Source organism: Xyrauchen texanus, chromosome 3, assembly GCF_025860055.1.
Source record: "Xyrauchen texanus isolate HMW12.3.18 chromosome 3, RBS_HiC_50CHRs, whole genome shotgun sequence".
Taxonomy (NCBI): Eukaryota; Metazoa; Chordata; class Actinopteri; order Cypriniformes; family Catostomidae; genus Xyrauchen; species Xyrauchen texanus.
This window is the reverse complement of record NC_068278.1, coordinates 47,564,940-47,680,651: the sequence shown is the minus strand read 5'-3', so window position 1 is coordinate 47,680,651 and position 115,712 is coordinate 47,564,940. Positions and strand designations below refer to the sequence as shown.

The 115,712-nt window shown below is 38.1% G+C and overlaps 5 protein-coding genes across 8 annotated transcripts; 4 read left to right on the top strand and 1 right to left on the bottom strand.

Moving 5' to 3' along the window:
* Positions 1-11,864: 11,864 nt before the first annotated feature.
* On the top strand, positions 11,865-14,678 carry si:ch211-108c6.2 (uncharacterized protein LOC559375 homolog). The gene is made up of 2 exons (XM_052099928.1): positions 11,865-12,393; positions 12,472-14,678. Exons 1-2 carry the CDS (start codon positions 11,865-11,867, stop codon positions 14,676-14,678), a joined length of 2,736 nt encoding a protein of 911 aa, XP_051955888.1.
* A 679-nt stretch (positions 14,679-15,357) lies between these two features.
* On the top strand, positions 15,358-89,214 carry LOC127625213 (coronin-1C-A-like). Its single transcript, XM_052100359.1, is given in 12 exon segments — positions 15,358-15,482; positions 53,245-53,444; positions 72,687-72,809; positions 74,169-74,298; positions 75,947-76,128; positions 76,231-76,350; positions 76,535-76,639; positions 77,794-77,939; positions 78,397-78,454; positions 80,105-80,224; positions 80,226-80,348; positions 86,323-89,214. Coding segments are annotated over 11 exon segments (1,425 nt in total). The 5' UTR covers positions 15,358-15,482; positions 53,245-53,246; the 3' UTR covers positions 86,443-89,214.
* Positions 89,215-89,401: 187 nt separating this feature from the next.
* LOC127630799 (P-selectin glycoprotein ligand 1-like) lies at positions 89,402-92,536 on the top strand. 4 transcript variants are annotated; one of them, XM_052108618.1, is made up of 3 exons: positions 89,402-89,539; positions 90,024-90,405; positions 90,508-92,536. In XM_052108618.1, the coding sequence occupies exons 2-3, from the start codon at positions 90,030-90,032 to the stop codon at positions 90,984-90,986; spliced, it is 855 nt and encodes a 284-aa protein (XP_051964578.1). In that variant the 5' UTR covers positions 89,402-89,539; positions 90,024-90,029; the 3' UTR covers positions 90,987-92,536. The 4 variants fall into 4 exon arrangements, with proteins under 4 accessions (XP_051964578.1, XP_051964552.1, XP_051964569.1 ...); XM_052108592.1 differs by having other exon boundaries at positions 90,024-92,536; XM_052108609.1 differs by having other exon boundaries at positions 89,488-89,539; positions 90,061-92,536.
* A 312-nt stretch (positions 92,537-92,848) lies between these two features.
* tmem119a (transmembrane protein 119a) lies at positions 92,849-99,387 on the top strand. The gene is made up of 2 exons (XM_052108579.1): positions 92,849-92,988; positions 96,921-99,387. Exon 2 carries the CDS (start codon positions 96,936-96,938, stop codon positions 97,611-97,613), a length of 678 nt encoding a protein of 225 aa, XP_051964539.1. The 5' UTR covers positions 92,849-92,988; positions 96,921-96,935; the 3' UTR covers positions 97,614-99,387.
* Positions 99,388-106,625: 7,238 nt separating this feature from the next.
* On the bottom strand, positions 106,626-111,382 carry LOC127626322 (iron-sulfur cluster assembly scaffold protein IscU-like). The gene is made up of 5 exons (XM_052102045.1): positions 111,227-111,382; positions 110,455-110,568; positions 110,254-110,364; positions 110,057-110,135; positions 106,626-109,918 (listed from the first exon to the last, which is right to left on the bottom strand). Exons 1-5 carry the CDS (start codon positions 111,326-111,328, stop codon positions 109,827-109,829), a joined length of 498 nt encoding a protein of 165 aa, XP_051958005.1. The 5' UTR covers positions 111,329-111,382; the 3' UTR covers positions 106,626-109,826.
* Positions 111,383-115,712: the final 4,330 nt, after the last annotated feature.

Here is a 115,712-nt window from a genome sequence, read left to right as displayed (position 1 = left end):
GCCTGACATGGTCTTCTGCTTTTGTAGCCCATCTGCCTCAAGGTTCAAAGTGTTGTGCATTCTGAGATGCTATTCTGCTCACTACAATTGTACAGAGTGGTTATCTGAGATACCGTAGCCTTTCTGTCAGCTCTAACCAGTCTAGCCATTCTCTGTTGACCTCCCTCATCAACAAGACTTTTCCATCCACAGAACTGCTGTTTTTGTTTGTTTTTTGGACCATTCTGAGGGAGCTCTAGAGTCCAATGTGTGCGTAAGAACCCAGGAGATCAGCAGTTACAGAAATACTCAAACCAGCCTGTGTGGCACCAACAATCATGCCACGGTCAAAATCAATAAGATCACATTTTTCCCCATTCTGATAGTTGATGTGAACATTAAGTGAAGCTCCTAACCCATATCTGCATGATTTATGCATTGAACTGCTGCCACAAGATTGGTTGATTAGATAATCGCATGAATAAGTAGGTGTACAGGTGTTCCTAATAAAGTGCTAGATATTATATTCACTATATTTACAATATATTTCATTGTCCTAAAAAGCAGTTCCAGGTTCTAAGAGGACAATAATTCAAAAGAAGTACATTTCTGACACTTTAAGAGACTCTCTTTGTCCCTTGTATCTATGTTACCGTGACTATCAGCGTCTTACTATACACTAGAGGTCCAAAGTTTTAGTGGTCTTTACTGTTGATTCTATTTCAAAAGAATCTACCTACTTTATATCATTACACCCTTGGTAGAATGTGTGTTGCTTTTGATCAAAGCAGTTTAGCACAGAAAAATTTGTCTTAAGTCCCAGAACAATTTCATCTGTAAATACAGAGTACAGAGGGACTGATGATTGCAATTGATAATAAGTACTATGTTGACACTCAATACAGTTTTGACATTTAATGTTTTTGTACTGGGGAAAAAGGCCTTTAGTTTAACTCTTATATGCATTGCACTTCCATAAATTATATTTGTATGATTATTTCATATCTATATAAGTTTACTATCACAGGATATCACATGAGACATTAGTACTATACTAATACAAATTCTTCTGAATCACAAAAATGTTCTGTGTAACAATGGTAAATTATAGTATCACATATGCGTGTACACATACATTTTCTATATGCTATTTGTTACTCAAGGTGGTGCGGTTATTTCAGTGATTGACTTCATTTATATTTGACATCGCTATTTGATGAAAAAAACAATGTGGAAGTAAACTAAAGCAAGTACAACACATGAACAGAATGATATGACTATTGTCATTTGGGTGTATTACTGAAATCACATAGATAGTTAGACATGTTGGGGCTCTAAAGACCCAAATATGTAAAAGTGTTTGGTGAAATTCCCATGCATTTAAGGTTAAGAAACAATATAGAAGCATTAGGATTGTGTAAGATCTCTTTCGAATACAGTAATAATATTATGTTTTATTAATTCTGAGCTTCTGATTTCGATTGTTGTTGTGCTGCTACATAAGGAGCGGACTAACTTACTGCATTAGGCAAATCTGTGTGTGACATCACAAGAGAGTAATAAAAGCCCATTTGCCAGCAGAAGTCAGCCAAAACATCCATCCATCCAACAAATAGTGGTCTTGTACTGGAATTACGGTGCAGTCGCAGGAGAATCGGTGAGTATACACTTTCTTCGCTTCAAATGGATCGTTACCGCAGAAGTTGTTTCACTGCTGAGCCGTTCATTAAGCTTGGCATACAGTTGTTCCAATTTAGAGAAATGTATTGAAAACATATGCTTTCAGAGACAGCTTTTGGTGAGTGATGTTTCAAAAAGTTGTGTGTTAATGCTTTTTGATTCTGCGTGTATGGGAGAGGCAGAGAGCCACAAGGAATCAATTGACTCGCTTTAAGTGTGTCTGGGTGATGGATGCAGCACAATGGGGCAGTTGTGGAGGGTTAGGATGGGATGGCCTTGCACATGGAAGACTGCCGGTGTTTGCAAGAGCTGTGCAGGGAAGTGAATGTGAATCATGGACAATTAAAAGTTTGATAAATTACTATCACCTTAGACAATGTCTGTCTGACATGCACAACAGGGATCTAACAAAGACAAAACTATCGGAAGTCATGGTTGAATGGTTACAGTGAAATGTGCCCTTAACAATTAAAGGGCAAATAAATAAAACTGAATTGTAAGCTTGTCTATTTTCAGCTGTCCCAGAACACAATTGAAAAACGTCACTCATGTAACTCTGCAGAACTCTGACAAGGAAGCCACTAGTTCTGCATGCAAGTTCCCGTAAATGTGTTCAAGTGTGCTAAAGGACAGTGGAACAGGTCACACACTCTCATCCATTGTGTTTTTCTGCACTTACTTAAAGGATAGACTTATATACATATCAAGACTTATTAGAAACTTTATCTACATTTAAGATTTATATGCGTTATTCTCAGGAAACAGTGCCATTTCAGTGCCATGTGTGTCCGGTGTCCCCATGACTTCATTCTAAAATAATATATGTAACTTAGCATGATAAAACATTTATTTTATATGCTTTTATAAGAATGAATAATTTATATAATTTTACATAATCATGACAGAGTTGAATAGACTGAAATGTTTTTTTTAATAAATTTTTTTAAGCTTTTAAGCTTTCAGTTATAAATTCCAGACTTACTGTGATGGAAGGGAAAGTAAAGAGTGATAAATGAATAAGCTGCTTTTGTTGTATTTTGGATTGTGCAATTGTATTGCATAGGGAATACTAATGTTTTTGTATTCTGTTTAGATTTGTCTGTCAACATTATATTGATGTAAGACAATACATATTTTTATTTTATTTGATTAAAATATGAGATGTTTTCAAAAAGGGTAGGCATTATTAGCAAGAGCTTCAGCCTACACCTGTTTCAAACTGAAGGAAATATGCTGTTGTTTGTCAGCTCAACTGTGTTGAAACTAAGTTGTCTGTCTGAAATAAATAAACCAAACTTCAAAGTGCTTTAGACGAGTTAGTAATGAAAAAATAACTACTGACAAGCCTGTAACAACCAACTGTATAGGATTGGGGGTTGTAGAATTGGACATTAAAACCCATATTTATTGATCACAAATATGAATATGGGGGATGGGGGTCTCTAAATGTTTGTTTGTATGACCCTGGTAATTTTAGACCTGAGGTGGGAAAATATAATTTCTTAGTATCATATTCAAGTTCAGCTGTAACCTCTTCAAAATAAATTATTTTTTAAAAATGCAAAATTTTTCCAGCAGAAATGGCTGTAAAACCCCTTTTACAAATGTATAAAAGATTTTAGACAAAAATAGCACCAACAATATTTGGCCACAATCAGGAGCATAGATTCCTGTGTTAATGGGTGAAATGTAACCCCCCAATAATTACAAGCAATTAACCCCACAATTATTTACCATAATCAATAGAAACATGGGTAAATGATTCACGCTGCAATGCCCCTCTGCAAAAGTTCACAATCTACTAAAAAATTATGATCATTTCAAGGTTTAAATTAGATTTTTTTGAATACCAGATATTCAATGAGGTCCCAGACTTTTTGATTCCACAGTATACTATCAGCCACAACTACCACTTAACATGAAATCACATATAAGAGTATTTGTATGTTTTCTTTAAATGAGAGTCTGTGGGTAGAATGACACCAAACAGAGTGTGTGTGTGTGTGTGTGTGTGTGTGTGTGTGTGTGTGTGTGTGTGTGTGTGTGTGTGTGTGTGTGTGTGTTTTGACAGAGAGTGGAAAACAGTAAATGAATGAAATTAGAACACTTAGAGAATAAAGCTGAGTTAGACACATTTCTCTCGAATAGTGTGAATCTATATCTTCTGTGAGAGAGTCTGCTTTACTGGAAAAATCTCCTGCAAAATCTTGTGACTCTAATTCCTGGTGTTCTTGCTGACGGTACAGTTCATGTAACGAGACAAGCATGAACAATCAATGGCTGCTCAGATATGCTGCAGTCACAAGACACAGGAAAGAAAAACTGTTCCCACCACAGTCAAGGTTAAACTAAAACACGTTTGTTCTCAGATATTCATCTTGCCCTTATTACAGTAATAGTTCACCCCAAAATGAAAATTCTCTCATAATTTACTCACCTCCTGGCACGTGCACAGGTAAGGCTCATCCTGTGCAGAGCAATGCCCTTTTTGCCCTTACACTCCAACGTGCCCTTTTTGGTGGTGGTGTTTTTTTTTGGACCCAGTGGCTGCAAGTCCTTGTTCTAAATGTAACTGAATTGGCCAGTCCATCTGTGCAATGCGCAGACTTGTCTTTCTACCACCGTTGCTAGCTTGCCAGTTCTTTTTCCAAGTCTGCAAGCTTGTATGAATTTTGCGCCCGATATCCAAAACCAGGCCTATGCACACGAGTTTCAGCATCACTCATCCCAAGATTCGGTCAACATCATCCCTTAACCCGAGAGTTGGATGACATTTCATGGACAGGGAACCAGCCACAGGTAGCTTCTATTTGCTAACAAGCCATGCCAACATAATATGTGGCGACATACAAGAATAGAGGCCATTCATTTTTGTCAATAAGCCAAAAATCAAAGAAAACATGTTTTGGGTCGAAATTTAAATTGTAACACTTTTTGTATAGTTTATACCCTGTACTTCATTGTAAAGTATAACAAAGGTAAGATGTACAATTTTGTTACTCTATGAACAGAAATGGATCGGATTGCTGGAGATACAAGCTTTATAGTTTAGTAGTCTCATTCATAAAATTAGGGGTTATTTCTGTCGATGTTGCCGGAAGCTTATAGCTGTACAAAAATACATGAAAGAAATGATCAAAATATATTAACATAATTGCAGTTGGGTACAGTAATTTCAGCACTTCAGATAAACTGTAACGTTGTTTCTGACTTTGTTGGAAGCTAGATGCTCTGAATCAACTTATTTTGGGAAATTGATAATGAAAGGACATCAGATATGATGTACTACTCACTCTGGTATAGCAATTGTAATTTTCACAATATTTTATACATTTTCTCATTGCTGGCTTATTTTAGGGATAGTGTAGTTCAGTGTGTAAGTGATCTTTAAGAGACCTTCAATATCCCTGTTCCTCCACTGGATCAAAGTTTTAGCCAGGTAGGATAAATGCTATGGAGTTGGGTTGGATAGGCTATAGTAATGGTAGGCTATAGTTTCTTTGAATCTCCTATTTTGACTGGAATTGTGTAAAACACAATTATTTAAATTATGTTTCAAAATAGTTTGCCTACTTGAATACTTGACTCATTGACAATCAAGGTAGACAATAGGCATAAATACATGGAGAAGTGCCATTGGAAAAATGCCAGCACAGATGCCCATATGATGAGTATGGTGAGATGGAACATATACTCCAAAAAAGCTCTACAAGCTGCTTTTGATACATCAAATATGAAGGGGAAAGCAACACGAGAGAGAAAGACAAAGGAACAAGGAAATCCTGACATCTTTGATTGACATCATCTTGTTTCTGGCACAACAGGGGCAAGCTTTTAGAGGAGATGATGAGTCAAACTCAAGTGCCAGCCAAGGCAACTTACTTGAACTTGTTAAAACATTGGCCCTGTATGATGGCGTAATGAAGCTGCATTTGGATACCATCCAGGGAAAAAAGGCTCATTGAAAAGACCACAAGTGTCCCTTCTCTCAAACAGGAGACAGAATTCATGATATGGTCCTTGGGTACCTTCATTAGGAGGGAAATACAGAAGGAAATCCTTCTGGATGAGACCACAGATGTCTTTCACAAAGAGCAAATTTCCTTTGTAATTTGCTATATAAGTATCACGGAAATTAAGGAGGCCTGCCGAGAAAGATCCCTGATGGCCCTCAAAAATGTACTGAAAGCTTTAAAGCTGCTGACAGACATCAGTGAGCCGGACCCACCTGACACAGCTGCTGGGCATGCAAAGATGTACCTGAAGGCTTTCAACTTTGAATTCCTGGTTTGCTTAGAAATTACCACCCAGTGTTCCAGGTAAGTGGAGTGGCCTCTGATGCTCGGCAGCAAAAAGATCTGGATCTCTCCACTGCCCACACAGTAACTGACGGAGTGCTGGACCCAGTGAAGAATCTGAGGTCTGATGAGGAATTTAAAACCATATTCCAGAAAGCCATTGAAAAGGCAGATGATGCAGATATCGACATTCCCCCAGCACCTCCTGGCCAGGAAAGGTAAAGGAAAGTGCCAGCACGATACCTGCATAGTGCCACAGCTGCTCAAGACAGCCATACTTTCCAAACTGTTGAGGAGTTCTACTGGGCCAAAGTGTTCTTCACTTTCCACAGAGGAACTCATAAGATTTCAAGAAGATGGGAGAATACCCACAGGGAAAATTCTGTAGTCATTCGCAGCCTGACAGTTCATTACAACTAGGTGGGCATGCCAAACACAGAGGCTGCCAAAGCCATACACACACTGTGTGACTTTTATGGTGTTAAGGAAGAGCAGCTACTGACGACAGAGCAGAATGTGTACCATACCTGCTTCAAGTCAAGTAGCGTGAACACTATGCTTTCCACTCTAAAAGAAACCAGTGGCCAGCATGTTTTCCCTACACTAGTAGAAATGCTTAGGGTATATGCAACCCTGCCTGAATCAGCTGCAACTGTGGAGAGATCTTTTTTAAAGATGAGGTCATCACAGTGAGTTCATACACATCTTCAAGCATATGGCTCACAGAAGATTGCTGTTGTAATTAGGTTTAAAGAAGAGTTGAAATCGTTTTTTTAATTTAATTTTTTTATTTTCATTTATTTATTCCTAAAACATCCCAACTTGGTGGGCACACAGAGGCTGCCCAGTACCCAGGCCAGAAATAACTGTTATTTTTATGTTGTTGAGAAGAAGAAACTGAAAACAGGGGTTACAACACTAAGATGTAAGACTGTTTGCTCTAAGCTTTATCTAATAAAATAACAATTTTAATCTGTTTTTCATGTCCTAGATTAAAAATTCTGTAAGTAAAATGAAAAATATAAGTACAATATGTTCTGTTATATACTCTTTATCATTCTATATTATTATTATTATTATTATTACAGTTATTAATAGTGAAAGCTTTTGAGACTATTGTTTTGTGTCATTTAATTTGCAATTAAGATGTGACAATTTCTTCCTTTTATGTAGTCTTACAAAATAATCGTAATAAAAGGGGGGGGGGGGGCTTCTTCAGTTTCAGCACATGCCCCTCAAAAGGTTTGTGCATGGCCCTGACTTACCCTCATGACATCTAAGATGTGTATGACTTGCTTTCTTCTGCTGAACATAAACACAGATCAGGCCTTTAAAGCTCCAAAATGGAGAAAAAGTCAGCATAAACATAATCCAGACTTCAGTGGTTTAATCAATGATTTCTGAAGCAATCCAGTTGGTTTTGGGGGAGAACAGACCAATAATGAGTTGCACATGCTTCAAGCACTAGGAAATGTAATCAAGCTTGAAATCATGATCGTGACACGGCAATGACAAGAAGTACAGTGAAAAATAAGTTATATTTTGATCAGTTCCAGAAATATTCGCTCATGTGCGATCGCTCAACTCCAATGCTCAAGTTCAAAAGTCATTGCTCCGCTCCTCGCTCACGAGCACTAATGAGCGAGAGCGATGCTGGAGCGGAGCGTCATGAAATGAGAAAATAATTTGAAATGGCATAATTTCTTTGTCAACATTCTTGTTTATTTTTTTGCATCAGGTACAAACAATCCCTCTTCCTATTGGCATAAGACCGAATATTTAATGGAACAAATAACAGCTGCTGCACAATGCCTTGATGTAGGCTACTTAAAAAATAGCCTTGTTCTCTCTGCCCTATTTGGACCTATTTATTTTATATGGGGACATGGGGTAATGCAACAGCTTAATTACCAGAGCTTCTCATTTATTTGAATTCCGTGCTAATCGATCATGTCAGTCATTTTTCCATTTACCCATGCCGGTAAAGATAATAGCGTCATTTACCTATCAAACGCTCTGTAAAAATAACCCCTGTTATTCTTATGTAATGTGAATTTACGTGTTGGTAAAAAGCCAGTGAATCTGCTCTGTTCAGCCTGTGAACCCTTTAACTCATTGTTTCTAAAGTTCACCAAGTGTCTGAAGTGGATCTTTGTCATACTAAGAAGACACCAGAAAATGTAACACTTCAAAAATGTATCTAATGCTGGCTGTTGTATATGGACTGATGCATGAGAAACAAAACAACCATGTTTTCTTTTGATTAGGAAAATTAGAAAAGGGCACAAGCGCTAATTTTGTGATTTGAGCTGAGTGAATGAGACAAATTGTGTTGAGCCCCGCATTTCGCAACGTATTTTCCGGAGGGACAAATAAAATGATATAATGTGAAAAGATTGTCTATATTTTTAATTCAAGAGTGTACTGTAGAATTACTGGCTTGCTAATGTCACCAGTTCTGTTGTATTTTGCCAGATATTTAAGTACATTTCTTCTAATAATCCCAGATACATTTGAACATGTTTATACTTCATAATTAATCATCACAGCTAAATAGCATACATTTTCTGATGGGTCAGTTATGCGTCACCTAATACATCTGCCAACACCAGATATTTGTCAGTGTAGAAGCACACACATATTAATGTGGCCACATGCGAAATGCAGTGCATTCGGTTTGATTGGAAAGTGAGCGCCTTGTGAGTGGCCGGAGCAGGGCTGAGCGCAGTCTTGTGAAACGCGTTCCACGCTCCAGTGAAATTCTGATCGCTCTGCTCCTGCAATGCTCCGCTCACATGCTCTGGTCCGTTCTCACCCAAAACCAAATGTATCGCTTCAGAAAACATTGACTAAACCACTGGAGTCTTTTGGTTTACTTTTATGCTGACTTTATCTCCTTTTTAGAGCTTCAAATATCTCGTCATCATTCACCTACAGAGCTGAGATATTCTTCTAAAAATCTTTGTTTTCTATTCAGCAGAAGAAAGAAAGTCATACACATCTGGGATAGCATCAGGGTGATTAAATGATGAGAGAATTAAAATTTTTGGGTGAACTATCCCTTTAAAGGTGAAGTGCGTATTTCCTGCAGCACAAAACAGACCTGCAAAAAAAATAGATTTTTCAAATAGGTTTGCCGAACACCACCCAGATAGCCTTGCACCAAACTCACACCAATGGTTGAGCCAGTGTTGCCATTTCAGGCTGGTTAGGTTGCGCAAACAAACAGAGAGCGACTGTGTTTACACTTTTTTGGGATTGTTGTTAACTTAAATTTAAATTCTGAGTCGCGTGGCACCATGCAAGGTTCGGACATGTAAACGGCGAGCTCTGCGCACTTTTCTAGTTTTAAAACTTGCTGTGTCATAATTCGGTGAGATTCGATACACTCGGTTTCATAACTGTTCTATGAAGACAATGTCAAAGAATTAAAAATCCTTGGGCTCTGGAGATATTGAAAGACACTTATGTGCTCAAGCTGAAGCCCCTGAACAACAGGCCGAAAGTCCGGGACTCAATTTGGATGGTACTGTGGAAGAGATCCAGCATCAACTGTCGAACATGATGGCAATGCTGATGAAGCTCGGTGCTGACTTGGAGGATCTTGCTGTAATACGTCGATTGATCACTGCCATGGATACAAATTCACTGAGTTGGTTACAAGAGTGGGGGACGTTGAGAAATGTATAGATTATCTGGAGTCATCGGAGAGGGAATTATCTGCTAGTCCGCTAGCGACCAAGGCGGACTTGGAGTGCATTTGGGAAAAGAATTGTATACAACATCTGAATTGTTTGTATTCCTGAGAATGAATAAGGCCGAGATATGGTGAAATTCCTAGACAAGCTCTTCCCGAGTCTGCTTACATAACAGGCCATAAGATGGAATCGAGCGAGCTCACAGAGTTCCGGCTCGCAGATCCGCTGAGGGAGACAATCAATTCTGGCCAAATTTCTGAGATCATCTGATAAAGATCTCATGTTACGCAAGGAGAGGAGTAAAGAAAGGCTTTCTTGGAAGAACCACAGATTTTCTTGTTCCTTTGGGTTCCTTCTGTGGATAAATCTACACATTCTTTGTGCTTATGCCTCCAATTGGATGGAATTTGTTTTGTGGAATATTTTTTGCAAATCATTAGAGGGATTAGGTCATGTGTTACACTCATGTAACTGCCGGCTCACTAAACATTCGTTTGACTGCCTGAGGAAACTGAACATTTCAACTTTTCAGCTGGGCACCTTCCAATGGCCCAAACAGTGCATTAAGTATTTGGGCATTTCATTCCCAGCTAATTTGTCTGATTAAATTAGAGTTAATTTTGACCCCTTAATAAAAAGGTTTTCGAGCAATGTGGGCAGGTGGGCTTCATTACATTTATCTATGATTGGTAAGGTTAATGTTATTAAAATGAACTGTATTACAAAATGTAATTACCTGCTACAGTCTCTCCCTGTAGATATCCCCTCTCTTATTTCAAGCAATTTGATAACATAGCAAAGTCCTTCATTTGGAATGGTAAGCATCCCAGATTACATTTCCATAAGTTACATAGGCCGGGCTAGGCCTACCCAAGATTTTGTCCCAATTCGAATGCATTCGGTCTCAGACATTTGGACACTTCCGCCTGAGAAAGACCCTCCCTGGTTTTGTATTGAGCAGGATGTTCTTGCCCCTATTTCACCATTGCAAAGCCTTTCTATCAACCTAACCAGAGAAGTTAAGCTACACCCCGTTATGGCGCATTTTCACTCGGTATGGACAAAAGGGTCCAGAGTGTTTAATTCGGACATTTATTTAAATGTTGCCTTGAGCATAAGGCTGAACCCCAAATTATGAATTAATAAGTCCCCTTTTTGTTGGTCAGAGTGGATTGTGAGAGGGATTACTACACTACACTGTGGCCTATATGAGAGTGGAGTGTTGAGATTCTTTGAAAATTTGGTTCAACATTTTGAGATTCCCATATCTCTGTTCTATAAGTATTTACAGCTGCGCCACCTGCTCTGTACTGTTTTTGGGAGTAGCTTACAAAGGAATTTAGATTTGTTTGTAGGGAAATGGGGCAAAATAAAAAATGGGGAGGGACAGTGGAGAGAGAGGTGTAGTGGTTTATGGGTGTGATTATTATATATGAATTATTAATTATATATTGTTTTGTTTTATTGTTTGTTTGTTTGTGTGTGTGTCTATAATCATGTGACCACTGGGGTGTTGTTGGGGGTCGGGTGGGGTTGTAGTATTGAAGTATTGATTCTGTTTGTATGCGTTTAGCTATTTTTGTTTAATAGATGAATCAATAATTAAAAATAAAATCTGTCATATCATTTACTCACCGTAATGTTGTTTAAAACTCAAATGACTTTCTTTCATGGATCACAAGATGTGATGATTGGTAAAATCACAGCCTCACCATTCACTGTTATTCTATGTAAAAATGTGCAATGAAACAGAATGGAGACAGTGACTGAATCTCCTTTTGTGTTCCTTAGAAGAAAATCCAACAGGTTTGGAATAACATGATGAAGCTAGAAGATGACAGAATTTTAATTTTTGGTTAAACTATTCCTTCAAGATGAGATAGGTGAATGTATTTTAACATAGAATTACACAGATCACCATTAACGTACACACCATTATTAACAAGTAACAGAAAAAAAGGCAAAAAAAGAAAAAGGAAAGCAAAAATAAATGACATCACAATTCATCCCACTCATCCCAAATGACAAGTGGACACAGAAAAGTAAAAGAGATGTCCATGAAATCTAAACAGTATACAGGGGAGTGAAAGTCTAAGAGAATTTCAGATAAACACTGGCACAACCTGCATGCCAGAGCAATGGCATCATCACCACCTTGTGCTCCGCCACTATACACTGCAAATAACATCTCTTTTGTCCACAGAATGTAATGGGACAAAACCAAGGCAAGGAGGGGGAGCTGGGGCAGGACAACGGCTCTGCAGAACCAGAGGAAAAGGGACCAAGCCCAGAGCCTGGGGGGCCAACAGAGGAAGGAAATCCAAGCATTGAGACTTGTAGTGTCGAAGCAGATGAAGAGAAAGCAGCCAATGGAAGGTTGGATGAAAGCCCAGGAAGGGAGTCAACATCACCTACATTGGATCAGGGTTTGGATTCTCATGATAAGGTGTGTGCTCCCACGGATAGGGGGCTGGTGGAGGGAGGCAATGGAGAGAAAAAGGGAGAAAGAGAGAGTAGTGAGGAAGGCAGGGCTGAACCACTGGCTCCACAAAAGCTGAATGGAATCAGACGGTCTGATTGCTGCACGCAAGGCATATGGGAGGCCACAAATAGTGAACCTGCTCACAAGAGAGAGGATATGGAAAAAGCAGAAGCGGGTGAAACAACAGACTTTGAGAGTAAACTAGAAGACCATCTAGAACACAATCGAGTCAGACAGCATCAGGAAAACTCTGGGTGTAACCTTCCTGGTACAGACAAGGTTGAATACGCTCACGAAGGAGAAAACAGGGGTAATCGGGACATACACACATCAGATGTAAAAGACAAAATGGAATCTGTCTATGGAGATGAAAACATGTTAAGATCCCAAGAAGAGGACAGGGGGCTAGAGGCAGATGTTCCAAATGTTCCAAACATAAATACCAGCAGGATTCTAAAAGCTGCCTCTGATAATGGTCTAACAAAAACAGGGCCTGTTGTGGTGACCACTGAGATGCTGAAGAGGAAGGATATTCCAACACCAATGGATCCTGAAGATACCTCACATGCTACAGACAGACTAGCCAACTCAAAAGTCCACTTCCAAGTTTTTGTTTCCCCAACTACTGGTGATAATGTTAAGTTGAAGACCAGCGCAATAAAATCACAAGACAAGAGGCTGATGATTGAACCCAGCATGTCAAGCCCTCTGATGAACTTGCCAACTGAGACATCAAAGAACATTACTGAAGTAATTCAGAAAGTCAAAGACATAAAACAGGAGAACTCACCAGAGAATCCAGATAAGGATGCAACAGAAACCCAAAACACTGAACATTCCTTCTCCCTGAAGAACGTTGAAACCCAGGGGCATACAATGACTGATGTATGCAGAGTGAGAGAAAAAGCACTTCAGCCAACAGATGATGTCATAAAGACCAGATTTACTAGTTCATTGTGGGCAGGTGCAGAATTAATAAACAAAGCCGTGAGTCTGGAACGAGAACAGACCCCAGAGGACCTTAGGCCCTTAGAAGTGGCATCCAAGTCACCTCAGGGCCACATCGAGAGCCATCAGCAAATATTTGCATGCAAATTCAAACAGGATGAGCATCAGAAAGAAATGCAATTTGATGTGTCAGACTTGGAGAGCGTTTTGACAAAGGAGTCTTCACTGGAGAGATCACCTGCTGGAGGTCAAAAAAATAAAGATGGCATGAGAGAGACTGAAGAAATAGATAATCTGGAGTCTGCTTCAAAGGGTCTGCATTGTTCCCAAGCAATGAAAACTGAGATTAAAGACCTTTCACTGCATGGAACAGAAACGGAAGAGGGTTATTGTGTGACATCTAATATTGCCAGTGCAATTATACTGGATGAAAACAAAACCCTGCAACAAAAATATGAAGATGAGAAACAGATTACATCCTCTGAAGACATTATGGATTCTCACCCCCCTACTAAATCTAACATTCAAGCTACTCAAAAAAATGAAATGGAGGATTCCCCTCTTTTAGAGAAAGCCAAAGTACACACAGAAAAGTATCTAGAATGTTTTTTGGATGTAATTAATTCACAGCCAGAAATACAAACCTTTCCAGAGACAGTGAAAGATGCTACACATAAATTGTATCCAGAATTTAGCTTTTCTCTTAGTACAGTGATTGATGTAGATGGTGCAACTGATCAGCAGAGATTAAACACCAACAAGGTCTCAGTCAACATGACGTCATCAGAGAGATTAAATCCCAGCCAGACTAATCAGAATGTCATCAAGTCAAACACAGATAAGCAGAAGGAAACTTTTTCAACCAGTTCCATCTCTGAGCACATAGCTGGTCCTGAGACAGCTTCAGGTCTCAAAGAGGACAGGCCAAGAGTCACGCCACCTTTTTCAAGTGTGGACAAGAAGACTAAAGTTGATCTGTCTGGTTCCCTTCTACTTTTACCAAATGAGTCAACTCATTCCATAGTAATCCTGACAGACGTATCTGATCAAGTCCAGGATATATGTGATGCAGGAGTTGCATTGCCACAAAGCAAAACAAACACATCTGCTTCACAAGATGTGCATCATTCTGCCTCCATGTGCAACCAAATAAGTATGCAAGCTAACGAGAAACACAATAAAGAGCTGAACAAGCTGTCAACACAAGCACAGATACATGTGCTCACCTCTAACACTGAGGAGAAAAATTCAATCCAGCTTAACCTTCAACACGCAACAGAGGGCGGCTCTAACATCTTGACTACAGATAGTCCTGCAAAAAGCATGGAAACACAACAAAGTTCACAGAAACGACATGTTTCCGATATGATAAAGGAAACTATTGAATTGCAGAAAAGAATGAAGGAGTGGACCAAGCCAATGGAGGCCCAGGTTGACCTGACCTTAGATCCAACACAGTCTGTCAAAGTATCGCAGATGAAAGCAGCGTTTGATCCACCAAAGCAATCACCTGACAAAGCACTAGAGAGAAAAACGTCAGTGAGAAAAGGTAAGAGCAGTTCTGAGAAGAATGTTGTTTCTGCAATACATTAAAGTACAAAAGGTCAAATGGTTTGTTTTAATGCATTCACAAACTTCTGAATCGACTGGGAGTGATTAAGGATGTATTTTAGAGATCACCAGTAACAATATTAATATGAATTAAATGTTTACTTTAAACATTTTGGCAAAACAATAAGCATTAAAGTAATTTAATGGATTGTCTACTTCAGCATAATGATGCCATCTTGTGGCAATATCTTTATTAGGATCGCAATATCCTAAGCCTAAAAATTGTTTATATCTAAGTGTAAATACATAAAAAATTAATCAATTTATATTTTAGTGCACCTCACATAAATTTACATACTTTTCATTTTGTTTGATACTCACTATTTTATATTTGTGATATCAATCTGTGATCAAAATAAATTATATTTTACACAGTTCACTGTATTTATGACGTCCGGTTATACAGGTAACTGCAGCTACGTCGTCCACGTCGTGAGCCGACCCCACAGTCTGCTTTTGTCGGCGCTAGTTCTTTGACGTCGGTTTGGTGTGTCACGACCTTTTATCTCATACCTGTTTACGCTCAAATGGGCGGGGCTAAAGTTGACTTGTTCTGTGATTAGTGATTTTTGACGCCACTCACTCCTCATTTGTCCAATCGCGCTTTCCGTGAGGCGGAGAAAGATAAAATAAGGCGTGGCTTCCGGCTTGTCTCAGACAAGTTGAGTGAGACAGAGGCGCAAGGTACATTCCCGCGATCTGGGACCGCCGCTGGAAAATTAGAGCTGTCTATATTACAAAATTACTGTCGTGCAGGGATATATTTTTCCTACAAAAGCTGAGAAGGTAAGCATGGGATCAAACGCAATCTCGCATGGAGCGTTTGAAACTGAAGGCGAGGATGCAGTAAATGCAACTTTGCTGTGTTTGAAAATCTGCCCAAGCGAAGGGATCATGGCAGCGTGGATCAGGCCAGATGAGCTGAGCTGATCTGCACTGCTCAAAATCGGGGATTGCTTGAACAAATTAAGCCTCTGGATCGAATAATTGCTTTTCATGCTTACTGGATGTGATATTAACTGCATTGTTGTGGATGAGTGGATTAACTTCCTCTTTGAGGGAAACAAAAGTTGCTGTTATCTGTTTGCGTTAGAATTTTATATTTAAAATTAATCGTATAGAATATTTGAATACTTTAATTTTAGAAATTTGACATTTAAATTTGTAGACTGCAAGAGTGGTTGAAATTTAAATATTTTAATTAAAATATTGACATTTAAAAAAAAAATTCAGATGTAAAATCTTTTCACCACATTAGCGGGAGAAAGACTGGGCGAGCACTAAACGAATAAAGATAATGTTTAACCATTGACAGTATTTTGCCACCCAAGCAATGATAATCACTAGCCAATTCATGGCAAATGCTTGGATGGCCTACGTGAGTTGTTTGAGCTGTCAGTTCATACATACACTGCTGGTCTGATTTATCCTGGATTCACTGCACAGAGCAAAAATTGTATATTACATCACTATCTGATTGAAGAAACAGGCGTTGGAACCATTATCTAATGTAGAAATGCAGAATCTAATCAGTCAATAAACATTCACCAATGCTTTAAAAACGGAGTGATACTTTACTTTCTATCAGTGTGTAACACATGCTTTAGCTGCTCGAACTTCCTGTAGGTGTGGATTAGACTGCCATATCATTGAAAGTTAATACAGTGTGGTTTCTGATTAGGGGTTTTCTTAAGGATATTTGTAGCCTTCCCTTTTCTCTAAATGCACTCAGAATTTTTATACAGCCCATTTTTTTTTTTCTTTCTGTAGTATAGTGTAATGTCAGTTTGAAGACCAGGATAGCCTCACCCATCAGCTCTGTGGCCTAAGGTGTAGCCTAGTGTTTGAAGATCTGGCAGGGTAACTAATAGGTTGTAGGTTTAAAACCCAAGACGTTTCAAGATATTAAACCCAAAAATGAAAATTCTGTCACCATTTACTTACCCTCATATTCCTGTATGTCTTTCTTTCTTCAGTGGAAAGCAAAAGGATATGTTAGGCATAATGACAGCCTCCGTCATAATTGACTGTCATTTGAATGCAAAAAAGATGCAATGAATGTGAATGGTGACTGAGACTATAATCAGAAAATGTAAATTTTGTGACCCGTTTGTTTTGAGTTCTTGCTTGAGACTCTATCATGTGAACCCTGTGAGTAGTAGTTTATGATCTTTAGTTTTAGTTTCTTTCATTAAAGGGATATTTCACCTAAAAATTATCTCATAATTTACTCACTCTCATGCCATCCCATATGTGTTAGACTTTTTTCTTCTGCAGAACACAAATTAAGATTTTTTGAAAAACATCGCAGCTCTGTAGGTTCTCAAATGCAAGTGAATGGGTACCAACTGTTTGAAGCTCCAAAAAGCACATAAAAGTAATCCAGAAGACTTATAATTGACAAAGGCCCATGGATCCTTATATTTGTAGAACGAATAGATCTGAACTATTCCTTTAACCTTCAGTCATTTTCAAAATGGAGAACAAATGTTTGGGCTGCTGTTGTTGAACACCAGGTTAGTGTTTTAGTGAATAGTATTTAGCATGCAGGTTTTTTGTTTACCCACATGGCAACCACACTGTAATATTTGTTTGACTCACTAGCAGAAAGCAGGAAAGAATAAAAACAATGAAACCTCAGAAGCTGTGACATACATGAGGGTATTAAAAAAAGATTTGTTTAAAAATAAAAAAAAATTACAGATATGAATTTCTATCACTTTGCTATATATAGAGAGATATATAGAGAGAGAGAGAGAGAGAGATATCTGGGTGATTTTGATTATGCATTTTAAAATTCCTTTTCACAGATTTTATTTATCTGATATTTTTCATTTTAAAGACATGAAGGACAAAAGAATTCATTGTGCAGGAATCAAAGTCATTTATCGTTCAATTATAGCTAGTTTTGTTGTTTCAAGAGGTCAGTCTTTGTTCATGTTGTTTAGTTGTTGATGTTGCATGATATTGCTGGAGGCCACGCTGAAGTCTTGATGTTTGGGCTGGATGTCAAAAAGCATTAACGTGTGTTTGTGTGTACTTGTGGATGTCATTGTGTCATCTCCTCTGTGCCTATTTCCTTTTCTCCCCCGGGAAATGGGTCAGGATGCTGGGTAAAATTAGTCAGGAGATGCAGGACGTGGCTGCAAGTCTGGAGAGGATGCAGCTTTGTGTGAGTGTGTGTGTGTGTGTGTGTGTGAGTGTGTGTGTGTGTGTGTGTGTGAGAGTGTGTGTGTGTGTGTGTGAGAGTGTGTGTGTGTGTGTGAGAGTGTGTGTGTGAGAAAGAGAATCAGTGGACATAGGCAGAGAAACTCTGCTGAGTTTAAGGAAGTCTGATTTCCTCTAAACAGCTGACAGTTTTAGTTTGCATTTCAGTGACCAGATAACTTGGACAGGCAGCACACATCCTTTAGGCTGCATTCTTCAGAGTATTGAGCTTTGTGATGGATAACTCACCAAAAGCAGGTATGACGTAGTAAATGGAGCCCTCCATAAAGAACTGCATTTTTTGTTATAGAGCATTTCCTCTGCTAGCTTTGCTCGCTCTAGGCCTGTGTCTTGTTTCTTTTAAACCAAGGTGGTAAGCGCTTGTAAGTTCCAGACTTTTCAGCATTAATTTAACTTACCATGATAAAGAGGAAAAACTTGCCTTATTTGACATAGCCCGTAAACTCTCTTCTTTCTTGCCTGTTGTGAGCCCTTATGAGTCCCATTTTACAGTGATTAGCAGTTTTGAGTTGATGTCTCAATCTTTTGTCTGATTTTGTACATTGTTTACCTGAATGGCTTTTAGCTGTATAGTCAAACATCACTTTTTCAAGCGGGGAAAGCACTTTCAAAGGTGAACATGTCAACAAGGCTTTGTATGTTGATTACAAGACTATGGATCAACTTCAATGGCTAAACAAACCATCCAGATTTTGAGTGCAGTTTTGAAAACTAAACGTTCAGGATGCTGTATTTGTTGTTTATACATTTTAGTTGATGTTGATCATCAGAGTTGCATTTTTCATTTACAGTTTACATATAAATTTAAGCAAAGAGCTTATAGAGGTTGAAAACAATGTGCGCGTACTTCGATTATGACGAATCTAACGATGACGATTAGTAACGAATATGATGCATCGTGAAATCTGAAATTTGGTCACGTTTAGATTCAAGCCGATTCCATTATTTTAGAACTAGGCATAGTCATAATTCTTTTTAAATATATGCAAAGTTTTTACTGCGTTCTTAATTTAGACCACACATGCGCCACTGTTGAACAGTAGAGTCATGGATGCATTTAGGACCAAAGAGTTTTGGCTTATGTGTGGCTGCATTTATAAACCAAAATATAATATTAATGTTACATGCATTATAGATCTGATATGAGTAAAGGATAGCATAATGCAACATAATGAATTGTATTTAACAGAAAGCTGATATAATTTAACGTTACAATTAATCTTGATGTGCTGATGTAAAAAATAGTAATGAAGTAAATTCGGAACACAGTTCTTAGCATGTTTTGTATATGTAGCCGACATAAAAAATACGGCATGCAGTTGACCCACCCAAAATAGATCTGGGCTCCAGATTCCAGACTAAAAAAATTACTTCGGAGCCATTGGCACCTAAACTGAAATATTAAGGAGCCAAATTGCTGTTTTTAGTAGCCAAATCACAGATTTTCTTTTGATTTAAATTGCTGTTGAGAAACACAATAGAAAGCCAAATAAAAGTCAATTGATAACCCATTCATCGAAGGTTAAGTAAACAGTATATATAGATGAGAAGATAAAATTGCATTACCTTTTGTCTCTTAAATGTTCACACCCCTTTCATAATTTATACAATTATAAGAGATAAAATATTTTATTATTTAGTACTTTTCTTCAGAATCTACATTACAGATATTTACATAAAGTATAGTATGTATATATATATTAGTGTGTTGTCTTACAGAGTATCAACGAATGTTTGCACCTTGTGTAATAGTTGTGAAGAAGTCCCTCATTTGTTCTAATTGTCAAAAGCTTGATATGAGATATATGTATATCATTTTTAATTTTTTTTATATTACCTTAGTCTTTCTTTACTGTTACAAAATGGCCCCAGACACAGAGATTAAAAGAGTGCAAATTGAAGGAAATCCCAAATGCAGTTTATTGTGCTACTCCAATCCCAATCAATAATTACCAGCTGAAAAAAGTGGTACACAATACGGGACTTTTAATTATAAAGAAGCCCGAAATACACATGGGACAATTATTTTGAAATGTCTGCACTTCCAGTTGTGAGCTCGCTGAAGGCTGATTCGATGAGGAAGTGAATCTGATTCAAATCTAAGCTTCTGAGTTCAGACCAAGTGTGCTGCACAAGCCCTCAAAAGTGAAGCCAAAACATCTGTCGCCCCCGGTGACTGGTCCTAGTATAGGTCATAAACCCCGCCTCCAGGAGACCAACTAAACAATTAAATTACACTTCACTGATCTTTTTTCCAAAGATAGTTTCTGTCATTTACTGTAGTTTCTATCACGTTGATGTAATTTCAAGTGTTTATTTTCAAAATAAGTTTGTTTTTAGTTAGTTATTTGATGCTATAAAAACGGTGCTGTGACATCATGATTGACAGCTGTGATTGACAGGTTCTCTGAGCGAAGTAGTCACTGAAGCACCAACAGACTTTTTTTCGGGATCTTTGGAGGATTGAGGAGATTGGAGCTTTAAATTTAATATCTAAATTTCTATAATTATTTCACACCGTCATAAGTCAAAAGTACAGGGGCGTGTGCTTGCGATTGATTCAGCGAGAGTGAGGGCGGGGCCTTGATTTCGCTGCTTTACTTCCTGCTCACTACTGCGCAGGTCTGGTACTAAAATCGCAACTGCGCAGACTCAAGTCCCAAGATGTCAGCACCATATCACTGGCGGCTACAGTTCTCACCAATGGAAAAGAGCGAAGGGGCGTCGTCCATCTTTTTTTAAAGTCTATGGTTCAGACCCTCAGTTCTTTTCGGGTGATTGATGAAAAAGATCCAGTTCAAAATAGTAATTTGTTCATGACTCTCTTGCGCTGGGTTTGTTGCGTAAGGGCAGCGAGCTCGTCAGAAACAGAACAGGGGAAAAGTGGCCCGAGACACATTTGTTATGCGCATTATAAAAATATATTCAATAACTCACAAGATGATATCTGACAAAACCGCATATGAACACAGAAACAGACTGTCACAATAAATAATTTTTGGTTGCATTTGCGACCATTTTAATTGCACTTTGGAGCCCTGCCAGTGCCTACTGTGAAGTTTAACCTCCACGTGAATTTGTTATACATTCGCAAAACCAAAAGCTTTGATCTGGAAGTAATGATGAAAATAATGATGTTGCTACCTGATTTAATGGCTGTGATTATTTAACAGCTCCATAATTTGTTACTTCAATAACTGAGCATCTACGTCCATAAAATCAAAGATCTTTCTGGTGTCAGACATAATTACTTTAACAAAATAGTTAATCCTTTGCTTTTTAATAGTCTGGTAGCACTGGCAAATGTTCTCATGCACACCACCAGGATCTTGAAACCTTATCTCATTGTTACGAGGGGCAGCAGAATTTTAGTTTAAATTCCATCACAATGGCCCTCTTTGGCCCTGGAGCTGGAAGATGATAATTATGTGCAGTCCAACGACAAAAGGCAGAATTCAGAGTATGACCTGTGACTCATCAAGCAGTTAGAATGCACTTATACAGTTACAGGGTAGGGAGTCGTATTTTTTTTTTTAAGTATATCTTAATGAAAATGCTGTATGTTACTTATCAGTTAAGATAGTGTCACATTATGTTGTTTGTTTTATATGGTTTTTAGGGTTTTGTAAAGGCACTTTAACCAATTGATGAGGCTCTGTACACATTTGCATGTCTGATGCATTGGCTTCAATTTTAATATCCAAACCACTGATTGACTAATACCAATACGGGAAATCTAAGATATTTAAAATAAGAGTGGAAAAATGTACGAGATTTATGTTCCATACATGGCCACCCGTGGCATGCCATGACTAAATGAAACCAATGAAAATGTCAAAAGACCAGAAACTTGCTGTCACTGGCTATGCACTGTGGGATGGACCACACCCATTCTGACTAGGAAGGAAGCAGTATTATCTCTCAACAAAAGGTGATTTGTAGCAATTCAATAAAACTGAAATTGCTTTGTAGCTGTGATGACCAAATTTGATGGTGATGGTGTTTTGTGAAACAAGCACATCAGACTCCACTAAAGAGAGGTGTATGTGATAAGATCATTACTTACAACATTTTACAAAGAGGAAATAAACTTGTTTTAGTTGTGACCTAATGATTGAGAATATACATTTAATAAAAAGGTTAGAGAATGAAAAGACTTTCTGGTCAGTAACCCAGAGCCTTAATCGCTGAGCCACCACTGGCCCATATACTGCGTGCCTGGGAATTTGTGGAGCCGATGTTGTGCTGATGCCAGCTGCTCTTACGAGCTCCTTGGCTCACACTTGCGCACTCTGTTTGTAACCGATTACTGCAAGCAGAGCACTAACTCACTTCATATAGACTACATATTTAATTAATTAAATGGCAGCCGTTTGCAGTTTAATAATCACTTTGAGACACGTATCAAGCAGCTTTCCCGGAGGTGAAATCATCAGTTTTAGCTCCATGGTTAAACGCACAATAACGGAAAAGGCTTCAAAATAAAAGCTCAATTTAAATGGAAAAAAGTACCACAGATATATATTTCTACTGCAGGGCTCCAGACTGCAACTAAAATGGTTGCAAATGCGACCAAAAATAATTGATTGCAACAGTACTTTAAAATCTAGTCACCACTGGCGACAGTCTGGTTGTGCGAGTTCATATTCGGTTTCATCAGATATCATCTTGTGAGTTATTGAATATATTTTTAGAACACGCACAACCAGTGTGTTGCCTCTTTTCACCCATTATGTTTCTGACGAGCTCGCTGCACCACACGCAGCAACAAACCCAGTGCAAGAGAGTCGTGAACAAATTACTCTTTTGAATGAATCACACGAAAAGAACTGAGGGTTTCAACTCAGTTTGAATCAGATTCACTTTCTCAGTGAATCAGCCATCAGTGAGCTCACACCTGGGGTGCAGACATTTCAAAATAAGAGTCCCATGTGTATGTCAGGCTTCTTCATAATTAATAGTTCCATATTAAGCAAAACAGTTGAGATGGATTTCATGAAAAAAATTTTTTTACAAAAGGAACCAAAAAGGAAGTATCGGTACTCGTTTAAAAAAAAAAAAACATCATTAGTTAGTAGTATATCTATGAGGTGGCTCTTTTTAGTGAATCAAAAAGACTTCTGAATCAGTTGGAGCTGATTGAATTAACTGACTCACTCGAAATAAACCAAGAACTGTCACAGTTTTATGTGTACAGGTGAAAATCGAAAAATTTGAATATCGTGCAAAAGTTCATTAATTTCAGTAATTCAACTTAAAAGGTGAAACTAATATATTATATAGACTCATTACAAGCAAAGTAAGATATTTCAAGCCTTTATTTGATATAATTTTGATGATTATGGCTTACAGCTTATGAAAACCCCAAATTCAGAATCTCAGAAAATTAGAATATTACATGATATCAATAAAAAAAGGATTTTAAATACAGAAATGTCGGCCCTCTGAAAAGTATAATCATGCATATGTACTCAGTACTTGGTTTGGGCCCCTTTTGCATTAATTACTGCCTCAATGCGGCGTGGCATGGATGCTATCAGCCTGTGGCACTGCTGAGGTGTTATGGAAGACCAAGATGCTTCAATAGCGGCCTTCAGCTCTTCTGCATTGTTTGGTCTCATGTCTCTCATCTTTCTCTTGGCAATGCCCCATAGATTCTCTATGGGGTTCAGGTCAAGCGAGTTTGCTGGCCAATCAAGCACAGTAATACCATGGTCATTGAACCAGGTTTTGGTACTTTTGGCAGTGTGGGCAGGTGCCAAGTCCTGCTGGAAAATGAAGTCAGCATCTCTATAAAGCTTGTCTGCTGAAGGAAGCATGAAGTGCTCTAAAATGTCCCGGTAGATGGCTGCGTTGACTCTGGACTTAATAAAGCACAGTGGACCAACACCAGCCGATGACATGGCTCCCCAAACCAACACAGACTGTGGAAACTTCACACTGGACTTCAAGCATCTTGGATTGTGTGCCTCTCCGTTCTTCCTCCAGACTCTGGGACCTTGGTTTCCAAATGAGATGCAAAATTTGCTCTCATCAGAAAAGAGGACTTTGGACCACTGAGCAACAGACCAGTTCTTTTTTTCTTTAACCCAGGTAAGACGTTTGACATTTGAAGCCCATGTCCAGGACCCGTCTGTGTGTGGTGGCTCTTGATGCAGTAACTCCAGCCTCAGTCCACTCCTTGTGAAGCTCCCCACACATTTGAATGGCCTTTTCCTGACAATCCTCTCCAGGCTACGGTCATCCCTGCTGCTTGTGCACCTTTTTCTTCCACACTTTTCCCTTCCACTTAACTTTCTATTAATGTGCTTTGATACAGCACTTTGAGAACATCCAACTTCTTTTGCAATTACCTTTTGAGGCTTTCCCTCCTTGTGGAGGGTGTCAATGATGGTTTTGTGCACAACTGTCAGGTCAGCAGTCTTCCCCATGATTGTGAATTCAACTGAACCAGACTGAGAGACCATTTAAAGGCTCAGGAACCCTTTCAGGTGTTTAGCTGATTAGAGTGTGACACTTTGAGCCTACAATACTGAACCTTTTCACAATATTCAAATTTTCTGAGATTCTGAATTTGGGGTTTTCATAAGCTGTAAGCCACAATCAACAAAATTATATCAAATAAAGGCTTGAAATATCTTACTTTGCTTGTAATGAGTCTATATAATATATTAGTTTCACCTTTTAAGTTGAATTACTGAAATTAATGAACTTTTGCACGATATTCTAATTTTTCGAGTTTCACCTGTACTTCTGAGACTCATGAGAGTTACTTTTCGTTCAAATTACATGTCGTTTTTTTTTTTTTTTTTGTCATTTAACAATTTTTATTGATTCCAAAATTTAAAATTAACACGGACAACTCATGAAAACATGGAATCAATACAACATGTAATTTTAAACACAAATGTAGTTTTGTTGTAATAAGTGCATAATCTGAAAAATAATTCTAAATGGACTATCTGGCAATTAAATATTTCATTAAAAATTAAACAATACAATCCTTTAAAGCAGTATACTTTTAAACATGCTTACAGTATTGTTTATTTGTCTCTGATGTCTGTAAAATCTACTTGTATAAAAAAAAAATGTAAACCTTTGCTGGTAAGAAATCTGACTAGCTGTTAATTTGTTTTCATCTACAAGCCACCTTGGCTGGTGGGCTAAAATGTTAATTTCAGACCCTATATACAGTGAGTACGGAAAGTATTCAGACCCCCTTAAATTTTTCACTCTTTTTTTTTATATTGCAGCCATTTGCTAAAATCATTTAAGTTCATTTTTTTTCCTCATTATTGTACACACAGCACCCCATATTGACAGAAAAACACAGGACCATGTGATATTTCAGTTTTTCTTTTTTAATAAATGTGCAAAAATGTCAACAATTCTAAGTATTCAGACCCTTTGCTGTGACACTCATATATTTAACTCAGGTGCTGTCCATTTCTTCTGATCATCCTTGAGATGGTTCTACACCTTCAATTGAGTCCAGCTGTGTTTGATTATACTGATTGCACTTGATTAGGAAAGCCACACACCTGTCTATATAAGACCTTACAGCTCACAGTGCATGTCAGAGCAAATGAGAATCATGAAGTCAAAGGAACTGCCTGAAGAGCTCAGAGACAGAATTGTAGCAAGGCACAGATCTGGCCAAGGTTACAAAAAAATGTCTGCTGCCCTTAAGGTTCATAAGAGCACAGTGGCCTCCATAATCCTTAAATAGAAGACGTTTGGGACGACCAGAACCCTTCCTAGAGCTGGCCGTCCGGCCAAACTGAGCTATCGGGGGAGAAGAGCCTTGGTGAGAGAGGTAAAGAAGAACCCAAAGATCACTGTGGCTGAGCTCCAGAGCTCCAGAGATGCAGTCGGGAGATGGGAGAAATTTGTAGTAAGTCAACCATCACTTCAGCCATCCACCAGTCGGGGCTTTATGGCAGATTGGCCCGACGGAAGCCTCTCCTCAGTGCAAGACACATGAAAGCCCGCATGGAGTTTGCTAAAAAACACCTGAAGGACTCCAAGATGGTGATAAATAAGATTCTCTGGTCTGATGAGACCAAGATAGAACTTTTTGGCCTTAATTCTAAGCGGTATGTGTGGAGAAAACCAGGCACTGCTCATCACCTGTCCACTACAGTCTCAACAGTGAAGCATGGTGGTGGCAGCATCATGCTGTGGGGGTGTTTTTCAGCTGCAGGGACAGGACGACTGGTTGCAATCGAGGGAAAGATGAATGCGGCCAAGTACAGGGATATCCTGGACGAAAACCTTCTCCAGAGTGCTCTGGACCTCAGACTGGGCCGAAGGTCCTTCCAACAAGACAATGATTTTAAGCACACCGCTAAAATAACGAAGGAGTGGCTTCACAACAACTCCGTGACTGTTCTTGAATGGCCCAGCCAGAGCCCTGACTTAAACCCAATTGAGCATCTCTGGAGAGACCTGAAAATGGCTGTCCACCAACGTTTACCATCCAACCTGACAGAACTGGAGAGGATCTGCAAGGAGGAATGGCAGAGGATACCCAAATCCAGATGTGAAAAACTTGTTGCATCTTTCCCAAAAAGACTCATGGCTGTATTAGATCAAAAGGGTGCTTCTACTAAATACTGAACAAAGGGTCTGAATACTTAGGACCATGTGATATTTCAGTTTTTCTTTTTTAATAAATGTGCAAAAATGTCAACAATTCTGTGTTTTTCTGTCAATATGGGGTGCTGTGTGTACAATGAGGAAAAAAAATGAACTTAAATGATTTTAGCAAATGGCTGCAATATAACAAAGAGTTAAAAATTTAAGGGGGTCTGAATACTTTCCGTACCCACTGTGTGTATATATATATATATATATATATATATATATATATCTTATTTATTGGCAAGTTATTTTATCATTACCTTTTTGAGGCATAGATATATTAACATCATCCGACATGTACATTTTAAATAATGAGTTTGCAGGTTAGTATATGAAACTGGTGTAACCGTGTTAACTGAACTATTAGAAATGGCAACGTTTATTATGCAATTACCCTGTAGGTAGCATTAAATAGGTATTTCATCAAGCTGTCAAACCACCAAAAAATACATTGTGTAGGCTCTATGAAAGATACTTGTACACAATATAATATCCAGTAATGAATAGAATAAATTATGTCCTTTTGATAATGATTTGTGTCAAATTTAATTGAAAACTATAAGAGTTGAGCTCCTTGGTGCGGCAGAAATTTTAGCAGCATCCAGAGCAACAAGCGTACTTGCCTTCATAGAAAATTGTGTTTTGGAATTTTACAACGGGCCATGTCGTCTGCAAAGGGCGACTGGTGCGCACCCACTTTAATTAACCCTGCCGCACACACTTTACCAGAGTTGGGTTGAGAAAAATGTTTGAAAGATTAAGAAAATTGTGCAACGAGCAGCCCTATTTATATCTGAAAAATACAATCCAGTATATTGATAATCATTGGGAACATCCTCCTCTTATCTATACGTGAAAACCGCATCAATCCCAGGCCTGTTGAGCTGAGAGTAAAACATTTTTATTGATAGCTGACTCAAATTTGCCAAAATGTTTAATAAACAAACACTTAAAGAGTGAGGTATTTGCAGAATTTCAAGAATGATGTGCATTTAGCATTCTTAAGTTATGAATGTGTAGCTTCCTTGTTGGCCTGCAGATATATATCAGTGTATTCAAAGGTCTTTTTTCAGTTAAAGAGAGTATTGATTTGGATAAGAAACATAGCATCACCCTCTGGTATTAAGACATCATTACTGATTAGAGTGGTACACCTCCACACTTAGTTTTAAAATTGGCAAGCATACCTATGATTTGGCCTTCATAGTGGGGAGTCTGGGGACAAACATGACATGGCACTGATGAATGTCCATAGCAGCAATTCTCATCCATACCGGTGTATACACTTAAAGGGCCCCTGTAATGCCAAATGGGCAATGGTTTTTCAGTGGCAGTGGCTGGCAGGAGTAGAGTGTGTTGTGAATATTTGGTAAATTAGATTTTTAATCCGAGCAATGTAAGATGTTAAAACGTGTCTGTCTAGTTAAAAATGGCACTGACTGACTACATGTAAGAACACTCAACCTATCTTATACTCACTTTCTTACACATGCTTTGGATACTATCACTTGCTTTCTATCTGCTGGCATTGTGTCAGAGCCCAGCAATGTACAGGATTCAGATCTCCACTGGAGTCAGAAGGGCCCACCTGTGTGGCAGGGCCCTGGGCACAATCACATCACACTTTAAACTCTTTTCACTTCAGACAGGAGTTACACTTTCATACCAATATAGAACTAAGTCATACTTTCCTTTGAAAGAGGAAGAACGCGTGTGTTCTCAGATCAGACATAACCAGCCCTCACTCATTATGTTCCCCATGAACCATGTGCAGTGATGCCACAGTGCTCGGTTACAAGGCTTCCTTTGTGCACTGCTGAATTCAGGAAGTGAAGGAATCGCCTCAGATGGTTGTGGAGGCAGTATCACTCTCTGATTTATTACACAGAACTGAATGTGAAGTGAGAAGTGACCTAAAAAAAAAAAGGTCCTTTTTCAGGTCTCTCAAATAATCATTTCTTTTTTTATTAGGGAAACCGCTTCATCCTTTAGTTGTAGAAGCATAACGGTGATTGATTTCAAGCACCTCAGCTTTTTTAGGCAATAAGGATATCCGTTCACAAGGAAACAGTGGCTGTTTTCAGAGTTTGTAGTGTTGCTTGCGGCTCTATTTAGTTAAACGACTGTGTAGGACTTTAAGTAACTCCTTTGTTTCAACCCTGATAAGCAAGTATCAAACAAAACTCCTGAATATCTTGGTATGTCACAAACCTTGTACTTTTGGCAAATTCAGTAACTTGATCTTCCTCTGAATTAGTGTTGTCAGAAGTACTGGTACTTCGGTACCAAGTCCATATTAAAATAAAAAATATGTAACAATACCAGTGTTTCTGCAGTACCGATAGTACCGAGCACCGACTCAATCTGGTACCAGTGCGCAGTATGACTGACACATGACAACTTTATAATACTCTTTTTGATCATGTGCTGTTACTCCTAACACTGAAACGGACAATTTATCAAATAAAAATTGTGACTATGTCCTAGCGTGATTAATTAAACCGCTAAAGGCTGCAGTCTTTGTGTGGAAGAGCTGCGTACTTTTAATTAATGTATAAATCTGACCACTCACACTGGAAGCTCCACAGTCATTGAGAATCATTCACGACACGTTGTATCCGATGACAGCAGCGCACTTATCCATTGTGAACCAAAAAATTCATGTCATAATAAAAGTTCATTTCAAAATAGCATTTCAAGCTAGAGCCCTGAAATTGAAGAACTTGTGACAGAAATATATTACAATTGTATAGTTAAAGGTAATATTCACTGTAATTATAAAAATAATAGTCAAAATTAAGCAATATATCACAAGCAAGACTGCTGTTGAATAAAAGTTTGGCAAAAAAATGCAATGACACTTTGAAAAGTTATATTTTCACTTGTTAAAAGTTTTCAGAATGAATTGATTAGACACCATTTTGATGATGAAATTAAATTAAACTTGGAGTTCTATTCCACTGTTATTCCGATACCAAAAAAGAGTTCCATAAAATCCTTAAATGATCTGAGACCTGTTGCACTGTGATAAGGGCAATGGAGAGGATTATTAAAAACTATATCACTAAAGTAACTGTTTCACAGTTGGATCCACTTCAGTTTGCCTATCGCACAGGTAGAGGGGTTGATGATGCAAAGGTGTTTATCACAGACATTGTTCATAAGCATCTTGAGTCTCCTAATACCACAGCCAGATTTTTGTTTGCTGATTTTTCTTCGGCTTTTAATACCCTACAGCCACATATTCTTGCTGAGAAACTTATTAGTCATTTTCATCTGGAGGACAAAATGATTTTCTGGGTAATTGATTTTTTTAACCAATAGGTCTCAGAGAGTGCTGGTCAATATCTTTTCTGACCTCCTATATACTTCAACTGGCTCTCCCCAGGGATGTGTCCTTTCACCTCTGCTCTTCATTATGTATACCGACGAATGTAGATCTACTCAACCTAATTGTCATCTGATTAAGTTTGCCGATGATACCGTTTTACTGTCTCTGCTTTCAGGCCCTTCACAGCATCATGGCCCAGCCCTTCAGGAATTTGTTGAGTGGTGTGACATTTCCTGTTTGGAGCTTAACTTGAATAAGACTAAAGAGATGGTAGTAACCTTTTCTAATAAGCAGAGGCAGGTGGCTATGGCAGCATCTACTGTTATTCACGGGAAGCCTATAGAGATTGTTAAGGAGTACAAGTACCTTGGGACAATTTTTGACAATCTGTTCAAATTTACTTCCAATACAGAGGAGATACTGAAGAAATGCCAGCAGCGGCAGTATCTTTTAAGGATGCTCAATTCCTTTGGAGTTAGTAAGAACTTGCTCACTATGTTCTACTACTCCTACATTGAAAGTGTCATTACATTTTCCATCGTCTGCTGGTTTCATTCTATAAGCCTCCAAAATAGAAATAGTCTGGAGCGCACAGTTAAAGTCTGCTCAAAAATTATTGGACTCCCTATTAGGGCTCTTTCTATTATAAGTGAACAGCAAACGCTGAGGTTGGCTGGAAGGATCTTGCGAGACACATCACATGTAATGTTCTCTGTTTTTGAGTGGCTTCCTTCACGGCGACGGCTTCGTTGTCCATGTTGTAGGACACAAAGGAGGAAGGCAACCTTTGTTCCCAAATCGGTGCAGCTTTTAAATTCTCAACCGTCTCTAGCCCTCTTGTTTATTATGTCTTGATTTAATTATTTTTTTATATATATTAGGTATTCATTAATATGTATTTCATGTACACTGTGTTATTTATTTAATGTAGGATGTTATAATGTATAATGTTTACGTTACTCTATGTGGCCTTATTAATTGCCCCTTGGGGACAAATAAAGTGTTTTGAAAATTGAAATTGAAATAAAATAATAAGGAAAACATAATTTGGTAAAGAATAAAACCGATTTAAGTAGGGCGCTACTTAAAAACACTTGCAATGCATCCTTGATTGAGAAACACTTAAAGGAAACATGCATTTCTTTTAATCTATTCTTTACATTGAAATGGAACTTTTTAAATAGGCTAAATGGGTGTGTTCAATAGTGCATTTTCATATTAGCATATTTATGCTGTGGTTCCGTAATTGGTATCAAGAACCGTGAAATTGAACTGGTATCGGTACCAACTACTGAAAGTTTTGTACCGTGACAACACTACTCTGAAGTAGGGATGGGCATTCATCACTAATTTGGTATTTGAATATTTAAGCTCATAAAACACTAATATTCTAATATTTAAATGAAGGTAATGAGAAAGAGACATTGTAAAATATTTTTTTTTTGTCATAAAGGTTGCGTCACCATTAAAAAACAATTGTCTAAGTATATTCAAAACAAGCTTATATCATGTCCTGTGTTTTAAAAAAAATTAAAAATATTCTATTTAAACAAGCAATGCGTGAAAACAAAAAAAGAATAGAATGAAAGCATTTAAGCTCACACAAAGTGAAGAAAATGAAACCGCTAATGAAATAGACTGATGCAGTTAACATACAGGACAAGTATAAACACTCGGCATGTAATAGTTATCATGTTTATATTGTATCTTATGTCATGTTTTCGTTGAGAAAAACAAGCATATCACGTGCTCCGTAAACTATACAAATTTATACACACCAGTTTAAATGATGAAATGTCCCTTACCTCAGCTTGCTCGGAACGTCTTTCTCAGATGCCATGTTTGTTTTTTACAAAAGCGTCATGGGGATTACGTTGCTACGGGGATGCTGATTTCTGACGAGCTGCACATATACAAGATTAAAGTGTACACCGCTTATCCAGTACATTTAAACCGGAACCCAGCTTTCTCAAATTAAGCCACATTCTCACAATAACCCCCTTTTCTGGTGTCCATCTGAATGTACTGAGTGACAGAACCGTTTGCTCAACAAATGTGATCAACTTGTGTCCACACTCAACAGCGCCACCCAGTGTGTTCTGTTATAACTGCCAGTTTTAGTTTGTGTGTTCAGGATTTAACATGCATCTCACTGTATATATGGCCAGCAAAGCAAAACTTTGTGAACTTCAAATAGATTTTTTACTATTCAAATAATTTTTGCAGAACGAATATTTGAATATTCGACTACTAAGTGCTTATTTTAACAGTCTGGTGAGCTACCTTATAAACAGACTGTATGTTGTGGTGGACTGATGAAAACCCAGTGCACCCTGACTCCTGGAAACTCTGCTAAGACAGCCTAGTGCACACATGTGAAAAAATATGACATGCCCAGAGCCATGTGATTTTTCTGGGTCAGGCTGCTTGGCTGCCGGAATGTCTGTATGGCAGACAACATTTTCTGATTGACAGCTTTTACCCCTTACTCACCTAAAGAGCTTTTGCCTCGATGTAGGTCTGGCTAGTGGCCAAACACTTCCTTGAATATGTGGAGAGCAAAAGCAAACACTGGGAACTGACCTTGCAAACATGTATCTAGCTTGAAGCAGGTTAAGGTCAAAAATCTTAGGATGACCCTTGTTATCCTGACACTGTGTAACTGATAATCTAAGACCAACAAACTTTATTTTGTATCAGTTTGTTTTTGATGACAACATTTTTTTTTTTTTTTTACCATCTGTAACCACTTTTGTTCATGTTGGCAGTCTACTAACATGGCTGGTCTGACCATGTAAATTTCATGCTGTTTTTTTGTGTGCTATTATTTGTTCAATTTTAATAGGTAAAGAATGTGAGAGCAAGCCTCTCTGCCTCATTGTTCTCATTGCAACATTCCTTGGAAAACTGTCCAGCTGCTTTCTGGACAATGTCTGGAATTTCCTGCATTGTTGCCTAGGGTAGCGTTCCTAACCAAAATCTAACCAAGAACACAAGGATGGTTTTAGTTTGGAAAATGGCCACATCGTTTTGGGGCAAAGTAGATGCACTCAGGAACATTGAATTTTATCCGGTACATTTATTACACATCATTTGCATTTTGTTTTCATGTTTCATTAAATGAAAAAGGGTTTCTCTGGGTAGAATTTTTGCATTCCCATACTCAAGTTCAAGGACAACGTTACACACTAGGGATCAAAAACTTTGCTGCTTGCATGGCATTACACTGCCCCTGCTTAGAATGTACGTGGACACATTGATCAGTCATAGTCTGTTTTTACCAATTCAGTTTAAATTTTGCCCCAAATAATCCATTTTCTGTTATAATTCTTTCTGAATTTACTGTTTTAAAGTTCAATTAAATATTATCATCAAAAGGCTGCCTAGTTAATTCATAAAACGGAAGCTAAATAAAACTAATACTACAACATACCATTGCATTATTTTCATCAATTGAAGTGCTTCTACAGATCCTCACAGCACAATCCAAAACACAAGTTGTTATGATGATGATGATGATTATGATGATTGTTATTATCGTCATGAACAGAGCATCACAGTTTTAATGCGTTTGATGAAAACGTTTATTCAATATAACAGCACTGCTTGTGAGATATTGCTTAAATATAATGTCTTTATTGTTTTATTTATTATTACTACTATTATTATTATTACTGTTTTTAATATTTTATTTTACATTGAATATAAAATGTAATCATACATTAGTAGCCTAATATGTTTCTATCACCTTATCTTTAATTTCACGCATCTAGTTAAATTGAACTTTTATTTTGGTTGAAAACTGAGTGAAATATTTTCAATTTGTATGTTTTGATGACGGCATCACACAAGGGTTGTCACGATACCATAATCATATCTGATGATACTATACCAGCTAAAGTATCACTATACCACACGATACTGTTTTCCTCAACACAGTTTGTCATAGTGGTTCACTAGCCATTCCACTTGTTGCTCCAAGTGGTGAAAATAACTAATGGATGAACTAGCAGAAGGGACAAATGGACTAACTTGTTAACTAATACATTCTTAGAATTTTCTTTATAAATTGCCATATCAAAGCTTAATTTTATTTAGATTATTTGAATGTTGGTAACATAAAAATAAAGATGTAATGTTGAAAAGACTGTTTTGAGCAGCTGTTTCATTATTACAACCACTTCATCCCCTCATTACAACCACTTCAGCCCCTCATTACAACCACTTCAGCCTAGAGGTCGAACGATATATCGTTTTTGCCAATTAATCGGCACAGTTAACAGATTTCTGAAACTATCGGTTATTGGCAAAAATCTACACCGATAGTTTTCCCCTGTTGCAGTAGGTGGAGGAGTGGCTGGGAAGGATCCGCTGTCATTATACTGTATGAGAGCGGCCTCTAGAGGCCAAATAAAAACTCGCTTCACTGATGCCTTGTGGTGTTTTTGAGTGAGACTTCACTCTGCATGGAGCAGAACACTTCAGATGCAGATTTAAAACATCAACAATGAAACAGTATGTATACAGTACACTAGAGTACATGTTGTCATATCATTATAAAGTATTTAATTTGTTGGCTAGATGCTTTAGTAGAGAACAGCAGTATGTTTGCTGAAGAGACTGAGGTGATGCTAACATTAAAGCTAACCTTAAGCGGTTAGAACAATGTGACAAAAAATACACGCAAGTCGTACACAAATGTTTAAATGTCACAATTATTGCCATCTTTTACCATCTATTTACATTAGTTTGCAGCTGGTTTATGAATCCGTTAGCCAGCTAAGTTGCATATTTAAAGCTAGTGACGTGAGAAAGCAAATTAATATCAGCTACATGTGTGTGGTGCGTTCTAAATGAACGTGACAGGTCAACAACATGGAGACTGATATAAAAGACAGTGGTAATATTCCTAGTACAATTGTGCACAGTGTGATTGTAGCTCAGCTTCGTGCAGGTATACACCGGCTTAAGACCATAACTGGCCTCACCGTGCAGATCCTTATGAATGGTTTCCTTTTTTTTTTTCATTTTACCCATAAAGTGTTAGTTACGTGTCAGTTATGGGTGCTTCATTTCAAATCATGGAGAGGCTAGATATAGGAGAATCTGCCACTCCATTTGCCACGATGATTCAGATAGATTGCTAAGTATTTCTTCGTTCCGTTACGTGTTTCAAGTGTACTGCATCTATAGCCAACATTCGCCAATGATAATTTTGACAAACGTTGAATTGTAAAAATGAATAATTTCATATTACTGCACTGCTCAGCTTGAACTGCTAGAGGGCATGTCTCTATATGCAGGATTGTGTCTTTTGTTATCCGACACACTAAAGATCCGTGAAGCTCTCGTGATTGTGTATGTATCCACTTTTAAAATATCTAATCGGACGGTTATTTCCTTTTAATGTCTTTCATAACCTGCAAAGTTTAAACTCTTGTTTTAGCTCGGGGGTTAATTGACAGATGAGGGGTGGCACAGGATGGATTAGCATTTACACCTGTGATGTGGTCACGTGTTTTTGAACACATTTGTATGTGCTTTTTCTGATCCGATCACAAACTGTTTTAAACCCTGTTTAGACCTGTATTTAACGCTGACCACCTGTGATCGGATCACCAAAAATGCATTTTAAAACCAGGTGGAAACGGGGTCGTATTCCCTTTGGAACATGCAGCACATGCAGCCTGTATATTTATTTTATCTTATGTGATAAAAACGCCTGCATTCATAACCGTTATATATTATAAATCATAGAAAATAACAGTAAAATGTGAGTTATGAGCTGAAGAGGAACAAACAGTGCATGCACAGTCAATACATTTAACGTGTGTTCTTATAATCTTCTTTGAAGTTTTGAACATGAAGTGCTCCCATGCTGAAAAACTGGTCATGTTTTTCTGCTCCAACTTGTCTCCACCAATATTTTGGGGAGTTTTAATATGCATTTTTCACTACTGTAAAGTGACAACACTGACAGGGCTTCTCTGTGCATGCCACACATATCCAACTAATCTATATGGACATTCATGGTCTATTATTTTTATTATCGATTTTATTGATTGGTTGTTGCAGCACTACAATTATTCTCTAGCACTGTAAGAATTGCCTTTTTAGGGAACATTTTCATTTCAGTCAGTGGCGTTTCTGAATAAGAATCCTCAAAATATGCACTGACTACAAAGTTGATCTTTTCAGCCAGTGATTATGATGAGATTATGTTTTGAAATGATGGCGTGGATTTGATTTGTGTAAATGGCCACTTTATGGAGTTATGTAACTGCCTTAATGGCTGTTAGATCATCTAGGCTGCATTCTTATGAGTCATGAAAGTGTCAAGACAGCCTTTGTCTTCTCTGATGATGCAGCATGTCGTGTTTTGTGCTTGTCAGAACGTGGGTCGTTGAGCGATGAGGCCAGCCTTAGCCTTCCCTTTGATGTGAAACCAATCATGTCTTTAAGACTTAAGGTTTTGTAGTTAATATACTTATAATCAAACCATAACCCTCACAAATGATTCACTGGAAGGTTATTTTTGCACACACTTTCAGCGGTGTCATTACATTGTTTTAGACAGGGTTTTCAACCAGGGGACCATGTAGAAGACTGGAATATTCTTAAAAAAATATGTCTATCTCAATCTGTTCGAATGAAACTGTTGAGCACTATTGTATAATGTAATGAGTTAGTTACAGCAATGTTCTTAATGTTATGAAAGGGTGGCTATGAAAATCTAGCTTTTTATAATAGGGGTCCTTGGGTCTGTAAAGGGAGAAACCCCTGATTTTTTTAGATTTATAATTGACCTGTCTATTTAAATAGAACTAGAGTCATAGTCAACATTTTCTCAAAACTCCTTTTTTGGCTGCAAATATGCTTTCGGTGATTCCGTTACAGACTTCAGAGAGCTCTACTCTGCCTCTGCATCGACCCGGTACATTTTGTACTTAAAAGGCCAAATGTACTTCTCTACTGGGTTCCACCTTTTTTCATTCTTTCCTACTGTGGTATTTTGCTGGTGTTGCTAGGCAATTCTTGAGTGTTTGTAAATACAGACTGAATTTCACCATGTGTTACTTGGCAGTAAGTCTCTGCTCTCGAAATCAAAGTACAGCGAGGCTCCACCTTCAGAAAGCCAACACCGCTGGACGGTTTGATTATGTTAACCTGCTGATTCAAATCTAAAGGCTAAAGATCCACGCCTCCATTGCTACATCTTTCATTCTCTCATGCTCCACCTGGCCTGCATCAGGACTGCCAAACATGCTGCAGTTGTGACCCCATGCTAACCTCTTTCACAGTAGATGCAAATGTGAAGTAGAGTATCCATGTGTGCCTGCCTGGAAGAGTTGTCGTCTGACATTCTGGTGTGTCAATGTGGCGTATAGACTAAATACCAGCTGCAGGATGTTTGTGAGTATAACGCGAGAACCTAGGTCAACATGTTGTGTCCAGATTCACAGCCACACGCCACGTCAGAAAAAGTGCAGTTCTGTTCAATTATGGAACAAATTAAGTCTCCACATGCTCTTATGACAAGCCTGAAGTGCAAGACAGACAAAAGTAGTAAAGCCTTATACCCCCAGCAACACAAAGCGACAGAATGTCATTCATTTTCAACGAGAGCAGAGAAACTTCCTGCAACATGAGTGACTGAGACCATTGGCGAAAAGATAGAAGTGTGGTGAGCGACATGTAAAAATTGAGAAAAGTTTAACTTTATGCAAATGACGGGAGACATTCAGGAGCAACAAGTGATGCGAGGGAAGGCAGAGGATTTGTAAATTGTACTTTACCGTAAAATACAGAAAGCTTTTAGAAATGTAACATGTATGTTGGCCATCTTTCAGGCTTTATGGGATGTAATTATTATATATTTTTTATTATTAACAATTTTGTATTTATTCTAATCATAAAACATACAAACACAACATAAAATACAGAATCAATTATTCACATTAACCCCCTCCCCCTGAACATTACCCCTGACCTGACAACAACATGCACTACTGTAGTCACTAACAAAAAGAACAATAATAATAAAAATTAAATATATAAAAATAATAATTAAAAAAACATAAATAATATACATACCCAACTAAACTACAAATCCCTCTCCACAGCCCCTGCCCAAGAACCCTCCAAAAAAGCTAAATAACTCTCCCACTTCCTGACAAAAACCTCCCATTTCCCCAGCCTTCTAAAAATCACCTTTTCAAATATCGCCTCCCCGCACCACTCCCTAAACGATGGTGCCCCAGTCGACTTCCATCCCCTGAGGATGACTTTCCTGCCAATCATGACTCGGGCTTGGACCCAACTTTTTAAAAATATATCCCCAATGTTGACAACCACCCCATCACCCCGGATACAGAGTCTGGGGCAAAATGAAAATTGAGTGCCCAATACCTCACGCATAAAGCTCTTAACCTTCAACCAAAATTCTTGGATTTTAACACATCCCCAAAAATCATGTTGTGTCCCCATCTTCTGATTGACACCACCAGCAGGTGGGTGTGTCTTTAAGACCCAACCTATAAAATCTAGTGGGGGTCCAATAGAATCGAATTCAAAATCTTAAATTGCATCAGACGGACCCTTGCATCTCTAGATGTAGACTTGATGGCTTTTAGAATCCTAGCCCACACTCCCTCCTCCATTACCAAGTTTAAATCTTTCTCCCATAATCTCTTGATAGAAGACGAAGTCCGTCTCCCAAACTCTGAATTAACAGAATCAAAAAATAAATACTAGTGGAAAAATGACCCAAAAAAAGTACACACAAAAAGTTTATTAAAAATACATAGACAATAAATAAGTATATATGGCTTTATCTGGTACATATAGATGCCATTTGTAGAACATCTTATGCTACGCAAGCACTGCCCAAGCTCAAATTGTGAATTTAAAGGATGCTTTATCTACCATAATATTGGAAGCCGTCTTTGTCACTTCCTGCTCTTAGACCTTATTCACAGCAGCACCATCTTTGATTTTTGACTAGAATGACAACGAGACCGTGAGGGACAGACGTGCTGTCACTTCAGTGTGTTGTACTGCAGTTTAAAGAGTTTTTGGATCGTTCTGCAGACATTGAGAGAATTTTTTTGAAGAATATTCAGTGGACATAAAACTTTAGACATCATGAGTTGTGGGAAATCAGATGTAGGAGTGTAAAGGTATTAATGGAAAGGAGGCGGCGAGAACCAGCTTGACAATATAAATAATATTTTAATATGAAACTCAACCAAAATGACAAACGCACAAAGGTGTCGGACAGCTGCCCGTAAATCTCTCTCTCTGTCCCACTGCAGTCTCCAGTCGGCCTTTATCCCTCTGTGAGGCTTGATTAGCCTGATTAGGGGCCGGGTGTGTAGCATCAAAATCTGGCCCCGCCCTCCGCTCTGTCACAAGGAGCTTTTTACAGCTTTATACTGTTCGTGCCATTGAAGAGATGCAAGTTTGTCCCTCACGGCCTTGTTGTCATTCCCATTAAAAATCAAAGATGGTGCTAGTGTGAATAAAGTCTATAGAATTACATTAAGCTATGCAAGGGTACACCAGTGATTTTGAGCATGTTTAAACAATGCCCTATAGACTGTTCTTCTGAAGGGACAAAGAAGAAACAAGTATACAAAAGAACACTCAATAAATGAGCTATAAAAGGTTGTAAGTATAGATTTTTGAAGTGTTCTTTATACACTTTGGAAGGCACATAAAATTATAAATGATCCGGACCATCCACGTTTTCAGTATTTCATCCTCCTTCCTTCTGGCTGCCGATATAGACTACCCATGTGCAGAAAGGCCAGTTATGGTAGGAGTTTTGTTTCTATGGCTATACGAGCTTTAAACGCATAGGTAATCAACCTTTATTATGCCATCGTATGCTCTGGCATTTGTTGTATGATCTCGTGTTTTTTATTTTTTATTTATTGATTTTTTTTTATTTTTTATTGATTTGACGGTTAATATGTATGGTGTTGTTGTGTTTATGTTTTTCTACGCTCTGACGGTGGAAACAAATTTCCTCTGAGGACAATAAAATGATCTATCTATATCTAACACTGAAAGAGATAAGTATTCTCAACACGCACAGTCTTTGCTGTGATTTGTTTTTTAATGATGGCCTCAGTGTTCTATTCAAACATTAACTTAATATACTAACCTTCTGTTATGTTTTGATAATCACTGTAGTAACTACAAAAGGCTAAATGATGACTCCTTCCAGGAGCAATAAATAATATGCATGTCAAGAAAGTGCACAATGTTACTCACCCAAACACAAAACACCATCAGAGTAACACGTGACACTAATATAATGCAATAAAAATTAACCAAACTACATAAAATATAACGCAGAACACCCGTATGTACATAAATTATATAAAAAATAACAAAGCATTACTGTTCCCATAAAATATAATTAAATGTGATTAATCACGAAGGGACTTTTGGGTATGCACTATTGTTGTCCTTCATCATAAATTTAACTATAGCTAGCATTCAAAAGTAAATGTATTTTCTTGTTAAACATAATATACATTTTTACCATTTAAATATATGATAAAATCGTACTTTTACATCTAAATGTAAAAAAAATGTTTTTTTTTTTTTCAGTATTTTCCTGTAAAATTACAGTTATTGTCTTGTTAATTGTTTTCCCCCGTATATGTTAAGGGAACTACCAGTTAACCAATTAGTGATTTTTACTGTAGCCTTTTTGCATTCTTTTACCATTTAAATTAGACATTTTTACAGTGTGGTTTTAAGTTTACAGTCTTCTACAGATTAATGTATGCTTAATAACCTGACAAAGTATAAGGTCTTCAAAGTGTTCTTATATCGGTTAATGGCCATAAGGGAAAAACAAAAAAACATTGGCACATGTGGATTTTTGCCCATTACCTTAATTTCCCTCTGCAATTAAACTGCTTATTCACTTTGATGCCAAAGCATAAACAGACATGTGCAAAGTTGTTGAAAAATCAACTGCCATCTAAATGCGGTTTTCTTGCTTTATGGGGTTTTAAGAACAAGCTGATTTTGTTGTATCAGCATATTTTTTTGTGCACGTAAGCACATTTTATTGAAACTAATCCCTATTTATTATTCGGACTTGCATATATTGCATTTTTATTTTTATTTATTTTTTATGTATCGCCGTTTCTCCCAATTTGGAATGCCCAATTCCCACTACTTGGTAGGTCCTGGTGGTTGTGTGTTTACTCACCTCAATCTGGGAGGTGGAGGACAAGTCTCAGTCATTCTGAGATATTTTCTGAGTTACCATAGACTTTTTCAAATCAGTCTGGCCATTCTCTGTTGACCTCTCTCATCAACAAGGCATTTCTGTCCACAGAACTGCTGCTCAATAGATGTTTTTTGTTTTTGGCACCATTCTAATGTCTTAGAATGGTGCCATAATCCCAAGAGATCATCAGTTACAATAAGTTGCAGGAAATTTGGCCCATTCCTCCAGACAGAACTGGTGTAACCGAGTCAGGTTTTTAGGCCCCCTTGCTCGCACACACTTTTTCAATTCTGCCCAAAGATTGAGGTCAGGGCTTTGTGATGGCCACACCAATACCTTGACTTTGTTATCCCTAAGCCATTTTGCCACAATTTTGGAGGTATGTTTGGGGGTCATTGTCCATTTGAAAGACCCATTTGACTTCAATCTAGGTGTATGTAAACTTCTGAATTCATCTGTATATGATGTCACAATATCTGTGAGCTCATCCAGGTCAGTGGCTGCAGCTTCATAAACACTCCAATCAGTGAAGTCAAAACAGGTTTGTAGTTCCAGCTTCTTCATTGGTCCATCTCTTTACAGTCGTAACTACAAGTTTAGCTGATTTTTGTTTTTGAGGTGTGGTGAGTGGTGAATTTCACAATGATGAGGTATTGCATAGCTTATGCTCAGAATTTATACCCCTCTATTTGGAATTTGTATGAGGTTTGTTGATATCGCTGAGCTAATGTAGTGATTCATTAAAACTGACAAGAGTATGCAAGCAATGCTTCTGTTTTCTCCAACATGCATAAGTACAGCCAAAAGTGAATGTTTGACAGAATCTTTGCACTGGCTTTAAAATGAAAAACTACTCAGTTGGCGTGAGCAAGAGTGAGCCAGGTGAGGTGCATGACAGTCCATTTAAAATGTTTGCAGTTCTGTGGTTAAATAGGCCTGTATTTGGCAGCAATATGCCTTTTATACAGGTCCTTCTCAAAAAATTAGCATATTGTGATAAAGTTCATTATTTTCCATAATGTAATGATAAAAATTAAACTTTCATATATTTTAGATTCATTGCACACCAACTGAAATATTTCAGGTCTTTTATTGTTTTAATACTGATGATTTTGGCATACAGCTCATGAAAACCCAAAATTCCTATCTCAAAAAATTAGCATATCATGAAAAGGGTCTCTAAACGAGCTATTAACCTAATCATCTGAATCAACTAATTAACTCTAAACACCTGCAAAAGATTCCTGAGGCTTTTAAAAACTCCCAGCCTGTTTCAATACTCAAAACCGCAATCATGGGTAAGACTGCCGACCTGACTGCTGTCCAGAAGGCCATCATTGACACCCTCAAGCAAGAGGGTAAGACACAGAAAGAAATTTCTGAACAAATAGGCTGTTCCCAGAGTGCTGTATCAAGGCACCTCAGTGGGAAGTCTGTGGGAAGGAAAAAGTGTGGCAAAAAACGCTGCACAACGAGAAGAGGTGACCGGACCCTGAGGAAGATTGTGGAGAAGGACCGATTCCAGACCTTGGGGGACCTGCCGAAGCAGTGGACTGAGTCTGGAGTAGAAACATCCAGAGCCACCGTGCACAGGCGTGTGCAGGAAATGGGCTACAGGTGCCGCATTCCCCAGGTCAAGCCACTTTTGAACCAGAAACAGCGGCAGAAGCGCCTGACCTGGACTACAGAGAAGCAGCACTGGACTGTTGCTCAGTGGTCCAAAGTACTTTTTTCGGATGAAAGCAAATTTTGCATGTCATTCGAAATCAAGGTGCCAGAGTCTGGAGGAAGACTGGGGAGAAGGAATGATGGTCTGGGGTGCCATGTCAGCTGCTGGTGTTGGTCCACTGTGTTTTATCAAGGGCAGGGTCAATGCAGCTAGCTATCAGGAGATTTTGGAGCACTTCATGCTTCCATCTGCTGAAAAGCTTTATGGAGATGAAGATTTCATTTTTCAGCACGACCTGGCACCTGCTCACAGTGCCAAAACCACTGGTAAATGGTTTACTGACCATGGTATTACTGTGCTCAATTGGCCTGCCAACTCTCCTGACCTGAACCCCATAGAGAATCTGTGGGATATTGTGAAGAGAAAGTTGAGAGACGCAAGACCCAACACTCTGGATGAGCTTAAGGCCGCTATCGAAGCATCCTGGGCCTCCATAACACCTCAGCAGTGCCACAGGCTGATTGCCTCCATGCCACGCCGCATTGAAGCAGTCATTTCTGCAAAAGGATTCCCGACCAAGTATTGAGTGCATAACTGAACATAATTATTTGAAGGTTGACTTTTTTTTTGTATTAAAAACACTTCTTATATTGGTCGGATGAAATATGCTAATTTTTTGAGATAGGAATTTTGGGTTTTCATGAGCTGTATGCCAAAATCATCAGTATTAAAACAATAAAAGACCTGAAATATTTCAGTTGGTGTGCAATGAATCTAAAATATATGAAAGTTTAATTTTTATCATTACATTATGGAAAATAATGAACTTTATCACAATATGCTAATTTTTTGAGAAGGACCTGTATATGTCTTTATCTGTTTGTTTGCAATATCCTATCCCCCTGTCAAAATCAGTTGTCTAAATGATAACCCTCATTCTACAAAAGGTTTTTCAGGATTCACATGCAACATTAATACATTGTGTGCATTTGGAGTCCTGTAGCTACCATACCCTTAACATATATCTGACCCTAACCTTGGTTGCACCTGTGAATCTCAAGAGTATTGTAGCATGATGATTACCATCCTGACACAACTGTTAAAATCTTATCCGCCTTGGACCCCAAATAGATATCATTGGCTGAAATACATTTTTAATTATTCCATTCAGTGTTTGATTAGAAATCCTACAATATTGCCTCTTGATATGTGTCTTCTTAACCATCAGAATGCAATTAATTATTGAAAATTAATCAATGATTAATTTTTAATTAGGCTGTATGGCATCTAGCATGATATAGCCAAATAAAATGAGACATTTTCTGTGTTTCATGTGTTTATAGGTTCTTTTTTTGTTGGCAAACTGAACTATCAACCTGCTTAGTGCGCCCTATGCAAGTTAGAATTTACATCTGGTTTTCAAACTGGATTTGCGTTTTTTTCTTTATTTTGGCACTTGCATCTTTATTTCATTATTTGCTTGTCTCAACCAAACTGTAATCATGAAGAGAAGCAGTATAACGGTTTTATTGTAATAATTGTGTGTAGGGTGTTTTTGTGTACATCGCTATTTGCACAAAGAACAGTTAGTTGAACCCAAAGTTGCTGGAGAAGTTATGTGGCGAAGTGCTGTGAATGCTGTTCAAACAAACCTTTCAGTTCCTCTTGAGTTTGTTCCGAAGACATTTCTGTTCTTTCTCAGATTGATACATTACCTTCAGGCAGTTAACCCATCACCTCAGCAGCTTATGGGAAATGAGGCCATGAAAGGGGTGAGAATGAGGAAATCGCAGCAGTTCAGTTTGTTGCAGTGTGTGATATTTAGAGCCCACAAGCTGAAGGAAGCTGCAACAGTAGTGCCCTGTGCAGGAATCTTTTGTGGTTCCGAAGGAAGTTTGGGAGGTTGCATCCTGACTAGGGCTGAACGATTTGGTTCCCTTTGACCAAAATTAGTCATGGACAAACATGCTTTACTGCGAATAGAAATACTGTTCAATAAAGGGTGTTAACACCCGAGTCCTCTTCAAAAGAACCAGACTAAATAAATAAAAAATACTTTTGAAATGTTGAACAGGTCGATATGACCTTGTGCGATTTATTAAACTGTAAAGGCTGCGATTTTAAATCAATATTCTGCACCCTTCAAAGTTTATTTGCGCTGCTCTGTCCAGTCTATATTAAGTTAGAGCATTGTTGGTGTTTTCAGAGCGGTTCTGCACTCCACAACTCCCTCTCATGCTTAGAGTAACAGAAGTGATCTGAGTTCTGTTCCGTTTGCTTAACGTGCAATAGCGCTTTAGTTACACTAAACTGGCGCATCCAGCATGAAGCGTTTATTATTATCTGCGGTAACAGCTTCTCGGTCTTAGCAAGGCACAGATATCATAATAACGCGGAATACAAGATTGGGTATAATTAAAACATCTTTATTTAAGTGATTGCTGAGCAAACACCATTAACAGTAACACCTGTAGAGTCCAGAAACTTCTCTTCCTCCATTTTCCTGTCATTTGTTTACATCACGTCCCTGTTATTGCCCTTATGGCACTCCTCGCGGAAACGAGTAAAAGCAGAACTAATATTACAAACATCCAACAAAATGAAAAGGAAGGAATATACATATAATAAATCTATATTAAATATTTAGTTACTATACTATAATGCATTACTAAATTCAATTAAGTTAAATGGTGACAAACTAACCAAAGTTTTCACTTTCAAAAATTATATGAAAAATTATAATTTCGTTATTTTACTAACCCAACTAATGACTCGTCGGCGCTTTATCAGTAGGTTGCACGACACGTGAAGCATTTTTTTTTTTTAGCTTTCACTTAAGAAGAGTTGTGCACTTTTTATTTTAATATATCTCTTTACATAAATACTATTTTCCACTTAAAAACTATAATTTCGTTATTTTACTCACTGATGAGCAAAAGGTGGAGGCAGAAATGACCATGTACCTGCAGGAAATGGCCATTGATGGGGAAGAGGACCTGCTGACTTGGTGGAAAACGAACGACAAAAGGTTTCCGTTCATGGCAAGATTAGCACGGAAATATCTGTGCATATGTGCTACCAGTACTCCATCAGAGCGGGTCTTCAGCACAGCGGGTAGTGTAGTTACTCCAATCCGCAGCTTATTAAAACCAGATAAAGTGAATATGTTGGTATTTCTGGCCAGAAACATCGAAATTTAAACATGGTCTATGGTGAAAGATATTAGACTTCTTTACGCATTTTTCGCCATCCGTTGCAGAGCTATTCCATTTTGCATATTATTTTTTAAACGTTCATTTGTGTAGTTCACCACTTTACAATATTTCAATAACATAATTTATTTTGTAGCCTGTGCTGAAGTTAATTGTGCTGCTAATTATAAGTGAAATGTTAATGCCGAGTTTCGGTCTGAGTGTTGTACCCGTTTTCATGTTCTTTATTTGTTGTTCTTCTATGTTTTAATAAATGTGTGTTATTCATATTCACCTTGTTTCTTTCATTTGATTTGACATTATGGATTTATGGCCAAGGAAATTTTTCTTTAAAATTATTAACCAGACAAAAGTTATTTGACGTTCGCTGGTCTGGGTTTATCTTAAACTGCCGCTTCAGTGTATACAAGAGCTATGTGACAATGAGCAAGATTTTCTGAGACACTACAACTACTAATAATTAATTAATAAAGGCTATTTTCTTGTAGCCTACAACATAAAATATTTTAATCTAAATGTACAGTGTAAGACATGTAAAAAAAGACAAGAAGCTAACAATGTCAAGATCAATATTTGTGTAGCCTGCCTGACACGGTATTTTCACAGACTAACACGTCACGTCTCTGGCATATACCACAGTATTTAAAATAGCATATATGCATTAGTTATATTCTCAATTTAATTTACAGATCAATCCCTGCAAAGTTTTTAGGTTAACTATAGAAGAGACTAGGATTAGTGAGTCACACTAGCAAGACTCGCAAAAGGGGGCGTGGCATCACGATGGTGGCTCTACATCGTGATGTTGGTCAGCCATCACGATGGACGATGATATCGTCCATCGGCACAACCCTAGGCAACAACTATGGTTTTACCAACAGGAAAATGTAGTTAAATGTGACATTGAGCAGAAAGCTTACATATAACCCGTTTTGACAGAGCTGATGATAAAGTTAAATGATCAGCATCGATCGATGAGATAAAAAGAAAATTGGAGATAGGTATCGGATGTTAAAATCGTGATTGGAGCATCCCTTATATATTAAGTTGACTGTTTCAAAAACTGATGATGATGATTAGTGGGTGAGACCCTATCACAAAATGGACAAAAAAAGGTACATGGTGGATGGTAACATTTGAATATGAAGAAGAATTTGTTTCACTGTTTATGTATTTATTTGTTTGGTTGAACTGAAAAAAGGTCTCAGTTTGGTTCTTTTTAAGAGGGCTCAAGTTTGAAAACCCCAGCAGCCTTTTAAAAGTAGAACATGTGGATTACCATCATAATCGCAGTTCAAATCGCAATCACAATATTTGTCAAAATAATCGCAATATGACTTTTCAAAATTGTGCAGCCCTACATCTTACCCTGCTGCATATGGGGCTGCATAGCCGCAGACAGGTTAGAGTGCCCAAGATGTCCCCTGTCCACTGTCGAAAGCACCAACAATGGACTTGCGAGAATCGGAAATTAACTTTGGAGCAGCGGAAGAAGGTTGCCTGGTCCGATGAGTCCTGTTTTCCTTTACATCACATGGACCACTGTGCACCATTTACCTGGAGAAGCGATGGCACCAGGATGCACTTTAGGTAGATGACAATCCGGTGGAGGGAGTGTGATTCTCTGGGCAATGTTCTGCTGGAAAACCCTGGGTCCTGCCATTCATGTGGATGTCAGTTTGACACATGCCACCTACCTAAACACCCCTTCATGGTAATGGTATTACCTGATGGCAGTTGCCTCTTTCAGCAATATAATGCACCCTTACACACTGCACGCATTGTTTGGGAATGGTTTGAGGAACAATGAAGAGTTCAAGGTGTTGCCCCGGCCTCAAAATTCACCAGATCACAATCCGATTGAGCATCAATGGGATGTGCTGGACCAACAAATCTGATCCATGGCAGCTCCACCTCGTAACTTATAAGACTTAAAAGATCTGCTGCTATTGTCTTGATGCCAGATACCACAGGACACCTTCAGGGGTCGTGTAGAGTACATGGCTTGGTAGGTCGGCACTGTTTTAGTTGCATGCGGAGGACCAACAGCATATAAGGCAGTTGGTCACACGTTTTGGCTCGTCTGTGCATGTCTTAACATGACTCTTGTGTGATAAAATCACTTGCTTACCTAAGTGGTTTCATTACCCTTTAATGCTGATAAATTAGGTATGTTCCAGTCGACCGATATTTTCCTGCGAAGTGGACTTAATACGGTATTCTTAATGTTCAATTGGAGGGGCACTCCAAATGGCATAGGGAATAAGCGTAGACATTCGATACTACTACTACTACTACTACACACAGTTCGGCTAAAATAAACGCTAAAATAATATATATATATATATATATATATGGAATAAGGTCATATGTTTTACATTTGTTTTTACACAAGGATATCATTTCATCTTTCTTGAAACCTGTAATCACATTTCAGGGTATTCCAGATGAAAAAATATTGTGAAGTGACTAAGGAGCAGTAGGGACCCTGTGAATCAGAACGCAGCTATGCTCTCATCCAATTTTCTGTCCAAGGATCTGGTGTTTGAGGTTACTTTAAATTTGTACTGTAACTTTTAGCAGCCAAGCACATTTTGAATCACACAAATGTGCAGTTAGTGAATCTAGGGCACTGTAACTTGAACATGTTCAGCTAATTAGCCTCACACATGCTAAGAGTATGTGTACTACACTACAGAGATCAGAATGTGAAGATTGTTTATTTATTTAATTAATTAACGCTGTTTTTGCCATTTGAAAATCGCTGTATTTCTTATCGCAATTTTGATTTTATTTCGAATTTTAATATTATTAATATTTGACAAAAAACACTTATCCATAGTTGTTTCTTTAAAAAAAGGGATACAAAGGCAAAAAAAATTTAGCGATATGAAATGCATTATGAAGACAATCCACATAAGATCAGAGTGTGTTTTTTAAGGGGATGCAAGGCATTGATGCAGCAATATAATTTACATGTTAAGAGAACCCATATGAGAAAAGTTTTTAAGACATTTGTTGCAAATTAAATACACATGATTTCATCCTCTGGTTAATGCAGCATTTAATGTCGGTGGTCAAATCAGCTTCCTGTGCTTTAGCACTACCAGTTGTGCTGGTTTTGGTAACTGCAACTGCTCCCGACATATTTTTTCCACATATTTTATTTGCTTTGTCGGCACGCTAATGTTCACTTCAGGTGTGAATGACTGATTCGGTCCATTGATCCCTCTTCAGTCCCTATGTTTCTAACTAATTAAGTTTAAAGTGGTCTTATCATGAGAAATAAAATGTTCATTGATCTTTTAAAATAAGATGCATTGTGACAACATGCTGTAACTTTCAGAATTCCAAACATCCCAGTCCAAACAGACCATTTATTGAAGCTAAGCTGCAAATTCATCTAGTTCTTAGGGTGGTAAATGCTAATGAAAAAATAATTATGACTGCTTGATGCAAGAAAATTTGAATGGACCCCAGGGACAAAAATTAAATGATATTAGGAATGACTGGTGAGAGACATTTAGGCTACAATAACAGAATAAACAGTTTGTCAAATAACACTGTGTTCTTGTTCTGTTTTAGTTAGTTAGCTTGTCACCCTCAGGCCCTGTTCAGACTTTGTATTAACATCTGTCTAGGGTGATCCAATCGTAAGTGGACAGCTGTGACTGATTGCCATTTGCACCTGCCATTACTATGCATCTCCGATGCATATTCAGTGACTTCTTGTGTTCCGTTCAAGAGATCCACCCCATCGATGTCATTTTACTGTGCAGAACAACTATGTCACTGTTGTTGTTGAGCAAACAGGAAGACTGATACGAAACGTGAGCAAGTGTACTTGCTGTTTTTTATTTTTAGTATGAACATTGTCCATGTTCATTGTTAAAGAACACCTGCTTATTCCCAGCCTCACTTAAAGTCCACCAGAAGTGGCTTATTTACACGTGTTATCGGAGATGCTTTGGGACGCATTTGCCGTTCTCACTGCCACTGGAATGTGGCCAATGATCCCTGACCACCTCCCGATGTGGTTTAAGAGATGAAATCACACATTATTTTGCATCCCATACTCTCCTGTATTGGAATTGCACTGTAACTGATTTCATTGGAAAAATTACACTGAGACAAAATTTTCTCGTAATTCAGGTTTGTTTTAGAACCGAAACAAGACAAGCCGAAACGGAGAGCCTAGAAAACAAAGTGATGTGTTGACTCTTATATGGCATTTTCTTTGTGAAATAGAGTGAGTAATGTGACTATAGTGAGGATTTATTCTGTTTTTCTGGTGCAAGTAGGGCTGGGCGATTAATCGAATGTTATTTTCAATTACGATTTTTGACTTCCAACAATTATGAAAAGAAGATAACCGAGATAAAAAGATTATTGTGCCACGTTCTATTTCGCAGTTTTGCTGCAGCTATATTAAAACATGATAGCTCGCGCCGTAGTGAATCATAATATATGCGTCACAAAAATTGGCAATACATGGCTCTGTTAAGAATACAAAGTTTGTTGAGTTAAAGATGGATCGAAGTCAACATAAAGGCGATAGTGTCGTCTTAGCCCATTATACACTGGAACAAAATAAGTCTGCGATTTAGTCTTTTTTGGCTTGTTTTCCAAAATAATATTTAAAACAACACATATTTACTTAAGGAGCGATAATGCAGAAGAAATGTTTTTTTCTGAGAATGCTGAATACAATATTTAATCAGGGCTCGAAGTTAACGTTTGTCCAGGAGAAGTGGATTTTTGAAGGGGCGAGTGAAAGAGAATTTTACTTGCCTGACCGGACAAGCAGACTCATTAAAACGTCAATAACAAAAAAATAACCGGCCATATTTGTGAGAGCCTAGGCCTGTGTCACTTATTAGAAAGTTCATATTCTTATTCTGCTGTTGAAAAAAATCCAGAGCTTGTAATTTTATAATTTTGCTAGCGATCTATTTAACGGCTGCGCACAGTTTTATTGACAGGTGGCATATGTGTGTGCTGATCATGCGAGTGTGTTCCGAAAATGCTCATTCTAATGACTGGGTATTTTTAATATTTTTAAAAACACATACAGTAAATACCAGAAGTAGTTTTATGTTGCATTTCATTCTGAATGTTTACTTCAATACTTAGCCTACTGCTGTTAAAAACGTTTTAAGCTGTTAAAAAAAGCACAGAATTTTCTTAATTTGTATTTTACGGTCTATTATTTTTAATCCATTTCTATTCATTGCTGTTTTTTGTTATTTTATTACTGAGTAATAATTAAGTTAATTATTACTTCCATAATTAACACATTAGTTAGTGTTATTATTTGTTGTCGTTTTGAATCTGGTATTGAGAATCGTCAAATTTTATTACCGACTACTGAAATTATGGTATTGTGATAATGTATATCCTTTATTGTACATGGTAGATCTTGCTACAATAACATGAAGAAAAAGTAGTGAAGATCTCATTCCATATAACTATGAGCATCCCTGCTGCTAATGATGGTGATGGAGGCTTTCCTTTATTTGACTACCATATGTAACATCAAATAATTATCATATGGCAATTGCCTCCTCCCCTACCCAGTGCAGTTTACATTTCAAGTTAAACAAAATCCACTGCTAAAAAGACAAAACATTTTAAAAGTTCAGTAAATGCATGATGTTTCCAAAGTCAATGATTAATCGTGATCTCAATATTGACCAAAATAACCGTAATTATGATTTTTTTGCAATATTTGAAAAATATACTTGTCCCACTTTGAACTCTGCTGGGCTCTTTGAGATGTGTTTCATCATTGTTCTGTGTGCCAAAGGCTTTAAAATCATGCAACATTTGACATGAAGTGGTGCTGTTATGTTATGGTAATTATTGACTTCCAAAGCAAACGCTGCAGCACTTTGCAAAGTTTTAGGATTATATTTGAGCTTGCTGGCACTAGATTAAGGCACTCTTTACATGTTGAAAGGGTGCTTTTTATACTGTAAAATGTGTTATAAATAAAATTAGGTTACAGATTAGAGCACAGTGATGGGTTTGGAAATGGAAATTTGCATTGAATGCAATATGCAGAGGTTGCACTTTAAATAGCCAATAGCCATCGCTATGATGGGCCAGACTGAACCGTAAACAGTAGGTTGACGTTTCTTTAGCTAAAATCGGTCTATGCTTACTGAAATACAAAACACTTCCCCAGTGGCCAAAGTGGCAAGTGTTGTTTGGGCGTATGGGAATGTGTGTTTTCAATTTTTCGAGTGTAATGTCCACAGAGGACCGCCAAAAGTTGTGAATAGATTTGTTTTTCAGCTGTACAGGGTGTAACACAGTGAAGAGGAAGGCATATGTTATAAACCATATCCCCCAAACCCAAAATCTAAACCCAACCATCAGTGGAGTAAAAATGTAACGTTGGAGGGAAAATGCAACCTCCGAAACACGCACATCACTTATGTGAATGCATTTACTTCCTAGTTTCAATGCAGGAACCGAACCCTGGCCTCTCGCGCTGCTGACACAATGTGCTTTCGGTCTTGCCACAAGGGGGAAGTAAACACGCTGGAGATGCCGCTTGTCAATGAGTCAGCATATTGTGGCTGATCCTAGGGTACAGGAACTCTTGGAATCAACATACCAACTTCCTGTGTGATCATCTTGGGACGTGTTTTTTTATGTGTAATTGTAATAATTTTACCAAAATTTCAGGTTTAAGTATATATTGACCTGAACTTGAAAAAACAGGTTATGTTTTCTCAAGTGCTTTAAATCATTATTTTCTCCCCTTCAATTTTAATCACTATTAGCATTCTTTATGGAAATGTTTTTAACACACAATGGAGTAGATATCTTCTACCGGAATTGTAGCATTTGTTTAATTATCTGTGTCGTTAAATTACTGAAAATTTTCAGTTAATGTAAACTAGCAATATGGTCATGTGAATCCTGTTGGAAAAGTGTTGAATCGGATACAGTTTGCGATGGCTGCACCAGCCATTTTTTTTAAAGTGGTATTTGCAGAACAGTTTCTTATGATATTCCTGTCATTAACCATGTAACCTTTAGTATGAATGTATGGCATCTCGACTAGTTCAGTTGGTGTGTGCATTGCTAACTCATTAGAGTGACCTAAAACCTGAGCATGTTCATATCTGTTTAGACAGAAACCTCAAGTGTTTATCACGTGTTTGCTTCAGTCACATTCTTATTCTCATTCTTCTCTCTAGATATGTTCAGACGGGTCGTGCGACAGAGTAAGTTCCGGCATGTGTTCGGCCAGGCATTGAAGAATGACCAATGCTACGATGACATCAGGGTGTCTCGGGTCACATGGGACAGTGCCTTCTGTGCAGTCAACCCCAAATTCGTTGCCATAATTGTGGAAGCCAGTGGAGGTGGCGCGTTCATGGTTTTGCCTCTTCATAAGGTGAGAGATCTAAAACACTACACTGTTTTTGCACCAAACATAGTTTTGACTACAGTTAATGGTTTCACCCAGAGTGAAGTCTCTTTGGTCTGAATTTCTGCTCCACACACTGTAGCTGTAGTGTATTTTAAAGAGCATTCTGGTTTGCTTTCACAATGCAGCTTTCAATGAGGACAGAAATATTACTTGACACTCAACTTTCGCTATGTTTACTGTTTGCTGAAGAGAGTACTTGTAAATGCTGGCGATATGAAAGTATTCAGTTAAGTTCTTTTAAATGTAAATACTTCATGGCCAAATCTTTACACTACATAAAAGGTGAAATTGATTTTTGGCCTATTTCTGAGAAATGGTGTGGGTGTAGATTTTCTGTCAGCCAAGTCTTGATTTTACCCTCCATTTATGCTTGACACAATCGCAGTTTTGGTCTTTGTCCATCTTTGAAATATACACAACCACACTTGCACATAATTACAAGCTCATGCTGTACAAATGGTGGTTTTACAGTAATTAAGGTGTGATTCATCAGGTGTCTGCCTTAATCTATTTGTGTCAGAGCTGTTGAGAGTGGAAACCGCTCCAAAGGATGCCTTTGAGATATTGGTGAGCATGTTCTTCCCACATTGTGCTGAATTTGACCAGCTATTTATTGTAGCTAAAATTGAGCTACTGGGACAACACCTTAGATATTTTGAATCACTAGCCACTATGGCTTGATATTGCCAACTACCTTAAATGATGATAAACATTGCAATACATTTGTCTAGGGGCGTAAATTCTGTGTATATATAAATAATAAAGACAAGCAAGTATAATCCCCCCCAAGTACAAGCACGGTGATGACAGGATGAAGAGATGCGCTGCCACTCAGACCCTTTTGCAATGCTGGGCAAAGAGGAACTGTGGGGAAAAACATAAAACCTGTACTCAAAAGGAGGTAGGATATTACTGTAATCTAGCTAATGACACTCCAGCTATTCTATAACTAGCTAGCTACTTCATTGCAATTTAGTCCCAGAACTATCAAAGTAAAAAGTTGCGAAAACACAACCTGACATTGTCACTTTTATTAATGAAATAGATGACTCTAAAATCAATGAGATTGTAGCTTGCTTTGCGTCGCGTTGCACTGTGTCGCGCCTTCGTTTGACAGACATCCCGATTCCATTTTAGATACTCATTGTACTGCTGTTGATGTCTGAACATTCTGAGTTGACGTGAAGCTTAAAATGTGAACCATCTCAAGTTGACAGGGGCTAGACCACAGGGTAGACCAGTCAGAAGTTGGAGAGGAGGTATGGTTGATCAAGTAAAGATGCCATTCAAGAAATGAAACACTGAGGCAAACAAACACTACTAAAAAGAACAGTGATCAAGTCATTTTTATTTGTAGTGCCTTTAACAATACACATTTCAAAAGCAACTTTACAGAAAATTATGCCTTAATGTCTTAATGTCTTTAAGCCCCCATGTACATATGCCGATATAATTTAGCTATATAGTATGTGTAATAAAAGTCATATGTTCAATGGAGATGTTAAAAGTGTTCATAGAAATGATTAGTTGTTTGTTCTGTGAGGGATAGTTCTATCACAGCGAGGGACAGGGTGAGGACAGCAGCCAGGCAGGCATTTCTGATGAGCAGGTAAGAATTACAATTTTGTGATCGGGAAGAATGTATGAAATGAAACACAAAATACAAATACTTAAGTATGCTATGAAAAAGAATTTCTATTCATCTAATTTTAACTGTTATTATGCAATGTGTAATTTGTTTCAATTAAACAAAATCTTTTGATCATTAATATGGGTTGATTGCTGACAATAATGCAGTTCTATTAATATTACAGCATAAGGATAAATTATACTTCCATTATTTTCCAATGTTTAGAGAATGATAATTATTTAAATAGTACTAACTCAAATAGTTAAGCATGAGAGAAGGCGACTATCATAATTCTTGCATGAAGCATTTCACTTTTGTCCAGTTCGGCAACTCTGACCACACTGAGAAATGCTGGTTTCAGAGTTTGAGCTTATTTTGACGGCATGCTTTTTCCTTAATTGGTCTTGGAAATGAAATGAAAGAATTGTGTGATAGCACGAGAGAAAAAATAGCAATATATAAATATGTGATGGTATTGGCACAGCCCTGCTTGCCACACACACACCGCTGTATGCACTCAGTAAATAGTACATCAAAGCCATTTTGCTTTTCTTTCTTTTTTGTCTTCACACTCATTCACTAACCACTTTGTTGTCCAGAATCAGACGTTACATTGTTTACTGGTCAGCCAGATAAGGGCTATAAAAGGCAAATTAGCTCTGTGATGCAAGTGCAGAAGTGCTGTTTTTTTTTTTTGGGGAACCTCTGGCTGGGTAGACCGCTGTGCTTCTTGACTGACTTGTGCCTTATTATAAATGCCTTTCAGCTATATTTTACAGGCCTTGGTGTTGGTAGTAGGAATGCAACATCCTTTACATCAATCCATTTGACTTTGCTGCCGAGCTCAATGGTATTTGTTACCCAATGATGTAAGGTGATCTTAGTTCTTAATGGTTTTCTGACAAAAGTCAAAATGGCCGAGTTCATACCGCAGACGTCTGTTAATCGATATGTGTGATGATCTCAGGTCCGCAGGGATTTTGATACCTTGGAGCTTAATGCACTTCCTCAACATTCTGTCACTGACTAAAGCCCTCTGCTTGTGTTACAAATGCACAGATTTGTTTCATCTGGTTAAAGAGTTTGTCACTAGTCTGTTTTTAGTGTATGTGGATTTAGGGAGTCTGCACGTTTGTGCATGTTAAAGTGTGGGGTTCATTCTTAGATTCTCTGCTAGTTAAAAAGTTCTAGCCTTGTATTTCCCACATCTCTGCTCTTTTTGGGCTGTTTTGCCCTTCTATGGTACAAATTTACATTAACTACATGTCCATCCAAGCGTTTATTGCGGAAAAAGTTTTAGCGCCTCAAAGCTGACGGATATTCAAATTACCATTAAAATGTCGACATTATATTTTTCCGTTTAGCTCTAGCGCAGAAAGTCTGTCTAATTCAAATGTTGTGAAAAACTTTTTGTCGAGAAAATTGCCATTAATGTAAAAATATAGCGTTACATGAATTTATGTCAATCTGTGTTAATGACAATGGTATTCATCCTTGAAAGCAAATTTATTATACATGATTATGGATTGATCTTAATGGCATTGCACAGAGCCAATGCTGCAAACATGACACTTCCAGGAGTGCCAACACAAATATCTCGTATCATGCACATCGACAAGTGCAAGCATAAAAATATAAAAATAAATTTGATCTTTTTTTTTAATAATTTTATCTGGCAAAATTCTGTGTATTAAATTAAATAAGTTAGCCTATCAAATGAATAAAGCATTAAATAAAATAATTTTCAATTAAAAAAATAAGGGCCTTTTCTTTACACAAGCTTAAATTAGCCGTACCCTTTTCTGTAGAGGAGAGAAGTCGGCTGAATGACATTCTACACTTCAAGAATATAAACCATCAGAACTATTAGTTCACTTTCAGAAAATGAGCTTTTGAACATTTTAAATCTAACCATCTTTATCTCGGTTCGCATTTGCTGAGCTTCTTCCGAAAATGCAAATTGCATTATGATGCTAAAATTAATTTTGGATGACAATCAAGTTCAGTGGGTCATTAAAAGTTGCTGAACAAATATGCAGGACATAATGCAGTTGTGATGGTGATGCTTTAGATTAGATGATTGTTCAAAATAACATGCTGAATATCAGGAATGTATCATCTCTGGAAACCGTATCAGTTATTTTTTTAATAGTTGTGCATACAGCATATGCACATCGATGGATGGTACTTGTACTAAGACCGAAAGTTTCCCCACTACTTGGTGCAGGTTGCCAGCTTGAACCGGGCCATGACTATTCGCTTTCGTGTCGGAACCTGTGGCAACCTGCGATAGGTGCAACATCAGGACCAATATTACAGTCCTATCAGAAGGGCAACTGCTCTCTTTTGAGTGCAATTGTTTGTGAAATTAAGCTGGCTAATTTCAATTGTCTCAATACTCTCCCCATTTTACCAAAACTTTGGAGGAAACAAAATTTGGGACATCTGGGAGGCGAAAGGTACTCTAATAGTGATAAACACACATTTCTTTATGGAAACGGCTTAAGGGCAGATTTCTTTTGCGATAAACCAAAACTTATGCAATGAAGTGTTTTTTTAGGCCTGACTTCACGCACACCATTTGTATCGATAAAAGGCCATTTGAATGGAAACCGGCAGGAGACGGCAAATTTCACAATCTTTTATGCATTTTCACTTTGTCGATAACAAAAATCAGAAAAGTATAACTGAATAAAACTAATTACACCTTAACCATTCAACTTCCATTTGTGTGTAAAAGGGTCCAAAATAAACTTTTTGATACACCTCAAAATGGTGGGTAAATGGAGAGAACTTTTTTTTTTTTTTTATGACCATGAGTCTGTCTTTTTTTCTTTCCTTTTTTTTAAATAACCATGTAAACTGTACACTCACTGAGCACTTTATTAGGAACACTATGGTCCTAATAAAGTGCCCGACATGGTCTTCTGTTGTTGTAGCCCATCCACCTCAAGGTTTGAGGTGTTAATTGTGTTGATCACTAAAAGTGATCACTACAATTGTACGGAGTGGTTATCTGAGTTAACATATACTTTCTGTCGAACCAGTCTGGCCATTGTCCGTTGACCTATCTCATCAACAAGTCGTTTTAGTCCACAGAACTGCCACTCACTGGATGATTTTGTTTTTGCCACCATTCGGAGTAAACTCTAGAAACCCCAGGAGATCATCAGTCATAAACACTCAAACCAGCACGTCTGGCACCAACAATCATGCCACGGTCGAAATCACTGAGATCACATTTTTCCCCCATTCCGATGTTTGATATGAACATTAACTGAAGCTCCTAGATTATATCTACATGATGGTATGCATTGCATTGCTGCCACATGATTGACTGATTAGATAATTGCATGAATAAGTTTGTGTACAGGTGTACATAATAAAGTGTTCTGTGAGTGTATTTTTTTTTTGTCCATGTGGCAAAGGAAGAAATTATGTCGCTGGTTTCCCTGGTTTTCTGAGTTTTGCTTCGGTGGCATAAATTTGCCACAAATGTTCATCATCATTTGTAACATACATCATTTTTTATATTTTCTCAAAACTACTATTGCACAGTAATCTATAGAGAGTGTTGGAATCAGAAGAGGTAAAGTATATCTGATAGTGTAATTTGGCCCATCTCCGATTACTGTGGTAATACTGGCGAGATTAGCACGACAACCTAAATCAGTGGTGCTGACAAGCGGAACAGCGGCCTGTAATTAGAGAGCACTCAGACACGACTTTAAAATCCAAACCTCTTCGGGCTCTCGGTTAGTATCCCGAGGCCTGTCATCAACGTCACACTCTTGTAAATGATGTCACACTCAAACGCTCTGTTGCCTAGCCAGAAAAGCTCAGGCTACTGAGGCCAGATAAAATGCAGCAGGTCTTATATTTGTCTTATCTCATGCGTTATGGTGTTTACTTTATTAGTTTTATTTTCAGCTCCAGCAGGCTGCTCTTTTAAAGCTATTATTTAAAGCTTGGGTTTCAGGTCGACTTTAAAAGTGATGGATTATGCTGGTATAAATCCTCTGTCACTCAACTCTGATATTCAGATGCACAAAACAAGTGCATCTGGGAAAAATTAAGCTTTGAAAATAATTCATGTTTGTACTTCGATTGTCACAGTTGTGATTTCTCAGAGCAGATTGCTGGATCCATCCATGTCCATTGCTCTGACGTAGGTCTTGAATGAGCTGGGATAAAAAATATTTTGCTGCCGAACTTCAACTACAGCAAGACACCAAGATTCATAAAAAAAAAGAAAAAAATTCTTAATGTCGGCTTGTGTATTCTACAGCCAGGGTCTAAGTTTAAAGCTACGATATTTAAAAAACAATTACAAAAAAACCCGAAATTTTATTAATGAGAAGATTGCAACAAAAATCCACCTTCCAAACCACGTATTTACCCAAATACACTTTGATAAACATAATAATTGATATAATAGAGCTGAATGGAGCGGGAAGTTGCATATATGCGTCATTTGCCCGTACATGTTGATGTCATATCCGTACACAAAGAAAATAAGATCCAGCTACTGTTGCGCATGAGTAGGAATCGCGTGAAGCTTTAAGTTTGTTGTCATAACGAATGAGAAAAATTGACCATGGATCATTCAAAACGGCAAACCTCCAGGGAATCACCGGTTATAAAAACAAAGCACAATGTTTGTAATTAGTCAAAACAACAGCATAAGATATGGCACTTATCTGCTCAGATGACATGTTTTTGAATGTCCGTTCTTTCCTTTCTTTTGTTATTTATTTGCCCATTCGCTCTGAGATGTCCTGTATCCCTTTGTACTCCAGTGCCTCGAACCAGATACATCCGCTCAGAGGAGCAGGGCCGAAGCACGACTTGCATCATAACCATACCAGTGTTCTTCCGCAAGATACATGCAGTTTTATTTCTTAACCGCTTGAGGGCCAAAAGTTGCATTGTGTAGCTTTTAAATAAATTATTTATTTATTTAAATATGTGGATTATTGTTAATATATGGCCAATGGTTTGTTAATGTTATTTACAAACCTATGAAATCAAGCATTTATATATTAAGAAAAACATTGAAACCCCTGGCCTACATTTTTATGCAGTTTTGTTTCAATTTTGTCTGGAATGTCAGCAAAGTATTTATCAGACAAGTTCAGACTGTCACACTTGCAGTATGTGGTGTTGTTTTTGTTAGGTGGGGTTGCTTGTCATAGCTTGCTTTTTGTAAGATTTGTTTACATTTTGCATCCAAAAGGAACCATCCATATGGCCGTTCATTTTGTTTTTGCCTTCATATACCCTTTTATATTCGCAATCTTATTTTGCTTATTTATGTGTGCATGTGCAAACTCGCATGCCTGATGTCCTTTTGTTATGTCTAATGCTTTGCACCCCTCCCTAAGTATCCACTCGCACACTCTGATTCTATATTCCACTGCATCTGTCTATGGTCCGTCTTCCCAGGCTGCCCCATTCCCAGCAGCCCCCTACAATCAGACAGCTGGCTCTGGGGGAGCTATTGTCCCTCAGCGTATGCCAGGCCTTGCAGCACCCTTTGTTTCCCAGCTCAGCTCTCTATGGGAACTCCTCGATCCCACTAGATTTCCTAAACCCCTCAGACCCATGCGTCTGTCTATTGTTTCTCAATAAGGAGCATGTTATCATTTTGGGACTGTTTAAAGATCTTGAAGTGACCAGTGGCCAGTGTTGTATCAAGGCTTAAAGGAATAGTTCACCCAAAATGTTATTTTCTTTCTTCTGTAAAGCAAAAAAAGGTTGGGCAGAAAGTTCAAGCTTCTGTTTCAGTATCACAAAGTGGATGGTGATGCATACTGCAAAGCTCCAAAAAGAACTAAAGTGGATCATAAGTACACAATCCATCCAAAGATGCCATTTGTTGGGATGGTTCATGCTGATATAAACATTCTGACTTCATGTTGTTCCGAACTCATATTACTTTTTCATTTGTGGAACTTAAAAGGATTTTATTAGACCGTATGTTAGTCTCATTTACTTTTCACTTTCATTGCATCTTTTTCAATTCAATGAAAGTGAATGGGGACTGAGGCTGTCATTCTGCCTAACATCTCATTTTGCATTCCACAGAAGCATGTAATACAGGATTGGAAATAACAGTATTCATTTTTGGGTGAACTGTCCCTTTAAATGTGGGTCTGTTCCTAACACAAATCTTCTGAAGTTTACCTGTCGAATGGACTATTTTTTTTTTAATTGTTCATATTGTCCTGTACTTTTTGGAGATTGGCAATGAAGATCACCATCCAGATTTTTTGTATAGACAACAGAAGTTCAGACTAAACTCCTTTTGGATCCCACAGAAAAAAGAAAATAATATGGGTTTCCAACATGCAGGTGAGTTAATGATATATGGGAAATATTTGGGTGCCCTATTCCTTTAATGTACTTGTGATTTTAAGTAATGTTGAAATATTTGGAGCAGAGTGATTGGTCGATCATGTTGTTAAGGGTTAAGTTATTTAACTGAAGCTAACTGCCATAAAGAGCCAAACCGGGGGGAGTTTCAGCGGGGCTGTGGCTGGATTCTTTGAGTGGGAGTCTGAGCAACATGACTCACTCTTATTGTCTTTCTCCCTCAAGAGACTGTCAGGTGTCTAATCACATGTTCTCTCTTGACCCTTCCCCCTTCACTCGGATGTGTTTATTAACATATGAAGGAAGCAGTGGGAAACTGGTGGCTGTAGCCTACAGCAGACCTTGCATTCCTGCTTTCCATTCACACTGACCAGAGTGACTAATTTTCCTCTTTCCTGCCTGACCACCTCTCATATATTTGGTTATAGCACAAAATATGACCCATACCACAGGAAACTCCAGTTTACACTTTTGCTCTTAGCAACTTGTTCCCTTTAGAGCTCAAGCTCTTAAGACAGGGGCACACTGCATGACTTGCAGTCGGTGCCCTGCGACTCGGTTTTGTTTTCCGTCGTGCTGGTGCACACACTACTGACCACAGCGGCCAATAAACAAGCCAAGTTTGAGTTTGTATACCAGCATCTGGTCTCATTATTATCTGCACACGCACACAACGCAGAGTGAAAGCACAGGACCGCGCTGGTTACAGCTACATATGCACAAATTGTGACTCACTCATCATTTGAGTCCACACCTATGCACACTGCATGCACGCACACCAAGTGATCGACCAAGGTTTCGCAAGCCCTTGCGATATGCATATTGCGATTTATGAATCTGTGCAAAATTTGTATAAATTTAAGATATCATATTAGAGTTGTTAGAGATTAAAAATGCACACCTTTGTATATATAATTCTTTTATATCATTATTCTTTCATAATAAAACTTTTAACCTCTACAATGAAAACGTATGAAAGTGTCATTATACAGTGTTGTTGCTGATTTAATACCAGCTGCATTTGAAAGTGTGACCTCATAATCATGTAGCAGGGATTAAATCACAAGTATCTCAGTGGATCCGCACTAGGGATGGGAATCGTTAGGAATTTAACAATTCCAGTTCAGATTCCTCTTAACTATTACAGTTCCTTAATGGTTCCAGTAAGGATTCCAGTAGTTCTTTTAGTACTTTTCAGGAAGAATTATTTGAAAATTAGAAATTATTGGATTTACTCTGCAGTCTGTTGCCAAATGATGAGATCCTTTAAGATTTCTACAGAGCAGATATTAAAAGTTAATAAAATTATTGTAAAAGGTGTGTTTTCTGACTTTTTAGAGACTTATATCCAAGCCAATAATTTATCCTAACTAGGCTAGATCTGGACTATATCTAAACAAACAAGAAATTTGATGGAATATATCATTAGTTCAGTTTTATATATATATATTCCTTGTATTACATAACTTGTTTATCTTAAATTAAATGTTGTCATATGAACAACCAGTCAGTAGCTGTACTGCTTGATTAAAGTCTCACAGGTCTAAAGTCAGATGACATAACAGTAACCGTTCAAGAGACCGTTAAGACTGTATTCTTTTGTCTAATGTTGTACTTCAAGCTTGGTAAGAATTCAACCATTCTTATTTAATTTCGAGTTGGACATTCATAACGCACATCAGTGTAAGATTAATACTATACTGGACTAGACTGGAAGCGCAGGATGTTTCGCACTTTAGATTCAAAAGAATCTGCTCATAAGAGTAAATCTTTCTGGAATCCGACTATTCCGGAAGTGCTGTCTGTTTCACACTGTAGATTCAACAGAGCCTGCTCCGAGTCATTTGTTTGTGCGCCTTATGCTTCTGACCCAGTAGAGGCCAGCGCTGCTGCAGAAATGCGCTGCTGGAAACACTGTCATAGTATTTCAGTACAGTGTTCCAGCCGTATCGGCGGAAAATTCAAGCAGGGTAACCGTTAATGGAACCAAAAGTCATCCGTTTCCGATATTTTGTAAATAACAAGAACCGGTTCACAGTTCCCAACCCTAATCAGCACTCTTGTCAGTGCCCGAATTAGTGTTCACGATATAGGGCGGTCGATAGCTAACTGAGACACACACTTTATCAATATTCACTGAAAATCTTTGTCCGCCATGGCTCTAATATCTAAGATCACGCATATTCAAACTTCATCATTTTTGATTATGAGAATAACCAATGTAACCCATGAACCAATGCCGTCTGATGCCAAGTTATCATTAAATATGAGTGTGGAGGGGAAGATTTTCAGTGAATACGAACATACATTTTTAGTATGTTCCTCACACAATGCTCTTGAATGGCTTGAGAAGACTTTAAATATTGTGCAAGTCACATAGACTGCTTATATTATGCTTTTTGTACTTTTTGGAGCTGTACTGGTCACTATATTTCACTGTATGGAAATGAGCAGTGTGAAGATTTTTTTAAAAATGTCTCCTTATGAGTTCCTTAGAAGAAAGTTTGGAACAAAATAAGGTTAAGTAAATAATCGCATAATTTGCAGTTTTGGCTTAACCAACTTTAATACTAAAGTACAACAATGCTGGGCTTGTATTTGGGCTAAATTGGATTGACTTCCTGCATCTGTAATGGGCCTTGTGAAAGCTCTTTTGGTTCTTGCTGACACTTCACTGAAAAGGGGAATAGCAGGCGAATGAAAGCGCCAAGAATGAGGAAAGAGAGGAAGATGTAATCACATATGGAAACAGGAAAAAAAAAAAAAAAAGAGTACTGAAAGGAAGTGAGACTTCACCCTGCCTGAAAATCCAGCTTATGCTAGTAGCTGTGTGTTGGAAAATGGTAGCTTGGACCAGCTCTTGACCACCTTGTACCAACTACCATGTTCCAAAACACAGCTAACAGCTTGAGCTGTATTTTCCAGCAGGGCAATGTCTTTACCCAAAGTCCACCTTCACATATCCTGTGCTGCCACATGGACAGATGTAACTTAAATTTTGTGTGTGTGGCCGTGGATGTGTCATTCTTATTCCCAGTCTGTATTCCAGGAGCCCCCTACTGTTCCTGGTGCGCTGACTGTTCTCTGGCGTCTGCTGACTGCAGATTTTACCATATATGGTCATCCTCAGCTCCCTGCCTGTCAACCTTCCAGACCCATTTCCTCTTTCCTCTCCATTGGCTGAAGCACAGTGCTCGCACCCGATGGATTCTTTGATAGAGGCGAGGAAGAATGGGGGGCAGTGTGAAGTGGATTTTTTGTCAAAGTGTCAAGTCATGTCTACTTTAGCAGAAGAAACATTTTTGCTAATTAATTTCTGTAGTTTGACCATACAGGATGAATTTTTTATTGTTTTAAAAAATATATTTTAGAACTATAATTCTGTACTATACTCTTCTGGTAATATGCATTGACCAACCGCTTACACCTGCTCGCCCTGAGCTTCTCTCTGAGTCTGACACACAGCTGGCTCCACCCAGTACACTCTGATTGGCTGTTTCTGTGGATAGTGTACAATGACATTAGGTCTGGTTGGTCAGCTGCTGGGGTGCTTCATTCAGGTCACAGCTGTAGTCTGCCTGCCTTTGGGTCCTCATGGAGGAAATGGAAATTTCCATGCTACTGCATAAAATGTCTGTGGCTCTTTAACCATTTCTGTTGGCCACTTTCACAATACAGTTAGTCTTTGTCTCTTTTTGGTTCTTCTTTTGCTTGGTTTTCTGTCTCTGTTCCTGTCTGCGTGTGCGTGTGTGTGTGTGTGTCCCTCTCACTCCTGCACTCTGACTTTTCTGTTTTCATTTCTGGCAGCTTGCTTTTCTGTGTGTTTCAAGAGAAAACCGTAATGGATAGTGTTTTAAAATCCTGTGTTTTATGCTGTTTATTTATTGTATACGTTTACGCAGACCTGTGCAACTTGAGGTGAGGAATCTGCTGCTACTGTTGCTACGCAACAAGTTTGGCTCACTGCTATGCATGCAGTAATTTTGTAGGACAGCTCCAGTTTTAGTAAGCTATAATTAATTCAGATACATATTCATGATGCAAGATTATTGGAGCTTCCCTGTTAGTTTATAATTTACAAGAAGCATAACTGATAAAATTATGCAAAACTGCCTGCTCAAATTTAAGTGCAACATTTCATCATCTTTTGCTTTCTTCTTTACTGAAAGAGAAGACCCCTTACTGATATAGAGACCTGGTATTAAGATGTGTTTCGGGTGATTCGATCATACATGGTCCGCATTAAATTAAATGTAGGTGAAAACGGGGTCTAAAATTTTTGTGATCAGATCACCGAAACCACATACAGAGATGGTCAAAAATGCATGTGACAGGGCCTGGGTAGCTCAGCAAGTAAAGACACTGACTACCACTCCTGGAGTCTTGAGTTTGAATCCAGGTTGTGCTGAGTGACTCCAATCAGGTCTCTTAAGCAACCAAATTGGCCCGGTTGCTAAAGAGGGTAGAGTCACATGGGGTAACCTCCTCGTGGTCGCTATAATGTGGTTCACTCTAGGTGGGGTACGTGGTGAGTTGTGCGTGGATGCCACGGAGAATAGCGTGAAGCCTCCACACGTGCTATGTCTCTGCGGCAACTCACTCAAGCCACGTGATAAGATGCGTGGACAAAGTCTCGGACGTGGAGGCAACTGAGATTCGTCCTCTGCAACCCGGATTGAGGCTAGTCACTACGCCACCACGAGGACTTGGAGCACATTGGGAATTGGGCATTCCAAATTGGGGAGAAAATATAAAAAAAAAAAAAAAAAAAGTTGAAAAAGCAAATATATATATTCAAGCACTGTCACAGATAAGAAGTGCACACATCTGAAGCTCAGCTTTCACAAGGACTCCTCTAAAACAATAGGAAGTTTTGCTCGAAATGTTGCATTTCGATTTATAGATTAAATTTTTAAATGCTTAGATTAAATTTTATCTGCATCTGGGAGAAACTGTGCACCAGTTTTGTTTGTGCAAAAGCTTGGCTTTTCTGACTTTTTTTGTTGAATAACAGTGATCAATGTACGTCGTCATAAAATTAGAGAACTGCACCTCAAAATTCGAACATAAGTGGTCACATGGTATGCATTTGGCATGCATGGTAATAACGGGTGTAAACAGCATTGTGTCTCGCCTGACCACATGTGATCGGATTACCCAAAACGCACCTTAATACCAAGTGTAAACCGGGTCCTCTCTTCTTTAAGAACAATACGAAGAGTGGATTAATTTATTCTCGCTCTCTCGCTATCTGTCCTGCAAACACACATTTTAAAGTCTTGAATGTGCTGTTAAATGGAGAACTGTAGTCTGTGCTCTTGTATTATTAGTAGTGTTCCTTAAAGATACACTCAGTAATTCTAATCCATTACACTTTGCAAATATCTCCTCGCAGTCTGCTAGCTGTCCGTTCTGTGGGTGGGCTGAATTTTTTATTTTTTTTTTTTATTTGTACACCGTCCTGGCTCTGTAAATAGGACAAAAACAAAGTGGATCAGACCGATCCACACAACACTACTCCAGGCAATCAGAAACTCCAGGCACTAAAAACGTGGACATTTAGTGCACGTGCAGAATCAAAAAATTCTGCACGTGCACAGAATGGGGGGGTGGGGGCAAATTCATTAGAACAGCAAATCTGGCTGATGCAAACTTTCTAAACTCCAAGGAGGACAAATGAGAAACGGACCAAGAGAAAAAAGTCAGACAAATATAAACTGAAAAATAAGGATTGTGATAAGTCAAGGGCTAGGAGCTGTGTCAACATTATCGAGGCTTTTCACAGTGGAGAGACCTCCAAGTGGTAAAATGCTTGAAGGCGGATGCAGAAGGTGCTCTTTCTTTTTTTTTTTCTTTTTTTTTTATAGGTGGGTAACATAAATTTTGCTATGTTTCACAGAACCCATATATGCTGTTGTTGTGATGTTAGATTTAGTTGCAGGAGAGTTGCGAGTGTCTGGAGCTGGTGTGCGTAAAAACGTCTCATCTTCTCTTCAAGTTATCTTAGCAGAAGCAAAATACTGAATTTGGGGAATGGAGCTTCCAAAGGAGCACTGAAGGGAGGGGGTGTGTTTGTTTTGGCAGTTGAGTTCAAATATCAACCGTGTTTCTCAGGAATCACTGAGTGAACCTTTAAGGCGCACATCACTTAATATTGCTCATACTTGGGGGTTTGTTCAAATCCTCTCGCACTCGCTCGTTGCATCACAATAAGTCTGTTGCCGAGATGTCTGTGACTGATATCATCTGGACAGCATTGTGTTCTATTTTAAGCATTATATTTGTTAATAAAATCTGATACACATCAAAAGAGCTAATCCTAATGGATTTTTAAATCATAAACATCTGTCTGATGATGTTGTAACATGTGACAAGCAAATATTTAAGCCAAATATTGTAGATGAGCTAACACAAACAAAAATATGCATCAAATAGACATTTTGGCGACACACATGCTATACTTAATCTTGATATGATTCCGGAACATTTGAAAGGCTGTTAATCTGATCTGTTTCTTTAAGCTTTTGTTGTCTTATTATTTTACTTCTGAATCATTTGCATGTCTTCAATGCATTTAAAAGGTCTTATCACAAGCTTAAATTGTAAAAGAAAACCATCCAGACTTCAACAGCAGTGGACACCTATATTGTAAGAGCTTCATAATATACAGTAACACTGCCGGTTAATGCTTTATCTCTGAATGTTTTAATAAATTATAAGGGAGTAAAAAAACAACTAATTAAAGAGTTCATAGACAGATCATCACTGCTGACCTTCTGCTGCTTATAATGTCAGAATCAATACAGATGCTTATGCTTCATCCTGAACCTCCTGTGTTAAAAGGGATTTGAGTTACACGTTCTTACTGGAATGTTCTTTGGGGAGTGTTCTTTTGTCACCTTCCCTCTCTTTTTCCTAAATTTCTTCCCACATTTCTTTGACCAGGCATGTGGAGCAAAGGACTATGGGATTGCTAATGTTCTTGGTGTGTGTTTTTTTTTTTTTTTGGGATACATGTGATGACCACAGCTTGACTTTGGTCACTTTAGACTTTTTAAATACATTGAACTGCTTAATTTTAGTTACATTTGTAAATTTTTTACATTAGGTTAATTTGCTAAGTTTTCAGGAGTGTACTAGCATGGCTTTAAAGCTAACAGACTAAAAGCCGCAAAACTTCAATATGAATTTTATGAGGTCTTTAAGTATATTCTGTTGTTATTGGCAAGCAGCAGTGCAGTATTAGTGTTTAAGGGCCTATCTGTCGCCATGTTTGTTTAGCTGGTCACGGAGTGATTGGTTATCAGTATTCTTGATAATAGGGCAGCACTTCTTTTTGTCTGTGTGAGTCTTGGATTATTTTCTCTCCATTTGAAAAACATCTTATATTCTCATCTATCAGTTGCTTTTTTTTCTATTACCTTTGATCCTTGTGCAATGCTGCTTTGACATCATTCTTCATTGTTCTCATTCAAAACAATCCACACATACTTATCAAAAACAAATACGAGAGGCTGTTAACTGACGAATAACTGAGATAGGTATAGTTTTTCTTTCATAAGACTGTTATAACCTTGCCCAGACTTGAACAGGAATGTGTACACTGAGTGATTTTATGTGCAGGTGGGTAGTCTTTTTGTAGTTTTGGGTGCTGGTTCATTTTTTTTTTTTTCCACAGTTCATGCTGTTGTACTTTAATGGGCGGGGCTTTTCACTGTGATGTTTTTGAACCACAGGCAAAGCAGGAAGTCAGTGCAAAGAAGCAGGGTGGACAAAAGTATGGGTGTGGTTTTCTCTCTACACAGATTGAACAATGTGATCAGATGACACCTGATAACACAACCCTATGCAGTGATTGTGGTTTGCAAGAGGACAAAGGTCAGGGCCTGCAGTGCAGAGGGCACTGATGTCATCAGAAATCAGATGACTGGGCATGGGACCACAGCTGGGCCATTTTTTTAGCTTCTTTGTTTGCCGTTAAAGAGAGAGGATGGAAAAAAAATGTGTTGTATAAGGGTTATATAAGGCAGTGGTTCTCAACTGGTTTACATTGGACATCAAGTGGCGACCCAACGCAGTAAAACATGTAACCTGAATTTAACATAGCCTGGGTCGCATTTTATTTTATTTTGCATAATTATGTTCATGGTTTTGTGGCATGTATCAAGTGAAAGAATTTTTATAGTTGATGTCAAAATCAGAAGAGTAATTTTTCTCACCCCCCTTTAAAAGGTTGATGTGCCTATTTATTTATTTATTTATTTATTTATTTATTTATATGAGCCCATTATATTTATTATCACTATTGTTTCCTAATATCAAACAGAGTATCTATTACACAAAAGAAAAACTTTGTCCATAAGTCTTGGAGGTCCAGACTTCATGTACTTGCCCTTATATATTTACAGTACAATGCCATATAACCACAGGTAGGAAAATTGATGGGTCCTCATTACTGTGATTAGGTCAATGTAGTTAGTCTTTAAAAAAAAAAAAACAAGTGTGTGTGCACAGATCAGTCTCAACATTAAAACCACCTGCCTAATATTTTGTAGGTCCCCCTCGTGCCACAAAAACAGTGCCAACCCGCATCTCAAAATAGCATTCTGAGATGATATTCTTTTCACCACAATTGTACAGAGTGGTTATCTGAATTACTGTAGATTTTGTCAGTTCAAACCAGTCTGGCCATTCTCTGTTGACCGCTCTCATCAACAATGCTTTTCCATCCACAGAACTGCCACTTCAGGATATTTTTTTGTTATTTCTGTAACTGGTGATCTCCTGGGATTTTCACGCACAACAGTCTCTAGAAATTACTCCAAAAACATCCTGAATCGCATTGCATTTTCAGACGAGAAGCATATTTAGCGCGCATAAAGCAGCAAAATCAAGATGAATATCTCAACATTTGTTTAAATTAAGGAAGAACCTTGGCATTGTTATTTCACTGCTCCCAACTGCTACCAATCCGAACAGACCTGTGGACCCATTTTTGTGTAGCGACCCACCAGTTGTGAAATGCTGATATAAGGTGTTCAAAATGAAGCCAAATTCTGTCACATACAAAAACGTTCAGGCAAAAAAAAAACATTTGGATTGGATGGTGAAATAGTACATTATTGAAATGTAACAAATATAACTTTCCATATATTTTCTATTGAAATAAAGCATATAAAGAATAGAAAATGGCTACGGACAAAATCTACTGTAGTTTAAATGTAGTTTTCTATGGTTACACTCAATGAAAATGTATCCATATGCAACCTTATATACACTCACCTAAAGGATTATTAGGAACACCTGTTCAATTTCTCATTAACGCAATTATCTAATCAACCAATCACATGGCAGTAGCTTCAATGCATTTAGGGGTGTGGTCCTGGTCAAGAAAATCTCCTGAACTCCAAACTGAATGTCAGAATGGGAAAGAAAGGTGATTTAAGCAATTTTGAGCGTGGCATGGTTGTTGGTGCCAGACGGGCCGGTCTGAGTATTTCACAATCTGCTCAGTTACTGGGATTTTCACGCACAACCATTTCTAGGGTTTACAAAGAATGGTGTGAAAAGGGAAAAACATCCAGTATGCGGCAGTCCTGTGGGCGAAAATGCCTTGTTGATGCTAGAGGTCAGAGGAGAATGGGCCGACTGATTCAAGCTGATAGAAGAGCAACTTTGCCTGAAATACCACTCGTTACAACCGAGGTATGCAGCAAAGCATTTGTGAAGCCACAACATGCACAACCTTGAGGCGGATGGGCTACAACAGCAGAAGACCCCACCGGGTACCACTCATCTCCACTACAAATAGGAAAAAGAGGCAACAATTTGCAAGAGCTCACCAAAATTGGACAGTTGAAGACTGGAAAAATGTTGCCTGGTCTGATGAGTCTCGATTTCTGTTGAGACATTTAGATGGTAGAGTCAGAATTTGGCGTAAACAGAATGAGAACATGGATCCATTATGCCTTGTTACCACTGTGCAGGCTGGTGGTGGTGGTGTAATGGTGTGGGGGATGTTTTCTTGGCACACTTTAGGCCCCTTAGTGCCAATTGGGCATCGTTTAAATGCCACGGCCTACCTGAGCATTGTTTCTGACCATGTCCATCCCTTTATGGCCACCATGTACCCATCCTCTGATGGCTACTTCCAGCAGGATAATGCACCATGTCACAAAGCTTGAATCATTTCAAATTGGTTTCTTAAACATGACAATGAGTTCACTGTACTAAAATGGCCCCCACAGTCACCAGATCTCAACCCAATAGGGCATCTTTGGGATGTGGTGAAACGGGAGCTTCGTGCCCTGGATGTGCATCCCACAAATTTCCATCAACTGCAAGATGCTATCCTATCAATATGGGCCAACATTTCTAAAGAATGCTTTCAGCACCTTGTTGAATCAATGCCACGTAGAATTAAGGCAGTTCTGAAGGCGAAAGGGGGTCAAACACAGTATTAGTATGGTGTTCCTAATAATCCTTTAGGTGAGTGTATATATATCTAATAATATTTTTTAAACATTTTTATAAAGCAAGTATAATGCCTAGAGGAGACTTCCATGATCGCGTGCCATGACTAAGAGCGCTAGGACAAAAATATTTTAATAGCAACTCTAATTTAAAGCTCAACACAGGAGCAAAAAAAGCTTATGAAGTTGGAAATTGATCTCAGCAAATCAACTCTTTTTAAAAAGTCATTAAAATCATTGTGATATTCATGATATTAATTTTAAATAGTCAACAAAGGAATATTTCTCATAACATAAATATTTGATCTCTTTTTACCTTTTACCTAATTTTTCTACACTGATTCAAAGATTATGTAATTTGAGCTTTCTCACACTCCTTTGTCTGACCTTTCACTCTGAGGTCAAGGGTTAAGGACCTGTTGCACGTGCATTTGTGTCTCTATTTGGAAACAGAGCTTCAAGAACAAAAGCCCACAATCTGTTTTCATTATCAGCTGTCGTGTGTAAATGTTTCTGCTGTTAGTCTGAATGACCGGAAGAGCTATTGTTTGAAAATCAAGAGTGGAAAAGATGTCCCTCCCCACTCTTTATTTTTCCAGAACTTGGGTCAGGCTAAAAGAGTTTTTGTTATTACATAGAGCTTTGCTTATATAGACCTAATTTAATTTCACCAATTGGGGTAGTATGCTTTAATAACCTAACATTTCTCTTTGTGTTTTCTCTCTGCAGTCGGGCCGTATAGATAAGGCATACCCTACAGTATGTGGCCACACTGGTCCTGTTTTGGACATTGATTGGTGCCCTCACAATGACCAGGTCATCGCTAGTGGATCCGAAGACTGCACCGTGATGGTACGTCACCCTTTCTGTCCTCTCTTCCATTAGTTCACTCTCATAAAGGACTGCACTACCCTTCACAATTTATGGAAATAAAATGGGTTGCAAATGCCGTTTCAGGTTTACTTTTTAGATTTATCTTCCCTGAATTATCATCATCATCATCTGCACCCACCCATCGAGTCCATGTATTTCTAGCAAAGTCTCGCCCATGACTCATGTGAACAGCAGCAGATCGGATCTCTACAGAACAGATTGCTTGATCTTCTGGCCTGTTATAATTATTTTAAGTCCATCTTGAAGTCATAGAATCAGCAGTTACTATTTTATAGCTCTGAGGTCAGTCCTGCTGGCTCTGGATATATTTATCATACTACTATCCCTTATTTGGCCAGTATGCACTAAAAATAGCAGCTCTAGTGTTTGTGTACGTGTAATAATGAGTGTACAAGTGTTTAGTCTAATACGATACTCTCTCATCCTCTCTTGTGGGATGAATCTTTATTTTTCTGTCTTTCACTGTCCTAATTCTTTCTCACTTATAGGTGTGTTGTATGGTAACATAATCAGTTTCATATTATGCATTTGATAATTATTCATGACAATATGATATTGAACATGTTTTTCAGTGTTTATAGTTTGAGAATGTGCCATATTTAGATATTAAATGAGAGATGAAAGGAGGTTGAAGAGCAGGAGGACAGACAGAGTGATAAATGCAAATAAAAGCAGGGAGAGTTGACGGACAGAGATGAAGTTGTTTAATAATGTGTATTTGAAGGCAAAGGGAACACCTGATGAAATGGCTGTATATGTGCATATATTTAAGAAGGTGTATCAGTAGCTTGCATTTTATAGGCAACAAGGTCATACTTGGAGGCACAACTGCTCTCCTTTATTTGCCATCTGCTGCCCTCTTCAGTCATATTAATGTAACTGTGAAAGATACTCTAAAGTTTGTTAGCAGTCAATCAAATATTCAAATATTTGGGGTGCTAGTGCACTAAAGTAATGCATTTGATTTAATTTAACTTTGATGTAACCAGGGTCCAAAATTATAATTTTGCCACACCTTCCACTGGAGGATGAATTGAGAAAATGAGCAGGCCATAATTATTTCTTAAAACAATAAATTACTGTATTTTACAATACGTTTTCTAGCTACACAATGATCTATTTTTGTTCCCATTACAAAGTCTCCAGTGATATTTGTCTTTGACTACCTCCCTCCCTGTCTGTCTGTCTTTACTGTCCTATCTATTAAAGGCATTAAAAAATGTCCAAAAAATACAAATTTAAATACAAATTTAAGCTAAAGTGTTTTGACAACAATGGTATTTTTTTTTTCTCTCTCTCTTTTTTTTTTTTTCTCAGGTGTGGCAGATCCCAGAGAATGGTTTGGTGACCCCCATATCAGAGCCAGTGGTGGTGCTGGAGGGTCATTCTAAAAGAGTGGGCATCGTTACCTGGCATCCCACTGCCCGCAACATCCTCCTCAGTGCAGGTGAGAAGTGTCTGCTAGTCCAGCACTGACTCCTCATAAAATCTATGTAGAATCTATAATTTTATAATTTTCACCCAAGCATCTCTAGATACAGACTTGCCCACACTCCCTACACCAATACCAAATTAAAATCTTTCTCCCATAATCTCTTGATGGCGATTAAAGCTCCATCCCACAAACTTTTTGCAGGGAGTAATACACTGATGCCTCATGACCTTTTCCAAAAGCTGTAATCACCACTCCGAGTATCTGCCGCTTTATGGGAGAGTATGCTACTCCCAAAAATAGTACAGAGCAGGTGGCGCAGCTGTAAATACCTAAAAAAAAAAACTGAGATCTGGGAATCCAAAACTGTTGAGCCAAATTACCAAAGGATCTCAACACTCCACTCTCTTATAGGTCACCAAGTGTAGTAACCCCCCTCACAATCCACTCTGACCAGCAGAAGGGGGACTTACCAATACATGGGCCAATTTACAAAGGTGGGCTTATGTAATTTGTTGAAATGTAGTCTGGGACGTTTACTATTCCAAAATGAAGTGCAGAGCTCGATACTCACACATCTGCTCCTCGCATAACGTAATGTGACTGGCCTTTTAAATTAACAGATAAAAAAGAACTTTGAAAAGAACCCTGAACATGTAAATACAAATGCATGTTTTTTCTGGATGGGAAGCTAGTTGCTAATATATAGCTAGGTGCTAACTACAAATTTAACTTCAAGTTCACTTACACTGTATGGCAATGTACGATTGTGTTGCGTTCTAACTTGAACTTAATATTAAAATTATTATTGTGCCACATAGCCATTATTGATTACAGGACTTAATATTAGCTCCATGCAACTGTATTTTAGATGTTACCACACGACGCAAACGGAGCTGTTGGAGTTTTAGCTAACTACTTGTCAGCCACTTGAAAGCAAGCTACACATTATCTGCAAATAGCAACAACAGGTCTTTCTTTGTCAACTTGGTTGTCACTTAGCTAGTTGTCTCTTAAAATGTGGTGTCTCTGTTTTCAAAAACAGTTTGGAAAAATTAGCAGAACTGTCACAACTTGCCTGTCCCGCAGGTAAGCGAACATGTTGGAGGTGTTCCCATGTTTTGCTGCCAATTTTCTGCCACATGTTTTACACAAAGGGAAACCATCTTCAACCAACAATCCGTCTGCATTTTTATGGAAACCAAAATACTTCCACACTTCTGAATTAACCCTTTTAGACAGCGGATAAAGGTTTGGTTGCATTCCTCGCGCAGTGTTCTGAATCTTTATTCGTTGATGTAAAAAAAAAAATATTGTGTGATCAGAAAAACAATTTGGTTAAACACGCTATTTTTAAGTGCCCACGCTATTTTTAAGTGCCCACGATAAAAATATTGTGCATGTTAATTACATGATGTACTGTATTACTGTACATCTTTGAATGAGTTAGTCTTTTGCATAGGTCTCTTCCTAAACTAGAGAGATTCGTTTTTTAGAGAGATCTTTTTTTTTTTTGTGTTTTTTTTTTTTTTATAAAATCATGTTCAATATGATGACGATTTCCCTTTTGGATAGATACCTTACATGTGTTCCTTAATTTTTTTGCGATTTACTGTACATCGTTCCATCCTAACATCTCATTGTTTTCTGGGTTTGTCTGCAGGTTGTGATAATGTGATTATAATCTGGAATGTGGGTACGGGAGAGGCCATAATTACTCTGGATGATATGCACCCTGACATCATCTTCAGCGTGTGCTGGAACCGCAATGGCAGTCTCATCTGCACTGCCTGCAAGGACAAGAAAGTCAGAGTCATTGACCCACGCAAGGAGGAAATCATTGGCGTTAGTATTTGCTTTTCTGAATCAAATTTATCAAACAAAGTTTGGCTGCTGAGTTTGAATGCATGCGAGCAGTGTTTTGATGTATTCTTGTCTTGCTGACAGGAAAAGGACAAAGCGCATGAGGGTGCCAGGCCCATCAGGGCTATTTTCCTATCTGACGGCAAAGTGTTCACCACTGGTTTTAGCCGCATGAGTGAGAGACAACTCGCGCTCTGGGATCCGGTCAGTTGCTATGGAAACCACACACAAGTTTCATTCCAATACCTGATCTTTCATAACTATATATGCAATTTAACTTCAGATTCTCTTGTTTTAATTGGAAAGAAAATAGATTTTAGTAGCATTTCCTTAAACAAGTGACTTTTTGCTATAATCAGACCATAATATATGCCTTTTTTTCTCACAGGAAAATATGGAGGAAGCAATCTCTGTGCATGAGATGGACACAAGTAATGGAGTCCTCCTGCCCTTCTATGACCCCGATACTAACGTGGTCTATCTGTGTGGAAAGGTAAATGCAGCACATACACTTGGATATTTAAAGTTAATGGACTAATCTGAGTGCATCCGTGTCTTTCTGTTCCGCTTAGAATACACTAACATCAAAATTAATTATGGCCGTGTGTCATTCCATGGTCTTTAGGATATGTACCATGGAAATATATATGGATTTCATTCAGTTCTGTGTTATAAATGAAAGTTCCATTACTGTGCGATTGTGCTGCCAGAGTGTTTTTTTTTCTACGGGTAGTTAAGTCTTCAATCTCATTTTCAACAAAAGCTTAAATTGGTAGTAAACCCAAAACTTTTTATTCTTGCATCATTTACTCACCCTCATGCGATCACAGATGTGTTTGACTTTGTTTCTTTTGCTGAACACAAACAAAGATTTTTAGAAGAATATTTCACCTCTGTAGGTCCTCACAATGCAAGTGAATGGTAACCAAAACTTTGAAGCTCCAAAAATCACACAAAGGCAGCATAAAAGTAATCCATACGACTGCAGTGGTTAAATCTATATCTAAGCGATATGATAGGTGTGGGTGAAAAACAGATCAATATTTAAGTCCTTAACCATAAATTCTCCTTCCTGCCCAGTTGATAGCAATATGCATGAAGAATGTGAATTGCCGAAAATGAAAGTGAAAGTGGAGATTGATAATATTAAAGGACTTAAATATTCATCTGTTTTTCACCCACACTTGAATCATTTCTGAAAATATAGATTTAACCACGGAGTCGTATGGATTACTTTTATGCTGCCTTTATGTGCTTTTGGAGCTTCACATTTGTGGTGCCCATTTACTTGCATTGTAAGGACCAACAGAGCTGAGAAATTCTTCTAGAAATCTTCATTAGTGTTCAGCAGAAAAAGAAAGCCTTACGCATCTAGCGCCTTGCATGGCAGCTCTGCCGCCATTGGTGTGTGAATGTGAGTGTGGATGGGTGATTGGGACACAGTGTAAAGCGCTTTGGTAACCTCTAAGGTTAATAAAAAAGTGCTATATAAGTGCAGACCATTTACCATTACCATTTACCATCTATTCCTTTAAAATGATTATAGTGGCCTGTTTACCCAGAACTGTCTTAAGTCTGTTGTTTAAATATGGATTAATGTTAAAAGTCTTTCATAGTTGCTCTGATTGAGGTTTTTGTCTCTGATAGGGTGACAGCAGTATCCGTTATTTTGAGATCACGGATGAGGCTCCTTTCGTCCATTTCCTCAACACCTTCACCACCAAGGAGCCCCAGAGGGGCATGGGATACATGCCCAAGAGAGGGCTCGATGTCAACAAGTGTGAGATTGCAAGGTGTGCAAGTATTGTCACATACTAAGCATATCATATCACAAGCTACTGGAAGCATGTTATTTTTTACTTTTGTACCTCCTTTTTTATTTTGTATTATTATTTTAAATGATGTTTTGATATTGTTTATTTTTTTGTTGCTAATATCTTTTAATTATACTTTAGAGTGCTTTTTGACAGCATAAATCTATATCCAACCAAAAGAGGGCAGCACGAATCCATGAATTAGGGAAAAGTACAGTAGCCTTTTAAGATGTATTCATAAGTATGAATAGTAATTCAGTATCTGGGTGTATGCATTTGCATAATATTGCTTTGTGCTATTTTTATATTTATCTTTTTAATTCTTTGTTTTGTTCTACTTGTGAACATGACATGTTTGGCAAATGAGTCATACACTAACTTCTGCTAAACTTGTGGACATGTTCTAATAGAGTTGTCTATTTGTGTGTGTTCTCAGGTTTTACAAATTGCATGAGAGAAAGTGTGAGCCTATCATCATGACCGTTCCAAGAAAAGTGAGCCTTTTGATATGTTTTGCACCCTTGTTTTAGAGTACACCAAAGCTGCAAGCATGTATTACAACCTGAGCAGCAACTTCCTCCTCCGTTGGCTTCTGTTTTCCGCCAATGTCAAAGAAGTGTTGTATTTGCTGACCAAATCCTGTTTTGAAAAGGCAGTTCAAACTGACTGCGATTGTTTGCTCCAAATCCAAGTTCCTCCCCATTCCTCCTGTCCCAGCAAGTCTCTTGTCACATTTTTATATTTGATTTCAAACCTCAGTATGTTTGCGTCATTAACATGAGTTTGATCATCAACTGCAGCTGTTTACAAGGGTAGCTAGGTAATGACTTAAAATTTAAAATTGTACTTATTATAATGCATTAAAATGTAGAAAGTGGCATTTACTTGACATTTTTAGTAATGTCTTTGTCCCTTTGGCACATGATTTACGCAAATAAGCCACTTGTTGTGCGACGAGAGATCATTAATGAGCACTAGCGGTACATTTTCGCATATTAGGCTGGATTGCTTTCATAACAATTTTAAATCGTACTTGAGTACACATGAATTGTACCCCAGGCTGCTTTTTTATGCAGACCCAGGGACAGTTCCTTACCTTAAAAGCACACATGTATCCCAGACGTCTATTTGATGTGTCCATCTGGAAGACGTAATTTTAACGTTGTTTGCTCATCTGCAGTAGGGCAATAAGACGTATGCTAATAAGTATGTTTCGGATGTCAATAAGACGGTAAGATTTACAATGTTTGTGAATCTGATCCTTTTTAAGATGTTTAGCAGATGTTAATTAGATTGTGATGCTTTCCAGATGAAAAGATCCAAAACAGACATCTCAGAGATGTACTTGTGCAATCTGGGTAGTGTTTAGAAAGTTGGGTAGGCCGCTCATTCCAACCAAACAAACCAGACTCCACATCAAACGGTCTCCGTTTCATACGTAATGCTGTCCTGTGAAAAGTCCTTACAATGCCTTTAGAATGATTGGCAGCAGTGTTTATCTCGTCAACAAAATCATTGACAAAAATGTTTGTTGACGTAGGTTTTTTTTTTATTTTGTCGATGATAACTAATATGAGACGAAAAAGAGGCATCGGATATTTGATTAAAGCTTGGTCTGTTATAGTTTGATGCATGTTTTTGGCATTTTGCACATAATCATCACCTAAAAGATATTATTTTTGCTGACTAAAATTATATGCTATTTAGTCAGAATAAAACTGACTAATGAATTAATAAATTAAAATGAATGAATATGACATGACAAAATATTGACTAATTTTTCAAGGACATTTTTGTCAAAAGACAAAGTATGACTTAAAAAAAAATAAAATATAGAAACTGATTGGCAGCATATATATAATAATTGTTTGTAATTTTTCCCAAATTTGGAAGCACTGGATAGTAGTGTCTGCTAAATTAATAAATTATGGTAAATGAATGTAAGAAGCAGAGTGGAATATTTTCTCAAACTCCTGGTAGACACTGAGCATTGTATTCATTTTGTGTAGTCTGAAAAATTTACCCTGGAGAAATAGCATCAACAAATATTTTTCTTCTCCCAAGACATCTATTTTATAGATTTAACACCTCGTGTTTCATATCCTGCATTTCGTTACAACTTCCATACTCTTATCTTTTCTCAGTCGGACCTGTTCCAGGATGACCTGTATCCTGACACGGCGGGGCCAGAGGCTCCACTGGAGGCCGAGGATTGGATTGAAGGGAAGAATGGAGACCCCATCCTGATATCCCTGAAACATGGATTACGTTCCAGGCAAGAACCGTGACCTCAAAGTGGTCAAGAAGAACATTCTAGACAACAAGATGACCAAGAACACTGAGCATACCACCCATGCCAACAAGACTGCCACCTCTACACCATCTATCGTGAGTGGGGCTAATTTACTTATCCCTGTACTGTTCATTATCATCCAGCCAGACCCAGACATCTGCGGAATGGATTTAAACATGGTAGAACTACTATACGCTCTTAAGGCTTATTTATACGTACTGGGCGAAGGGGCGTATTTTAGTTTCCCTAACAATGATTATGAGATGCAGTGATGTTTTTGTTCTGTCAAGGTGTTCGCTTACTGATATTCTCCTGTTCGCGCACATCTCTGAAATTCTTGACCTAGGTGAACTGGGCTAATCGAAGAGCATTGACGATTGGTTAAAAGTAATTGTGGGTGTGGTTTGGACATGGCATTTTAATTTATGGTTAATAGGGCTGAAACGATTAGATGAGGGTATCGTCAACGTTGACAATAAAAATTTGTTGAAAAACATTTTTGTTGTCTAATAGGCGTTTGATCTAATTTAAAGTAACATGAGATAATATGAAACTCTAATGTTGACGTGAAGGAGGAGCACAGCAGCTCGCTCCTGACTGAGGAGAGGAAGAAAACACATGTCCAGATGCACTCTAAACTTTCCAAACAGCTTCAGGTGATGTAGATCACAAAATATCATGGAAATATAATGGAAAAATGCAAAATAAGGAAATAAAGAAGCATTGTCATCATGAAATAAAGCAGAGCCGGATCTGGCATTCCACTTAAGCAACCTGCATGTCAGAGCATCTAAATAGCAAACAACCTGGCATTATATATTGAATGCATCCTTTATTAAAGTTCAAATAATAAGGAAGTGCATCATAAACAAACTACAAAAATGGCATTTCTCTGTGTGGTCAGCGCCACGTCTATGAAACTGCACCAGACTGAGGCACCCTCTGACGCGAGGACGCCCGTCCCTCGTTTGCTGTAGCTATATTAATAATGTGATGGGTTGCGACGTATTGAATCATAATATACTGTAGCCTATATGCCACGTGTGTACCTTTATTGTGAAGTATATCAGCGATACGCAGCTCTATTAAGAAGATAGAGTTTGTTTTTGTGAGTTAAAGATGGATTGAAGTGAAAATCCAGATGAGAGTGTAGTCTAAGCCCCTGATACATTGATACAAAGTTTTTGATCAGTCTTTTTTGGCTTGTTTTCCCCCCAAAAATCTAAACAACATACATTTACATTAGTAGCTATACTGCAGAAGAAAACAAATTTATTGGAGAATGTTGAATACAATTTTTAAATATTTTAAAACAAGATACTTTTACCTAAGAACCAACATATGTTCTCTAAAAGCAAGTCTAAATATCTTATGTGGAAAACAAGACAAAACACTTGATTACAATAGGTTTTTTTGCAGTGAATTTTTACTGAATTAAATTTCCTTTTAAATTCAATTAATGTAATTTAGAGATGTTTTTAAAAGATGATTTTGTCCTCTTTATTGTTAGTAAGCATGTATAATTCAACCTTTTAAGTCTAGGCACAAGCTGAATAGTCTGTTAAGAGCTAATGATTAATCATTGCAATAATTAACCGACTAGTGGAATAATCGTCCTATATTCGTTAGATTAGTCGATTATCAGAATAATCCTTAGTTGTAGCCCTAATGGTTAATCGGGTTCTCGTTGTCCGGGGGTTACAGTACTCTGCTACAAAATTACTCCAATATGCCCATCCCTATTTCAAACCTGTATGACTCGTGAGATGTTAGGCAGAATGTTAGCCTCTATCACCATTCACTTTCATTGCATCTTATTTCCATACAGTAAAAGTGAATGGTGACTAAGGCCAACATCCTTCCTAACACATTTTGTGTTACACAGAAGATAGTCATACAGGTTGGGAACAACGTAAAAAAAAACATGCAAGGAGTGGTGGTGATGTGTACTCTGTACATTTTTGTGAAGTTCTGTGGGTACTGATTCTGTGTGGTCCTGCTTCCAGTTTTGTGTTTCTATGCACTTCCTCTGTGCAGTTTTTGGGAGGGCTGTAACAGTGTCAATATAAAATACCATCCATATAATTAACAAAGTCTGTCTATTCAGAACTACACACAGTTAAATTATTGAATTGTTCTGGGTCAACATCTCCTCTTCACTCATATATATATATATATATATATATATATATATATATATATATATATGTATGTGTGTGTGTGTATATATATGTATGTGTGTGTGTGTATATATATATGTGTGTTTTTATAGTTGCCTGAGAGAGACGTTCTAGAGCAAACTCAACCCCCAACCACATGCCTACTTAATCACATGACAGCAACACCACATGTGTGCCTCGCCTTCTAAACCCAGCTCTCCCCGCTCAGGCCTGTAATCACAGAAACCAGTGAGCTACCCTACAAACACACCAACCTTTATTGGTTGCATATGGTATTTGATCTCTTATTTTGTGAAACTGATTCATAAGTTTTTGTCAAATTACTTTTTATTTAATAATCAATGTCTAAATACAGTATGATAGCCTAGTTACATGCACATATATTACGTTTCTTGCTACTATCAACATCGTTATCAAATAGACTAAAGGAACACTTGATTGACTAGGGTTTCTCCAGTCTTTCTCTGCTATACTGACCACGTTTCCATGAAAATTTTAATTCTGATTAATATTGGAATTTGGACGTATTCCTATATATGCACCGATGAAGTCAGAAGTTTACATACAACTTGGCCAAATACATTAAAGCTCAGTTTTTCACACTTCCTGACATTTAATCCTAGAAAACATTCTCTGTTTTAGGTCAGTTAGGATCACTAATTTATTTTAAGAATGTGAAATATCAGAGGTCACGTGACGCCATGCAAGAAGCAGATGTGTGAGCGACGGGCTCTGCGCACTTTGCTACATTTTTTATTATTCTCATTTTATAACTGGGTAAAATTCGATACACCCAGTTACACATTTGCTACACAGACGACTTCTCGTGGCCATTTTAATTTGGTTCTGGAGGCTGAAGTCAAGCGTTGCATTGCCCTCCACATGACAAGAGTTGCAGATAGCATCACCGAGGCGCGATTTTACGAGTTTGCCTTAAAGTGGGAGGTGTGCACAATAAACATTGAAAACATGTATTTGGAAGAGAGAAAAAAAAGCTTGCAGTTGCTTTGATAGCTGAAAGTAATAAAAGGGCTAGTTTATGTTTAGATCTAAGCGTTTTCTTGGTGAATTTAAATTAGTTCAATAACTGGGGTCTCTGATATTCGTTAACGATAAGGTAATATTTAAATAAAAGAAATGAGACATTCAATGTTTGGACGGTTTTTAAATATATCTTGTTGCTTAGTACTCTCAAAGACATTGTTGGTGAAGCAAAAACGTGTGTGAAAAACGCTTTGGTGTAAAGTCACTTCATGGACGTCAATGTATTCTGCAGCACTGACGAGAGTCATGTGAAAAACCCTTAATGCGTATAAATATCACTCACTTTTGCACATTAATCAACGGCGAATTTCTCCGAAAGGTGAGGAATTTGGATCCCTGAAATTATATTAAAAAAAAAGTCATTCATTTTGTGGAATTTGATAATTTTCCATGGCATGCCTGACAATCTTTCACAGCACACTAGTGTGCCACAGCACAGTGGTTGGGAAACGCTGCTGTAATACATCGATCAATTACGGCGATGGAAATAAAATTCTCTGAGTTCGTTACCAGAGTGGCAGATGTTGAGAAACGAATTGATTGTCTGGAGTCATTGGAGAGGGAATTATCTGCTAATCTGCCCGTGGCCAAAGTTGTTTTGGAACACGTTCTTTGAAAGCTTTAAATTCTTGAGAATTCTTGATTATTTCTGCGGGACATTGGAATGATTACGTCATCTGCTGCATTCATAAGCATCTGGTTCACCGTACATTTGTTTGATTGTTCAAGGACACTGAACGGCTTTATATCGGCTGGATTTTAGTTTTATGGAGGAACACTTGTAGGTGTATATGGACCTTTTCAGTTTAGTGTGCTGAGTTAATGCGCATGTTTTCTTTTTTCTGTTTGTTTGGTTTGGGGGGGGGGGGGTAGTTCGGGGTTTGATTGTACTAATGGGTAGTGTGGTCTGTATAATCTTTTGTGTTTTTTCACACAATACATTTTTTTTCTATTATATCAAAATGTTAATATTAATAGATTGTCTCTCTCCATGTGGAATGTGAATGGTTTGGGGCACATGGTTTATGGGGCGCATAAAAAGAAGAAAGGCTATTACTTTTCTTAAGCATAGGAAATATGATAGTGTTTTCAAGAAACGCATCTTTCCTCACAGGAAGCTGGAGAATTTGTAAAATATGGTGTGGACATGTTTTTTTTAGTGCTGGCTCTATTAAGAGCAGGGGAGTGCAATGATCCTTCCCTGTAGATGTCCCCCTCTCTTATTTCAAGCAATTTGAAAGAATAGCGAAGTCCTTCATTTGGAATAGTAAACATCCCAGGTTACATTTCAACAAATTACATAGGACAATTGACAAAGGTGGGCTAGGCCTACCCAAGATTTTGTATTATCATTATGCATTCGGTCTCAGACATTTGGCTCATTGGTAGCTTCCACCTGAGAAAGCCCCTCCCTGGTTTTGTATTGAACAAGAAGTTCTTGCCCCTATTTTGCCATTGCAGGGCCTGTCTATTAAACTAACCTGTGAAGTTATACCCCGTTATCTCGCATTTGCACTCGGTATGGAAAAAAGTGTCCAGAGTATTTAATTCGGACATTTATTTAAATGCTGCGTTGAGCCCAAAATTATGTATTGATAAGTTCCCCTTCTGTTGGTCAGAATGGATTTTGAGGGGGGTTATTACACTCTTACCTATATGAGAACGGAGTGTTGAGATCCTTTGGGAATTTTGCTAAACTTTTTGGGATTCCCAGATCTCAGTTTTATTAGGTATTTACAGTTGTTTCACCAGCTCTGTTCTAATTTCGGGAGTATCATAAAGTGGCAGATACTTTGGTAGAGGTGGTTGCTGCTTTTGGAAAGGGTCATGGCAAATGTTTTTTGGTGGTGCAGTGAGATTTAGGAATTTTCGTCGAAAGTACAAAGTTTTGTCTGTGAGGTGTTGGTACTCTGGTTTTGTTTTTTCACCAGTTGTCTCTGGTGATGAGGTGGCCATTAGCGCAGGCAACAAGTACAGCCATGGCCAAAATTATTGGCAGTGACATAAATGAAACCATCTGTAGGTAAAACAATTGGTGGAAAATTACTAATTTCATGCACAAAGTAGATGTCCTAAACAGCTTGCCAAAACTATAGTTTGCTAATATGAAATCTGTGATTTACGACTTCAACTCTATGTATTAGTGTTGTTAGTAGATTAAAAATAAATTTTTTGAAAGTGCTGTAATTTGACTATATATACTTTTTTTTTCTTGTCAAAATGCATTTCCCCCCTTTTTTAAGGAAAGAAAACAAAACGTAGCAATATAATGGTTTATACTATGGAAGGCTTTGTTTGGGAAATGTTAATAAAGATAGAAATGTGCTTAAATAGCACAAATTGAAGTAACATTAAGACTTTTCCTAAAGTCTAAGTTGGAGGTTGACTAATTGAAATAAGTAGTCCTCCCATAGGTTAGATATTCATTGCAATGGGCATTAAACCTCATAAACTCATCTTTCACACTATTTATCAGCCAACAGACTGTGGTTATCCGCTCATGAAGCAGCTTTCACAATTTGCCTCATGAAGCAGCTTTCACAATTTGCGTCAGGGCATCAATGCTGACTTCAAGCACCACTTTGATCTCCTCATTAAAACATTTTTAATGAATCGCATGCATTAACGCATTAATTTTGCCAGCTCTTGTATATGTATGCATCATGGACTGATGTAACCTGATTAAGCCAATATTTCGATTTCAAGAAATCGAAATAAGACAGGTGGCAGATGCTTGTTGCTGTCAGAATTCTGTGTCATATAAACACCTTATTTGGAATATTCACAATTACTTTTTTGAAACTTAGTACTTAATATTTGTCTTCCATTTTTTTTCCCTCAACAGAAAAGTGAAGCTAAGATGGACGAGCTGTTGAAAGAAATCAAATCTCTCAGAGAGCTGGTCAGCAGTCAGGATAAAAGAATTGCCAAACTTGAGGAGCAGTTGTCTAATATGGACATCTAAAGGACCCTGCAATCCCCTCCCCCTTCTATTCAGGATATCCCATTGGCCAGGTGGGCGGGACCCGTCACTGCCAATCACCATGACAGCGTTCCATCTGATGCCTGCCTTTTGCAAAGACTTTATCTGACATTCCAAGATGAATAGTTATTCCCTTTGCAATCCCCAAAATCTGTTTACATCTAATAGCCATTTGATGAAATGCCTCCGTTTTAGCTTTTACTCAGTCGCACTCCAAATCTTTCTGTAACAGTTTTTATCTGGTGTTCTTGAATGGTCTTAAGATTTTTTTTTTTGTTTTTTTTATTAAAAATTGTGACCAAGAAGATTGCGTGATGAAGCAGTTACATGAATTTGATGAGCTCAAAGTTTGAAGTAGCCATCAGTATTGCAATGCTCAATCTCGCCCTTCTGTGTTGCCAAATTTGTAAAGGAGTTGTGTACACACCTCCCTGACAGTATTTGACTAGCTTTTCATTTTTGATTTATCTGAACATTGTACTTATAAGGGACAAAGCAATATGCTAGTAATGGAAGGAGGGGAAATCAATGGAACCTCTGTTATTCATGTCTTTCTAGAGAATACAAAATTAAAAAAATTAAGATTTTAACCAACCTGGAAAACATGTAGCGCTGACAAGGTTTACAACCAGCACTGAAAAACATTACAGGTGCACTAATAAAAGTCCCACAGAATTATTTTGTGATTCAGGTACCCTTGTTAAAATGTTAAAGAAATGGTTTACTCAATTTAAATTCTGTCATCGTTACCCTTGAACTCAAATGGAGATGTTGGGCAGTATGTTATTCTTTATCACCAACTTTCATTGATTCTTCCATACAGTGAAAGTGTGGAGACTAATGGAAAATATTCTGCCTAACATCTTTTTTGTATTCCATGGAGGAAAGAAAGTATCATGGGTTTGGGAAAATAATGACAGAATATTTACAAGATATTAGTAGACAAAGGAACCAAAACAATTGTTTCTGGTTTTTGCCATGAAAACACCCAATAATTTATCTTCTTATGACCAAAACACTTCCTTTCTTGATGGCAGCAATTTCTCATAATGATTTGTTTTATTCTATTTTCTAATCTCTTTCTCCACTTTCCGTATTTTACATATCTGCACTTTGTCTTATACCATTTCCTGGATGAGGCCAGAAACTAACAGTTTAAAGCTGTTAGCTTCTAGTTTCTCATTCCGAAAGATTTAGAAATAAGCTCAGAACAAGAACATAGCCATAGATGCCCATTAGCTTTTGCAGCAAATGTTTTGAGGTCATTTAAGTATTCTCAAAAATAGCTTTTCATTGTTTTTATAGCTTTTTCTCTTGACTGTGGATCAAGAATGGCAGGTTAGAGATATTTCAGGTCTAAGGAACACTGTTAGTGCTGTGCTGTCGTGTTTGCTTTGTCATTGCTTTCTACAATGCATCTCATCATGGGTTGTGGCATCCATACCCTCCTGATCTCAGAAACTTCCAAGTGAATTGCAATCTGTTTGTCTATACATGCTTTTGCTGTGCATTGTAGACCATAACTTTCAGTGATACAGTGAGTTATAATTGACTTCCTTTTCCTAAAGGGGTCTTTTTGCTCTCCTAACCAAGCAGAACCAAATCTCAAGGGACAGCTAAGGCCTAGAGCATAATCATAGCTGTATTGGTCCTATTATGTGGGCCACATTTACAGGGTGATGGTAATTTGTTGATTGGTTTTGTAATTTTCCATGTTAAGGACAGAGGAGACTGAATCAGATCAGATTGCTTTGGTTACTTTATCAGATTTGCTGTGGGTTTTTGACACTTCTACATATCTCAGTTCTGATGCATCACTGCCTAGTGCCTCTTAGATTGGTTCTGAAAAGCACCTCCCCCTCCTCCACATGCTTTTCAGTTTTAGTCTAAAATACCAACCACCTCCTTAGCTCCCTACCACCAGCATACCACGGATATATTTTTGTCACAATCAGCAGCAACTTGATACCTCTGTCATTCTCTCTTTCATTCTTTCTCTCTTTTTGTTAAAGTTTAAAAGTTTGATGGGTTTGATTAGGTAGGGGCTGTGTTAGTGGGACAGATGTGCCAAGCCAGAGTGATATTTAAAAAGGACAACAGGGCTGTGAAATGAATGCCATCTCCCTGTCTTGAAACATCTACTGAACAGAGATGTGTTCCTTGAGATGTATCCATAGATGTTTCAAAACTGGACAAAACGATGGGTTATACAAGTAGTATTGGTGAAGTCTTGGGCCTCATTAAGAAATAAATGATCACAAACCAACGTCAGGATGTGATGGTCCAATAGTCATGTTATTGGGTGTTTTAAGAGGCCTTAAGGTCAGAGGCCCTTGTGATGTGGCTTTGAACATGTGTCAATGGAGTGAATGACTGACTTGAATAAAGGGATTACTGTAAGTTAAGAAAAGATAATACAAGGATAAGGCTGTATGTAAGTGATTGAATTTGATGCTTTGTAAATATATATTTTATTTTATTTTTAATTCCCCATTTTCCTTTTTCTTTTTTCTTTGTCTAAAGGAAGGTGTTGTCCATCTTTTGGAATTTTATGATTTTAATGAAATAGTTGATATCTCTGCAATCCAGCCCTCCCCCTCCCCCCCCCCTCTGCACACTGTAGGCCTTTTAATGTTTCCAATGATAGAAATGAATTACAAATCGAAAGGAAGGAAATGCAACTTTGTGGATAACTGTTCCATTTTTTTTTTTTTTTTTTTGCATTCATCAGATTACCAGAGAAATAAAAAAATAAACTGAACATGTCATTTGCCTCTTTGTTCTTCCAAAATATTAAACCTCTCTTTGTGGGTGGGTGGATGGTTGGTTACATGTATGGTTCCTGTCCTCATATTCTAGCTCATTGGTTTAGGGAACTAAGATCTGATATTTATACAAGTCTTTCGCTTGCTCATTTGGATTTGCGTCAGAGATTGAAAACCTCAGCTTTAGCCTGACGCTTTAAGAGGCTTGACTTCCTGTAGTTTCTCATCGAACAGGTTTTAAGGCATTCATTTGTGAACTATGCGGGGGGCCTAACATTTCCATCAAAAACATAGATCAGCGATACAAACAGAAGGTGGGTATTGTTGTTTTATGACAATTGCCTTTGTAACATATTTTATGTCCAAAATCAAAGACATTTTTAATTGATGTGTTGATTTTTTTACATTCTTAATCTGTGGAGTATATGCATTGAACTATCTGACAAGAAATTGCACATTTGAATATTTTAATAAGTGTACCATGATGTTAATCAGATTTTTTTGTTATTGGATAGTGTTGATGCGAGTAGAACATGGACACTTTTTCAGCCAGCAGAAAGTGTTGAACTGGAATTGATCATACCACATGCTTTGACACGATTGTGCTAGTTGAGTTAGTGAACAAAGTATGAGCAATCTCTTCAAATGTAAAAAGGCAGTTAAGTGTTAATGGACTTCAGTTTGTTTTGAATTCTCATTTTTTGGTCAAAAGCATATGAATTGTGGTTTTGATGGTAATGCCAGCTGACACAAGTTGTGTAACTATTTGTGCTTGTTTTTTTATATATATATATACAGATTGCAATGGTGACTAACAGACATTGGTGTGTATCAGTTCTTGTTTTGCTGTTCACTCTGAACAATCTGGTCACATCAAGATATCTCTCCAGGATGAAGAAGGAAATTAGCTACGACACGACATCCACAAACACCATTGACAGACACAGTACAAACATAACTGGACCTGAGACGGTAAGGATCACCACTGTGGACCATTTGAAGGCTATGAGTGCACAAACCATTGTGGTTAAAACTGATAGACCTGATTTAAACGTCTCTGTGACAAGTATGGACCACCAATATATTTCAAACTCGAGCTACACCCAAAAAAATGAAGGGAATGAGACTTCGGGAAACCACTTCAATGGAACTGAGAGTGTGACAGTCAGCCAACCAACAGGTAATGAGAACACTTCGTACACCCAACATCCTAAGAGAAATGATAGTATTGGACATGTTTCACAAGCAGGAAGTTCTGCCCCCACATTTCCTGCATTGTTAGGTCCCAGTGAGGTAACTGAAATGCATACAACAGCAGCTACAACAACAATTCCTTCGGATAATTCGACAACATCTACTGCACCTCGATCAACGTCTTCACGCGTCATTCAAAACCAAATGTCAACCACGGAAAAGGCTCCCTTGTGTTTCACAACTTCTCCTCAGAGGGATGGACTTGTGAGTCACTGCCTTATCGCCATTGCTTCAATGGCTGCCCTGACAACCATCTTTATCATAAGCACCATCTGTCTGGCAACCAAACTCTCCAGATATAGATTCAGACACAAGGCACATCTTCTTCTCCAGGAGACAGAGATGGTCTGCATTTCTGCCTTGATGAATGATACTGATCACCCAGTTCCAAAGCCAAGACACCCCAAGTGTAATGGAGCATTGATCCCTAATACTGAGGATGGAGATCCTGATGGAGATAATCTGACCCTGAACAGCTTTCTTCCTGATAATGATGGCCCACTTTAGAAGTTACAAGTTTCTTATGCATGCACTGAGCTTTTGCTGAAGGACTCTAGTGATAGACCACAGAAAGACAACTGCCATGAGATTACATTAAGTCACTGCTTTGCAGTTAGAACTAAATCATCCAGACATGATATAAACCCAGCTCTAAAACATTCTGCCTACCTTTACAATGAATAAAAAACTAAAGGTATAGTGGCCAAAAAGCCATTATGTGGATCACTGGCTTATCATAAGGCTTTGAAGCACTTTCCTAAAACCACACAAACATCGCCCAGTGGTCAATTTAATGTGTGGGCTTACATCTGGAAGACGTATTGTTAAGGTTGTTTGCTCAACTGCATATAAGAAGTTTCATTTCAAATGTCTATTGGCCATTAAGCAGATGTTTTTGAGATGTTTTAGAATGTTTGAAAACCTGATCTTTTTAAGATGTTTAGCAAATGTTAATTAGAACGCTTTCCAGATGAAATGTGTTCAAACAGACATCTCGTATATGTACATTTCCTTTCTGGGTACGCTTTTGTTTTTCTACGTAAACATGCGCTAGACTGACATCTTTGACTGTTGCTCCACGTCTCATTGTTTATCAGCATCAACATGCAGGAGTGCAATATTTTTTAGACTCTGTGTAACCTTAAAAAAGCTCCTTGAGTCACCTGCGTTCTGCTCTATTTGTTGCTTTTCATCTAGCTTTATTTCCCGTTTAGTCTATACGGCACCTTAGTATAATTTATTTGTTCAATACTGAATAATAATGAACTAGACACTTTTATATTTTTTATGTTTTTGTATGCCTGATAGCAGTTTAAATCTTTAGTTCACAATTTTTGTGCTGAAATACTATAATACACTTGGCAGAATGTATTACTGAACATGCGCTAGAATATGTACTATTCCTGTTTGTGGTTAAAGTAGTGCCATATAATTTAGAGAGAGTAGACCTAAAAAAAAATTCAAGTCTTTAAGCTTTTAGTATAGCATTGGTGCAAATGTACATAAAATGCAAGCATTTAAATGTACTCTGATTTTTTTTGCTTTTGTACATAAGGCTTTTCCATTGTCTCCTTTTTTGAATCAAAGGAAATAAAAAATGCTGTGACACAAGTCAAAAGGATTGGCACATCTGGGGGAAAAAAACAGAATGAGAAAAGAAATGCGATTCTCAGAAAATATAAATCATATTTCAGTCTTTCACATATAGGTCCTTTAATTTTTGCTTTGTTTTTAATATCATATTTAATATAATAACAAACCTTTATTGTGTATGTATGACTTCAGATGTCGATAGGCTAATAGACCCTGTGTATATCATGTTTATATACCTGTACTGTTCTGTTTGTTCAAGTGCTTGTCAGAAAAATATATTGCCCAGTGTTCAGAAAACCTTCTTCAAGGGCATCATGCCATCAATTACTTAGCAGGACTCTCAGTGAGTATTCTGTTAGTTATTTAGAAATAACTAAATGGTGTGCAAGGCCTGAGACCAGTCTGCAATATTTACCCTGCTACTGTTACCTGAATTAATTTTGTAATTGTTAAATAAATCATTAAATGCAATTGACTAAGTTTGTGAATCTATTACATTTGAAGTGGAACAACATGATGACCTTTTGACCAAACAATAGCTATCTCTTTGATGGTATAAATGAAAGAGGGGTACAGTAATCATTTTAGGCTGTAAAAATCTCTTTAAAATGTTCTGATCTGTAACATCCGACAGCTTTTTGGAAGAGTATATGACTGTGTTCAGGATGAGAGAGAGAAGGAAAGAAAACGGGGAGGAGATGGAGAAAGAGGGGAGGGAAATGTCCTTCGATAATTATCCTCAACTGATTTTTTTTAGGAAAACGCACACAGTCAGAATCTACCATAAGCTTTACAGGACAACACAGGCAGCTATTTTTCCTACCCCTCACTGTTTTTGTCTTTTCTTTAATTCTTTTTGAACTGTAACAAGGGTTGTCATCACAGAACATCAGAGAAAACAAGGAACAATACAGCAGTGAGTATTTTTATATTTCCTTCAAATAGAGGGCATATGACGCACAATTCCCTTCCATTATCTGAATCATATCTTTTTGCATGAAGTACATCGAAAAGATATACCACTTAAATGTAAGCCTTCATTTTTTTTTTTTGTGAGGCGTTTTATTTACAAATGTCCTCAATAATTCTGTGTTGGCTTTCCATTTGTTTATTTGTCCTTTTTCTTTAGTAGAAGGGTTTTCAAAAAAAAGAATTTGTCTGCAGAGCTAAATTATTTAAATATTTTAATTTATGTAAACCTTTCAAAACAATCTGAGAATATCCACAACAACTTAACATTTTACAATTTGGAAATAAGTAAAACAACTTATTTAATCATATCTCATTATATTGTGTAAGTGTTGTTTTTATGTTTTTAAATTATGAATATACTTCTAGAAGTGTAAATTTTACATTGGCATTTCTAACACAATTTATGAACAACCTGCAGTTCCATCACGAACCGCTGTGAAACCCTGTATTGGTGGCACCAGTAGGGCCGATTCTCTGTGCCTTTAATATTTTTTGTATAACTCTTTACATAAAACTTTTACCTAAAAAAAAAAGAAAAGAAAAAAAAAAGTGTTTCCTAAATGCTGTCAGCCCATGAATGACTGGTTTAATTTTTGGGGTGGAGTTTAGTCTGTTATAAAACAATGGGCATAGAATGGATTTCAACCTGTTGGATCTCCTTGAATTCTGTAGTGATGATTTTTACATGATAGTTTTCTTTTTATAAACATTTTAATAAAAGCCTAATAATTTAACATTTAAAGAAGCTCTATTGGATGGTGCTCAATATACAATCACTTAACACTTTATTAGGAACACTATTTTCCTACTATGTGGTCTTCTGCTGTTGTAGACCTTCCGGCTCAGGGTTCCACATTTGTGAATTCCCATTCTAAACCTCATTCTGACCATCTGCAGCAGTGCCGGCTATCCTACAAGCAATACAGGCGACCGAATGAGGCTCCAACATATCTGATGGGGCCCTGCGAACATGTGCAAGGCATTTGAACATGTCATTGAATTTAAAACATTGATGACTTATCATTTGAATCTCTCCGCACTCCAATGGTTTCCCAAGCACTTAACATTAACTAATTGCGTGTGGACCTGATCATTTAGCATACAAATAAGTGGTGGTGGTGAAGTGGGCTAAAGCACATAATGTTAATCAGAAGGTCGCTGGTTCAATCCCCACTGCCACCACCACTGTGTCCTTGAGCAAGGCACTTTACTATTATTAGACAGGAAGGAATTTAGACACTGCCGATATAAAGACAATTTTTTCTTTTTTTTCATAATTTCGCCTAGGGCTCCACAAACCCATGGGCTGGCCATGATCTGCAGCTAAAAGCAAATTAAGAATCAAAGGCTTAAATTATTCTTACTGTCATGTTGCTTTATAACTCTAGTCTTCAGACGGTGAGATGACTTAAACTTGCTACGGTTGTTACCCTAAAAAAAGTATTTTTGCACCAAAGTGTATCAGTATGAACCAAGAAAATGAATATCATAGGCAGTGGAGAATTCTCAAGGCCAGCAAAGCCTTTTCTGTTGGCCTAACATGCCAAATAAATAAATATTTTTCATCCTTTCATTCTCAATCACCTTTTTTCCTATGTATTTTTAATCACTTTCCACTTTAAATTAGTCTACAAACAAATAGAGAAAAGCTAAAAGTTTATCCAGTCAATAATAAAAGTACCAAGACAACCCAGAAATACAATGTCCTCAAAGCCACAAGTCTAAAGAAGTTATGTTTCAAATTTGAAGATGATCTAACAAAAAATTAGGTTCCTCTGTAAAATCGCTGGCGGCATACAGAGTAAAATTAAGGCTCCGCCCTATCAAGATGGAACAAAATTTGACCACTGCTTGGCTATTATGAATAAAACTACACCCCATTTTTAAAAATAGACTTTGGAGACAGACTTGTTTTGTTCATGAGACTCTAATATATAAGACAATATACTGTTTTACAACACGAATGCTGCTCAGATTACATATGTTGAAGAACAATGACGAAGGGCAATTCTTTCATTGGAGAATATATCAATATTTCTCTGATTTATCACTTTTTTGGACAAAAAGTGCTATTGCATGTTTTTCATTGAACGCTTGTCTTTGACAATTGACCCAAGTGTGGTGAACTGGATTCATCTGGCGATCACGTTTTCATAAAAAAGGTATGAAGACCCGTTTTGATATTGCATGTTTTCATTTGTACTCCTAGCACATATAACTAAATTGCTGTTTCTGGAGCATTGCTATCGTGAAACAGAGATCTTACCTTTGAAAAGATGTATAATTTGTTAACATTAATTGCATGTATAGACAGTAAATTATATATTAAATGTAAGCAGAGCGACGTCACTACCACATGTGGGCGATTGCGTATTTAACAGGTTAAATCGCAAATATCATTAGATTGATTTTTCCAGGTACTATAGACCTCCTTGGTAGATTCATATGAAAAATTATTATTTTTGACATTAATTTAACAGTACATTCATGCTGCAGTTAAAATTAGGCTTGCTTGAGCATTAAGTGTCGTTTCAAGTTCTGGCTTTCATGCGTGGACGTGTTTTTAAAATGTCAGTTGATATTATTAGTTGACTGCCACATAATGTATGAGAGGCAGAGCGTCTTATTCATTGTGAAACTGTGTTTTCTTAATGGCATGAATCGCACTGAAGGCCTAGACTTAAAATGCACGGCCGATCATGTGTGTTCTTGACTAGTGCAGAAAGAATCTTGTTGGTCTCTGGCCCATCTCATTGCAGCTGGGCTGTAAATACAGGCCTGTGAGCTGCGGCTCTCCCACGCCTGGCTGCACCCTTTATAAATATATAAGTGGCCCATCTTTTGCTTTTCTGTGGTGAGCGGGTGGCATCTACCAGGCAGGGAAATTACAAACTGGCCTGGACTCCTTCTGCCTCCACCCCAAGTAAGTAGTGACTGGATGTAACAGGAATAGCTCTCCTGCAAAGCAACAGAAACATGAAAAATGTGCTCTGAGCTCAGTAATGTTTGATATTCTATCACTCATATGTTAAATTGCTTGCTGTGGCAAGGTGCACTGAATAAAGTGTTAACCTACAATTGTTGCCTCAAGGATCTATTTCTACTTGATCTAATGCATAAAAAATCAGTTGGTTGATGTAACCTACTTTCTCAGGTTCATTTTGCCAGATTAAATAAAAATGTTACTTAAATATAACCAGTTAATTTAGATGCAACCACATGAAGCACATTTTTATGTTACCCGACAATGCATTTTTTTTTTTAAAGCGTACTTAGAAGATTACCTCTTCAATATTCAACTGCTAAATGCAATATTCACAATAAAAAAAGCTAATTCTGATAAGCAAAAAAGACTATAAATAGATTTAAATACGTCATTTCTGTGATACATAGAGAATTCAGAGTACCAGCTCTCTTGTGTAGATTGGCAGATGACCAGATCTGATTCTACATTCATTGCAGTTGGCAAGAATGAATTGTTCAGATTGTACACAAAGTAGAGCAAAGACTTCTGAGAGTTCATTCCCCTTAAAAAACACTGTAGCATGGTAATCAGATGGTTATACCAAGGTACTTGTCACACCGTGGTACTGAATAATTGCCATGTTCATGTACCATGGTATAATACTTCAAAGAATACCATTGTCCAAAAATATAGTAATATCATGGTACTTTTGGTACTTTTATAGTCCTCTTAAAACTTTTTCCTCTCTGTACCCTTTTGTTGGTAACAAATGTGATTTGCTGTTTGCCCATAGGCAATATACTGTATTTGTACAAAACCCTGCGCTATAACTGCCTTGATACATGCTAACAATTCTGATGTGGTGGAGACTAATGCTCATAACAGCCATATCTGTGTCCATGTCCTCACAGGTCTATAAAGGAAGTATGTCACTCTCTTTTTCTCTGCGCTTTATCTGTGTGCTCCTGGTTGCTGTCTGGGGCAGCAGTTTCTTCATTGAAGCAGTCCCATTCAACGTGTCCATGGAGGGCAGCGGGGACGAATCCGAACTCATCTTTCCCATCGCTCGAACCACCCATATTCCCCCTTCCCCCTCCAATTCTCCAAACATCACCACCACCTTCATCCGCATCAAAGACTTTATCTTCAACCAGGTGGTGGACTTCCTGAAGGAGAACTTGCTGCTTATTATAGTTGTGACTTCTCTCTTAGTAGTCATCATCTTCATCGTCTGCTGTGCCTCTGCGATGAGCCACAAACGCAAACTTGAGGCCTACTACCCACCGAAGACCTATGCACCCAGGAAATATATGAGCCAACCCAATAGAGCTATGGAGAAGCCACAACAGACCAAACCTCAAAACCAGATCCAGGATATCAAGACGACTGCTGCAAATACCCACCGAGAACCTTCCAAAGCACTGGTAGGGGAGAAGGAAGGGAAAGACCCCCTACCCAGGCTGAAGGAGGTCCAGAAGATGGAGGATGTTGAAGAGGTGGAGATGCAGAAAGAGGAACCTCAGCCAAGCACCTCAAATGCCACCTCAAGTCAACCGCAGGTCTGCACCTGCCATCTTAGAAAGGCCAATCCCTCTACAGCGTGAGGGAGCTTTTTCATTAACATCAAGGAATAACATTGATTCCATAACTGTCTGTCTGAAAACTTTTTCCACTGTTATTAATCTTTTGGAAATCCTCTGTGTGCTTTCCTTGCTTTGAAACCTTTGTATGTTCCATCTGTATGAGTTCTAACAGACAGAGAGAAAGACAGGGAGAGAAAATGATGTGTTTGTTTGTTTGGTAGCATTATACAATAAGGTTGTATTTGTAAACATTATTTAAAGGAATATTCCAGGTTCAGTACACATTAACCTCAATCGACAGCAAAAAAATATTTGACTCATACCAACTTTTCTTAAAAAAAATAAAATTGAGGTTACAATGAAGCACTTACAATGGAAGTGAATGGGACCATTTTTGGAGGGTTTAAAGGCATAAATGTGAAGCTTATAATTTTGTAAAAGCATTTTCATTCATTCTACTGTTTATACTGGTGTATTATTTGAGCTGCAAAGTTTTAAAAATCCTTGTTTTTACAGTCAGTTTAGGGTTTTGTTTACTACATTATGGCAACAAAGTTGTAAAATTGGCTATAACTTTACAGAGAAAAGGTTGGTAAGCAATTTTATCATACTAAAATCATGTTAACACATATATTGTTTACATCTTGTGGCTATAATTTTGAAACGTTGACTATTTGAATGTTTACAGATTGGCCCCATTGTAAGTGCCTCACTTTAACCCAATTCTTTTGCTTTTTTGAAAGAAAAGGAGGGGCCAGTCAAAATGCATTTCTGTTGTAATCAATAATATGCCATAAATGCTGTAGATTGAGCTTAACTTGATTTGAACCTGGAATATTCCTTTAACTGCATTAGTTAACAAACAGCAATTATTTTACAGCATTTATGGTGAATGTTGAACATACTAATACATTTAGCATTTGTTAACATTAAGAAATGCATTACAAACTTAAATGGTTCATTGTTAGTTCATAATAGTTTATTAACGTTCACAAATAGAACCTTATTGTAAAGTGTTACCATTTGTTCAGCTCATTTCTTGCTTCTTTTAATTATTTTTTATAAGAGGAAAAAATCTTCTCTACAGTCTAACAATAATTTTGATGTCTAGTTGGAAAATAAAATTGTGTACATGGACAGCATTTGTAAATTACTTTCTAGTTTTGAGAAACAATAGCGCTTTGACTCCTTTCCTTGAGTATATTCTAAATGCAATATTTATATGCATGGTAATACATAGTTCATACCAAATTTTTAAAGTTATTGTTAGGTGTTGTACATTAAGACATTAAGGTTATTTTATATAAACCGAGTCAAGACTTTCTTTAACATTGAATTTACTTTTTTTTGTCATAAAATTAACTTTCCAGTATCTCCTTTTCTGTTCCAAATCAATAAAATCTTTTTTCAGAAATACAGATATAATGTGAGGTGAAGAGTCCAGAGTCCATTGCATATTATGTATATTGAATTGTGTTTTGTTTAAGTCTACAGTTAAAAAACAAATTACATAAAATAAAGGCCTGGTAAATTCAACAATTAAGCAGTACAATGCTAAAATATTATTATTATTGTAGTTAGTTATTATTATTAATAGTAGTATCTAGACTACTGTATCAATTACATGAAATTATTAGATGTATAAAACAAACTGCTTTCTTGGGACCTGTCTGTTTGTCTGATGTCCATTTGTCAAAAGAATATCAAGAGCTTAACAGAAAATAGCTTGATCATCTAGAGTTGGTTTGGCTGTAGCATATGAAACCCAAGACCTCCTCCAAGAGAGTACAGGAGAGCTTAATGGCGGCAGCTACAGGGTTTGTGTCACATCCATACAACATCAAATTAATATTTTAGAAGTTCATTCGAAGAGGTTCCAAAGACAGATCAAACTCATGGTTGAAATTCCAGACCCATACATCTGGCCTTGACGGAAATATACTGGTTTTACTTTAATTAGAAAACCATTCTGACACTATGTCTGACACACTAATACAGTATACAGATACATTATTCCCAATCCACATAGATAGTTCTCAGGTCATAACTCATTCCTCCATGACACAGATACTTTCTCATAAAACACTGCTCTAACCTCTCAAAATATACACAGCTTCTATTCCAGCTATGATATCAGCCTCTCATTGATTAATATCCACTTGAATGCAAATTAGTTTCATACTGAAATTAAAACCCCACGGTAATGGCACAAGTGTTGGCAGCATATTCACCAAAGATCAAACATCCAAAGATATGCAGTAAAGGCTTAGGTTGAAACCTGAGCCCTGAAAATGAACTTTAGAACAGGGTTGAATTTCCACCTCTCTTTTGTCAACGAGGTGTTAAATAATTCTGGAAATACACACTCCTATCATTTCTTTAGAAGACAGTGGCTCTCAACACTCCTGTGGTCAACATAATCAAATAGCTTAGCTGGAATTCATCTTCAGGGTCAAAAGTACTTAAGACCATCAAATAATATATTTTGTCATGAAATGGTTATTAGAAGTGTCCCAACCAAAACTACTCTACTGGCCTGAGGCAGTGGTGCCATGGGAAAAGCAACTGGAGCGGCCAATTAATTCACATTGCAAAGATGATCCAAAATAGGTAACACAAAACCTTAAGTCTGCCATTAAAGATTGAAGAGAAGGTCCATCAGGGTAATTCAATTTGATCAACGGATTTGTTTACAATAATAGAATAGCATGTACTGACTTCTTCCTCTATCCCTTCTCTTCTTCTACTGGACATGTCTCCCTCAAGTGAGCCATGTGTCCTTGTCTTCTCTACTGTCTCTTGTTGTTTCTTTGTTCATCTCTCCTTGCTGGCCTCATCTTGACCCCCTGCCCCAGAGGCTGCTGCTGTCCCTGTCCTGGTGCTCTGGTTCTGTGTGAGTCCTTGGGTCTATATACTCTACCTCGTTCCATCCCCCTAAGCATCTCTGTCCTCTCCGTGGCCCGGAATCGGCTCTGCAACACGGATAACGTGTTCCAGCCGTACTCAGGCCTACAAGAGCTGAGCCTCAGCCACCATCAACTGGCTCGTTTCCCACATGGGCTGCCTTCAAGTCTACAGACCCTTCAGCTTCAAGAGAACCAGATTTAGCCAGGGGCACTAATAAGACTGACCAGGCTGAAGATGTTGACTCTCATGGGGAACAGATTGTCTCATCTCCCAGCAAACTTACCTTCTTCACTAATATACCTTGATGATATACTCTTTTTCACAGTTTGCAGGTAACAGCGGTTCTGATAATTCATCTCCTGTTAAACTAAAACTGCGATGTATAGTGATGCTTTTATTGTTGTTATCTGGAAATGTTCAGCCAAATCCTGGGCCTACTACCTCTGTGCAATGTCTACCCACTCCCTCAGATTTCAAAAGTCGATCAGGCCTTGGTTTCATACATTTAAATGTTAGAAGTTTGGTCCCTAAAATGGATATGATCAAGATCTGGGTAAATACGACAAATGCAGATGTAATGATTCTATCAGAAACTTGGCTTAAGAAATCTGTAACTGATGACTTAATTCTTATTGATGGTTACAAAGTCTATAGAATTGATCGGTTGGGTAAAGGAGGTGGGGTTGCCATGTATGTCAAATCCAAGCTCATTAGCTCTGTAACTCTGTCAATTACTAAAGCTAAACAGTTTGAGGTCTTGGCCATCAAAGTAGGCGTATCAAAGGATTCTTACATCACTGTTGTTGGTTGCTATAGACCCCCGTCTGCCGCAAAGGATGCTTTCGAATCTATTTCAGATATTTTACATGAATTAAATGACTCTGAATTCATCCTCATGGGTGATCTAAATTGGGACTGGCTTTCAGGGACGTCAGATTATTTTAAAGCACTGTGTGATTCATTAAACCTAGTGCAACTCATTAATGCTCCAACAAGGCTAAATCCTAAAGCACAACATAAATCTACCCTGCTTGATTTAATTATAACAAATACATCTCACAAATACACCTCAACTGGAATATTTTGCAATGATGTTAGCGATCATTGTGCAATTGCTTGTGTTAGGAATACAAAAATTCCCAAGGTAAAACCCCGGTTCATTTTTAAAAGATATTTTAAAGGTTTTCAAGAGCAGGCCTTCATGCATGATTTATATCATAGTGATCTTAACAGAGTAACTCTGATTCCGGACGTTGAATTGGCATGGGAATATTTTCACTCAATTTTTCTATCTATCTCTAATAACCATGTTCCCATTAAAAAGTTTAGGATCAGTGGTAGGGAAAATCCTTGGTTCTCAGACAGTCTCTCAGAGCTAATTCATTTAAGAAATAAATCGTGGGCCCAAGCTAGATTTTCAAACTCCGCTGCTGATTGGACTGCGTTTAGAACCCTAAGGAACAATTGCACCTTGATGATAAGAAATTCCAAATCAGAGTTTTATTTGTAGACAGTTACAGAGAATCTAAATAACCCCTCAAAATTCTGGAAAGTAATTAAATCTATGTCAGGTACACATGTTGCCTCAAGCCTCCCTGAACACATTCTGGTTGGATCAGATGAAATAAAGGATAAAGCTGATATTGTCAGTCAGTTAAACAAACACTTTATCTGTGTTGGGTCTGCATTTGACAGCTCAAATGTAAATGCACCTGTCCCATGTTCTGCAACCATTGAAACTGATAGAAATCTGGATTTTTTGCACAAGTTTGTAAAGCTCTGAAAGGCATTGACCACAAACAATCTGCAGGTCCTGACAATCTGGATCCTTATCTCTTAAAGGTGGTGGCAGATGTTATTGCTGAGTCTATTACTCACATTTTTAATTTGAGTCTTATGTCCAATTCAATACCCCAAATCTGGAAAGCTGCTTATGTTCTCACCTTATTTAAAGGTGGGGACCCCTCAGAGCTAAACAATCACCGTCCGATCTCCAAACTCTCAATCCTGGCTAAGATCCTTGAATCCCAGGTAAATTTACAGGTAAAACAGTTTTTATTTGATAATAATATTTTAAACAATTTTCAATCTGGGTTTAGAACTGGCCACAGTACTATTACTGCTGCTATGGTGGTAATAAATTATCTTATCTGTGCCTTGGACAGAAAACAGCATTGCGCTGCTTTATTTGTAGATCTAGCCAAGGCGTTTGATTCTGTAGATCATGAATTGTTGCTGAACAAACTTAGGAATGCTGGTTTCTGTCCTAATGCTGTTAAATGGTTTAGAAACTATTTTGTAGATCGGACTCAGTGTGTCCATGCAGAGGGCCAGAGTTGCAGAGTTTCTTGAGATATCGAACGGGGTCCCCCAGGGGTCTATTTTGGGACCTATTCTGTTCTCTATTTTTATAAATGATTTAGGTAAGGATGTTCAAGCAAAAGTACACTTTTATGCTGATGACACTGTCATTTATACATATGCTCCTTCCATAGCACAGGCTGTGCAAGTAGAAAACAACACTGGTATATTTTTATATATAAAGCCATGCTAGGTAAACTTCCAGCTTACCTCTGTTCTCTCCTCTGTCTCAGTTCTGCTAGTTATCAGCTACGTTCCTCCAAGTGGTTACTTTTTAATGTTCCCAGGGTTTTGACAGATCTGGGAAAAACTGCATTTTCATACTATGCACCCTGGGCATGGAATAATTTGCAAAAAGATCTTAAACTAGAAACGTGTATATCAATTGATAAATTTAAGAGCATCATACAGAATGTGGTAAAGGAGACATGTGCTTGTTTTTCTTGAGAGGCCATTGTGTTTGAATGATTTCTTATTTTTTGTTTTACATGATTGTAGGTATGTATGTATGTATATATGTATATACATACATACGTTGTGTTTATGTATGGCTGCTACCTTGGCCAGGTCTCTCTTGTAAAAGAGATTTTCATCTCAATGAGACTTCCTGGTAAAATAAAAAATGTGTCAGCAAATTGCATATCTACACTAGATCTACCTTCACTGAGTGCTTTGTGAACCTGCAGGTGTTAAAGATTAATAGTAACTGTTTGCGTTCTATACCTGAGCGGGCATTTGATGGACTGTCCGGTAGTGGAACTAGCCAATAACCTTATGGGTTTGAATGTGACATACTGTACCTTTATAGGTGGCTACTGATGGACTGGTTACGGATGGCTACAGTTCTAGTGTGTATGGCTCCTTTGCACTTGGCACGGAAGTTGCTTTTGCCATCAGTCATTGCCATCTGTCCAAAACTATTGAAAGAATGCCATCTATAAATACAACCACAGCATCTGGGAGAGTGTTTGAAACCCAAGTAGCTCACACGGCAAGTGCTTCTATACTGAATAGATCTGACAAAGCATGCAATATCAGTTCACTAAGGTTTCGAGAATCTTCTAAACTATCACCGAGTGCAATATTATCTGCTGAGTCTGTCAAAAAAGTCATCTTTTCATGGAAACCTATCAAGGTCCTTCTTTGGATGAGACCAGCCCACTTTAGATAGACTGAGCTATGAGGACTGCCTCTCAATTCCTTCACTTTTTTACCCCAGTCCACCCAGGTATCTTACAGTCCAGCCACAGATGAAGATCCTGGTTGTCTAGAATTCAACAGGTCAGAAACTAGGAGCATCAGCCATTGTGGTGTCTGGCAATTCTGTGACCCCTAACATAGAGTTCAGACTGCAGCCTGAGCTTACTCCTGCAGTCCTAAAAGTGGTGTTGGTACTGAGGAATGTTTTCCTGCGAAACCGGAGTAGCACTGTTCCCACAGGTTCAGGGTGACAATAGCACACATTGAGTGCATTTACATGTAAACCAATACACTGATAACTACCAAAAATCAGTTAATTAAATAAACCAGATGACAAGAAATCCACGTTTACATGATATTTGAAATTCAAAAACATTTGAGCACATCAGATAAGCTGGTAAAAACACTGGTAAAAGTGTTTACATTCAACACAAAATCAGGGTAATTAGCAAAAATCTACCCATGTCGATTGGTTTATATTTATATGAGCAAAAAACAAAAACAAAAAGCCATTTAGGTGTTTATAATAACTCTTTCAATATACTTCCTGTTCACTAGTCAGTTGTGGATAAAAACAACAAAAAATTATAATTTAATTAATATAGAAGCCACGATTTTCTTGTTAATTTGTGCTCATCCAACAAAATGCTGTATAGCCAGTAGTCTTAATCCCAGATAGCACACAAACATCCCTAAAATGTCTGTTTAAGAGTGTTTCATCTGGAAAGCATCGCATTCTTATTAACATTTGCTAAACATCTTAAAAAGATCAGATTTACAAACATTCTAAATCATAAGCTTCTCAAAAACATCAGCTGAATGTTTTTATTGACATCTGAGAGCAAGAGCAACTTATAGACGTATTGTAGATGAGCAAACAACCTAAACAATAAAATAGTCTTCTAGGTGCAATGTCCGTTTTTTTCAACATCATAAATGTCTCAAAGACATCTGCTGAAAGTCTCAATGATATCCATGACTTACTTAATGAAATATGTCTTAGACATATTCCATGAACAAGCAACGTAAAAAAATACGTCTTCCAGATGTTAACACACATTTAGACATCTGGGTAATATTCTGTACATGTTGTATCAGGGAATGTGTGTAAATCTGATCTTTTTAAGATGCTTAGCAGATATAATTAGATTGTGATGCTTTCCAGATGAAAAGATCTAACACAGACATCTGTGTATGTATGTACTGTACATATGTGCAGCGGTGTCTGCAGCTGTCGAACGCACTGTGCATACCATGAGTGCTCTGACTGACCTGAGAAACATTTTCTCTCAGAATATTTCAGCAATCATGAAGTGTGTCCCGTATTTCTGTTGGCTGTTTAAAAGAACTAGCGATGCATGATTAATTCACAAATTATTGTTTTGAGTAGGTTCTTTTCAGTGAATTGGACAAACAGGCTTGCAAGACTGAATCGATTTGTGATTCAGTTCAATTATTTTGTAGCACTCTCTGAAGCGCTGGATGACGTCGATATTTACCTACAAACAACAAAGAAAATGCGGCATTTTTTAGGTGAAACTGAGAAACTTAAGCTAGTGCTGTGTAATGAGAATGAGGTGCTGTTCACACCGAATGTGATTTTGCATCTGTTTGCGCTGCTTTTCAATCGTTTTCCATTAACATTTGCTAGATGAATGTTTTTGACCACTTCATCACATTTGACTGTGTATTTAGGATCTCTCACAGTAGCGCAGAATGTGTAGCGTAATAAAAAAACAAATGAATAATGCAAGGTCGCGTGATGCCATGCGAGGGTCGCACATGTGAATGGCGAGCTCTGTGCCCTCTGCTAGTTTGTAATACTTTTTATGTCATAAACCAGTGAGATACGATACACTCTGATTCTTAACTGTTTTATGAAGACAATGTGTCAAAGAATTCAAAATCCTCAGGCTCTGGAGACTTTAAAAGACACTTACATGCTCAAGCCGATACACCTGAAAGGCCGCAGACCAGGGACTCAATTCAGATGGTGCAGTGGGAGAAATTCAACATCAACTGTCCAGCATGTCTGTGATGCTGACGAAGGTCGTCGCAGACTTGGAGGATCTTGCTGTAATATGTCGGTCGATCAATTCCATGGAGACTAAATTCACTAAGTTGGTTACAAGATTGTCGGACGTCAAAAAACTGATCGATTATCTGGAGTCATCGGAGAGGGAATTAGCTGCAAACCCGCTAGCGACCAAGATAGACTTACAAAGCGTTTGGGAGAAACTGGAGGATTTGGAGAATCGTAATCGATGAAACAATGAATTGTTGGAATTCCTGAATGAGAAAGTCTGAGATATGATACAATTTCTAGACAATCTATTTCCGAGTCTGCTCCACATAACAGGGCATAAGCTGGAAATCAAGCAAGCTCACAGGGTCCTGGCTTGGAGATCGGCTGAGGGAGACAGGCCCCAATTAATTCTGGCCAAATTTCTGAGATCACCCGATAAAGATCTCGTGTTACACAAGGCAAGGAGCAAAGGAAAGCTTTCATGGGAAAAAAATCACAGCATTTTCTTGTTCTCAGACTTTGCTAATTTGACTAAATAATGCAACATGAATATTAATGGTTTTATTATGTACTTGCAAAAAATAATACAGCATAACTGGTGCACACCACAATTCCAGCAAAAGATTGTAAACCAAAAAAGGTCAACCAAACAATGATTTCTGGTCATCTGCAGGGTCACAACCAGACCAGGTAAGCTTGATTTGGAGGTGCCTGTTGTGGTGCCCAGTATCCTTTGTGGAGGAAGACATAGCGGCGCACAGAGGCTTAACCTGCCGGGGGCGGGGGGGATTAGAGTTGGGGTCTGTGTCGGGCGGGTCTGTTAGATGTGCCCGCCGGCGGTGATGGAGCAGCTCCCAGACCAAGAGAGTTTCGTATATCGGCAATCATTTTATTGACTAGTCTAAAATTTCATAAAGCTGAGATGATATTATTGCTAGCACTACTACTACTACTGGTATTATTGTTTTTATTATTATTACTGCTACCACTAATATTATTGTTATTATTACTAGTATTATACTACTACTAAAACTATTAATATTATTATTATAACTGACTGTTCTATATCTATCTAAAAATCTATATCTTTCTTTTTCTCTCTCTCACCAACATCACCAGAAAAAATGTAATTAATAATAATGATTACTATTATCTGCGATGGACTGGCGACCTGTCCAGGGTGTCCCCCGCCTTTCGCCCAATGTTAGCTGGGATAGGCTCCAGCCCCCCGCGACCCTGTACACAGGATAAGCGGTTGACGATGGATGGATGGATGGATTACTATTATATGACATTAAATTAACCTAGCCCTTAAACTATATCTATACACCTATAATTAAGTTTGTTTGTTTTTTGTGTTTATGTATACATATATGTATTTCACTGGTCCCTTACTTGTATAAGCTGCTATGTCTTGTTAATTTGTGTTTTGTTCAAAAATGTTTAAAAAAAAAAATTATAATAATACAGCACCAAAATACAGGCATTCGTATCATGGAATCTACAATGGAAACCACAATGAGCCCCCTGATACACTGCAGTTAGTATAACAAATTTACAAGTATTGTGTTAACATGCATTTAACAAAGAACATTCCTTCCTGATCTTCAGGAATTAGTTTATTTTCATGTGCATGATTCAGAGATACAGTGTGGGGGGGGGGGAACTTTATTCAAAAGATCTTCAGTCTGTCAATACAAAACACTTCAAACCGACAATCCTAAGGCAATGAATTAGTAGAAATTATTTATTCATAATGGCTTTTATGTACAAATGTTTTTATGTATGTTAAAGCCTCAGTAAGTCAATTAAGTACGCCATGTTTCTGAGTCATAATGACAGTGGCTATGTTTACAAGCAGTAATTTTCGTCAATCTGAATAAATGTTATCCGATTCTGAATATACAGTTTATATGCCCCCTAAACTTTGCAATCTGCTACAAATATTTGTTTACATGCAAAGAGTGTCATTTGTTGCATTCTGAAGCAAAGGCACCAAAGTCCTCAATTGCCGTTTTTGCTTTGTTGAGATATCCAAATAAAATACGCCAGGAAAGCTTTCTTATGGTACTCAGCAAATGAAAAATTTGTGTGCCTGTAAATGTACATTGCGGCCGTCATACCGCTCAGGAAAGAGATGCATTCTGTCTTCTAGAAATTAATATAGTTTGGTGCGAAAAGTGCAAATCAATCTAAGAACAACAGCAAAGGACCTTGTGAAGATGCTGGAGGAAACAGAAGTATCTATATCCACAGAAAAACGACTCGTATATCGACATAACCTGAAAGGCTGCTCAGCAAGGAAGAAGCATTGCTCCATAACCACCATAAAAAAGCCAGACTACAGTTTGCAAGTGCACATGGAGAAAAATATATTACTTTTTGAAAAAAATGTCCTCTGGTCTGATGAAACTAAAATGTTACTGTTTGGCCATAATGACCATTGTTGTTTGGAGGAAAAAGGGAGAGGCTTGCAAGCTGAAGCACACCATCCCAACCATGAAGCATGGGGGTGGCAGCATCATGTTGTGGGGGTGCTTTGCTGCAGGAGGGACTGGTGCACTTCACAAAATACTTCCAAAGTTGTGGCAAAATAGCTCAAGGACAACAAAGTCAAGGTACTGGAGTGGTCATCGCAAAGCCTGACCTCAATCCGATAGGAAATTTGTTTGCAGAATTGAAAAAGCGTGTGCGGGCAAGGAGGCCAAAAAACCTGACCCAGTTACACCAGTTCTGTCTGGAGGAATGGGCCTAAATTCCAGCAACTTATTGTGAGAAGCTTGTGGAAGGCTACCCAAAACGTTTGACCCAATTTAAACAATTTAAAGGTAATGCTACCAAATACTAACAAAGTATATGTAAACTTCTGACCTACAGGGAATGTGAATGTGAAATAAAAGCTAAAATAAAAATCACTCTCTACTATTATTCTGACATTTCACATTCTTAAAATAATAATCCTAACTGACCTAAGACAGGGAATGTTTTCAACAATTAAATGTCAGGAATTGTGCAAAACGTTTTTAAATGCATTTGCCAAAGGTGTATGTAAACTTCTGACTTCAACTGTATAACCGTGTGTAATTTAACACATTTTGAGGAGGCTGTTTAGGCTATTTACTGTGTTCACTTTGCATCATCTCTTGTAAAACAATCTAACATTTACTCACCTAATCTGTCACGTATGATCAACAATCACTATGTCAAAGAAGAAATGCTATAGAAATTACGGTTTCGATGTCAGGATGTGAGTGAAGTCACATACATGCCATGGAGAACAGAATGCTGTAACCGCACCTGCTGCTTCAAGTACCTATTAGGAATGACACATTCTTTTTTGCTTTATGTGATGTAATGAAAGAACATATGTCCCCTGCAGAATATTCAGTGTGAGCCTGCATACCCTTAATAATGTGTTTTGTCATTGCTTTGAATAAATTAGGTTCCTGCAAAGAGTATCATGTATAAACATACATACACACCACATCTCTGCACATGATCGCAAGGTATTTTAGAATATGACTGATAAACCAGTCGGATTCAAATATTTACATGGCTAATATTTTTAGTCTACAAAACTCCTTTCACTCGGATGGAAATTTCATGGGGATCCAGCTCAATCGGATAATTTTTGTGTTAATATGAAGGCTTTTCAGTCCGATTGAGCTATCAGTCGGATTCTAAACTGATTATTTGGTTGCGTGTAAACCTGGTTAGTGACTCATCTGTAAATGAGGACATTAATTTCTAGCTTCTGCAAGCATCTCCTTTTCATCCTTCTGTTTAAGTCTGTAGTCTGCTAACGCAGCCTTGATTGCATCCTCTGCAAGCACTGATGAAAAAATGAAATCAGATCATGTAATCAGAACCTTTGAGTTGCACTGTTACACTGTCCATTAAATGCTACATATGCATTTTATGATAGTGTGAATGTATTTTCAATTTAAAAGAGATATTTTTTTACACTTACTAGAGCAATGTAGTTTGACTGGTGGAAGACAAAGTTCTTTGGCAATCTCTGTGTTTTTTATTTTAAGTGCTTCATCAATCTGTACAAGGAAAAGAAAACAAAATGTGGGCAGTGAAGTTTGGGCGAAACATATATAGTACCTACAGACAATATTATCACACTGTGAATATGTATGGTGATGTGTCATGACAACGCACCGATTTCCCCTTCACCCATTCTGTGGCCAGAGAGCTGGAGGCAATGGCTGATCCACACCCAAATGTTTTGAATCGGGCATCAACTATCTTTCCATTCTCATCCACCTGAATCTGTCAAACAGATTTATGGCAAAAAGTGAATGAGATAATCAATTAGTCCTGCATATACATTTACTGAAATTCAACAACAAAAAATCTTACCTGTAATTTCATCACATCCCCACATGCAGGTGCACCAACCAGACCAGTGCCCACATTCTTGGCATTCTTGTCCAGGGAACCAACATTTTGAGGGTTTTCATAGTGGTCCACCACCTTTGGAGAAAAGTAAATAAAACATTGAAAAGTCCAACACATATGTGACATGTATATACTTTATGGAACACATGAAACAGACCAGACCCTGATTAATATTTAACATTCCCAGACATTAATGAAAAGGGCTGGTGAGAATGACAATAATACCCCAAATAGAAATGTGCCCTTGATAAATAAAACTTCCCTGGAGACCAGCAGAGCAACCGCACCAAGACTAAAAATGCACAAGCAACAATTATGCTAAAATAATTTATTTCAAATGTTTGCGTAGTAACAAAACTAACAGTAGCCTTTACGTGGTTTATTTGCCTGTGACACAATAGAGAACCTGGACATCAGTGATGAGTTTGTCGGACAGTTAAACAAGTGTATATTAAACTACATAGTTTTTACTACACAGTAAATTTACATACATAAATAAACATCAATATGTCATTTTCCTACTAATTAAGCGAAAATACATAAACCTAATTATGTATATGGATTTTTTTTAAGCAGACTGCAGGAAATGCAGAAAATAAATGTATGACCTACACAAAGTTAGGCTGGTTTGTTTACATGTGCAGTTGTTATTTAATGTTAGCCTAGCTAGCAACCACATAAATTGGGGTCAACTATTTAATTAATTCTAGATTAAGTGCCATGCGACACCTACCTTTTTGTGATAAGAGCATGCGGGTCTGAGCTCTGGCAATGATAATGTTCTGTTGAAAAGTACAGAAGATGCACAACGCTTGACTGCCGCTGCGAACGCCATGATGACTGTAAACAGACGGCTGCTGTTACTGAACACACACACACACCACAACAGCGGGAGCCGTTTCTTCTTCTGGATTTTTTTATTTTTATTTTTTAAACAAAAAGTGCACTACCGCCACCAACTGGTAACGAGTGTGAGTCTGGATCAACAAATTCTTCTAATACAATTATGGCCTGAATTATATTCTCTTACTTAATTCTTTTGTTTTTAAAAAAAATTGCATTAAAAGTGAAAGGAAAACTTCCCATAAAATTCTTCTCAAAATACTTCACAGTTCATTTAACTTTTCTTAATTTTAGAAATCAATGTCTTTCTTTCATTACAATATTCGGAACAGATCATCATTACAAGCTCTGCTGTTTTTTCCTGATTCCAAAATTCACATCTCCCTGTATCATGTTTCCCTATTCTGTGCAATGTATTATTAAGTGTTGTATGTCCGAACCTCAGTCTAGCGATTCCGGTAAACGCTTTTGGGGAAATCCTTCTCCGATGATATGGTGTTTGAGCCTCGCCCCTTTAGGCACGCAGTTGACCTATATAAGTGGGTGCACGAACTCCGTTTCTTCAGAATTATCTTCTTTCAAGACCGACATCATCTCATTTTGAACAGGCCTCTCTTCGCAATCGATGGACACCCTCCAGCAGATGAGATTTCCCTGCAGACGTATCAGGACGTTCATCGCCTGACTCTCAGCGCCTGTAGCGAAATATTCAGCCACCTCCTCTGTGTTAGATCCCGTAGGTTCACACAAGGAGGCATGGCAGGGCCATGAGGTTGAGTTGGAGGAAGCCCGCGATCCCCTCATTTTTCAGATGTAGCATCAGTGCCAGTACAGTAAACACATGATGACCTGCAGCCCTCTACCGGAGCACACAGCCTTATCATGTTGGCGGTATAAGGGGGAAGCCACCCAAAGGCCCAAGGACAGTGTCCTATGGCGTGGCAGAAGGTCTCCTGCGTGTTGTGTCTTATCATGTACATTAACTTGAAATTATTTAGTTCCAATTAAATAACTATATTATTCCTTTTATGATCCCTGTTTATTTTATCTGACTCTAATTACAAAAGTTTCTAAGGATATATTAATGTTCCAATCTTAATTATTATTATTAAATTAGGTTTAACATTTGATCGTCATATTTAACTCTTTATTTTATAATCTACTCATTCATTCGGATTCCTATGTCCTTAGAGAGTCTAGCATATGGATCCAGTGAGAGACCTGGGATGGGCATGCCCCAGACAGAATACAGTATTTTACTAAGTTCTTAAATCTTACTTGTGATTTGACTTTGCTGTAAGTGAATGAGACCGTTTTACCAGTTGAACTGAGACCTCCTGAATGATACCAAACATGTTACATTACAGAACAGGATAAGTCATAACTTTATTTTTTGGTGACTCTAAAGTGACCTGAGGTGTGAGAGTAGGAGCAGATGTGAGTGAGATTTGTGTTTTATGGTCCTTACTCATTAGGTTGTGTTGTCTCAGGTGGAGATGCTCTTCTGTGTGAGAGTTTTATTACGTTGGCTCTCACCAAGTTCTTTAACTTTTACCAGACATGGCGCCTTTTGGGCGTAGGCATCCTGGTGCCAGCCCTACAGCGATTCTGACGATGGGTATGATGTCATGTCCCTCACAGCATCAATGAGCGAGTGGTCCATGGAGGATGTCGCCATCCCTTCCCCCAGTGAGGGTGAGGAGCATGTGCATGCCACTGATAAGAGCTGATTTGAACCCCTCATGGGTGGTTGAGGAGCTCGGATTACAATTGTCCCCTCCAGTCTATCCAGAAATATCTTGCCTGGATGAGTGGTACTGCAGTCTGGCCACCGTCAAAAGACTGCATCTCAAAGGGCAGCGCCATTCTTCCTGGAGATCCGGCTTGTGTTTTAATTCACCTCACTAAGTGTTGGCCTTAGAGTCAGAGGACCATGTTCAAAACCAGCCATCTTCTCAAGCTGATACGTGCCATGACAGAGTTGTGGATGTGACACAACATTTTGTGGTTGCCTCAAGATACCGCTGCGGTCACAAAAAGTCACCGGTGTCTCAGTCTGATGACTTACCACCCTATTTCAGATTAGCGCCCGGTGGATAATCCCTCCCCCACTGCTCCGGCTCTATCAAAGACAGCCAAGCCGTCTAATAGTTTCTGTGTTGTGCTCAAATAGAGAATGCTCTCACAAGAAACAGAAATGTGCTCGCTGCGAGATGCCACATTCATACGCTGCTCATCCTCGGGATGTCGGGATGATAGACAAATGAGTTTCTGTGTGTTTTGCTGACATAAACAATGTTATAACTCAATAGAGAATGCGCTGGTTGCAGTTTTGCACACTGCTCGTGCTCGACACATATGCGCATTTACATGTAAAACTTGAACATGCTGAACAAGTTCAAGATGGCACCGAGTATGAATGCTGTGTTGCGAGCTCCGACCAAATATTGCAGTTTTTTGTTTATTTTGCCTACGATTCTTATATTTTCTGTCTTGGGTGTTGTCTGCCTTATTGTCTACGATAGATACACCGAAAATCGGAATTTAAATACCTCAATGCCGTCCCACTGTTTACAAACAGGGCAGCGGAGCACTTTGTCTAGGCAGCCTGGAACCGGAAACGTAGTCGAAACCAGAAACGTAGTCGGAAAAGGGGGAAAGAGAGCCAGCGTTCTAGTCAGACCAATACGTTGTGCAAATCGACCCCGCTAACCAGCATTCTACTGGAAAACATTCAGTCTCTGGACAACAAGCTCTGCGAGCTGAGAGCGCAGATCTTGTTCCAATGAGAGACGAGGGACTGCTTTATCTCCCTTACAGAAACTTGGATGTCTGCGGTGATTCCAAAGTTCTGTCTGTGGCAAGAGGGACACAACTCACTCAACGTTGTGTTGATGAAGTGACACTAGTGATCCCATATATGAAACGCCACAATGACTGAACTGGTCACGTGAACTGCCAGTGCAGGTGTAGGCAAGCTACTATGAGTATGAACAGATGCACTCGGGCTGCACGGAGCCTCCTCAGATACCCCAAGACGTCATGTGCTTCCCCATAACCCTGAGGGATGGGTTTGGAGATGTACCCAATATGGGAGCAGGCCGATCCAGCCGAGTCCTTTTCTCTCTAAATTTTTCTCTCCATAGATAAATGATTCAGCTGGGGCCTAAAAATGCTCATAAACACACCGGGGTAGACGTCCTTTTCCGTTCCTATTCTTTCAGGTGGAAAAGGCCCCACAGAGGCCACATTCTGCCCTGGAGAGGAGGGGAGGATAAAAAGTTGCAAATACACCATATGGGCTGAATGGCCAGACATGGGAGAGGCGCGGTGGTAAGTTCTGCCTTTGTAGGGGGGGAGATTCTGCAAACATAGCGACCGGGGCAGAGAGGGATCTTCCAAGGGAGACACGGGTCTACCACAAGGAAGGGGGAGACCGTGCCGCGGAAAATACATCACAGGAGGTTAACAAGGAAAGCGAAAACCTTTGGAGCACTTACCCCAGTACAGAGCATGTAGCACAAGTACTGGGTCTGACCACGAATTCCTCCGCAGAATTCGTCAGTCAGAGGGCTAGGAGGAAGAACATCCACGGTTCACGAGTCATGAACATGTATGAGAGAGAAGGGCCCGCGGCTTCACCTTCTTGGAGGGGAAAGGCGCTATGTACAAGCAGTACACCCGGCCAGCTGTCCGTGTAACAAAACTTACTTACCTGTTTGCACCTGAACGTACCTGACCTGATCAACCCAGCGATTGTAAAACCGTGCAAAGGTATTGGGTGTTGCACAGCCTGCTGCCCTACATAAATGTCTGCTAGAGAGGTGCCGTTGGCCAGTGCCCACGAGGATACCACACCTGTCGTGGAGTGTGCTCGAAACAATCCAGTGGGCAAGCCTCTGTTTGGGGACAGCATTCCCTTTCCTCTGTCCACCAAAGCAGACAAAGAGCTGCTCAGAGCATCTAAAGCTCTGCGTGCGATCCAAATAGATGCGCAAAGCACGCACCAGACACAGCAATGATAAGGCTGGGTCTGCCTCCTGAAAAAACGGACATAATATTATATATCAATATTATTTTCCACTTTCAATGAGTTCATTTTTTTAACCAACATCAGTCCTGATCACAACTATCAAATATTCATTTTCAGGATATTAACCCTTTAAATGCCAGTTTGTTTATATAATGACACTGTTGTTTTCACACACACACACACACACACACACACACACACACACACACACACACACACACACACACACAACAACAACAACAACCGCCATTCGCCACTAATTGGCGGTGACGTCACCACGACGCTTGTGCCAGGCTATGTGCACGTTAAGGCCACGTGAAGTGTTGAACGCCCGCTGGCAGGA

Bases quoted from the DNA above. Each gene is read 5' to 3' on its own strand.
- LOC127626322 (XM_052102045.1), bottom strand. From the start codon at position 111,328: ATGGCGTTCGCAGCGGCAGTCAAGCGTTGTGCATCTTCTGTACTTTTC. The intron at 110,569-111,226 runs GTAGGTGTCGCA...TTTTCTCCAAAG, and splicing joins CATGCTCTTATCACAAAAAG to GTGGTGGACCACTATGAAAA. The intron at 110,365-110,454 runs GTAAGATTTTTT...TCTGTTTGACAG, and splicing joins GGGATGTGATGAAATTACAG to ATTCAGGTGGATGAGAATGG.
- LOC127630799 (XM_052108592.1), top strand. From the start codon at position 90,030: ATGGTGACTAACAGACATTGGTGTGTATCAGTTCTTGTTTTGCTGTTC.
- tmem119a (XM_052108579.1), top strand. From the start codon at position 96,936: ATGTCACTCTCTTTTTCTCTGCGCTTTATCTGTGTGCTCCTGGTTGCT.
- si:ch211-108c6.2 (XM_052099928.1), top strand. From the start codon at position 11,865: ATGGGACAAAACCAAGGCAAGGAGGGGGAGCTGGGGCAGGACAACGGC. The intron at 12,394-12,471 runs GTAACCTTCCTG...TACACACATCAG, and splicing joins GCATCAGGAAAACTCTGGGT to ATGTAAAAGACAAAATGGAA.